This window comes from Phyllobates terribilis, unplaced genomic scaffold (genome assembly GCF_046119375.1).
Source record: "Phyllobates terribilis strain yellow unplaced genomic scaffold, ASM4611937v1 Scaffold_659__1_contigs__length_869699, whole genome shotgun sequence".
In the NCBI taxonomy this organism is placed as follows: domain Eukaryota; kingdom Metazoa; phylum Chordata; class Amphibia; order Anura; family Dendrobatidae; genus Phyllobates; species Phyllobates terribilis.
Window position 1 is genome coordinate 90856 of NW_027363419.1, and position 144179 is coordinate 235034.

At 45.9% G+C, this 144179-nt stretch overlaps 1 protein-coding gene and 1 pseudogene across 1 annotated transcript; both read right to left on the reverse strand.

Annotated features, from left to right (window-relative positions):
* Nucleotides 1–23100: 23100 nt before the first annotated feature.
* On the reverse strand, nucleotides 23101–39256 carry LOC141235423 (cytochrome c oxidase subunit 5B, mitochondrial-like; annotated as a pseudogene).
* Nucleotides 37227–87664, reverse strand: LOC141235417 (uncharacterized). Its single transcript, XM_073668103.1, has 4 exons — nucleotides 86401–87664; nucleotides 68760–68856; nucleotides 37966–38376; nucleotides 37227–37796 (listed from the first exon to the last, which is right to left on the reverse strand). Exons 3-4 carry the CDS (start codon nucleotides 38374–38376, stop codon nucleotides 37227–37229), a joined length of 981 nt encoding a protein of 326 aa, XP_073524204.1. The 5' UTR covers nucleotides 68760–68856; nucleotides 86401–87664.
* Between the last annotated feature and the right edge of the window lie 56515 nt (nucleotides 87665–144179).

Below are 144179 nucleotides of genomic sequence, written 5' to 3' on the forward strand. Positions count from 1 at the left end.
TGCTAATATTTACAAAGTTAACCATGCGCTCGGCGACAGTGTCTCTGTAAGGTTGTAGGATAATGTGTAAGCTGGGCACATTCCCTATTAACAGCGGCTCGATTCTCTGTAAGGTTGCAGATTAATGTGTAAGCTGGGCACATTCCCCATTAGCTTTGTGTAAACCGAATTGCTAGAAGACGATCATACCCTTCACCCCCAATGTTATAGGTTAAAGTGTAAGCGCCGTATGTAAGAAAAAACATGTCAATACATGTTTTTTGTGAGAAAAGGCAGTTCCAGGGTTAATGTTAACAGGCACAGCAAAATAGATTGAATGATTTATTGAACAAGAAATACTAAGATATAAACATTTACAGTACACATTACAAAAAGGAAATATTGTTATAATAATAATATTGCTATGGATAGGGCATCAATATAAAAGTAGTGGACAACTTCTTTAAGCCACCCCTTTTCTCTCAAAAAATATATAAGTCAATGTATTTGTGAGAAAATTTGGACACCTGTGAATCCATGCTAATAAAGACTTTAAATATCATCATATATTAACTGACAAACATGGATCTATCAAACCAAATTTACATCATAGATACCCATGCTGCTATTAAACAGATCAAAAGATGCTTTAAATGCCTGGGAACTTCTGATGGATCAGAAGTTACATCACAACCTGAAAAAAACGAGGCTCCCATAGACTTGCATTGAAGTGTGACCTTTGGCTCGTTCCAGCAAACACTTGAGCAGCCGTCACAAACCGCCAAACCGCCAGTAGCACCACTACAGCAATAAAATAAAAAAACGCTGGAGGGGAGCTTTAATATTGAAGTCTATAAACAACGGATCCATTAAATAGCCATCCATTTTATACTTACAGGACCAGTGTCAAATAGAAGATAACAGATGGCTAATTAACAGATCCATTGTCCATAGACGTCAATGTTAAAAAAACAGCTCAAGCCGATATTAGTTTGTTTTGTTTTTTTTAAAAAAAACACGACAAAAGCTGTCTCTTTACAACTTTTTTGCCACCGGATTGCTGCTGGATCTGTTCTAACAGATGACTACTAGACATGTGAACACAGCTTTTGAAGAGCCATGCCACGTGACTTCAGATAAAAAGCCAAACCAGAAACTCCATCTGCAGACACAATTGCGGCGTTTGCCCCTCATAAGTGCAAAGCAGAGGCTCTAAAAGGGGTAAAGTTTCTCACTGAAGAGTGCCAAGCAAGCATAAGGAGGAAAAAAAAGTCACGTTGCAAGACTCTTTAATAAGGAACGAAATTGACCTTTAGGATTACTAGATTACTACTTCCAAGAGGTGACACTAGGGTTCCTCTTCTCTTAACAGCTTCTGGAGCATTGCATGGCCTAGAAGTCGCCAGTGACAGACAGAAGAGGCCCAGTGCAAGAAAAGTATATGAGCCCTTTGCACTCCAGTAGCTCCTCATAATGCACAATTCCACCTGGTTTGGATGTAGAAATGCCCCCCTCCCTTACATCTGCACAGGTTGCACCAATGATGTCCTATGCAACTTGCCACTCTCCACCTGGAGAAATGTTACCTGCTAGACAATTAAATTTTTTTGTGATGCAAATCTTTAAGAACAAGCCATTTTCAGTTTACTATATTTTTTATACTGTTCAAATTTCACACCGAAGAGCCACTTGAGAATATTCCAGGTTATGTAGATATGTAATGTGTAGGGTTTTTTTCTTTACATGTATGTAATAAAAATGTCTTAATGGGAAAAGTAGTTTTTTCATTTGTCTGCAGTTGGTACTTTCATGTGCAAAAATAAATTTAACAAAAATAGTTAAGTTATATATACTGCTCAAAAACATAAAGGGAACACAAACAGAATATAACTCCAAGTGAATCAAACTTCTGTGAAATCAAACTGTCCACTTAGGAAGCAACACTGATTGACAATCAATTTCACATGCTGTTGTGCAAATGGAATAGACAATAGATGGAAATTATTGGCAATTATCAAGACTTCCTCAAGAAAGGAGTGGTTCTGCAGGGGGGGGGGGGGGGCACATCTCAGTACCAATGCTTTCTGGCTTATGTTTTGGATGTTGGTTGTGCTTTCACACTCGTGGTAGCATGAGACGGACTCTACAACCCACAGAAGTTGCTCAGATAGTGCTGCTCATCCAGGATGGCACATCAATGCGAGCTGTGGCAAGAAGGTTTGCTGTGTCTGTCAGCGTAGTGTCCAGAGGCTGGAGATGCTACCAGGAGACAGGCCAGTACACCAGGAGACGTGGAGGGGGCCGTAGGAGGGCAACAACCCAGCAGCGGGACCGCTACCTTTGCCTTTGTTCAAGGAGGAACAGGAGGAGCACTGCCAGAGCCCTGCAAAATGACCTCCAGCAGGCCACAAATGTGCATGTGTCTGCACAAACGGTTAGAAACCAACTCCATGAGGGTGGTATGAGGGCCCAACGTCCACAGATGGGGGTTATGCTCACAGCCCAACACCATGCAGGACCCTTGGCATTTGCCACAGAACACCAGGATTGGCAAAGTCGCCATTGGCGCCCTGTGCTCTTCACAGATGAAAGCAGGTTCACACTGAGCACATTTGACAGACGTGACAGAGTCTGGAGATGCCGTGGAGAGCGATCTGCTGCCTGCAACATCCTTCAGCATGATCAGTTTGGCAGTGGGTCAGTAATGGTGTGGGGTGGCATTTCTTTGGAGGGCCGCACAGCTCTCCATGTGCTCGCCAGAGGTAGCCTGACTGCCATTAGGTACCAAGATGACATCCTCAGACCCCTTAGGAGACCATATGCTGGTGTGGTTGGCCCTGGGTTCCTCCTAATGCAGGACAATGCCAGACCTCATGTGGCTGGAGTGTGTCAGCAGTTCCTGCAAGATGAAGGCATTGAAGCTATGGACTGGCCCGCCTGTTCCCCAGACCTGAGTCCGATTGAGCACATCTAGGACATCATGTCTCACTCCAGCCACCAACGTCACACGTTGCACCACAGACTGTCCAGGAGTTGGTGGTTGCTTTAACCCCTTTCCAACCCTTGCCGTATTAGTACGCACATTTGCGCACCCCCGGTTCAGTGAGGGCTGCTGCGCTGAGCCCTCACTGAACCGAGCACATGTCAGCTGATTCTTACAGCTGACATGTGCCCGCAACAGCCGCGGGTGGAATCGCGATCCACCCGCGGCTGTTAACATGTTAAATGCCGCTGTCAATCTCTGACAGCGGCATTTAACGCGTGCTTCCGGGTTGCGCGTCATAAGCCCCGCCCATCGGCGACCCCGATGGGTGGGCATGACAACCTAGGGTCTGCAGCAGACGCCTGTGGTTGTCATGATCTCGTCGCTATGAGCGCCACCTAGTGGTCGGCGCTCATAGCACAGGACCATTTCTGCTATATGCAGGGGATCTGCTGGTTCCCTGTATGTAGCAGAGCCTATCAGACAACTGCTGCTTCTAGTCTCCTATGGAGACTATTGAAGCATGCAGTAAGTGAAAAAAAAATATGTTTTTAAAAATATAAAAAAGTTTAAATCACCCCCCTTTCGCCCCATTCAAAATAAAATATAAAAAAAAAAAACCCCACATACACATATTTGGTATCGCCGCGTTCAGAATCGCCCCATGTATCAATATAAAAAAAGAATTAATCCGATCGGTAAACGGTGTAACGAGAAAAAAATTCTAAATGCCAGAATTACGTTTTTTGGTCGCCGCAAAATTGCAATAAAATGCAATAACGGGCGATCAAAACATCGGATCTACCCCAAAATGTTATCAATAAAAAAGTCAGCCCGGCGTGCAAAAAATAAGCCCTCACCCAACCCCGGATCACGAAAAATGGAGACGCTACAGGTCTCGGAAAATGGCGCTATTTTTTTTTCTTAGTTTTTTTTACCAAATTTTGGAATTTTTTTTCACCACTTAAATATAAAATAACCTATACATGTTTGGTGTCTACGAACTCGTAATGACCTGGAGAATAAGAATAGCAGGTCAGTTTTAGCATTAAGTGAACGTGGTAAAAAAAAAAAAGAACGAACAACTGTGGTATTGCACTTTTTTTGCAATTTTACCGCACTTGGAATTTTTTTCCCGTTTTCCCGTACAAGATATGGTAAAACCAGTAATGGCGTTGAAAAGTACAACTTGTCCCGCAAAAAATAAGCCCTCACACGACCATATTGTCCAAAAAATAAAAACGCTATGGCTCTGGGAACAAGGGAAGTAAAAAACGAAAAAGTAAAAACGACAAACCCAAGGTTGCGAAGGGGTTAATCCAGGTCTGGGAGGAGATCCCACAGAAGACCATCCGCAACCTCATCAGGATCATGCCCAGGCGTTGTAGGGAGGTCATACAGGCACGTGGAGGCCGCACACAATACTGAGCCTCATTTTGACTTGTTTTAAGGACATTACATCAAAGTTGGATCAGCCTGTAGTGTGTTTTTCCACTTTAATTTTGAGGGTGACTCCAAATCCAGGCCTCCATTGGTTAATAAATTTGATTTACATTGATGATTTTTGTGTGATTTTGTTGTCATCACATTCAACTTTGTACAGAACAAAGTATTCAATGAGAATATTTCATTCATTCAGATCTAGGATGTGTTATTTGAGTGTTCCCTTTATTTTTTTGAGTAGTGTACATAAACACTAGACAATTTGTTCCCCTAAACAATAATTAAAGATATGAAAAATATCCTCAGTTTTTTATTACTATTGATTTTCTTACATTGTAACTGGGGCATTTATAGGAGCCCCATTTACAAGATAAAATAGCACACTACAATGACAAATGTCACTGGCAGAGCCATCAAAGTCTGCTAGGATCCAGGAGCTTTGCTATGCTTGAGACACCTCATGATCATGTGATTGCCGGGTCCTACAGAAGCATCAGCAATCCCATCACACAATGCGATTTAGTCAGTGAAATAGAAGACTGAAGCAGTAATAAACTGCTCCCGTCTTCTCCCCTGGATCCCAGGCAGAGTCTGACAGATGAAGACCCAACACGGCCCTGCTAGATTGCATGAGCAGGAGATTTAACCCTGCCCTGTGAATTTACAGGAGAGCAAGAGCCATAAACTTACACCATTTTGTCTTTCTGGATGTTCTTCTAGACATGAATTGCAAGCTCACTAAGAATATGGTAGATCTGTTGTGTGATGGCTTAAAATGAGTATTGGATATTACATACAAACTGTAGTACTGAAATAGGCCATGTCTCAGTTGCTTTCCATAAAATTGCATGAAAACAATAAGCCCCTTACTCAAAACTAAACAAACAGTTTAGCAGAAACAAGAATTAAAAGCATGTTTTCTGGGGTTGAGACTGTAATCAGTACTATTACGCGTGATACGATCGCACCCGCACCGCTCCCGGCACATTAACCCCCGCAATGCTGCGATCGAAGTCGATCACAGCATTGCGGAGTTAAGCGCCGATACTCACCCCCTCTCCCAGTGTCCAAGTCCAGTCCCGGATGTCGTCATGACAACATTCGGGTCTCCAGGAGGCAGGATGTTGCTTTGGTCATGCGCAGTGCATAACAAAAACAACTTCTCCCTGTGCAGTGCTGACAGGCTGCATAACACAGGGAGCTGCTCCTGCTCTCTATGTTGTACAGCCGATCAGGCTACAAAAAGTGAACGTCCCATAGTGGGACAAAATGTAAAAGTAAAAAAAATAAATTGTAAAAATATAAAAAACAAAAAACAATATAAAGTACCCATCAATAATTATGAAAAAGAAAAAATAAATAAATAAATGCACACATTTGGTATCGCCGCGTCCGGAACGACCTCACCTATAAAACTGGCTAGTTAACCCCTTTAGTGAACACTGTAAAAAAAAAAAAAAAAAACAACAAGCAAATGCTTTATCTAATTTAAATGGAACAACACGCAATAAAAATGACGAATGTAAATAAAAATGGTACCGCTGAAAAAGTCATCTTGTCCCGCAAAAAACAAGCCGCCTTACAGCTCCATCATCCGGGAAAAAAAAAAAAAGTTATAGCTCTCAGAATAAAGCGATGCAAAAAAAATATTTTTTCTACAAAATAGTTTGTTGAGTAAAAGCGTCAAAACATAAAAAAAAAATATATAAATTCGGTACCGCTGTAAACACACTGACCCGAAGAACAAAGCTACCTTATCAATTTTACCACACGCTGAACAGCATAAAAGAAACAAAAAATCAATTCCGGATTTGCTGGTTTGTTTATTGTGCCTTCCAAAAATCAGAATAGAAAGCGATCAAAAAATGTCACGTGCCCGAAAATGGTACCAATAAAAAGGTCAACTTGTCCCACAAAAAACAAGCCGTCACATGACTGTCGGCCAAAATATGGAAAAATTATAGCTCTCAAAATAGGGCGATGCAAAAAATAGTCTCTGCAAAAAAAGCGTCTTTTAGTGTGTGACAGCTGTCAATCATAAAAACTTGTTATGTATCTGGTATCGCTGTACTGTAATCGCACCAACCCGAAGAATAAAGTCATCTAATCGCTTAGACCACACAAGGAATGGCGTAAAAAATAAACTTTAGGGTTAGGGTCGGGCAAAAAAAAAAAAATGATGACGATATGGAGACCAGTGTTGAGCACAAGTGCTCGCTACTTGAATTTGCATTGGGTGCTCGGTTATGCACTGAGTATCACGGGTGCTCAAGTGACATGCTCGAGTCTCTGCCCCATATGCTTCACGGCCCAAAAAAAAATGTTGCTGGGATCACCTGCCATGCACGAGCGATACCCGTATCTTTTTTTTGGGGGGTGTCTAACAACCGTAAAACATGCAGGGCGGGGACTCGAACATGTCACTCGAGCACCCGCGATACATGGTGCATACCTGAGTACCCAATGCAAACTCAAGTACTGAGCACTTGCGCTCAAGACTAATGACAACTTATTCAATTGAATGGCCTAATGTTATCAAATTCTGTTGTACCTCTGGGTTCAAAATGTTCACTTTACCCCTTGATAAAATCCTTGAGGGGTGTAGTTTCCAAAATGGAGTCAATTGTGGGGGTTTTCCACTATTTAGGCACATCAGGGGCTCCCGAAATACGACATGGCATTCGTTCTTGATTCCAGCCAATTTTGCATTCATAAAGTCACAGTGCTCCTTCCCTTCTGAACCCTGACATGCGCCCAAACAGTGTATTTTCCCCACATATGGGGTATTGGCATACTCAGGACAAATTGCACAACAGTTCTTAGGTTCAATTTTCTCCTCTTACCCTTGTGAAAATAAAAAAGTTGGACCTAAAAGATCATTTCTGTGGAAAAAGTTTGATTTTTTTTAATTTTATGGCTCCATGTTATAAACTTCTATGAAGCACCTGGGGGTTCAGGGTGCTCACCACACATCTAGATAAGTTCTCTGAGGGACCTAGTTTCTAAAATGTTGTCACTTGTGGGGTTTTTCCACTGTTCAAGCACATCAGGGGAACATCCGCTAATTATTCTTCCCTTCTGAAGCCTGCCGTACGCCCAAGCAGTGGTTTTCCCCCACATATGGGGTATCAGCTTACTCAGGAGAGATTTCACAACAAGTTACATGGTGCAATTTCTCCTGTTACCCTTATGAAAATGCAAAACTGGGGGCTGAAAACATTTTTTGTGGGAAAAATGTAAAAATTTTATTTTCACGGCTCCAGGTTATAAACTTCTGTGAAGCACCTGGGGGTTCAAAGTGCTCACCACACATCTAGATAAGTTCCCTGAGGGGTCTAATTTCCAAAATGGTGTCCCTTGTTTAGGCACATCAGAGGCTCTGTAAACGCAACATGGCGTCCGCTAATTATTCAAGCAAATTTTAGATTCAAAAAGTCAAATGGCGCTCCTTCCCTTCTGAAGCCTGCCGTGCGCCCAGTGTTTTTTTCCCCACGTATGGGGTATCTGCGTGCTCAGGGGAAATTGCATAACAAATTTTGTGGGCCATTTTTTCCTGTTACCCCTGCAAAAATATAAAAAAAAATTGGGTCTAAAGTAACATTTTTGTGAAAAAAAGTTAAAAATAGGAATTATTCCTACCGTTAATTACGCTTCCAGGAGTCCATCATAACGGCACGACAGGAGACATACCAAATCAAAAGAAATGGAACATTTAGGGCGGGACTACTGCCTGAAGGACTTTACGGCCATAGGCTAATTGTTGACTGGACAATACATCCAATTTATAATGTTTACTAAATGTGGATATATTGGACCAGGTTGCTGCCTGGCAAATTTGGCCCACTGACGCTCCAGCTTTCTCTGCCCAAGAAGCGGAGATTGCCCGAGTAGAATGAGCTTTAAGGGAAATTGGTGGATCCTTCCCCTCAGATTCATATGCGAGGGCGATAGTCCTTGTCAACCACCTTGCTAGAGTCGGCTTAGAAGCTTTCTTGCCCTTATTCACACCCGAAAATTGCAGAAAAAGGTTTGAGTCTCTCCTCCAGGGGGCTGTGATTTCTATATACCGAACAATTGCCCTCCTGACGTCCAAGGTATGGAAGGATTTTTCCTTTATTTTTGGAGGACTGGCAGAAAGACGGCAGTATTATCTCTTGATTCAGGTTTGAACTGGACACCACCTTAGGGTGAAAGGAGGGATCCAGTTTAAGAACCAATCTGTCCTCCACAATCTTAAGGTATGGGTCCAGAACTGAGAGGGCCTGGATCTCGCCTACCCATTTCGCTGTAGTAACTGCCACAAGAAAGGCTGATTTCATAGAAAGCAGGTCTACTGATGTTTCTTCTAGGGGTTCAAAGGGAGACTTACATAAAGCCCTCAACACCAGGTTCAAATCCCACGGCGGTACTAGACTCCTTATCGTGGGTTTTAAATGAGAAGTTGCTTTTATGAACCTTCATATCCATGGGTCGTCTATTAAGAAGTAGTCCAAAAAAGCACTTAGGGCCGAGATATGAACTTTTAACGTATTTGGCCTCAGACCCTTATCAAACCCCTCTTGGAGGAAATCCAATATCGTTGGAATATTGGGGTGAGACGAATTTCCCACAGACTGACCTGCAAAGCTACAGAACTGTTTCCAAATCCTAGTATAGATGGCTGACGTTACTGGTTTCCTACAGGCTTGTAGAGTTGTAATTACCCGATGGGAAAGGCCCCTAGAGGCTAGGATCCGCCTCTCAGGTTCCAAGCTGTCAATTGGAGGAATTGGATGTTCGGATGTAACAAGGGACCCTGCAATAGAAGATCTCTCCTGGCTGGGAGTCTGAATGGGAGATCCACCGCCATCCGGTGTAGCAGAGGGAACCAGCTCTTTTTGGGCCAGTAGGGCGCTATCAGAATAAGAGCTCCCCTCTCCTGTTGGATTTTCCTTAGTACTCTTGAGATGAGAGGGACTGGAGGAAAGGCGTACACCAGTTTTGTCCCCCATGATTGAGAAAGGGCATCTATTCCTTCTGGGCTGTCGGCTGGGTCCAAGGAAAAAAAGGGCTGCAGCTTCCTGTTTTTTCTTGTTGCGAACAGGTCTATGAACGGGGTGCCCCATCGTTGAATGATTTGATGAAACACATCCGGATTCAGCTCCCACTCTGAGGGACCAACTTTTGCTCTGCTGAGAAAGTCTGCTACCACATTTTCGGACCCCCTTAGATGAATAGCCGATATTGAAAGGACATTTCTCTCCGCCCAGTAGAAAATTCTTGACGCCAAGGATTGTAACCTTTTCCCTCTTGGACCTCCTTGTCGACGAAGAAAAGCGATGGTGGTGCTGTTGTCTGAGAAATTTTTTACATGATTTCCTCTGATCAAATGCTGACATCTTTGAAGAGTCTCCCAGAACGCCTTTAGCTCCCTGAAATTTGACGACCTGTGTTGTATCTCTTTGGGCCACATCCCTTGTAGATATCCGTTTCCTATGCTTGCTCCGTATGGATCTGGATTGAAGGAAGAAGGATCCAGTCTACTGCATTTTCTAAGTTTGAAGGGTCTGTCCACCAGGAAAGGGAGTTTTTTAGCTCTCTTGACAGTCTCATTTTCTTGTCCAACCCCGATGGTCGTCTGTTCCAAACTGACAGGATCGACTTCTGTAACGGCCGTGAACGGGCCTGTGCCCATTTCACGCTCTGAATGATTGAGGTCATCAGTCCCAACATCCGCATGGCGTATCTGATTGAGGTGGTCTTCAGTTTCTCGAAGTTGTAAATTTCCAGTTTTATTTTTTCTTTTCTCCTGGGGCAAGGAGGACTTTTGAAGACTGGAATCTAAGAGTACCCCTAGAAATACTTTTGTAGTACTTGGATGGAGGCTTGATTTTTCCCAATTGATGTTCCACCCCAAATATTCCAGGGTTTTGATCGTATGCTCTTGTTGACCGAGAAGAAGAGACTGACTCAGCCACCAACAATATATCGTCCAGGTAAGGGATGATTATAACCCCTTGTGTTCTTAAGAAGGCCGCTACTTCTGTCATAACCTTTGTGAATATTCGGGGGGCCGAGGACAGACCGAAGGTTAGGCAAGTGAATTTAAAGTGGTGTACTGTGTCCTCCTGCTCTAGAGCGAACCTTAGGTATTGCTGGTGATTTGAGTGAATTGGAACATGATAATATGCATCCTTGAGGTCTAGGGTGCACATTACCGATCCCTTCTCTATCAATGGAATGCTGGTTTTTATAGTTTCCATTTTGAACCTTTTGTATTCCACCCACTGGATTAAGGGCTTGAGGTTTATAACCGTACGGCGTTTGCCCGAGGGTTTTAATACCGAGAAGAGGGAGGAATAATGGCCTAAACCCTGCTCTGAAGGGGGGGACCTGTTTCACCACGTGTAGGGATTGAAGGACTAATATATCCTGCCATAGACTTTTGAGATCTACGGGGGAGCGAGGACGAGTGATTTGGAAACGACGAGGGAGGGCATGGGAGAAGTCTATTTTGAAACCTTCCCCTAAGGAACGTAGGATCCATTGATTTTTTGTAATGGACACCCACTTGTCCTAAAAGAAAAGAAGCCTGCCCTCTACTCCAATGGCGTCATGGTCTAGCTGGGGCTCCAGAGGCAACCTGATCTGCTCTGTCCTTTCCTCCCTTCCTGTAAGACCATCTCCCCGTCTTACCCTTACCCCTGTAATCACGTTTAGGGGATCGACGGGGTCCACGAAAGGGCCGGTATCTTTTAACCCTATCCTCGGGAAATGCTTTTTTCTTGTCTGATGCTCTTTCTAGGATCTCGTCCAACACTGGACCAAAGACCCAAGCACCCGAAAAGGGAATTGAGCACAGTTTATTCTTTGAGTGGCTATCCCCCGACCACATGTTTAGCCATATCGCCCATCTAGCTGTATTAGATAATACGCTACATCTAGCTGCGAATCTGACCGATTCGGCCGAGGCATCAGCCATGAATTGCGTTGCCAGCTTTAACATGGGAAGAGAGTCTGATAGCATCTCTACAGGGGAGTCCGACCTAATTTGATCTGACAGCTCGTCCAACCAAAAGGCACATGGATCTTGCCACTGAAGTGGCAGCGATATTTGACTTAATTATGGCTGCTGAGGCCTCCCAACTCCTCTTGAGCATGCTCTCTGCCTTCCTATCCATTGCGTCCTTGAGGCAAGACGAATCCTCAAAGGGGATGGATGTTTTCTTAGCCACTTTCGCTATTGGGACATCTACTTTAGGGATTTCCTCCCAAAGTTTGATGTCCTCCGGATTGAAAGGAAGACGGGATTTAAAGTCTCTTGGCACAATGAGTCTTTTCTCCACTTCTTCCCATTCCTCCATAATCATTGATTTTAAATGCTCATTTACAGGGAATACTCTATTTCTCTGAGTTCTCAGACCTGCGAACATTTCATCCTGTTTGGAATGGGAGACCTGAGTGTCCTCCAAGTTCATAGTACGCCTGACGGACTTTAATAGTTCATCCGTATGTTCCGTAGAGAAGACATATTTCTTTCGCTCGTGAGGGTAACTGAGAGAAGCGATCCTCATCCTCTTCTAGACTGCTCTGATGCGGAATCTGAATATTCTCCTTCCTCAGACACATCTTCCACCTCCCACCAAGGTCTTTTCTGGCGAGGAGAGGGTTGAACTATTTGGTGTGACGGCTGTGTACGGGAAGGCATGAGGCTCGAGACTGTACTCTGGACCTCCTCACGTATCATAGATCTTATATCCGTCAAAAAGGAAGTTTTTTCTTCCTTTAGGACCTCGGCTATACATTTTTTACACAGCCACTTTTTATACGAGTCCTGAAGCTTCGTGTTACAGTCTACACATCGTCTTGATTTTTTGGAAGAAGATCCAGACCTCTGGGTTCCCCTCTCCTAATCCATAAAAAATATAAAAGGACACCGGAGATTTACTATAAAAATCTGTCCTAGAATACTCTGATTTATCCAGAGAAGGGCCTAAGGCTGTACTCACACTGCCCAGGGACTCTGAAGGGGCTTCTGACCGTGAAGGATTAGCTTCCATGGTGTCAGTGTGTGTGTGGCTGAGGTGTACCCTTTTATAGGGTCTTACCTGATCCAGGTGGTAGCCACGCCCCCAATGATAATCGCTATTCTTAATGCCCTGGAGGCTCACCACTGCCTCCGGGCACCTGTGCCTTCTGGGTGCCGAAGCCCCTCTTCTCAATGCCGGAAGGAGAACTGGCGTGCGCTCCACCCTGGAACGCACGCCGGCCAAAGCGGATGTCCGCTCTTCTGACTCCGCCTCCTGGCCAGAAGTCTCGCACCGCGCTCGGCGTGCGCTCCACCCTGGAACGCACGCCGGCTCCAAAGCGGATGTTTGCCCTGATGACTCCGCCTCCCGCCGGAAGCCATACACCGCGCTCCTCCGTTGAGCGCACGCCGGCCTTTCAGCCGGTGGGATAGCGCAACGCTCAGCTTGTCCGGGGGATACAGCGGCAAGCGGCGGTCTTCTGGCTGAGGGACCCCGCAAAGGGGTATCAGCATGGAGCCTCTGGACCGAAGGAAGGGGAGAGTTCTCAGACCCCCCCAATCCCCCTGGCTCTCACGTAACTTCCATCTTCGGAGAACCTCTCCATAGTGTCCTCTCCTGCTAGGGACAGGAAAAACACTGAGGGTGTGATGGGGGGGGGGGGGGCTTTTAACCTCTCATGCGTTTCCTGTCCCTAGAGGAACAGAGGACTTAACTCATGTCGTGCTGTTATGATGGACGTACTGGTAAATATTCATTTTTTTCTTCCCCATTCCAAAAATTCCTGTGAAGCACCTGAAGGGTTAATAAACTTCTTGAATGTGGTTTTGAGAATCTTGAGGGGTGCAGTTTTTAGAATTATGTCACTTTTGGGTATTTTCCTGTCATAAAAGCCCCTTATAGTCGCTTCAAATGTGATGTGGTCCCTTAAAAAAAAAAATGGTTTTGCAAATTTTGTTTTAAAAATTAGAAATCGCTGGTCAACTTTTAACCCTTATAGCTCCCTAATAAAAAATAAAAAAAATGTTGGTTCCAAAATTGTGCTGATGTAAAGTAGACATGTGGGCAATGTTATTTATTAACTATTTTGTGTGACATCTCTCTGATGTAACGGCATAAAAATTAATTTTGAAAATTGCTAAATTTTCCGAGCTTTTCACAAATAAACGCAAGTGATATCGAAGGAATTTTACCACTATGATGAAGTACAATATGTCACGAAAAAATAAACATTCTCAGAATCAGGGGGATCCGTTGAAGCGTTTGAGTAATTACCTCATAAAGTGACAGTGGTCAGAATTGTAAAAATTTGCCTAGTCATTATCGTGCAAACCACCCTCGGGGGTAAAGGGGTTCTGCCACCATAAAGAATACAGTTAACCAACCAGAAAAGGGAGAAATAAATTGTTTTGTAATTTATAGTGATTCAAAATTATGTTCCATTCAAAAGATACCAAGCTTTCATTTTTTTTAATTCTGCTCTCTGGCGCCCCCTGACTTTATTCCAATATGTCCTGGTAGTGGGTGATCAGCTGGTCGAGTTTGCGCAGTTCCTGTCATAAGAGCCCCCCCAACTGTAGTGTGCACAATGTATTCTGTCACAAGTCTGACAGTCTGCTGTAAGCACAGTGTGTGATTCACCCCCTCCCCCTGCACTCACAGCTCCCCTCCCGGTGAGATGGTTCTTCCTCACATCACAGACTTGTAAGCACAATAGCAGAGACACACCTTCTGCGCTTAGGCTGTGAAGCAGAACCATCTCACCAGGAGGGGAGCTGTGAGTGCAGGGGGAGGGGGTGAATCACACACTGTGCTTACAGCAGACTGTCAGACTTGTGACAGAATACATTGTGCACACTGCGGGTGTGGACTTGGGGGGGGCTCTTATGACAGGCACTGTGCAAACGCGACCAGCTGATCACCCACTACCAAAACGGAATGGAACAACGCCAGGGGGCGCCAGAAAGCAGAATTCAAAAAATAAAAAAGCTTGGTATCTTTTGAATGAAGCATAATTTTGAATCACTAAATAACTAAATTATTTCCACCTTTTCTGGTTGGTTAACTGTATTCTTTATGGTGGCTCGATCCCTTTAAGGATAAGGCAACGACTTGGCATGGCTGACAGGGTTAAGCCGTTTAAAAATTCAATAGGAAAACACTCCCTTTTATCATCTACAACATGACTCCACCGTCAGCTGATTCTTTTCTCGGACTCACCTCAACATTAAGATCTTTGTGGCACCCCAGGGGTCTGGTTTCCCACAGTAATGTAATGTTATGTCTGAGAGCAGGTGGGAGGTCCTTTGGTCAGGGATCCTGTGCATGCCACACCTCCTGCCCAGTCTTGGGAGGGGAAGACCTTCCCCTATATAAACCCGGGGCTGAAGCAGGGTTAGTCAGTCAAGGAGAGTAGAGACAAGAAACAGTCACAGGAAGAAACAGCAGAAGCTCAGTGGGAGCAATACTACTACAAGTCAGGGGCTGGCAGCTGCAGAGCTCGCCCTGACTGAGAAGCTTTCTTACCGGACCCGGCGTCCGAGGCTGTGGGGACTAACTCTTACCCAGCAGCAGAAGCCGACCGGCAGGGGATTTCAGGTCCTCAGGCCCAGAAACCCGAAGGCACGGTCACACGCGTGGGACCAGCGCCGCCATCGTGGAGCGGAAGCCATTAGAAGGCCCCGAGTCACCGGCCATACGGGTGAGCACCACACGGTACACTCAGGGACGTGGGCTACTTATATCCGCTTCTAGCAAGGTAGCCAGAAGAGTACAGTCAGTTTGGGAGGCCTACAACTCCGCCTGGCCAGGGGAGATCCCATCTGCTCAAGGACTGACCAGGCCCCGTTCGCTAGCAAGTACTCCGGGAGGGTCTATCGTTGTTACCAGTAAAGACCCTGGGCACGGACCGGGTCCCCGCCACTCGGAGACTACAACCCTCATCTGATCCAGTTCCGGGTAAGCCCCCGTGCGCGAGACGCTGCGCGACACAGCAGGCCCAGGGGCGCGTCAACTTTGGCGTAGTCGGCAGGATCTCGTGCCCGCAACCACCGGGTACTGCGTGCCTGAAAAAGAGACTTTTAAAACTTACTATCCGTGAAGTTTTCCCGCCATCGGTGAAGATTCCCGCCATCCGGCGCCATTTTCAGCCTTCTTCCCGCCATCTGTGAAGATTCCCGCCATCCGGCACCATCTTCAGCCTTCTTCCCGCCATCCGTGGAGTTTTCCCGCCGTTGGACGCCATCTTGAGGACGCCGCGTGGGAAGAAGAGGGGCGTGGACTCCGAAAGCGCGCGAGAACTGAAGTCCCGCCTCACGTCCGGACGTTGCGTAAGGTCCTGGAAGGAGCCCAGCAGACGCCGACGTCACCGGAGCGCGACGGAAGGTCCTCAACCCTGACGATCTACTGCGGAGCCGCGGCCTACGGAACAGGATCATCGCAAGGTAGGCCACGGTCCACTAGGGGGGAGGAAGATGTCGGATGCGGAGGAGAGCTTCATTGCCTCAACCCCCGCCAGCGCCACCGCTGCTGCAGTTATGCCCTTCACCATGCCCTATATCCCGGGAGCAGCTTGGCTACCCCAGTACTCAGGGGAGTCACATACCCTGCATGACTTTAGAGAAAAGCTGGATAGCCTCTTCCAGGTGTACCCCCTCACAGAAGAGCAAAAAGTGAGCATCCTGGTGGCCCAACTAACCGGGGCAGCCAAAAGGGAAGTAAAATCCTGGCCACCTGGGAGGAAGACTGTCGCAGGGATACTAACCCGGCTGAAGGATACCTTTGATACCCGCACCTCAGCCGAGATTAAGCTTAGATTCTACGGGTGCAAGCAGCGAGCGCATGAGAGTATAAGGGACTATGCACTAAACCTACAAGAGGCCCTGAGGGCCATTAAGCAGACCGACCCTGATGGAGTGGGAAACGAGGACAGGCTGTTGACCGAACAATTTATAGAGGGACTATATTGTAATGCCCACCGAACCCAGTTGCGGGCGATGGCCTTACAGGATCCCCATCTGGGCTTTGCACAGTTCAAGGACAGAGCCATCCGGGTGCTCCGAGAACCGGCACCGGGTGGCGTTGTGACCCATAGGCGCCCAGCTATCACTTACCACCAGGAGGCGGCGCCCTTGTCGGCAGGGCCTGTGGGAGCTGATGCGCAGGCTTTGGACAATGACCCGGCTCCAGACCTACACCATCAGGTCCAAGAGCTAGCTAAGAGCGTTGCTGCGCTAACCCGAACTGTGCAGTCTTTACAGGTTTCCACCCCAGGGAAGATCCAGCTGGCATCCGGACCGGAGGACATCCCGTGGCGTCGACCAAGGAGGACCCCACCGGCCAGAGGAAGACCCAGTGACCGATACAGCGAAGACGGACGACCCATCTGCCGCCGCTGCAATCAACCCGGACATATGGCAAGGTACTGTTCTTTAAACGGGCACAACCTGGGGTAGAGGGCCAACCCCCAGGAAAAAGATCACCAGGCCCATCGAACTGGCGCGACAGATATGTGGGAGGACGTCCAGTCTTGCCTGTGGTACTGGATGGCATTCCCATGAGTGCCCTACTGGACACCGGGTCACAGGTCACCACCATCCCGTACGTGCTCTTTAAGCAGTACTGGAATGACTCGGATATTACCCGCTACCCTGACGACGACTTGAGTATCATCGCCAGCAATGGCCAGCCCGTGCCACAGATCGGATTTAAAGAGGTGACCATCAAAATCGGTAGAGTCGAACTGGCAGCACAGGGACTGATCATTGTAGATATTGACAAACATGAGAGTCACCCAAAAATAACTCTAGGAACTAATGTAATTGAAAATTGTCTTGCAGAGGTGATTTTCCTTTTACAGCAGGTTGCCAAGAACGCCAGCTCCGGCGAGCAGCGGGTGCTCCAGAAAGAGATCCGGGCACTGATGCGACGGCAACAGGTGGAACTCTCCGGCGGTGAGATTGGTAGCGTAAGAATGTGTGACCCTTTTCCTATTGCCATGCCCCCAAAAAGTGAAATGATGATTTGGTGCCGGGCAGCTATTGGTCTGAGAGGTAGAGATTACCAGGCAATGGTAGAACCAGTTTACTCAGACAGTAGGCCCACCATCTTGACAGCACGGGGGGTGGTTAATGTACGCCATGGGAGGGTGCCCGTTCGCATAATCAATATCGGGAAGAGGGAAGTGTACCTGCCCCGGTATGCCACGCTAGCCAAATTATATACCATTAACCAAAATGCTATACAATCTGTGGAACCCTTGCCTCCATCTCACCCGGAGGAAGGTAACGGCTCTAAGAAAACAAAGGAGGACTGGTGTCAGCAACTACATTTGGGTACTGACTCCACTCCCTCACATCAGAAACAGGGAGTCTATCGGGTGGTTCAAGAGTACGAGAGAGTGTTTAGTAAACACCCGTTAGACTTCGGGCGAGTCAAGGGGGTAGAACACCACATCCCCACGGGAGACCATCCTCCCATAAAAGAGAGGTATCGACCCGTACCCCCTGCACACTACCAACATGCCAAGGGGATGCTTAGAGACATGAAGGAGGCTGGGGTGATCAGGGATAGCTGTAGCCCCTGGGCAGCTCCACTAGTCTTAGTCAGAAAAAAAGACAACACCATGAGGATGTGTGTAGATTACCGGAAAATCAACCGTATCACACACAAGGATGCGTACCCCTTACCAAGGATAGAGGAGTCATTGGCTGCTTTAAGATCTGCTAACTTCTTCTCTACCTTGGATCTCACTAGCGGGTACTGGCAGGTTCCTGTAGCAGAGGCGGACCGGGAGAAGACCGCATTCACCACCCCGATGGGACTTAGCGAGTTCACCTGCATGCCGTTCGGACTCTGCAACGCACCAGGAACCTTCCAACGACTAATGGAGTGTTGTCTGGGCCACAGAAACTTCGAGACGGTCCTGTTGTACCTGGACGATGTCATCGTATATTCCAAGACGTATGAGGACCACCTGAAACACCTGGCGGAAGTGTTCGAAGCTCTGGCGAGTTACGGCCTAAAGGTGAAACCCTCCAAGTGTCACCTCCTGAAACCAAAGGTGTAGTACCTGGGACACGTGGTGAGCGCTGACGGAGTGGCTCCCGACCCTGATAAGATCACCGCAATTAAGGAATGGCCAAGCCCCTCCAGCGTAAAAGAAGTGCGGCAGTTCCTCGGGTTGGTAGGCTACTACCGAAGGTTTATTCCCGGTTTCACCAAAAAGGCAGCACCTATGCAGGACCTCCTGATAGGCCAGTCCCGGAAGGCCAAGAACCAGAGCCGCCCTTCAAATGGGAGGAGCTGGAAGAAGAGTCCTTCCGCCAGCTGAAGATGGCCCTCACGGGGGACGAAATCCTGGCGTACCCGGATTATAGCCAGCCCTTTATCCTCTACACCGACGCCAGTAACATCGGGCTAGGAGCCGTACTGTCCCAGATCCAGCAGGGGAAGGAACGAGTAATCGCCTACGCCAGCCGAAAGCTGCGACCCACCGAAAGGAATCCCGAGAATTACAGCTCATTTAAGCTAGAGTTCCTGGCCGTAGTATGGGCAGTCACCGAGCGCTTTAAGCATTACCTCGCTTCTTCCCGGTTCACCGTGTACACGGATAACAACCCGTTGACACACCTGGACACGGCAAGACTCGGTGCCCTGGAGCAGAGGTGGATGGCCCGTCTGTCCAACTACGAGTTCACAATCAAATACCGGGCCGGACGCTCCAATACCAACGCGGACGCCCTGTCCAGGATGCCCAACCTGCTGGACGAAGGAGAAGATCCGGAGGGACTGGAAGAAGTTGAACTCCCTGCGTTCCACCGTCATGGGACTATCCAGTACTCCCACCGGGTAAGGAGTAAGCAGGCTGCTACGTTGAACCCCTTACCTCACTACAACTGGGCGGAAACGCAAGACAGCGACCCTGCCGTCCGACTGGTGAAGGAGATGCTGACTCGCCCGGAGGCTTGCCTTGAACCAGACGCTCCGGAGGAAGCCAAACAACTATGGGCAGAGAGGAGTCGACTGTTCCTTTACAAGGGGAAGTTGTGCCGCAGAATGGTTAACTCCCGGACGCATGAACTACTCTGGCAAGTAGTGGTGCCACGAAGAGACGCAGCCATGGTGATGGAGGCATACCACGACGGAGCAGGACACTTCGGGTGGAAGAAGCTGGAGTTCCTGCTGCGCGAGCGATTCCACTGGGTAGGCATGAGGGGAACCATTGAGAAGTGGTGCAGAGACTGTGGCCCGTGCAACCTAAGAAGGAAGGATCGTGCCAGCCAGAAGACTCCCCTGCAGTCCATCGTCACCCGGCAGCCGTTGGAACTGGTAGCCTTGGATCATGTAAAACTGACCCCAAGCAGAAGTGGCTACGTCTACGCACTAACCATCGTGGATCACTACTCCCGGTTCTTGATTGTCGTCCCCGTCAAGGACTTAACAGCTCGAACAGCAGCGAGAGCCTTCCAGCAGCATTTCTGCCGTCCACACGGGTACCCGGACCAAGTGTTGACAGACCAGGGACCTGCCTTTGAAGCGGAGGTCTTCCAAGAATTCTGCACTCTGTATGGCTGCCGGAAGATAAGGACGACACCCTATCATCCGCAAACTAATGGACTTTGTGCGAAAATGAACCAGGTGGTAATGGATCTTCTGAAAACGTTGCCCCTGGAAGAACGCAGTCTGTGGCCTGAGAAGCTGCCCGATCTGGTGGACCTATACAACCACATCCCGGTAGGTTCCACCAACTGTACCCCGGCTTACCTAATGAGGGCAAGACCTGGTAAGTTACCTGTTGACCTAGAAATGGGAGTCCTGACACCCGAGGACACTTCACCAGAAGCAGACTGGGACACAGAGAGGCAGCAGCAGTACCGGAGAGTACAGGAGAGCGTGGAGCGAAGTCTCTGTCAGGCTAGGGAAAGACAAGAGAAAACTTACAACCAGTATGCTCCCGCTGTTCCCCTGGTACCCGGAGAGCAGGTCTTGAAGAGGAAGAGACGGCTCCACAAGTTGGACGACCAGTGGGAGAAGGACCCGTACACCGTACTGCCCTCAAGCCACGAGAACCCGAAGGTTTGTACCATCAGTAAAGACGGAGGGGAAACTACAGCCATTGTATCCCGGGACCACCTGAAGAAGTGTCCTGAACAACTGAGGAACCCTGAAGAGGAACAAGAAGACCATCGACCCGTAGAGGAAAGGGAAGATATGGTTAGTACTGTGCTCGGGGACTTCCCTCGGTCTTGGACTCAAGTCAATGGTGCAGTTGTGGTACCCGTACTCACCTTCCTCCAACCAGCATCCCAAGCACCTACGGAGCAACAGGTAGAGCTGGAAGAACAGCCGGTCCAGGAGGCAGAAGACCCCACACCGCAGACCAGGAGGATCAACCCTCTGCTTGCAGTGAGCCTGCCATATCCCTAGTGAGCCAAAGAGCCGGTAGACAGCTGCCCAGTTTACCCTTGACAGCTCCTACACCCTGTAGTTAAGGGCTAGACAGTCAGCTCCGTAGGTCCACTAGGGCCACTAGAGGCCAGTTACCCGCACGTTGGAGGATTTGAAATGTATAAGTTGTTTTATTTGTGGTTACCTGTTTTTCTTATTGCTTGTGTATAATTATGTGTTTCTAGTTGTTTATAGGAGTCTTTGGTGGATTTACCAGGAATCCTGTGTACATAGTTGGAGCGTAACCCAGGACGGACTAAAGACTGTTAAGGACTCAGGGCAGAACAGACCCCTACCTGGTTACGTCTCCCTGTTTTGGTGAAATGGACACCTTGCTTTCTTCAAAGACTGCACCCGGTTACGGATATCCGTGACCACCTTTATGTGTTTCTTCTTATTGTACTATTATTGTTGTTATATCTTGTTATGTTTTTCTAAAATATGTTTAGTCCCGGAGTACTAAATTTCACTAGGGGGAATGTGGCACCCCAGGGGTCTGGTTTCCCACAGTAATGTAATGTTATGTCTGAGAGCAGGTGGGAGGTCCTTTGGTCAGGGATCCTGTGCATGCCACACCTCCTGCCCAGTCTTGGGAGGGGAAGACCTTCCCCTATATAAACCCGGGGCTGAAGCAGGGTTAGTCAGTCAAGGAGAGTAGAGACAAGAAACAGTCACAGGAAGAAACAGCAGAAGCTCAGTGGGAGCAATACTACTACAAGTCAGGGGCTGGCAGCTGCAGAGCTCGCCCTGACTGAGAAGCTTTCTTACCGGACCCGGCGTCCGAGGCTGTGGGGACTAACTCTTACCCAGCAGCAGAAGCCGACCGGCAGGGGATTTCAGGTCCTCAGGCCCAGAAACCCGAAGGCACGGTCACACGCGTGGGACCAGCGCCGCCATCGTGGAGCGGAAGCCATTAGAAGGCCCCGAGTCACCGGCCATACGGGTGAGCACCACACGGTACACTCAGGGACGTGGGCTACTTATATCCGCTTCTAGCAAGGTAGCCAGAAGAGTACAGTCAGTTTGGGAGGCCTACAACTCCGCCTGGCCAGGGGAGATCCCATCTGCTCAAGGACTGACCAGGCCCCGTTCGCTAGCAAGTACTCCGGGAGGGTCTATCGTTGTTACCAGTAAAGACCCTGAATTACACCGCACCGTCTCTGAGTGGTTCCTGCTACCCTCATCTTCCACGTCGGCTGCCCTGAGGCCATACCCCTCCCGTTGGGGGTTATACTATCACGCTGCACAATCCTACACCGGCCTCAGCGGTCTGCCCTGCAGCGGCAGCTCCATAGCTGCAAATCAACGGGTGGCGTAGTCGACACTCAAATAACATCTATCAAGACTGCCACACACTGAGTTGACTCCCTGGGCACGGACCGGGTCCCCGCCACTCGGAGACTACAACCCTCATCTGATCCGGTTCCGGGTAAGCCCCCGTGCGCGAGACGCTGCGCGACACAGCAGGCCCAGGGGCGCGTCATCTTTATGTAGTGAGATTCTAATAGCTTATCTAAAAGGGAGTTTTTATTTAAAATTTAACAGTTTATCTCCACCCTGAAATGAAGAGTCAGTGACATCCGCTTCAGGGGGTGGGCAGTCCCTGCTGTACTCTGCATGTCCCCTCACCTTACAATGCACACCAAGTGCACTCTTGTCGGCTAGTCTCTTCCCATTAGGGCTAGCGAGGGAGCACACTGTGTGCATTGAAAGTACTACACAGTGACAAGGAAGCTCATACAGAGTCAGAATGGACAACCGTCACATGCTCTGTACAGCAGGGAATAACCCTACCCCTGAAACTGATGTCAATGATGACTCCGTGTTTCAGGGTGGAGACAGGGGCTGCGGCAGTGACCAAGCCAAGGCTCCCAGATAACCAGGAGATTCTGGGGATTCTCAAAAAATGTCATCAAAACAAAGTAGGTAAAAAAAAAAGTTAAACTAAAGAGGGAACAGCAGTGACTTCTTAAAGTCAATTAGAAGAGCGATTAGATTAGTACAATAGAAAGACATTTAGGATTAAAATCCTTATTAGTTTCGAACCACTCCTATAATTTATCCTGCAGAAGCCACTAGTGGAAGCCAGAGTGGAGATCCAGACCACAGAACGCATCTTGCCCATCCAAACTGCCAAATTCTTACAGACCTTTGTCAACTCCAATTCAAAGGATGGGAGAACGTTAGCTTTTTTAAGTATTGTTCTGTATGCACGACCAATGCTAATGAAAATAAAACACATTACAATATATCAAGTATTTAATAAAAGATTTTTTAACTTTTTAACATATGGCTGTCAATAGTAATACAAGTCCTCTTCAGTGTGGAAGCTCATAAAGGACAACCTTGTAGTGAGAGCCACACTGTGGGCAGCGATTTACCTGCCCATCATGGGCCCAGAACCAGATAACTTGAGAATTATCTTCTTCACCTGGAAGAAAGAAAATGATAAAAGGTTATGTTTCAGTGCTTGAATTTATTGTACAACTACAAACTGAGTCCTTTAAAATTCACATTGGTGCCAGACTTCATCATGCTGCTGCAATATCCACCATTTTAAAAAATAATGGCATTTTCTCTTAGAACTTTCAACAACAATATACACAACTATCTGAACCTGAACAGGCATTGCTTAGGCGGCTGGAATATATGGACTTCTATAAATAGGTAAAGAGTGATTGCAGGGCCATTGGAATTATACAGTATATTTTTTTGTATTTTATACCAGTTTTCTAGATTCAATCCCTTTGAGCGGATTTCTGTGAGTTTATGGTCTTGTACATTATTCTAGATGTGTGTATGACCAGTATATCTAAACGTGGTAGTACCCCATATGGGGGTGTAAACTGCTATTTGAGCACACGGAGGGATCGGATGGGAAGGAGCGCTACTTGGCTTTTAAAACGCAGACTTTGTTTTAATAGATTGTGGACTCCATTAGCCAAGCCCCTGAAATGCCAGAACACCCCCCCGGTGACCCCATATTGGAAACTCCACTGCCTAAGGAATTCATCTAGGGGTGTAGTGAGTATTTTGAACCCACAGGTGCCTCACAGAATTTTGCGATATGGGGACATGGAACTAACATTTTAGTGGTAGAACTGTACATTTTTTATTAGCTGAAAGTTTGTCATTTACACAAGGGTTATTAGGTGAAACTGGACCCCATAATTTATTGAGCAATTTCTCCCAAATGCAGCAATGCCCCATATGTCATCAGAAGTTACTGTTAGGCCACACGTCAGGGCTGAGAAGGAAGGAACGCTATTTGGTGCACAAGTTTTGCAGGTGACATTTGCGGAACCCCGAAGGTGTCAATAGAAAAACGCACAAAATGACCCCATTTTAGAAATTGCACCTTTCAATGAATTCATCTACAGCTGCAGTAACTATTTTGGCCCACAGGAGTTTGCTTTGCAACATACACGCCAGGCTTTTTTCCCCTTGAGAATTGCAAATCTGCCACTTAAATGCCCATACATTGTGCCCCCATACAGTGTAGTAGCCCCATATATTGTGCCCAGCTTGAGCTTATGGAGACATACACCCCGTAAATTGTTAAGTGCACTCTCCCAGCTACAATAATGCCAAACATGTGGCCGCTTACTGTGGTTTAGGCATAGGGGGGCTCAGAAGGAGGGGAATTTGGAAGCACAGATTTCACTGGATTTTATTTGATGGGTTGGGATCCGTCGCTTTTCAAGAGTCTTTGTTCTACCAGTAATGTGGGACCCCCTATGTTTCCAGTGACAGATATCCTGCACAAAACTCCACTCAGGTCTAAGTTAGTGTTTTATTGGTAATATTTTGGGGGACATCCCTTGTTTTCAATAGAAGGCTGGGATCATATTATTGTGTTCTACACTAAGCACTTACGCTGGAGTTTCCGTGTAAATCCTACAAAAATGTGATTTAGATGAAACCCCCCAATGCAACCGCTCTCCATAATGAGGCAGGTGGAGACACTTTGGACTCAGTTTGGCATCTGTTCCGGTGGTATCCATCTTGAGACATGCACAGAACAGTGGTCACCCACACTTGTGCGCTAAAAAGACACCTAAACTGATGGGACTTTGGTGGAACACAGTCCAGATGGAGTCCAAAGTGACCACCTGCCTCATTATAGCGAGTGGTTCAGTTGGGGGTTCTATCTGAATCACATTTTTTGGGGAATTTACACTGAAACCCAGACGCAAGTGCTCAGTGGAGAGCGCAGGATAAATGTGAACCGAGCCTTATTCAGATTATTGGGAATCAGAATGAACAAAAACAGCAGTAAAATAGTTTTTAAATTTTACGCAATTTTCGTGTGGTATAAGTGATAAGACTGCTTTATTATTCTGTTCAATACATTTACAGCGATGTCAGATTTATAAAAAAAAAAATTTTGGTCTACATTCTGAGAGCAACAACTTATCTGGCCAAGAGCTGTACGAGAGCTTATTTTTGCAGGAGGAGTTTGATCCTTTTTTAAGTACCATTTTGGGATACAGAACATTCTTTTGATCATTTTTTACACAGATGCAGGATGAACAAAAAAACAAAGAACAGCAATTCAGTTATTGGTTTTATATATTTTTATGTGGTTCACTGTGTGGTAAAAGCTATTAGTAGTAAGAATGATTTATTGTTTGGTTCAGTATGATTATAAGGATACCAGTTTTAGCTCTTTATGCTTTGCTACTTCTGCACACTAAAAACAATATTTTACAAACATTAATTTGTTTTTGCATCGCCATATTCTAGAAGCTGAAACTTATTTACCACAAGAGCTAGGTGGGGGATTTTTCATTGTGGGAAAGTTAAGAGTAATTATACTTTATTTAATCCTTTTACTTTAACCTAGTACCACTGTGGAACATGAACATTTCTCACCAATTCCTGGTCCCATACACTGCAGTACTCACGTAGTACTCACAATACAGTGCATGAGACCTGTTAGATTTTCACTGACTCAGTCTGTTAGACACTGCCATAAAGAGGGTCCAACAGGCCACTGTACCCCGAGGTCATCTGATGACCTCAGGGTGCAATGCAAACTATTGGCACCCACGATTACAATCGCGATGAGCAGATAGTGTTAAAGAGTGAGTATTCTCCCTTTTAACCACTTAGATGCTGCTGTTGTGATTGACTGTGGTATCTGATGGGTTAATTGGCATGGTGTACATATCTGGCACACAGCCCAAAGTGACATGTGCTCATGACAAATCTGTACAGCTTTCAGGGGTTAATCACCCTTTCTATAAGTTTTACACTGAAATGAAACGTGTAGCAAAGAAACTTACATATGCAGCCCACAAGTCTCTGCTTATTGACTGGTGGCACAATGTGTGGATTCTCTTTGGTTCCTGCATAGGATTTTGGCTTGAGGACATTAAAAGGATCCTTAAAAAGACAAAATGAGTTGTAAGTGTTATACCACTTACAGGTGCATCTCACTGAATTAGAATATCAAAAAATGTATTTATTTCAGTTCTTCAATACAAAAAGTGAAACTCATTATATAGAGTCATTACAAACAGTGATCTATTTCAAGTGTTGATTTCTGTTAATGTTGATGATTATGGCTTACAGCCAAAGAAATCACAAAAGTCATTATCTCAGTAAATTAGAATACTTTATAACAGCTTGAAAAATGTTTCCTCTTGACAATACCCCATAGAGAATCTATGGGGTTAAGGTCAGGCGAGTTTGCGGGCCAATCAAGCATAGTGATACTGTTTGTAAACCAGGTATTGGCACCTGTCCACACTGCCAGAAGTACCAAGTCCTGCAGGAGAATGAAATTTCCATCTCCAAAAATCTTATTAGCAGAGGGAAGCATGAAGTGCAATAAAGTTTCCTGGTAGACGGCTGCGCTGACCTTGGTCTTGATAAAAGACAGTGGCCCTACACGAACAGATGACATGGCTCCCCAAACCATCACTGATTGTGGAAACTTCACACTAGACCTCAAGCAGCTTGGATTGTGGCCTCTCCACTCTTCCTTCAGACTCTGGGACCTTGATTTCCAAATGAAATGCAAAATTTACTTTCATCTGAAAACACCACCTTGGACCACTGAGCTACAATCCAGGTCTTTTTCTCCTTGGCCCAGGTAAGACGCTTCTGGCGTTGTCTATTGGTCATGAGTGGCTTGACACAAGGAATGCGACACTTGTAGCCCATGTCCTGGATACGTCTGTGTGTGGTGGCTCTTGAAGCAATGACTCCAGCAGCCGTCCACTCCTTGTGAGTCTCCCCAAAATTTTTGAACGGCCTTTTGTTAATAAGCCTTTCAAGGCTGCGGTTATCCAGATTGCTTGTGCACCTTTTTCTACCACACTTTCGTTCCACTCAACTTTCCATTAATATGCTTGGATTCAGCACTCTGAACAGCCAGATTCTTTAGCAATGACCTTTCGTGGCTTATCCTCCTTGTGGATTGTGTCAGTGACTGCCTTCTGGACATCTGTCAAGTAAGCTGTCTTCCCTATGATTGTGGAGCCTACTGAAACAGACTAAGGGACCCTTTTAAACGCTTAGGAAGCTTTTGCAGGTGTTTTTTGTTAATTATTCTACTTTACTGAGATAATGAGTTTTGTGTTTTCATTGGCTGTAAGCCATAATCATCAACATTAAAAGAAATAAACACTTGAAATAGATCACTATGTTTGTAATGACTATAATATCAGTTTCAGCTTTTGTATTGAAGAACTGAAATAAATTAAATTTTTGATGATATTCTAATTTTGTGAGATGCACCTGTATATGTAAAGAACACAAACGTTTATTTAAAGACACTGAACAAAATAATTTAGCAATGTCTTGTCATGAATCCAGATACACTGAGAGATTCCTGCAAAGGACTCATTATGGACTTTGACCTTTATCCACATTTGTATAAGAGGTCGGTCATTTGCTTTACTTCTCCTGGAAACAAAGGAATAACTGGAACAAGGCCTGAAACTCATGATAGGCACTGCTGTACTTACATGGTTGATCCACTGAAATCAGCACAATATATCCCATGCACAGCTATACAGTACATTGCCTAATCTCAGACCTGCACTATTTACCGTGTGTTGAAGCAAGACCACCATCTTATAATAAGGTCTGGAAAGAAGCTGTCGTAGGACAAACTTATTATAATACTCCTGCCAGCAGTGATCAATGTAATGGAGGCCAGGTATGTCAACAGCAGGAGAAACCCTTCCTCCCCACTATGATGTCTAAAGTGATGGGTACATGGTTAGCACCCCATTCTGCTTTATGACATCCATATGCACTGAGGACCTGTGGAGAGGGTGCATGAGAAAGAACGTAAAAAAAGTAATCTGGTGGCATTACCCCTTGAGTTGTTGCCACATGACAGATGTTTGGAGTCCTTCACAGTGAGAAGCAAGGTAGAACAACGTTATTAAACGATGCTGCCAAAGTATCATTAAATGGGTTGTCCAGGGCCATTTTATTTTTACTTTGGGAAAAGGAAGCTGGCTGTCAACAGAGCAGAAGAGAAGAAGCTGCTCTGTTGACAAGACGTCCGTGGAAGCCGCTGAATCGCCAGCAGGAGCAGTCTGACCGCTCTGTGCTGGCAGAGACAGACACCAGGCACAGACAGACAGTTAGCAACTACCTGCCTGTTAGTTTTTAGGTCATAGTAAAATAAATAAATAATAATAATAAAAAAATTCTTCTCATGCCTATTTGTGGATACGGCCATCATTCCTAGACTACATATCCCATCCTGTTTTATACGCTGGAAAAAGTATCCAGTTTCTCCTAGTTCCCCACTCTGTAATAGGGTCCTGGCTTCAAATCCCACCAAGGACAACATCTGCAAGGAGTTTGTATGTTCTCCCTGTGTTTGCGTGGGTTTCATCTAATTTACTCCCAAACTTCAAAGACATACTGATAGAGAATTTAGATTATGAGCCCCAATGGGGTCAGTGATAATGTCGGTAAAGTGCTTCGGAATTAAAGGCGCTATATAAGGGATTAAATAAAAAAGCGCGAAGAAATAGGACCTGGGAAGCATGACTACAGAACACAGAAGTGACCAGATGTGTGTTCCCTGTGGCTAGACTGTCTAGCAGGTCACTAATAATGCCCCATATACACCGGGGTGTGACTAGCAGCTACACCAATAAAGTATAGGGGATGTCACCAGGACCCAAACTTTACATCACAAGCACAAGACCTACAGATGCATCTGAAGACGGGGACCCCTCTTCAGCCAGTTTCACTTTGTCCCAGACTCATCAAGTGTCACCAGGTTTCTACTGTAAAACCTGGAATCTCGCTACATTTTTGCACAACTTTTTGTTGCTGAAAGCAAATAGTTTCTTGACACATGTGTGTCCCAGCCAGCTTAGACAACTTTGAGAAGTGGGCAAAGCCAATGTTTGTTCCTCTAAACACACAAGGATATTAAAAGGTTTGTCAAAGACTTGACAACCCCTTTCTTAAAGGCTGTATTACCCGGTATAAAACAAACTCCAGTTTCACACCAGCGTCGTTCCAACAGTGTCAGCAATAGGTCTCCCGGTCCCATATGGAATAATCAGCAGCCGCTAACAGGCTGCTTCGCTCACACTTCCTGGAGATGAACTTTGGACATCAGAGGAAAGTGTGAGAACAGTGGCCCATTAGCAGCAGACTGGCTGCAGCACTCACACGGTATACAAATATCATGGGAGACCAGGGAGACCCAGCACTCACATTGCTAGAATGGCACCCGCACAGGAGGGGAGTTTGTTTCCATTTTACACTGAGGGATATAGTAAGGAGGGTTTGTCCACTACTTGGCACAATACAAGAAAATTGTAAAAAAAACAAAAACAAACAGTAAACACAAGGAGTAAGATATAAGTGTGTGAACATGGCTCAGCCTGGTCCTAGACGCACTCTAATGGAGGGGAGTAGCACTCTAATGGAGGGGAGTAGCACTCTAATGGAGGGGAGTAGCACTCTAATGGAGGGGAGTAGCACTCTAGCATCCCCAGTTGTACATTTCAGTCTTAATTATCTTCATTAGGTCATATACCTCTCCCTTCTTCAAAGCGTTCAGGACCTTCCTCTCCAGGCCCGTCGCCTACTCCTCATCAGTGGGGATACCTAAACAGAAAAGACACAAAAAGGACAGATCATAGCAAGAATACTACAAAGAAAAAACAAAGTGACCTGAAAGTGGCTGATAACAGAGGACAATAGCCAGCAGAGCTGTGTGACAATTCAGTCTGTACAGAGGGTACAGTAGTGGAAGTGTAACCTGTGCAGGGGCTTGGCAGACCCCGTGCACAAGGTCACAGTCCTGGGTGTCACCTGCTGTCACTGGAGCAGTGAGTACGTGCTGATGGGCGGCGCACATTACTACACTGCTGCAAAGTCACATACACTGTCCCGTCCTATGCCCTTCACAGGGGACACCGCACACTCCAGCCTCACACCTAGTAAAGGCCCTGTCACACATAACGAGATCGCTAGCGAGATCGTTGATACGTCACGGGTTTTGTGACGCAACAGCGACATCGCTAGCGATCTCGCTACGTTTGACAGGTAGCAACGATCAGGCCCCTGCTGCGAGATCGTTGATCGTTACAAAGCTCCCTGGACCATTCCTGGGTCGTTGCACTCCCGCTGGGCAGTGTGCATCGCTGTATTTGACACCTAGCCAACGACCTCGTCCAGCGATTCAGAACTGAGACACGTAGGCGTGTATAAATTGGACTATTCCGCGCCCCTCGTCCCCGATTGGTGGTCGCTACGGCGTTCTCATTTCCGGACGCGCATAAAGAAGGCAACAGAATAGCGATTCCGTCCTTTGTTTCTGACCTCGTGCTTATTGCAGATCCTACCAGAGTTCTCCGGGCTGCTAATATCCGTTCATTGGACTAGTGCTGATTTTTGCGGATCATTGCAGCGTTCTCCAGCTGTGACTCCGCTTTGAACATATCAGACATCTTTAGTAAGGTAGGTATTGTTTGAGGTCTCAGATGCGTTTCCATTTTTTAATCTTTTATCACACATTTACTAATTATCTGTTATCTTTGCTTTTCAGGGAGGGAGGGCTTGGCTTCTATTTGTATATATATATATGTATGCTTTTGCATGGGCAGATATTTTAGGGGTCTCATGCACATGCACCCACACAGCGCATTTTCTGTCATGCTCACTAACAGAATGGAATATGGTTTTCCATGATATTTTTTATATACAGTTTCAATACTTCTGTTAATTGTTTTGTTGAAAGTGTTCTCATCTTTTCATGTTATGTTTGCAGTTTGCACATCATGGACGACGGGCAGTGTGCTATTGTGGTTGCTGCATTGCTGGTTGAGGAAGCTCGGCGTCAAGATGAGGCACGAGAGCTACAGAGGCGTTCCAAACGAAAGCGTCGCATGTGGACCAGAGAGTGGCTGCAGAAGAGGTCTGAATTGTCCCACATGCAACTTGTAAGAGAGCTTCAGGAGAAGAATCCTCATGATTTCCGCAACTATCTGAGGATGTCAGAGGAATCTTTTAAAGAGTTATTGGAACGAGTTACGCCACGTATTCAACGGAAGGATACAGCGATGCGTGCTGCCATTCCGGCAGATGAAAGATTGGCAGTCACACTGAGATTCCTGGCCACCGGACGCTCACTCCAAGACTTGCATTTTTCTGCAGCCATTTCAAGGCCCATGCTCAGTGTTCTAATCCCGGAGACATGTAATGCAATTTACCACAGTCTACGTAGTTACATACAGTTTCCCAACACGGAGGAGGAATGGAAAAAGATTGCCTCTGATTTTGAGCAGCTGTGGCAGTTCCCTAACTGTGGTGGGGCTTTGGACGGGAAACATGTCCGAATCACTCAGCCACCAAATAGCGGATCCTATTTTTATAATTATAAGGGCTATTTCAGCATCATCATGATGGCCCTTGTTAATGCCAATTACGAATTTATAAATGTAGATGTTGGCATGAACGGCAGGGTTTCTGATGGTGGTGTTTTAGAGCACACACTTTTTGGAGAGCGATTGGACAAGTGTGACCTACACTTGCCTCCCAACTCAAAGACTACAGGTAACCTTAATTTTGTTTTTGTCGGCGATGAAGCCTTCCCACTTCATCCCAATCTTATTAAACCGTTCCCCCAAAAAAGTCTTACCCAGGAAAGAAGAATTTTCAATTATCGTTTGTCAAGGGCACGTCGTGTTGTCGAAAATGCCTTCGGTATCATGGCCAACCGCTTCAGAGTTTTTCACACGCCAATTAACATGAAGCTTACATCAATAGACTCTGTTGTTTTGGCCTGTTGCACACTTCACAACTTTCTTCGTCGACGTGATGCAATTACGTACTGTCCGCCTGGCTTCGTGGACTCTGTGGACCTAGCCAATGGGGAAGTGGAGCTCGGTGAATGGCGTTCAAACGATCCTGCAATTGCAGGCCTTCAACCAGTGGGATATGGCAGAAACACCCAGGATGCGAAGACCAGCCGCGACAACTACTGCCAGTATTTTAACGGTCCTGGTGCTGTTACTTGGCAACATCAGAACTTATAGTGGGCAACTACTGACAATTATACACTACTTTCAGTTTTGTATTGATTTGTGTAATAAACTGTGTTTAACTTTGCAAAAGATTTGTTTATCATTGTTTCAATAGTAAGGGCCCGTATACACATACGTGTACTCCAGGGGCGGACATAGGAATCATGGGAGCTCATAGCAGAAGTTATAATTGGGACCCCCCCACAAAAAAAAAAAAAAAAAAAAAAAAAGGAAATAATTGTTGGGGACACAGAAGAGCAGATCCCACAACCTTCCAGCCTTTCTTCCTTTCTGAACTCCTAAATTACTCTTTCATAGCCCCATAAAAATGTGATGCCAACAAAAGTGTCCCCCTTAACACAGTATGATACCCCGATGGTGACTTCCTCCTTTTTAGCCTCCACATGCACAGTGTAATGACCCTAATGTATCACATGAGCCATGTATGAGGGAGGTGGAGTCGGAGTAATGGAAATTGAGGAGTCGGTTTGGCTTATCGACTCCGCAGCCCTGTATACCAGGATGGGAGAGCACACAGTATAATGCAGCCCCCCATAGGGTAAAAGGCAGCCCCAGTCCTCCAGTATTATCAGTACTGACTGATTTACAAAAATATATAAATACATACTTACCACTCCGTATTCCCCGCTGCTTCAGTCTCTGCAGCGCGTCTCTCTCATCACGACAGCAGCTGGCAGCTCCACTGTCTGACACAGCGTGGTGCATCGTAGCAGCGTTGCCGCGCCGCTGTTTGATTAACCGCCACCCACCGGCACTGTACTCAGTAATGGCTGCGTGTAGTGTGTTGTGCGGCTGTGCCTTGTAGTAATGCCGCAGCAGGGCCCACTCAAGCACAATTAAAGGTGTTGGCCATGTCTGAACACAGTGGCAGTGGGCGGTGGCGGCAATCAAACAGAGGAGCGTGGGGTACAGAATGGGGGAGACTGCTATGGGGTCCGCTGGCTCACGGGCCCCCTACGGCCACGGGCCCCATAGCAGTTATGTGGCCTGCCACCAATGGCGGTACGCCACTGTTGTACTCGTATGTATACATCCATATACACATCCATATACACATACATATTCAGATACATAAAAATCTACACCCATATCCACACTTATATACAGATAACCAGCTATACACACACATACTCACAGACACAGAAGTATGCATACCGACATAAAAATATAGATACATATTTCTACATAAAACCACCTAAACACCAGTGTTCCTGTGTGACCGTCACAATAGAGACACTGCTGCGTTCTACAGATGTCGCATTATCAATACAGCGTCTCTAGTCCGACACGCTAATAATTCAAGTCACAATAGGGTTCTCTAATAAACCGCGGGTTTATTGGCGACGTTCATGCGTCGTGGGCGTGGTTACCGACGTTCATGCGTCGTGGGCGAGTCTAACGACGTAGTTGCGGCCTAGCTTATTAAGAGCATTATGGCATCCAGGGTCAGGGCATCTCCTTGGGGTGATGCTGAGGTGTGCTACCTTGTGGAGCACCTGGATGCACTGGATTATGAGTGCCATGTGCACTCTGAGCATCCAGTGCTCCATAAGCAGGCGGTGCTGCAGAGGATCGGTCGGGGCCTGGTCCGGAGATTTGGGGTGCAGCGCTCTGCTACCCAAATCCGTAAAAAGCTGGCGGACCTGAAATATAGGTCTGCCGACCGAATCGTCAGCATCCGGTCACGGTCCCTGCCCCGCAGTGGTGAGTGGTTTTAAAATATGTTAACACAATACATGGCAGCACATTAGTTACAACTGCAATCACCTTAGGTATCTAATGTTATTTGTTTTCCAGCACCTGCAGCCCCAGAGCCCCCAAGGGAGTCACCTCCAGCCTTGGAGCCCCAGCAGCATTCCTCTGCCAGCTCGCCAGCATCACTCCGTGATATAGGTGCAGCTTCATCTTTCGGTAATGCTTTGACATAAAATACGGTCCATACAACTTGGAAAGTTTAGGGCTGTCATGTACTATTAAGTGTTGTGTCTTTCTCTAGCCGGTGGTGCCAGGGGATCCGGGTGGTCCTTAAGCTCGTCATCATCCGAGCAACCTGAAAACCGTAAGTGTTAAATACCAAACATGTACCTGATAGGCTGTGTGCCCACGATGCGTTTTTTAAGGTGTTTCTGCAGCGTTTTTGCTGCTGTGGAAACGCATTAAAAGCGCATGGTAGAAGGTCTGCCATGTTCCCCAATGATAATCCGCATGTGCTGTGCACATGCTGCGGAAATTTCCGCTGCACATTATCATTGCGGAAAAAAACGCAGCACTACCAATTATTTTGCATAAGGTGGTTTTTTTGCGCCGCCATTGACTTGCATTATAATGCGCCAATTCCGCAATACTGCATCTGTACTTGCGTAATTAGCGCGTTCTAATGTGTGGATGGTACCCGGGTGTGGTGCATCGTGGGCACATAGCCTTAATTTGATGAATGTACAGAATTATTGGACTTTTAAGTTTAACTATTACCTCCGTAGAAATCCCAACACTACAAGATCTCCTGGCGTCACAACGGAGACTGAGTGAAGAGATCCACCAGCACGGAGTGATGCTGGCAAGATTTGTGGCAGCCCATGACCGTCACGGCAGCCAATAAATTCTTTTTTGTTATGTAGTTGATATTATTTGGTTGGTTATATTTTTTATATTTTTATAAAAAAAAATTAGTTTATATCCACTATTGTCTACACTTTGTTACATCTAATCCTATCCTGTGTGATACTGCCTGACGGGTTGTGTATCTAATCCTATCCTGTGTGATACTGCCTGACGGGTTGTGTATCTAATCCTATCCTGTGTGATACTGCCTGACAGGTTGTGTATCTAATCCTATCCTGTGTGATACTGCCTAAAGAGTTGTGTATCTAATCCTATCCTGTGTGATACTGCCTGACGGGTTGTGTATCTAATCCTATCCTGTGTGATACTGCCTAAAGAGTTGTGTATCTAATCCTATCCTGTGTGATACTGCCTGACGGGTTGTGTATCTAATCCTATCCTGTGTGATACTGCCTAAAGGGTTGTGTATCTAATCCTATCCTGTGTGATACTGCCTGACGGGTTGTGTATCTAATCCTATCCTGTGTGATACTGCCTGACGGGTTGTGTATCTAATACTATCCTGTGTGATACTGCCTGACAGGTTGTGTATCTAATCCTATCCTGTGTGATACTGCCTAAAGAGTTGTGTATCTAATCCTATCCTGTGTGATACTGCCTGACGGGTTGTGTATCTAATCCTATCCTGTGTGATACTGCCTAAAGAGTTGTGTATCTAATCCTATCCTGTGTGATACTGCCTGACGGGTTGTGTATCTAATCCTATCCTGTGTGATACTGCCTAAAGAGTTGTGTATCTAATCCTATCCTGTGTGATACTGCCTGACAGGTTGTGTATCTAATCCGATCCTGTGTGATACTGCCTAAAGAGTTGTGTATCTAATCCTATCCTGTGTGATACTGCCTGACGGGTTGTGTATCTAATCCTATCCTGTGTGATACTGCCTGACGGGTTGTGTATCTAATCCTATCCTGTGTGATACTGCCTAACAAGCAGTGCAGGGGCAGTAAAGCCCACTCCAAAGTCGGCTTTCACACCCTCCTGCTTATTGATGTTATCAGCTGAAGTTGTGTAGGGGCAGGAAAGCAGTCTGAAGTAGGCTTTCATTGCCGCCTACTTATTGATGTTATCAGCTGAAGTTGTGTGGGGGCAGGAAAGCCGTCTGAAGTCGGCTTTAATAGCCGCCTGCAAATTGATGTTATCAGCTAAAGTTGTGTGGGGGCATGAAAGCCGTCTGAAGTCGGCGTTAATAGCTGTCTACTAATTGATGTTATCAGCTGAAGTAGTGTAGGGGCAGGAAAGCCGTCTGAAGTCGGCTTTCATTGCCGCCTACTTATTGATATTATCAGCTGAAGTTGTGTGGGGGCAGGAAAGCCGTCTGAAGTCGGCTTTAATAGCTGTCTACTAATTGATGTTATCAGCTGAAGTAGTGTAGGGGCAGGAAAGCCGTCTGAAGTCGGCTTTCATTGCCGCCTACTTATTGATATTATTAGCTGAAGTTGTGTGGGGGCAGGAAAGCCGTCTGAAGTCGGCTTTCACAGATGCCAGCTAATTCAAGAAGAAGAGAGAAGAGGAAAGAATAGGAACATAGTATGAAAACTATAAGGAAGACCTAACATGTTGATCCAGAGGAAGGAAAAAAAAAACCATGCTCCGTTTTGGGAAAAAAAATTCCTTCCTGACTCCACATACGGCAATCAGACTAGTTCCCTGGATCAACGCCCTATCAAGAATCTAGTATATACAACCTATAATCTGAGTCAGACTCATGGTGCATGGTATGGCAGATCATTGCCATACCGTGCACCATGACTATGACCCCAAAGACTAAAAGAAGGGAAGTAGGAAGAGGAGGGGAAGAAAACCAGCTGTGAAGAAGACCAGAGGACACAGGGAGAAGACAGAAGACAGGTGATAAAGCCTGGAGCCGGAGGAGGAGAAGGGGAGGAGGTGATCACCAGCGGAGAGCAGGGATGGGAATAGACGGTAGAGAATGGAGGGGAGGGAACGGAGATTGGGAAGGGATCGGAGGGCAGGGGTGAGGGGTCCCACCCTCGGGAAGAGGTAAAGCAGAAAATAAGGCAACCAAAAAACATTTTTATTTCAATCAGGGTGAGATCAGAGGGCAGGGGTAAAGTTAAAAAAGAGGACAATAAAACTTTTTTTTATAAACAAACAAAAATATAAACAATTTTAACAATTTAAATAAGTATTAAATTAACAATATTTACAAAATGATAAAAAAAAATTGAAATGAAACATCACTACAGTTCTTCATATCGATTACCTGTATTTGTGTATCCGTGCCTGGGGGAAACAAAAGAATCAGAACACATGGGATACTGTGGGGGGGGGGCAAGGCTTTGTGGACGCCGGATCCTCTGCACTGGTGTGCTGTGAAGTGGGTCCGGCCTATGGGTCCAAGAATGTTGTTGAAAATGGCCAGGGTCAATCAGAGTATGTACAGTAGACGTTTCATTAAGTTCACCGGCTGCCGCTTTATTTAAAGTCTCAAACATGACCCTTTCTGCATGCGCCCTCTGTCGGTCATCCAGCCTCTGTAGTCTCTCGCCAGCATATGTTGCAAAGCTGTCCCGCTTGGCCTGGGTCTGCAGAAGTAGAATCTTGTTCGCCAGAGATACTAGACCTGGCGATGGCGGCAAGCTGGCCTTTCTTTTCCTTGATTTTCTCTGTCGCCGAGGCACAAGGTCTTCACTTGTAGAGGCCATAGGGTCTTCATTCACCGATGCCATAGGTTCCTCATTCCTTGACATAACACTCGCCTCCTCCATACCACGTTCCGTAGCCGAGATGTCGTCATCTTGCCGATGGTGCTGTGGGAACACAAAATTAAAGTTAAGATTTGGTTACAACATCCAGCAGGTATGTTATGACCAGCATGGGTACACGTGCACTAAAAAACAAATATGAGGGGCGGCTAAACTATGGCATGTACATTGAAAGTATAAATGCTATTTACAGGGAAGCAAAGAAGGTACTTACATCTTCAACAGGGGAGTCAGTCCGTATGTCGGGGTCTTCTTCCGGGGTCGGCCGCATCGTACACGCCATTCGCCGAGGTAGCTCCTGGTCACGGGTGAAGGCAAGCAAATCATAATACCATAATGTCGGCACATAAACCTCATCTGTGCCGGTACCTGACTTCTTTGATTTCTCCACCCGGTTGAGTTCTTTCTTATATACGGTGCGTAGACCCTGGATCTTTCTCTTCACCAGCTCTTCATCCACCTTCTCGTTGGGGCCATGCCTTTTAAAGAGGGTAATCAATTGCTGGTAGGCCTCCCTCTTTTTCTCTCTATTGCAGTAGTCTGTTGATTTTATTTGCCAAAGGCACGGCAGGGAGCGGTACAGGTCAATCATTTCCCTCACAAACTCTTCACTTTTGAAAGCCATCTGAAAAGGATAGCAATACAGTGAGCATACATGAAACATTTTAAAACAAAGTAAAAAGTACTACACACCATTTGCTGACTAAAAATGGCCTCCAATGTATAAGCAAATGTATACTTATTGAGTGTGATAAAAATCCACTAAAATAACTTACCGTGGAAACAAAGCGATACAGTGCCTGAAGAACCCAAAAGTCAATGTTCAGTCACAGCTGAAGAAAATCCACAAATGAATGGAATCACAGCAGTAGAACGCAACTAGGATCCAAAAATCAGGACGCTGACAAGGCTTCAACAAATCCCAGATGGACGAAACTTGCCCGGAGAACACTGCTACGATCCGAAAGCAGAGCGCAGATAGGAACAAGGGAGCGGAATTGCCCCAACGTCGCCTTTTTTAAAAACCCGGCCGCCAATCAGAACGCAGTAGCGTCCACCAATCGGAGATGAGTGGGCGCGGAAAGGTAATTTTATGCACGCCTTTCTGTCACAGTACAGTCCCTCAAAGTGTGTATCGTTGAGTGTGGATCGTTGAAATAGCTGCTGTGTGACAGCGTCCCAGCGACCAACGAGATCGTTAGTTAGATCGCTGGGGCGGCCGAAATCGTTGGCAAGTTATACATGTTTGACGGCTCCCGAACGATCTCTCCAGCGATCTCAAAACTGTGACGTAGTAACGATCTCGCTAGCGATCTCGTTATGTGTGACAGGGCCTTAATACACAGCAGTCCTCACACCACACACAGGAGGCGGCCACAGTCCACCATGGCTGTCATACCCACCTCCAGCGCTCATTGCTCTGACGCATGGTCTGCTGAGGCACACGGTCCCTGCACTCCGGGGCACAGCGCGACGGACGAGCTGAGAAACCTCCAAGAAGCCATGACTGCTGCACCTCACAGCCGACAGCTGCCACTACAGCGTCCAGGGCGCGGGGCAGTGCGCATTTATACCCGGGACCATACCAAGCGCATAGCGGAGGGGTGCACCGTAACAAGGCAGCGAGCAGAGAGGCCGTGTCATCTCCGTATATGGCCGTAATGTGCTGTACCCGCGGGGTTATTGCTGGTGCTTAATTACCACATGTAAAGGGAGTCAATGACAGGTGGAAACGCCATTTGTTCTCTAGTAGTAGCCGCCCAATAAAAGTGACCTCATCAATGGGAAGAATTGTTTATAAAAAGCAGCAGCTTTGTGATTTACTTGTTTTTAAAAAATCCTTTTCATTCTCAAGGAGAGGAGGAATTTTAGTTTTGTTTACTGCTCGTTGCCTAGGTTACCGGCCACTGCTGTGCTAGGAGTGCAGCGCTTACAAGCTGTTTTCTATAGAGCTTGTACACACTGATTTGAGGCTGCCCGGATTTAGTACCCTGCACTCTCCGGGGCTGCAGCGGTAAAGATGCCTCATGTGTCAGCATCGGAGGGTGCACCATTTGGGTTCAGCAATGCTACATTGCCACATGTCTGACCTGTCAATCAAGCAGGACAGCATCGGCAACCGGGCAACCAGAAGTCGGGAGGATGGGGATCGGGGTGCTGAAGATCAACGTGGAGACAACCTCTTTATTATCTACCTTGAGCGAAGTTCACACACAGTTTTCTACATGGATATTGTGTCAGATCCACTCCAAAATCCACGTAAAAAACTGCTTCAGATACTCTGACTACTCCTCATATTCATTGCTGTGGAATATCCACACGGCTGTTCATATTGTGAATTATTTTGAGAGTTTTTCTGACTAAACATTAAAAACCTCACTGCACAAAATAAAAAATAATAATAATTAACGTCACTTCTGTGAGGCGGATTCTCATGGAAGCTTCTCCAAACTCGACACTGTCACAGGCTGCAAAAGACCATAAGGAGAAAATACTTCAATAACGCTTCAAGAAAACAACCCCAAAACAAAGAGAAAAAGCAACGCAAATTCCTCCGGAAAATCTCATTGGATTTTCCGCTTCCAAAAAAGACATAGTTTTGTCATTTCTGTTTATAGCCAAAGCCTGAGAGATACGACGCAGGACAGAGCCCAGTGGTGCCGGGCGGACTATTATAATGGGGTACTATAGTTTTTGCCTGGGGTGCTGCCAGGACTTTTGGTGAAAAGGATTTTCTGAGAATTATTTGTTTACCCCCGAGGCTTCCAGAGGTTAAATGGGTATTCCAGATTTGGAAGACCTCTGTTCCCCAGCTGCAGTTTATTTAAAAAACAAGCAAAATGCGCTCTACTCACCCTCCACAGGTCCAGCGGTGACTCTCTGCCGCTGCTCTTGGTGTTTGTTATTGTGGGTTTCTGCTGCTGCCCCTTTCTGCACCAACTAAACCTCAGAGCCCAGTGATAGGCTATGTGTCCACGGTGCAGAAATGAAGCTGAAATTTTCCGCAGCATTTCTGCATGTCCTTGGCAGTAAAAACGCATGCTGATTTTACACGCGCTTTTGATGCATTTTTACTTGCGGATTTGCCATGCGTTTTTCAAATGCATTGTATAGGCAAATCCGCATGCTGAAACGCATAAAGAATGGACATGCTGCGTTTTTTTCCACACCTAAAATCCGAGCAGAAAAAATCCTGAGATGTGCAATGTGCTTCAGCTACATTTCCACACGGAAAAAAAAAACACACAAAAAACGCACCAAATCTGCATCGTGGGCACATAGCCATAGGCTGCAATGGCGAGGAGCTGAGAGCCCTTCATAAGCGGCAGATGCCCAGTATGCGATACAGAGCCGGCATCTTTCTCTGACAGCTTTGGCTGGAGCTAGCTCCGATCGTTGTCGTCAACCATTTAGATGCCTCTTTTCCCTATTTAAAAATTAAGAAAATACAAAGTTGAAATAAAAAAAACATTTACTTAGTATTGTCGTGTCCAAAAAAAGTCTAGTTTATCAAAATATTAAATTATTTAAACTGTATGTAAAATGACAAAAAAATATATCAAAAGTTCAATTATAGCAGGATCCTTCCTTCTTATATACAGGTGCATTTCACAAAATTAGAATATCATCAAAAAGTTAATTCATTTCAGTTCTTCAATACAAAAAGTGAAACTCATTATATAGAGTCATTACAGAATGATCTATTTCAAGTGTTGATTTCTGTTAATGTTGATGATTATGGCTTACAGCCAATGGAAACACAAAAGTCATTATCTCAGAAAACCAATCAGTATCTGGTGTGACCACCATTTGCCTCACGCGGTGCAAACACATCTCCTTCGCTTAGAGTTGATCAGGTTGTTGGTTGTGAAATGTTGGTCCTCTCATCAATGACTGTGCAAAGTTGCTGGATATTGGCAGGAACTTGAACACTCTGTCGTGTACGCCGATCCAGAGCTATACTGGCCGTGCAAATCCCACCAAGGACAGCATCTGCAAGGAGTTTGTATGTTCTCCCTGTGTTTGTGTGGGTTTCCTCCGGGTTCTCCGGTTTCCTCCCACACTCCAAAGATATACTGACATCGATGATAATGTATGTAAAGTGCTGTGGAATATGATGGCGCTATATCAGCAAGGTATAATAAATAAATAAAATTAATGCAATTTTATTGTGCATAAGAAAAAAGCTGCTCATCACTAGCGAATGGTGCGTCCAATCTCCAAGGTCACAGTGCTGGCAACACACTGCAAGAAACTAACTGTAAGTTTAGCCAAAACTCAGTACATTTCTATATGAAAGACACAGCTACCAGGGGTGGATTAAGGGTGGCCAGGGCCCCGGGCAGTTCAGATTGTGTGCCCCCCCCCCATGTGAGGGGTCATGCGGTCCAAGTACAGTAACGTGATCAATGTCATCATCATATACCTGAAACCTATAATATGTAAGTAGGATGTACGTCACTCTTTATAAAAATATGGTGCCAGAATATGATAACACTCCATGTACTCAAAGAAGAAAAAATCCGGCACTCAGAGTTTCAGAAAAAATTCTGATTCATTAGTAAAGCAATCCAAAAACAGATCAACCATCTATCTGCAGGTCAATAGTGTTCTTCAACCTCACAGATTTCCTTTAAGAGCTTCCCTGCCGCCTGCTTTCTCACTAGATAAGAGCTGTTACCTCTGCAAACAATCTGACTGATCCTCAAGGCTCGGCCTTTTTTTAACTCACTCAGGAACCTTCGCTGAACTTGCACTTTCTCAATACTTCCTATAATCAGTGGAGTAACTTGAAGCTCATGGGCCCCAATGTAAAAGCTCCAACAGGGCCCCCAATTATTGCAAGTCTTTAATAGTATTGGTCTTTTCATACAGACCAAAGGGACGTTTTGGGCCCTCTAGGCTCTAGAGTCCAGATGTGATTGCAACCCCTGCACCTATTGTAGTTATGCCCCTGTCTATAATTGCTGACCCTTCTGCAATAAGCCCCACTCCTGACAGTGCTTGACCGCGTATGCCATATTGAAGAATTTTATGAAAAAAACACTAGTAAATGCCACAAAACAAAAAAGAAAAGTGACTTGAATAAATCACAAATGATGAATCGGGCCACAGTGTTTGTATTTAATGAATCTCCAGACTCTGCTATAATTCTTTGACAAAAGGGAAACCTCCATCACCTCAGTATTAGCCCCAGTTACTGCAAATGCCCAAAACAGACTCAGGAGCTCATGCAGGCACAATGTCTAACCAATAAATGTCAGACTAAGGGCCAGAAACCAGCACGTTCCGACATGAGAACGGCCGGTCTTGGTGAATCGCGGCTAAATCTTTACTGGAAGGTTTCCCATGTAAGAGGAATGTGCTGGCTGCAGTGAGGAGGTCATGTGACTGCAGGTGATTGGCAGTTACTGGTCGCTCCTGACATCTGTAATGTTATCATTTGTATCTCAGGTGACAGTTGGGAGAGAGCGACGCAGCGACTTGTCTACAAGGAGCATCCGCAGAGTTTTCAGCCTTAGAAGCGCAGTGTTTTGTCATATTTCCCCTTTCCTTCACATTTGTACCCTCCCCCATTTCCCCTTTTATCATTTTTGCTGGATTGACTGGATTACATCATCCGTTACTGGTCATCATGTGGCAAGTATCATTCTCTGTGCCCCATATACAGTTCACAGAGCACAATACATTCACATTACACAGTGTATACACAGAGATGGGAACAGAACTGCTCACATTATATGATTGGGACGAGCTGTATAACAGATTTATAACTTTAGAGTCTTAAAAGAAACCTCTCTGCAAAAATATAAATCTGCAGATAAAAGCTGTTTTATACAATGTGGGTCATCTAATTGGAAGTGGGGAAAAATGAAGTTGTATTCTCCCTGCAGCCGCTTGTTTCCTGTTCTTGGGCAGCACCGGGCAGTGAGCAGTCAGCGATCACTACACTGTGAGCGAGCTGTAATCTCTCCCTTCTTTCTCATTGACATCCTGCTCTATGGATGTCGGAGCGGTGGATGTGATTACAGAGCACTCAGTGTGTAGAGATCACTGACTCTTCACTGTTCGAGCCCTGATGACTGGAAGGGAGCGGCTGCAGGGAGAGTGTAACTTTATTTTCTCCCTGCAGCCGCTCTTCCAATTAGATTGCTGCACATGTTTAATATAGTATTTATCTACAAATGACTCCTCTGCCTGCAGGCTATTGCCGTCTGTCTGCAGACAGGCTCCTTCTATGGCAGGTATACCCCTCATGTTTGATGTTTCTATGGGACCTGACCAGTAAGACAATGTTCACATCATATATAGACATTTGTTAACGTACACATTATTTATGTTTTTATGCTAAAAGGATGCGCCTGACTGGTATATAATAAGTCTATTAAAGTCATCAAATCTTCCTGCCCTCTCCCCTCCCTAGTTTTTTTTTAACCCATTCCCTTTTCTGCTTTCTTTCTCCACCTTTTCCTGTTTATTGAGGGTGGGCTGGAAAAATGATACACAAGTGTTGTAAAATGTACATGTTTCTACAAAGCGATTTTATAACAAATAAAATTACTATTAATAAATTAAAAAATAAAATATCTTAATAGTATTGTAAAATATCTTAAAAAGACAACATCTGCAAGCAGTTTGTATATTCTCCCCGTGGGTGCGTTGATTTCCTCCCACACTTCAAAGACAGACCAATAGAGAGTTTAGATTGTGAGCCCCAATGGGGACAGTGATGATAATATCTGTAAAGCGCTTTGGAATTACTGGCACTATATAAGTGAGTAAAATTAATAAATTGTATACTATTTTTTGCAATGGATAGAAGGGACACAAAAAAACAATAATTAAGTCAATATAGCGAGTCATAAATAAATGTCATAAAAGATTAACTGTATTGATCAAGTAGAAAGGTGTAGTGGACATACAAAAAACAGAAAACATCATAAATAAAAATAGTGTATATGAAAATGTAAAGGAGACTCTGTGCTTAGTAGAAAATCACAAATATAGTATATTGAACGTAACCATCATCAGAAATATATATAAGGAAATATGTATAAAAATACATATATAATATTAATGATGCAATCATAAGATACAGTGTGTATGGTGACTAAATAATGGTCAAGTATACAAGATTGGAGTAAAAGGTAAAGATATTCCCATATATTGCATGGTCAAATAGTCAGCATACACTCAGGATGGATGGGAAAAAATTAGTTTAGCACATACTTGGTTCACAGCAGGAGCTCCCTTGCGATGCGCTGACCAGAACACGCATTTTGACAATGTCTTCATCAGGGGGTGGCATCATTATAGGAAGAGGGAGTATAACAATGCAGCACTAGCAAATAGGAGAGGGACTCGGCGTGTATTGGTGCATGCGCAAACTGGTGACATCCAGGAGCTTGCCAACACTGGTGTCACGTGACCGGCCGTGTCACAAACTGGGTTGAGACGAAGAACCAGATGTGCATGCGTGCTGCCGGGTCGATCTGCAAAAGTAGTCTAGCATTCATAGTTGAGAGAAATGAACACTGTGCATAGTGGGAGCGTAATACTCAAAAAAGGCCACAAGATGGTGCACAGGAGCATTGTATTAACTGTATACAGCACAGTGGAGAGACCACATTATGCGATATTAGAAGGATATTAAGATTGTTTCTTATTTATGGCATATTAATGATAATATCTATAGTGACAAATACAGAAATATACATGGCTCTATATGGGTAAGAGTGCAATATTAGGGGTATGACTAATTGATAACTACAATTAAGGGTGTTCCTGGGTGTGGAATCTATATGTCCATAGTGATATCTACAATTATGCTATAGATCACACCCACTACATATCTTCACCGCCACAGAATTATTGTTGTACTTTCTTCCATTGAGACCAACAGTTGTGCTCAAAAGTTTACATACCCTGGCAGAATTTTTCCTTTCTTGGCCTTGTTTCTGAGAATATGAATGAGAACAAAAAACTATTTCTTCACTCATGGTTATTGGTTGGGTGAAGCCATTTATTGTCAAACGAATGTGTTTTCTCTTTTTAAATCTTAATGACAACCAAAAACATCCAAATGACGCTGATCATAAGTTCACATACCCTGGTGATTTTGGCCTGATAACATGCACAGAATTTGACACAAATGGGTTTGAATGGCTACTAAAGGTAACATCCTCACATGTGACTTGTTTGCTTATAATCAGTGAGTGTGCATAAAAGCTGAGTGAGTTTCTGGGATCCAGACAGACCCTTGCATCTTTCATCCAGCCACTGACGTTTCTGGAGTCATGGGGAAAGCAAAAGAATTGTCAATGGATCTACGGGAAAAGGTAGTTGAACTGTATAACACAGGAAAGGGATACAAAAAGATATCCAAGGAATTGATAATGCCAGTCAGCAGCGTTCAAATTTTAATTAACAAATGGAAAATCAGGGGCTCTGTAAAAGCGTAGGTAGACGGTCATCTAGACCAACAAAAAATGCGGCCACAACTGCCAGGAAAATTGTTCAGGATGCAAAGAAAAACCCACAAATAACATCAACTGAAATTCAGCACTCTCTGAAAACTAGCGGTGTGGCTGTTTCAAAATGCACAATAAGGAGGTTCTTGAAGAAGAATAGGCTGCATGGTCGAGTCGCCAGGAGAAAGCCATTACTGCGCAAATGCCACAAAGTATCTGGCCTACAATACGCCAAACAGCACAGCGAGAAGCCTCAAAACTTCTGGAACAAGGTAATTTGGAGTGATGAGACCAAAATTGAACTTTTTGGCCACAACCATAAACGTTACATTTGGAGAGAGGTCAACAAGGCCTATGATGAAAAGAACACCATTCCTACAATAAAGCACAGAGGTGGATCGCTGATGTCTTGGGGATGTGTGAGCTACAAAGGCACAGGAAACTTGGTAAAAGTTGAAGGAAAGATGAATGCAGCACGTTATCAGCAAAAGCTGGAGGCAAATTTGCACTCATCAGCCTGGAAGCTGCGCATGGGACCTACTTGGAAATTCCAACATGACAACGATCCAAAACACAAGGCCAAGTCGACCTGTCATTGTCTACAGCAGAACAAAGTGAAGGTTCTGGAGTGGCCATCTCAGTCTCCTGACCTCAATATCATTGAGCCACTCTGGGGAGATCTCAAGCGTGCAGTTCATGCTAGACAGCCCAGGAATTTACAGGAACTGGAGGCTTTTTACCATCTGAGAAAAAAAAGAACCTCATCAACAACTACCACAAAAGACTTCAAGCTGTCATTGATGTTAGAGGGGGCAATACACGGTATTAAGAACTGGGGTATGTGAACTTTTGATCAGGGTCATTTGGATGTTTTTGGTTGTCATTAAGATTTAAAAAGAAAAATCACAGTAGTTTGACAATAAATGGCTTCACCCAACCAATAATCATGAGTAGAGAAAAAGTTTTTTGTTATCATTCATATTCTCTGAAACAAGGCCAAGAAAGGAAAAATTCTGCCGAGTGATGTAAACTTTTGAGCACTGTATATGGTTTACATTAATGATATTTCATGCATATGTCACTAAGTTATGGGTGTGTGGTTGTCATCCTTTATTAATCATGTGTGTGTATTTTATATGATCGTCTAATAAAGTGTTTAACTTTTTTGCCAAAAATTCCTATTTGTCTGATTGCTATACATTGATTATTTGGAGTGGAATTAAACATTCACCCCCATTTTTGGGCCATAATATGGTGCAGGTGCATTTTTTCCTAAAATGTACCTAGTGAATCTATTGCTATTAATATGTCAGTGAGCGCCATCGATACTCCTGCGCCCTTTAACACCATCTGCATACAGCGCATCTTGTCTCCCTGGTCATATGTTTCCATCCCACATAGACATGTTGCTGAACTCCAGATTGTACTGAAGAAGGCCAGATATAGGTCGAAATGTTAATTTATGCACACAGAGGAACCTGTATAAGAAACACATTATTTTCACATATACTTGGAGTGCCAAATTCATTTTTTATTTTGTTATTCATAGTCCTCCATATAGTATAATGCACCCCCCATAGTCCGTACTGTGCGCTGTGGGGATTCGCTGGTTTCTGAGCCACGACCGGAGGGTAAAAAAAGCATAATTTTATTGATACAAGTCTTAAAACATACAAACATAACACCCCATAAAAAGACAGAATACAAACTACCTATTTAGCTTTGAAGGGTCAACTCCAAGCAGCCAAATTTAAAATAATGGACTAATGCCCAATGTTATCACCATTAAATTACTATGCTGTACAGTTTAGCCCAACTAAAGTGCTATGCTGTAGGTACTATTTCTATAGGTACTATTTCACCTTCCAGCACAAAAGGTCATAGGTAACAAGAGAAGGGGGCCACCTAAATTACTCTGGGGGAAAAAAAAACCTCTATAATCAACGTGTACCCTTTACACTATATCAGGACACATAAATTTTACCTGAAGTCATGGTGACACCTTATATGGCAGCAAAGGAGGGTACGCATGTGTTATATATACTCATGGCTATGGCCTGGCCAGTGGGCGTGGCCTCACTTCCATACAATTGTATGGAGCGAGGCCACGCCCTCTAGATGACCACAACCACTGTCGTAGCACGGCCTCGCTCTATGCAAGTGTATGGAGCGAGGCCACACCCTCTAGATGACCACAACCACTGTCGTAACACGGCCTTGTTCTATGCAAGTGTATGGAGCGAGGCCACACCCTCTAGATGACCACAACCACTGTCGTAGCACGGCCTTGCTCTATGCAAGTGTATGGAGCGAGGCCACACCCTCTAGATGACCACAACCACTGTCGTAGCACGGCCTCGCTCTATGCAAGTGTATGGAGCGAGGCCACACCCTCTAGATGACCACAACCACTGTCGTAGCACGGCCTTGTTCTATGCAAGTGTATGGAGCGAGGCCACACCCTCTAGATGACCACAACCACTGTCATAGCACGGCCTTGCTCTATGCAAGTGTATGGAGCGAGGCCACACCCTCTAGATCAGGGGTCCTCAAACTTTTTAAACAGGGGGCCAGTTCACGGTCCCTCAGACCATTGGAGGGCCGAAATATAGTTTTTAAAAAAAACTATGAACACATTCCTATGCACACTGCACATATCTTATATTGTAGTAAAAAAAACAATACAGGAACAAATACAATATTTAAAATGAAGAACAAGTAAAGTTAAATCAACCGGTATTTCAATAGGTAGGTAACTGTACCCAATAGGCAGCATATGTCCTCAATTGGCAGGTAAATATCCCCAATAGGCAGCATAGGTCCTCAATAGGCAGGTAAATATCCCCAATAGGCAGGTAAATATCCCCAATAGGCAGCATAGGTCCTCAATAGGCAGGTAAATATCCCCAATAGGCAGGTAAATATCCCCAATAGGCAGCATAGGTCCTCAATAGGCAGGTAAATATCCCCAATAGGCAGGTAAATATCCCCAATAGGCAGCATATGTCCTCAATAGGCAGGTAAATATCCCCAGTAGGCAGCATAGGTTCTCAATAGGCAGGTAAATATCCCCAATAGGCAGGTAAATATCCCCAATAGGCAGGTAAATATCCCCAATAGGCAGCATAGGTCCTCAGTAGGCAGGTAAATATCCCCAATAGGCAGATAAATATCCCCAATAGGCAGCATAGGTCCTCAATAGGCAGGTAAATGTACCCAATAGGCACCATAGGTCCCCAATAGGCAGGTAAATGTACCCAATAGGCAGCATAGGTCCCTAATAGGCAGGTAAATGTCCCCAATAGGCAGGTAAATATCCCCAATAGGCAGGTAAATATCCCCAATAGGCAGCATAGGTCCTCAATGGGCAGGTAAATGTTCCCAATAGGCAGGCTGTTTCCCCCTTATAATGCAATATGCAGGCTGTTCCACCCCTTATAATGCCCCATGCAGGCTGTTCCCCCCTTATAATGCCCCATGCTGGATGCCACCCCCCATATAATGCCCCATGCAGCATGTCACCCCCCCATATAATGCCCCATGCAGCATGTCACCCCCCCATATTATGCCCCATACAGCATGTCACCCCCCCATATTATGCCCCATGCAGCATGTCACCTCCCCCCCATATTATGCCCCATGCAGGATGTCCCTTTCCCCCCATATTATGCCCCATGCAGGATGTCCCTTTCCCCCCATATAAAGCCCCATGCAGGATGTCACCCCCCATATAATGCCCCATGCAGGATGTCACCCCCCATAGAATGCCCCATGCAGGATGTCACCCCCCATATAATGCCCCATGCAGGATGTCACCCCCCATATAATGCCCCATGCAGGATATCACTCCCCTGTCTTTATAATGCCCCATGCAGCATGTCACACACCCCCGTATAATGCCCCATGCAGCATGTCACCCCCCCATATAATGCCCCATGCAGCATGTCACCCCCCCATATAATGCCCCATGCAGCATGTCACCCCCCCATATAATGCCCCATGCAGCATGTCACCCCCCCCCATATAATGCCCCATGCAGGATGTCACCCCCCATATCATGCCCCATGCAGGATGTCACCCCCCCATATTATACCCCTTGCAGGATGTCACCCCTCCATATAATGACCTATGCCTCCATACATTAAAAAAAAAAAAAATATCCAATACTCACCTCACTTCTCACTTGCTGCCGCTGCTCTACTCTGGTCTGGACTCCAGCGTCGCCCCGCTCTGCGCTGCCTGTGACGACACTCGGGAGGGCGCAGTGTAAAGACGTCACCGCACCCTCTGACCTGAGACCTGAGACGTCACAGGAAGCGCAGAGCAGGAAGACAGCAGATCTGCAGAGGCACGGGGACAGGTAAGTATCCGCCTGCCGGGGCCCTGAGCAAGCGGGGGAAAAGGGCGGGCGATGACACCGCTCCCCTCTCCTCCGCCCATAGCCCGGCGGGCCGGATAAAAGTCCTCCGCGGGCCGTAGTTTGAGGACCCCTGCTCTAGATGACCACAACCACTGTCGTAGCATGGCCTTGCTCTATGCAAGTGTATGGAGCGAGGCCACACCCTCTAGATGACCACAACCACTGTCGTAGCACGGCCTTGCTCTATGCAAGTGTATGGAGCGAGGCCACACCCTCTAGATGACCACAACCACTGTCGTAGCACGGCCTTGCTCTATGCAAGTGTATGGAGCGAGGCCACATCCTCTAGATGACCACAACCACTGTCATAGCACGGCCTTGCTCTATGCAAGTGTATGGAGCGAGGCCACACCCTCTAGATGACCACAACCACTGTCGTAGCACGGCCTTGCTCTATGCAAGTGTAGGGAGCTAGGTCATGCCCACAAGATGGACCCTGGCCAGGAGTATGTATTACACATACAGTACAGACAAAAAAGTTTGGACACACCTTCTCATTTAAAGATTTTTCTGTATTTTCATGACTATGAAAATTGTACATTCACACTGAAGGCATCACAACTATGAATTAACACATGTGGAATTATATACTTAACAAAAAAGTGTGAAACAACTGAAAATATGTCTTATATTCTAGGTTCTTCAAAATAGCCACCTTTTGCTTTGATGACTGCTTTGCACACTCTTGGCATTCTCTTGATGAGCTTCAAGAGGTAGTCACCGGAAATGGTCTTCCAACAATCTTGAAGGAGTTCCCAGAGATGCTTAGCACTTGTTGGCCCTTTTGCCTTCACTCTGCGGTCCAGCTCACCCCAAACCGTCTCGATTGGGTTCAGGTCTGGTGACTGTAAAGGCCAGATCATCTGGCGTAGCACCCCATCACTCTCCCTCTTGGTCAAATAGCCCTTACACAGCCTAGAGGTGTGTTTGGGGTCATTGTCCTGTTGAAAAATAAATGATGGTCCAACTAAATGCAAACCTGATGGAATAGCATGCCGTTGCAAGATGCTGTGGTAGCCATGCTGGTTCAGTATGCCTTCAATTTTGAATAAATCCCCAACAGTGTCACCAGCAAAGCACCCCCACACCATCACACCTCCTCCTCCATGCTTCACGGTGGGAACCAGGCATGTAGAGTCCATCCGTTCACCTTTTCTGCGTCGCACAAAGACACGGTGGTTGGAACCAAATATCTCAAATTTGGACTCATCAGACCAAAGCTCAGATTTCCACTGGTCTAATGTACATTCCTTTTGTTCTTTAGCCCAAACAAGTCTCTTCTGCTTGTTGCCTGTCCTTAGCAGTGGTTTCCTAGCAGCTATTTTACCATGAAGGCCTGCTGCACAAAGTCTCCTTTTAACAGTTGTTGTAGAGATGTGTCTGCTGCTAGAACTCTGTGTGGCATTGACCTGGTCTCTAATCTGAGCTGCTGTTAACCTGCGATTTCTGAGGCTGGTGACTCGGATAAACTTATCCTTAGAAGCAGAGGTGACTCTTGGTCTTCCTTTCCTGGGGCGGTCCTCATGTGAGCCAGTTTCTTTGTAGCGCTTGATGGTTTTTGCAACTGCACTTGGGGACAATTTCAAAGTTTGCCCAATTTTTCAGACTGACTGACCTTCATTTCTTAAAGTAATGATGGCCACTCGTTTTTCTTTACTTCGCTGCTTTTTTCTTGCCATAATACAATTTCTAACAGTCTATTCAGTAGGACTATCAGCTGTGTATCCACCAGACTTCTGCACAACACAACTGATGGTCCCAACCCCATTTATAAGGCAAGAAATCCCACTTATTAAACCTGACAGGGCAGACCTGGGAAGTGAAAACCATTTCCGGTGACTACCTCTTGAAGCTCATCAAGAGAATGCCAAGAGTGTGCAAAGCAGTCATCAAAGCAAATTGTGGCTACTTTGAAGAACCTAGAATATAAGACATATTTTCAGTTGTTTCACACTTTTTTGTTAAGTATATAATTCTACATGTGTTAATTCATAGTTTTGATGCCTTCAGTGTGAATGTACAATTTTCATAGTCATGAAAATACAGAAAAATCTTTAAATGAGAAGGTGTGTCCAAACTTTTGGTCTGTACTGTATATACCGTCAGGTCCCGGATCAGAAACCAGCGGATCCTCACAGCGCACAGTGCGGGCTCTGGGGGAATTCATAAGTCAGCAGTCAAACAGAGTGACTACAGACTTATGGATTTGAACCAGACAACCCCTTTAAATATTTTATATCTTGTGTAGGAGATGAAGCATGAGGAGCCTAAGAATCATTTGATCTTCTGCGTAAGAAATGAAATGGAAAGTGCCCGTTATATTCTCTAATGTATTCACCAGATAATGTGGCTTTATTTGTAAACCTGAGGGGTCTCCTGAAATCAGATTACTGTTTGGTTGAAAATAGGTTTGATGTTAAATATTTTATATTATGCTCCATCCATGAAGTCACTGATATACTTACAGCCATACCTCCCATACAGCCATACCTCCCATACAGCCACACCTCCCATACAGCCACACCTCCCATACAGCCACACCTCCCATACAGCCACACCTCCCATACCGCCATACCTCCCATACCGCCATACCTCCCATACCGCCATACCTCCCATACAGCCATACCTGCCATACCGCCATACCTCCCATACCGCCATACCTCCCATACCGCCATACCTCCCATACAGCCATACCTCCCATACAGCCATACCACCCTTACAGCCATACCTCCCATACAGCCATACCTCCCATACAGCCATACCTCCCATACAGCCATACCTCCCTTACAGCCATACCTCCCATACAGCCAAACCTCTCATACAGCCATACCTCCCATACAGCCATACCTCCCATACAGCCATACCTCCCATACAGCCAAACCTCCCATACAGCCATACCTCCCATACAGCCATACCTCCCATACAGCCATACCTCCCATACAGCCATACCTCCCATACCACCATACCTCCCATACAGCCATACCTCCCATACAGCCATACCTCCCATACAGCCATACCTCCCTTACAGCCATACCTCCCATACAGCCATACCTCCAATACAGCCATACCTCCCTTACAGCCATACCTCCCATACAGCCATACCTCCCATACAGCCATACTTCCCATACAGCCATACCTCCCATACAGCCATACCTCCCATACAGCCATACCTTCCATACAGCCATACCTCCCATACAGCCATACCTCCCATACAGCCATACCTCCCATACAGCCATACCTCTCATACAGCCATACCTCCCATACAGCCAAACCTCCCATACAGCCATACCTCCCATACAGCCATACCTCCCATACAGCCATACCTTCCATACAGCCATACCTCCCATACAGCCATACCTCCCAAACAGCCATACCTCCCATACAGCCATACCTCCCATACAGCCAAACCTCCCATACAGCCATACCTCCCATACAGCCAAACCTCCCGTACAGCCATACCTCCCGTACAGCCATACCTCCCATACAGCCATACCTCCTATACAGCCATACCTCCCGTACAGCCATACCTCCCATACAGCCATACCTCCCATACAGCCATACCCCCCATACAGCCATACCTCCCATACAGCCATACCTCCCATACAGCCATACCTCCCATACAGCCATACCTCCCTTACAGCCATACCTCCCATACAGCCATACCTCCCATACAGCCATACCCCCCATACAGCCATACCTCCCATACCTCCATACCTCCCATACAGCCATACCTCCCATACAGCCATACCTCCCATACAGCCATACCTCCCATACAGCCATACCTCCCATACAGCCATACCTCCCTTACAGCCATACCTCCCATACAGCCATACCTCCTATACAGCCATACCTTCCATACAACCATACCTCCCATACAGCCACACCTTCCATACAGCCACACCTCCCATACAGCCATACCTCCCGTACAGCCATACCTCCTATACAGCCATACCTCCCATACAGCCATACCTCCCATACAGCCATACCTCCCATACAGCCATACCTTCCATACAGCCATACCTCCCATACAGCCATACCTCCCGTACAGCCATACCTCCCATATAGCCATACCTCCCATACAGCCATACCTCTCATACAGCCATACCACCCATACAGCCATACCTCCCGTACAGCCATACCTCCCATACAGCCATACCCCCCATACAGCCATACCTCCCATACAGCCATACCTCCCATACAGCCATACCTCCCATACAGCCATACCTCCCATACAGCCATACCTCTCATACAGCCATACCTCCCATACAGCCATACCTCCCATACAGCCATACCTCCCAACTTTTAAAGAAGAGAAAGAGAGACAAAGTTTGCAACGCACACAGTGCACCGTGGCAATTTCTAAACCATGCCCTTAACTACACCCATATCCACGCCCCAACCACACCCATTCAGCATTTCCGATCAGATTGTTTTCTACACAATTAAAAACAGAAAAAAAAATATTTTCAAAAAATAATGAATAAAATATAAAAGCTGCACATTACATGATAGGTCAAAATATTGTGCTTTTGGTTAATAGGAGCAATTAGAGAATACAGTCAACTTATTGTTCTGCATGTCTGCTGAACTCTTGAGAAGCGTTCCCCTCACCTCTCTTAACAGTGAGGTCAAATGAAGCCGCAGAATCACCGGCAGGAGCGTCCATGACCACTCTGTCGGCAGAGATCGGTGCTGGGCAGAACAGGCAGGTAGTTAGCAACTTCCTGCCTGCAAATTCTTAGCCCCTTAAGAAAAAATATACAAAAGTCCTGGATAACCCCTTTCATTGCCCCAATTAATCAACAGCACATAATTATTATCTGTGCGATTTTGGCCTTCAAGGAGCGTGGACCTGTCATGTTAGGGCTGTGTTCATATTGTGCTTTTGCCGCTCGTCTGTTGCTCCATCTGGGCTTCTGTCTGAATCCCTGAAATACAGGATAATAGCACAACTCATGAGGGGGCTGTTGACCTTAATGAAGCAGACGGGGTCACTTTGTGTTTTACCTGACCTCACTTTTAGCAGTGTCCGTCTTACTGAGGCGTGCACAAAAGCATGGTCGATAGCACTTGTGTCCTCCTCAGAAAGGTGGACGCTGCCGAAGCTGAGGCTGGACAGAGCACAAAGTGTCTAACCAAGCGCAAATCAAGCAAGCCTTTTTATAAATATAAGGGCTCGCTCACACTGGCGGATAACATGGCCGACTGCTATGCAATGTTTTATCAGATAGCACTCTGCCCAATGTTATACTTTGGGTCGGTGCAGGTCTGCAATTTTTTTCTCATGCTGATTCAGGGCATGCTGCAGGTGGCTCCGATATTCGGATTATGAGCAGCCACACAAGTCTATGGGTTCAAGTGAAACATCAGACTGCACTTGGATGTCACCCGAGTGCAGTCTTATTGCCGTGGACGCTGGCAATGAGAAGATGGAGAAATTACTGTATATTCTCTGTACCTGTGCTGCAATAACACTAGGATCAGAATTTGATCTCAGTGTCAATAGCATAATCAGCTTGATTCTCTCGCATGAGAGAACATACGCATGTGTGAACGCAGCCCTAATGTTGAGGTACACTCTACTGTCTGATATGACATTGGGTGTGGAGACACAACTGAATACTGGCAGTAGAGTTAAAGGAATTGTCCAGTACTCAGACAAACCTTCTTAATTACTATATTCCACCTTGTAAAATAAAAGCAATCCGTACTCCCTTCCAGTGCTGGCATTGTTGGCGCCAGGTGTCATGTGACGTTATGCCACGTGAGCCTTGCAGTCAATCAGCGTCTGCTATTAGACCGCTGCACTCTCACTTTCTTTGCCTGAACCTTGGATAAATTGAAATAGTGAGAGTGCAGCAGCGTGATAGCAGCCACTGATTGGCGTTATGCCTTGTGAGCCCCAAGAAACCTAGCGCCGACGTCACTGGAACTGTATTTTTATTTTACAAGGTGGACTACTTTATTTTAAAAGGGGTTGCCAAAATAGTGACAATCCCTTTAATATATAATCAAATGTATTTTTTTAAAAGCTTATACTTGCCTCCCGTGCTGGCACCGTTCCAGCGGTGTCGGAGGTCCCATGCTGTTGCTGTGACACGTGACCCTGGCACCCAATCATCGCTGGTGTCACTGTCCCCGCCTTCATACAAATTGAACACGAAGAGGAGGCCAGGGCTGCGGCTGTTTGCTCCCTTCCTCTTCATGTTCAGTCTGTACGAAGGCTGAGACAGAGACGCCAACGCTGATTGGGTGCCGGGGTAATGTGTCATAACAACCGCACGAGAACCCCAAGCACAGGAGGCAAGTAGAAGCTTTCTTATTTTATCAGTGCCAAACATTTAGATCAAGAAGGGGTTGTCCAGGCTTGAGGTTAATATCAGACTTTTGAATCCTCACAGCGCCTGCATTGCGCCCTGTGAGGATTCTCCAGTGCCAGTAGCGGACGCCCATGTGACCACAAGTATGTGATTTGCATGCAAGCAGGCACATGCTGAATGGATGAGTGCTGCCTCACTCATTGCAATTGTATTGAGCGAGACTGGACACGTCTAGTTGGAATGTGGCCGGGAGTACACAAACGCTCCCAACACCAGTGTGGGCGCTGTGAGGATTCAAAAGTATGACAGTAACCTCAAGCCTGGACAGCCCCTTTAATAAACTATGGGGAAAAAAAAATATATATATATATGTAGAGTACAGACCAAAAGTTTGGACACACCTTCTCATTTAAAGATTTTTCTGTATTTTCATTACTTTGAAAATTGTACATTCACACTGAAGGCATCAAAACTATGAATTAACACATGTGGAATTATATACTTAACAAGAAAGTGTGAAACAACTGAAAATATGTCTTATATGCTAGGTTCTTCAAAGTAGCCACCTTTTTCTTTGATGACTGCTTTGCACACTCTTGGCATTCTCTTGATGAGCATCAAGAGGTAGTCACCGGAAATGGTTTTCACTTCACAGGAGTGCCCTCTCAGGTTTAATAAGTGGGATTTCTTGCCTTATAAATGGGGTTGGAACCATCAGTTGTGTTGTGCAGAAGTCTGGTGGATTCACAGCTGATAGTCCTACTGAATAGACTGTTAGAATTTGTATTATGGCAAGAAAAAAGCAGCTAAGTAAAGAAAAACGAGTGCCCATCATTACTTTAAGAAATTAAGGTCAGTCAGTGCGAAAAGTTGGTCAAACTTTGAAAGTGTCCCCAAGTGCAGTTGCAAAAACCATCAAGCGCTACAAAGAAACTGGCTCACATGAGGACCGTCCCAGGAAAGTAAGACCAAGAGTCACCTCTGCTTCTGAGGATAAGTTTATCCGAGTCACCAGCCTCAGAAATCGCAGGTTAACAGCAGCTCAGATTAGAGACCAGGTCAATGCCACACAGAGTTCTAGCAGCAGACACATCTCTACAACAACTGTTAAGAGGAGACTTTGTGCAGCAGACCTTCATGGTAAAATAGCTGCTAGGAAACCACTGCTAAGGACAGGCAACAAACATAAGAGACTTGTTTGGGCTAAAGAACACAAGGAATGGACATTAGACCAGTGGAAATCTGTGCTTTGGTTTGATGAGTTCAAATTTGAGATCTTTGGTTCCAACCACCGTGTCTTCCTGTCTTCAGTTTCTTCCTGAAAATGATTGAAATCACAAATTCTTTGGTATTATTATCTTCATTTAATTTGTCTTCAATGAAAAAACACAAAAAGAATTGTCCTAAAGCCAAATTGGATATAATTCCACACCAAACCTAAAAAAGGGGGTGGACAAAAGTATTGGCACTGTTTGAAAAATCATGTGATGCTTCTCTAATTCGTGTAATTAACAGCACCTGTAACTTACCTGTGGCACCTAACAGGTGTTGGCAATAACTAAATCACACTTGCAGCCAGTTAACATGGATTAAAGTTGACTCAACCTCTGTCCTGTGTCCTTGTGTGTACCACATTGAGCATGGAGAAAAGAAAGAAGACCAAAGAACTGTCTGAGGACTTGAGAAACCAAATTGTGAGGAAGCATGAGCAATCTCAAGGCTACAAGTCCATCTCCAAAGACCTGAATGTTTCTGTGTCTTCTGTGCGCAGTGTCATCAAGAAGTTTAAAGCCCATGGCACTGTGGCTAACCTCCCTAGATGTGGACAGAAAAGAAAAATTGACGAGAGATTTCAACGCAAGATTGTGTGGATGGTGGATAAAGAACCTCGACTAACATCCAAACAAGTTCAAGCTGCCCTGCAGTCCGAGGGTACAACAGTGTCAACCCGTACTATCCGTCGGCGTCTGAATGAAAAGGGACTGTATGGTAGGATACCCAGGAAGACCCTACTTCTTACCCCGAGACATAAAAAAGCCAGGCTGGAGTTTGCCAAAACTTACCTGAGAAAGCCTAAAACGTTTTGGAAGACTGTTCTCTGGTCAGATGAGACAAAAGTAGAGCTTTTTGGGAAAAAGCATCAACATAGAGTGTACAGGAAAAAAAAAGAGGCATTCAAAGAAAAGAACACGGTCCCTACAGTCAAACATGGCGGAAGTTCCCTGATGTTTTGGGGTTGCTTTGCTGCCTCTGGCACTGGACTGCTTGACCGTGTGCATGGCATTATGAAGTCTGAAGACTACCAACAAATTTTGCAGCATAATGTAGGGCCCAGTGTGAGAAAGCTGGGACTCCCTCAGAGGTCATGGGTTTTCCAGCAGGACAATGACCCAAAACACACTTCCAAAAGCACTATAAAATGGTTTGAGAGAAAGCACTGGAGACTTCTAAGGTGGCCAGCCATGAGTCCAGACCTGAATCCCATAGAACACCTGTGGAGAGATCTCAAAATGGCAGTTTGGAGAAGGCACCCTTCAAATATCAGGGACCTGGAGCAGTTTGCCAAAGAAGAATGGTCTACAATTCCAGCAGAGCATTGTAAGAAACTCATTGATGGTTATCGGAAGCGGTTGTTCGCAGTTATTTTGGCTAAAGGTTGTGCAACCAAGTATTAAGCTGAGGGTGCCAATACTTTTGTCTGGCCCATTTTTGGAGTTTTGTGTGAAATGATCAATGATTTGATTTTTTCTTCATTCTCTTTTGTGTTTTTTCCTTGCAAGCAAATTAAATGAAGATAATAATACCAAAGAATTTGTGATTGCCATCATTTTCAGGAAGAAACTGAGTATTATCTGACAGAATTGCAGGGGTGCCAATACTTTTGGCCACCACTGTAATTCCACATGTGATAATTCATAGTTTTGATGCCTTCAGTGTGAATGTACAATTTTCATAGTCATGAAAATACAGAAAAATCTTTAAATGAGAAGGTGTGTCCAAACTGTTGGTCTGTACTGTATATATATATTTATATATATATATACATATACACTGTATATATACACATACATACATACATACATTTTTTTCACAGGATTTGTCAGCAGAAACATCATAAAAAATATCTTTGGTGGTTTTGCATATTTCCCAAGTTACAAGCAGAGCTAAACTGGGTGTGCTAGAACCCAGTAGCTCTGCCAAGCAGGCAACCATGTCATCCCCTAATCTCTCCAAATAACTGACCAAGTGAAAACAAACACCCCCAGCAGCAGCAGCTCCTTGCCGCTTCCTCTGAGTCCCCATGTGTACCTGCTTCTTCACCCCAGTGTCTGCTGCAGGCACACGGGGACCCTGAGGAGCAGACACAAGGGCTGTATCACCACTCATCTCCTCTTGCAGGCGCACAGTTGCTAATTCTAATTACCACAATAAACCTCATTTCAAGGCAGAAACATTACTGTGTCCAACAGTTATTACATATATCAAACTGAAATAGCTGTTGCAAAAACACCAATTTTTATAAAACATTAAGCTTAAGATTAATAGGGGTGCCCAAACTTTTTCATATAACTGTATGTACAACACTATCACGGAGGTTTTTACTCCTCTGAAAGGTGATACTAGATTTATTAGGTGAGTATTTGGATAGAGCACAATCTGCCAAGATGATGGGCCACGATTTTTCTAAACATTTCCTCATCAAGGAGGCTTGTGAAAACTCTTGATTTTACAGTTGTATTACAGTATTAACACTAGACAATCAGACCCCAAGTCCCTCAAAAAGAAAAAAAAATAAAGTAAAAAAAAAATTTAAATTTTTTTAAAGAATTATAAAAAAAATGTAGAAATTGAAAAACATTTGTGATTTTTCAGCTGCAGCAACTTCGTAAAAAATGCGATAAGTGAACAGAACATGATATCTACCCCAAAATAATATCAATAAACACGTCAGCTCGCCAGGCAAAAAACAATCCCTTACACCGCTCCATTCACTGAAAAATTAAACTAAACAGCTCTTGGAAAATGGCAATATCACTTTTTTTTTTACATAAAGAAGAAGAAAGAGAAGCGCACCTTGTGCAGATCAAACAGGACAAGTAAAGACTGAATGGTGGTATTACTCACCAGAGTGAGTTCATCTCAGGCACAACACTGAGCCAGGTAGCATGTATACTCCAGTTGGCCGCTCCTCCACCCACTGGATCCCGCTGGGAATCCAGGGATATAGTCAGGAAATGGCAAAAATCTTTAATATTTGCCTGAAGAAGGGGCTAGAACAACTCTGAAACGCATAGCAAATAATAAACTTTTAAAAAGTCATTACCTTAGTGGTATTGCGTTTTAAAAATCCTTGGCAGCGCTATTTCCAACAAACCAAATCCCCCAGTTTCTGATATTTTTTTTCCAACTTCCAAATTTCATTTCATTAAATAAAAAAATATGTAAGTTTGGTTTTGTTGTAATCGCACTGACCAGGAGAATCAAACTGCTAGGACATTTTACTGCACAATGGATGCCATAAAAACGAAACCCAAAACACTATTGCTGAATTTTCCAGTACATCCCAAGGTAAAATGAAGGCTGTCATTCAAAAGTACAACTCATCCTGCAAAAAATACAACCTCAGATGGCCATGTCAGTGGAAAAATAAAGAAATCTTTTGGCTCTTGGAAGAAAATGAGGAAAACACATAATTGCAAAAATGAAAATTCGCCCTGTTCATAAAGGATTAAACAGAAAACCCACTGGACTGAATAAAGGCCATAACTGGTGTAAAATGCTGGGATCAGAAGAGTAATAAATGCTTCATGTTCAGAAAGTGAACTAAGTCCGTACCTCTGACTTCATGGCGCAGGGGAATATAGATTTGTACAGTCATCCTTTATCTTGTACTTATGTGATCGGGCATCAGATATTGTATTCTCTCTATTATATCCATTTACTCAGCACATTTCTAACCTTATGTTATGATGTCACATTTTCACTTTACACTGGTGGCTCTGGAATATGACATATTCTTACACATTTAAACATATTTTTATCTCTTCCCAGGAACCTGGGATCCACCTCCTTCCATTTAGAGATGGACCTCCAGCCACAGGACGATGGATGGAGTAACGTGACCACCATGATGGCGTCAGCATTGCTGGACTGCTACAAGAATACTGTCAGTGCCAGGCTCTTTCATCCATTAAATTGGCTGTGTAATGTATAAACTTGATTTCTTTATGAAATGTCCTAAAATATGAGTATCTCCTGTTATACTGTAGCCTCCACCACTCCACACTATGGAGCGTATCCTGAGGACCGCTGAGGACCGTGTAAGTGACAGCAACAGATAACACACCGTGACGTATCTATGAATCCAGACGCTCATATTTATCAGGCACAAAACATGCATCAGTTTATTTGGCATTATCACTAATCTACACAGAACCAAAACCAAACATATATAGAACCAGAACCCCAGCCTGACCCCAGAATAAGTGGAAGTGCCCCCTTACCTGCCTCAGAATAAGTGGAAGTACCCCCTCACTTAGCCCCAGAATAAGTGGAAGTGCCCCCTCACCTACCCCCAGAATAAGTGGAAGTGCCCCCTCACCTACCCCCAGAATAAGTAGAAGTGCCCCCTCACCTACCCCCAGAATAAGTAAAAGTGCCCCCTCACCTACCCCCAGAATAAGTAAAAGTGCCCCCTCACCTACTCCCAGAATAAATGGAAGTGCCCCCTCACCTACCCCCAGAATAAGTGGAAGTGCCCCCTCACCTACCCCCAGAATAAGTAGAAGTGCCCCCTCACCTACCCCCAGAATAAGTAAAAGTGCCCCCTCACCTACTCCCAGAATAAATGGAAGTGCCCCCTCATCTACCACCAGAATAAGTGATAGTGCCCTCTCTCATACCACCAGAATAAGTGGAAGTACCCCCTCACCTACCCCCCGAATAAGTGGAAGTGCCCCCTCACCTACCCCCAGAATAAGTGGAAGTTCCCCCTCATCTACCCCCAGAATAAGTGGAAGTGCCCCCTCACTTACCCCCAGAATAAGTGGAAGTGCCCCCTCACCTACCCCCAGAATAAGTGGAAGTGCCCCCTCACCTACCCCCAGAATAAGTGGAAGTGCCCCCTCACCTACCCCCAGAATAAGTGGAAGTACCCCCTCTCCTACCCCCAGAATAAGTGGAAGTGCCCCCTCACCTACCCCCAGAATAAGTGGAAGTGCCCCCTCTCCTACCCCCAGAATAAGTGGAAGTGCCCCCTCTCCTACCCCCAGAATAAGTGGAAGTGCCCCCTCACCTACCCCCAGAATAAGTGGAAGTGCCCCCTCTCCTACCCCCAGTATAAGTGGAAGTGTCCCCTCTCCTACCCCCAGAATAAGTGGAAGTGCCCCCTCACCTGCCCCCAGAATAAGTGGAAGTGCCCCCTCACCTACCCCCAGAATAAGTGGAAGTGCCCCCTCACCTACCCCCAGAATAAGTGGAAGTGCCCCCTCTCCTACCCCCAGAATAAGTGGAAGTGCCCCCTCAGCTACCCCCAGAATAAGTGGAAGTGCCCCCTCTCCTACCCCCAGAATAAATGTAAGTGCCCCCTCTCCTACACCAAGAATAAGTGGAAGTGCCCCCTCACCTACCTCCAGAATAAGTGGAAGTGCCCCCTCTCCTACCCCCAGAATAAATGGAAGTGCCTCCTCTCCTACCCCCAGAATAAGTGGAAGTGCCCCCTCAGCTACCCCCAGAATAAGTGGAAGTGCCCCCTCTCCTACCCCCAGAATAAGTGGAAGTGCCCCTCACCTACCCCCAGAATAAGTGGAAGTGCCCCCTCTCCTACCCCCAGAATAAGTGGAAGTGCCCCCTGCCCTACCACCAGTATAAGTGGAAGTGTCCCCTCTCCTACTCCCAGAATAAGTGGAAGTGCCCCCTCTCTTACCACCAGAATAAGTGGAAGTGCCCCCTCTCCTACTCCCAGAATAAGTGGAAGTGCCCCCTGCCCTACCACCAGAATAAGTGGAAGTGCCCCCTCTCTTACCACCAGAATAAGTGGAAGTGCCCCCTCTCCTACTCCCAGAATAAGTGGAAGTGCCCCCTGCCCTACCACCAGAATAAGTGGAAGTGCCCCCTCTCCTACCCCCAGAATAAGTGGAAGTGCCCCCTCACCTACCTCCAGAATAAGTGGAAGTGCCCCCTCACCTACCTCCAGAATAAGTGGAAGTGCCCCCTCTCCTACCCCCAGAATAAGTGGAAGTGCCCCCTCACCTACCCCCAGAATAAGTGGAAGTGCCCCCTCTCCTACCCCCAGAATAAGTGGAAGTGCCCCCTCACCTACCCCCAGAATAAGTGGAAGTGCCCCCTCTCCTACTCCCAGAATAAGTGGAAGTGCCCCCTCTCCTACCCCCAGAATAAGTGGAAGTGCCCCCTCTCCTACCCCAGCATATATTGCTCATGTCATCTAAGTGATGTCTGATCTTTCTAGCTCTTCAGGAACCTGTTCAGGACAGAGATCACCCTGGAGGAGGTAAGAGCCTCACATCTACATGATAAGACATTCCTCACAGGAGCAGGGGAACATCAGCTCACACTGAGGTCGGGTGCACAGAAGTGTATGCAAATCATCCGGTTACACCCAAAAAAATATGATGATTTTTCATCTGTATTGTCATCTATATGTCCATTTTTATTCACATCCATATGCAATCCATAAGTTCATTCTCACACACATAAGCGGAATTTAATACATAATAAAGATCAAATACAGTTTCCTATCTTTATTATTGTAACATATCTGTGAAATCACATGACATAAGGATGATAACTCGTATGTGATCGATCTGTTACACTCATTGCCCTATAATGGGTGAGGCTGATCCAGAATAGCAATCACAGTAGTGCATGCTGGGACCATCAGTCCGTGAGTAAAAATGTTCAAGTCAACAACCTCGTAGACTTGAACTGGTCCTTGTGCTGTCTGTATGCTATTAGTTTTGCAAGACTAAGTTCACACAAGAATATGCAAAAATATCGTCCGATTTTCATCCTGAAAAGCAGATACTTTTTATCTCAATTTTCTTCCGTGCGGCATCGATATTTATACTTCAGTTTTGAAAATTTACAAGATGAAATCCAGTTTCTTATGTTAAAGAATTGTTTGTATCCATAAAAATCTTACGCTATATGGATGACCCATATGGGATCCAATTTTTTTGCACAGCCATAGACTTGAATAGGCGAGTCTCATCCGACCTATGGAAGAAACTAATGGACGCTGAGATGTTTTACAAGTGGAGATTCAGTCCATGAAAAAAACAATGAAACAAAATAAACGCTCCTATGAACTAGTGGAATCACATTGGTCCTCGTGCCGTCCGTGTGACGTCAGTTTTTTCATGGACAGCACTCAGACCGATAATAAAGTTGTGTGGACTCGGCCTGACGTTCAGGGGCTGTGGCTGTTTTGTCACAGCGCTCTGCTATTTTTGCTGGCAGAAACGATGCAGATCTGAAGAAATCCTTAACCTCAGTAACAAAAGCAGTAATTTTCCAGATCCCACCAATATTTGATGAGGAATTTGGCACAGATACAGAGGGGAAAATAAGTATTTGATACACTGCTGATTTTGTAAGGTTTCCCACCTACAAAAAATGGAGAGGTCTGTAATTTTTATTGTAGGTACACTTCAACTGTGAGAGACAGAATCTTAAAAAATCCAGAAAATCACGTTCTATGATTTTTACATAATTAATTTGCATTTTATTGCATGAAATAAGTATTTTATGAAATAGAAAAACAGAACTTAATATTTGGTACAGAAACCTTTGTTTGCAATTACAAAGGTCAGACGTTTCCTGTAGTTCTTGACCAAGTTTGCAGACACTGCAGCAGGGATTTTGGCCCACTCCTCCATACAGATCTTCTCCAGATCTTTCAGGTTTTAGCTCTGTCGCTGAATAACATTGAGTTTCAGCTCCCTACAAAGATTTTCTATTGGGTTCAGGCCTGTAGACTGGCTAGGCCACTCCAGGACCTTGAAATGCTTCTTACGGAGCCACTGTTTAGTTGCCTGGGCTGTGTATTTCATGTCCTTGTCATGCTGGAAGATCCAGGAATGACCCATCTTCGATGCTCTTACTGAGGGAAGGAGGTTGTGGTCCAAAATTTTGCGATACATGACCCCATCCGTCCTCCCTTCAATCATCAATATGGTGCAGGCGTCCTATACCCTTTGCAAAACTGTCCCAAAGTATGATGTTTCCTCCACCATTCTTCATGATTGGGACAGTGTTATTGGGGTTATAATCATACTTCCTCCTCTAAGCGCGGCGCGTGGAGTTGATATCAAAAAGTTTTATTTTGGTCTCATCTGACCACATGACCTTCTCCCATGCCTCCTCTGGATCATCTAGATGGTCATTGGTGAACTTCAAACAAGTCTAGACAAGTGCTGGCGTGAGCAGAAGGACCTTGTGTGATCTGCAGGATTTTAATCCATGACGGTGTAGTGTGTTACTAACGGTAATGTTTGAGACTGTGGTCCCAGCTCTCTTCAGGTTATTTACCAGGTCCTCCCCTGTAGTTCTGGGCTGATTTCTGACCTTTTTCAGAATCATCTTTACCCCACAAGGCGAAATCTTGCATTGAGCCCTAGACCGAGGAAGATTGACAGTCATCTTGTGTTTCTTCCATTTTCTAATAATTGTGCCAACAGTTGTTGCCTTCTCAACAAGCTGCTTGCCTATTGTCTTATAGCCCGTCCCAGCCTTGTGCAGGTCTAAAATTTAATTTTGCCCCTGGTGTCCTTAGCCAGCTCTTTGGTCATGGCCATGGTGGAGAGGTTGGGGTGTGATTGATTGTGTGGACAGGTGTCTTTTATACACGTAACAAGTTCAAAAATGTTCAATTAATACAGGTAATGAGTGCAGAGTAGGAGGGCTTCTTAAAGAAAAACTAACAGGTCTGTGAGAGCCAGAATTCTTGCTGGTTGGTAGGTGATTAAATACTTATTTTCATGCAATAAAATACAATTCAGTTTTTTGAAAATCATACAATGTGATTTTCTGGTTTTTAATTTTAGATTCTGTCTCTCACAGGTGAAGTGTATCTACGATAAAAATTACAGACCTCTCCATTCTTTGTAAGTGGGAAAACTTGCAAATTCGGCAGTGCATCAAATACTTATTTCCCCACTGTATATGATAATGTATAATGTGCAGTGGGAGGGCAGATACATATAAAGAATGAGACCCGATTTGGCTATTAATAAAAATGTTTGTAACAGAAACCACATGAGTCGAGTTCTTTCAGATCTGTTACCAGAAAACAGATTATTAGTAATTTATGTTTTTATTTCCTCATTGCAATAGATAAGACACTATGGATTACGGATCACCGAACACCACGTAAGTGATATGAGCAATTCATATCATTAAAGTGTATTCCAACTGTACAGCAGAGATATAAGTACACAGGGGAAAATGTATCAAAATGAGTGGTTTACGCACCAGTCGTGATCCAGTGCTGGAGTAAGATGTATCAAATTCATCTTTCATCGCCTATGCCAAATATGTGTATTTTTGATTTTTTTATTGTATTATTTTGAATGGGGCTAAAGGGGGTGATTTGAATTTTTATCTTTTTTTAAACTTTTTTAATATTTCTAAAACCATTTTTTTTACTTTTCATTTGCTTTTATAAACTCCCTAGGAGACTTGAAGCTGCGATCATCTGATTGCTTGTGCTACACATAACAGAGCTGCAGCCCTGCTATGTGTAGCAAAAATGATCATCTGCTATGAGCGCTGGCCACTGAGCGGCGCTCATAGCAGACGGGCAATGACCAACCACAAGGGTCTCCTGCAGACCCCGGTGTCATGCCAACTCATTGGCGCCCCGTGGTCATATGACAGAGGCTCTGATGGGTGGAGCTGATGGGCGCTTATGGCACGGGCATGTTAAATGCCGCTGTCAGCGATTGACAGTGGCATTTAACATATTAACAGCCGCGGTTTGATCGTAATCCCACCCGTGGCTGTTAGGAGCACTTGACAGATGATCAAATCAGCGATCATATGCCTGAAAAGATGCGGGCTCAGCACCAGACCCCGCATCAAAGATTATTCACTTAGGTCACTCCGCTCTGTGTTATGTACAAAAAGTAATGTTCTGAAAAATCTAAATTGCAACATATTAGGCAATTGATGGAAAGGGCACAACATTATATATATATATATTTGTGTGTCTACAATTTATGGTACATGAAGCATAAACCAACTGCATCAAAGCTAGAATATAAAAAAAAATCACAAATACACAGAGAAAAACACCAATAATATCATAGTGCAGATCTGAGAGCGCCCAAACATTCACCCAATACAATTTCTAATTTTATTATTTTCTTCTATAAGGATCAGGATGCGGAAGGATATGACGACGATGATGGGGTAAGAGCCCCATTGGCACCATAGTCTACACAAGTGCTTCCTTACCTATGACCCTGCAGGCATCTCTAAGCTATACCTCCTAGTATGCAATAATATCAGGAATTAATAAAATGGTTGAAATTAAAGGGGTTGTTAAGCCCAGGTGTAATTTTCAGCAGAATGCAGAATCCGAACAGTATGTAATGTTCTACTGACATGACCAATTATATGCAAATCACATAGTTTTGGTCACATGACAACTGCTTGATCCGGCACGCGTAGCTGAATCCTGACAGTGTGTTAGGATACAATGCTTTATGAAAATTCCACCAAGGCTACACAAGCCCTTTACAGTATCAAAAAAAAATACAAACAAACTAATTCTTACCTGTTGTATTGCAGCCTATCTACATGAAGCTGGATCAAGGCATCAGGATCCCAGAGGAAGACGTAAGTGATTATACAGCGTGTATCTTCATACTGAACTGAAAGGACATGATTTACATTAGCATCATGTAGAGGAAAAAAACTGGAAATGCCCTTATATTTGGTTATAGTAGTTATATACAGATCCCCATCACTACACATAGTATTTATACCTACACACAGCTGGTTATATATCAGTATCTCCCCCATCTCTCAGCTGATGCACTTCTTAGCCCCTCGGATTATTACACATACAGAACGGCTCCAGGTCACAGGCCCTGATTCATCATTGCCTTTGCGCCTGTTTTTTGACTACTTTTGTGTGTTTAGCTTCTTTTTTATTTTGCATATTATTCGTTATTTTCTTTGAGCCTTTTTTGAAGTCTATTTTTTATGTGCTTCTCTGTTTTTGTTTTCCGCTTTGTGGCGAGAGTCTGGTAATTCCAGATGTTTTATCCTGATTCATCAATTGAAACCTTTTCAAAATTTGCTACAACTTTACTTCAGTCCAACCATTGTTGTATTTTAAGTAAGCCAGTATTGAGTGCAATTTTTGCAACTTTTAGCGCCAAAAGTGACAAAAAAAAGTTCAAGACAAAGAGAAAACCCATTTTTAACTTTATACCAAATTCATGTATCTTGTTCACCATTCTGACATACTTGACACCAAAAAGGCATTTAGTTTATTATTATTAGTTATTTATTATCTTTATTGTGTTCATAGGAGCAAGAGACAGAGCATATTCCACCAGAAGACGTCACTACGACAGTAGAGGAAGAACCTGTCTCAGGAGAAAGCAGCACAATTACAGAGGAGGAGGAGGAGGGGGAGGAAACAACCTGCTGCGCCTGGCCCTACATTCCATCAAGAAGGATGATGAGAACAGCAAGGGCCAGTATTGCCTCCTTCATAAACAATCTGTTGAGATAAGGCTAAGTATAGGTTAAATATAGGTAAGAAATTATAAGTATATTATTCAAAAAAAATTTAAAAATAAGAAAAAAAGTATAAGTATAGGTAAGCTAGTATAAGCATAGGTAAAAAAAGGATAAATTAATTAAAAAAGGATAAAAATAGATAGAAAAGGATATACATAGGTAGGAAACGATAAGTTTAATTAATCAAATAAGAAGTGGTCTTCAGCACCTAACCATTAAGCAATAGGATTCAGGCGGTGCAGTGCTTTATAAAGTAATTGAGTATCCAATATGCAGAAAAGAAGAAAATGTAGCGCTCACCAACTTCCTTAAGAACAGCCTTTTAATGCAAATAGCAGGACATAGGAGCGGCGTGCAGTGGGTGCGGGGGATCAGAGGACGACGGCCGTTTCGTGTCTTAGCTGACACTTCCACGGGTCCAGAGTGAGGGATGTTGTGTAACTTCTTCCTTTTTAGGGCTGTGCAACAGTACATGTCAATACATACACAATGTAAAAAAATACATTAAAATTCAGTTCTAAAATTTAAATCACAGAAACACTGATAGATCTATTCTATCGTTTAGACCTAATAGGCCCTGGGCTGATGCATTTATGATCCATTTAGCCTCTCTCCTTAATAGATATTTGTTATGGTTCCCACCTTGCGGTGAATATCTTACTTGTTCAAGACCTGCGAATCGCAATATTTTGGGATCTGCTCCATGGCATTCCTTTATATATGTTTGATCAAATTAGGAGAGTCTTTATTAGTATATATAGAACGAAAATGTTCACGGATGCAGATAAGCAAGAGTCGAATGGTTTTACCATTATTATAAAAATGACAGGGACAGAAAATTACATAAATTACATTGTTTGTTGTACAGGAAATAAAATCAGATACTTTATGGCTTTATGGGTAATAGGTCCTATTCTCAGCGGATTTTCAGTTACATGATATTGACAAAAAGAACAATGGCCACATTTAACTTTGCCTCTTAAATTTTGCCTATCCAGCCAGTTGTTATTATTTGCGGACATCCTATGTCTAACTAAAATATCACCCAAATTATGACATCTCCTATAGGAGAATAGTGGTTTTCTTGTTGCCGTCTCCTTTTAATCCTTATCCTCCTCTATTATATGCCAATTCCTTTTGATTGCGGTGTGTATAATGTCATCCATAAAACCCTGTTTAAATGGGAATATAAATCTGCGATTATCTGTGTTAGGTGTTTTGAATTTGTTTTTTTCCCTTGGAGTAATTCTTGTTCATTGATGGCATTCACTTTGTGAAGAGCAGATTCAGAGCTACAGAAGGATATCCTCTTCTTATAAATCGGTGTGTGAGCTCTTTAGCTTGTTTTTAAAAATTCCCTTTGTCATTATTTATCTTCTGCAAATATTGGCTATATGGTAACCCTAATTTGATGTGCTACTGATGTGCACTGTTATAGTGTAACAGGGTACTTGTAGGTTTTTTATATGCCCCTGTGCAGATTTGCCCATTTTCTACTTGTAATTTTACGTCAAGGAATTCCAAAGAATCCCCACCATACATTGATGTAAAACGCATATTCTCAGAATTAATGTAATTTAAGTAATCCACAAACCTAAAAATCCTCTTTTGTACCTGCCAATACTATTAAAAATGTCATCCACATATCTTAAATTGCTTTTATGTATTTCAAATAGGGGTTTCGATTGTGCTTATGTATTTGCTCTCATAATGGGCTAAAAATAAATTTGCAAAAATGCATGCTGAAGGCGTGCCCATCGCTGTACCTGGTTTTTGAACATACCATTTTTCCATAAACTTAAATGCATTGTGTGAAAGCATGAGGTCAAGAGCTTCTGATATAAAATAAATAAAGGTTTGGCTCTTATTCATATTTTTAAGAATATTTTGAATTACCTCTATACCCAATTTTTGGAGGATATTTGTATACAAATTTTTAACATCGATAGAGTTGAGGGTGAAGTCCTCCTGCCATTCAGCATCATTAATGGCTCTTAAGACCTACCCTGTATCCTTTATATACGATGGTATATTTGGTAAAGAGAGGTTTTAAGAGCCAATCCAAATATTTGAAGAGGGGTTCTGTGATCAACCCTACCCCAAACACTATGGGTAGCCTGGGGAACAGTGGAATTCTTGAGAGCCATTAATGATATTGAATGGCAAGAGGACTTCACCCTCACCTCTATCGATGTTGAAAGTTTGCATACAAGAATCCCACAAAAATTATAGAGGAAATTCAAAATATTCTTCAAAATACCAATACAAACCAAACCTATATTAATTTTATATCAGAAACTCTTGATGTCATGCATTTAAGTTGATGGAAAAATGGTATGTTCAAAAAACAGGTACAGCGATGGGCACGCCTACAACATACATTTTTGCAAATTTATTTTTAGCCCATTATGAGAGCAAATAAATAACCACAATCGTAAACTCGATTGTAATACATAAAAACGTATTTAAGATATGTGGATGATATTTTAATAGTATTGGCTGGTAAAAAAGAAGATTTTTTATCTTGTGTTGATTACTTAAATGACACTAATTCTGAGAACGTCATCAATGTATGGCGGGGATTCTTTGGAATTCCTCAACGTAAAATTACAAGTAAAAAAAATCTGCACATGCATATAAAAAACCTACAAATACCCTGTTACACCATACAGTATACATCCACAGCACACCAAATTAGGGTTACCATATAGCCAATATTTACGTCTGCGGAAGATAAATAATGACCAAAGGAATTTTAAAAAACAAGCTAAAGAGCTCACACACCGATTTATAAGAAGAGAGTATCCTTCTGTAGCTCTGAATTCAGCTCTTAACAAAGTGAATGTCATCACTGAACAGGAATTACTCCAAGGGAAAAAACCCAAATTCAAAACTCCTAACACAGAGAATCGCAGATTTGTATTCACATTTAAACCCGCTTCTATGGATGACATTATACACACCGCAATCAAAAGGAATTGGCATATAATAGAAACTGATAAGGATTTAAAGGGGATAGCAATAAAAAAATGACTATAGGAGATGTCATAATTTGGGTGACATTTTAGTTAGAGATAGGATGTCCGCAAATAATAGCAACTGGTTAGATAGGCACAATTTAAGAGGCAATGTTAAATGTGGCCATTGTTCTTTGCCACATTTGGCAAAGTAATGTGATTTATGTAATTTTCTGTCCCTGTCATTATTATATTGATAAAACCATTCGACGCTTGTTTATCTGCATCCGTGAACATTTTCACTTTACTGTATATATACTAATAAAGGCTCCCTTACTTTGATCAAACATATACAGGAATGTCATAGAGCAGATCCCAAAATATTGTGATTCGCAGGTCTTGAACAAGTAAGACATCCACCGCAAGATGGGGACCATAACAAATATCTATTAAGGAGAGAGGCTAAGTGGATCATAAATGCATCAGCACAGGGCCCATTAGGTCTATTCTATCAGTGTTTCTGTGATTTAATCTTTATAACTGAATTTTAACTTATCTTTTTTACAATGTATATGTATTGAAGTGTACTCTTGCACAGCCCTAAAAAGGAAGCAGTTATACATCATCCCTCACTCTGAACCCGAGGAAATGTCGGCTAAGAAGCGAAACGGCCGTCGTCCTCTGATCCCCCGCACCCACTGCACGAAGCTCCCATGTGCCGCTATTTGCATTAAAAGACTGTTTTTAAGGAAGTTGGTGAGTGCTACATTTTCCTCTATTGATTATATACAACCAAGGTAAATACAGAAAACACTAAGGGCCAATACACATTAAAACCAGAAAAAGTGCACATAGCAGTCGAACCCAGTCGTAAAGACTCACCAAATATTATCAAACAAATGTAGAAATAATGCAAGCTCCTTTACTATAAAAGTAAGGGGCGGGTATATATGATGATAGACTCCCCCACCTGAGTAGATGTACCTAGACACAGCCTATATAATGAAAAAGGCACAGGCGGGTATATAATGAACAACGCCCCACATACATATGTCAGAATCCAAACCCATGTATTACCTCAAGGAGCCACAGGCCGGGACCAAAGCGCTGCACACGTCCCCCGATGCATGTTTCGGTGTGGAGCCTTTCTCAAGGGATACTAAATGCTACTACATGCTAGCTATAAATAGGGAAGCACCGCTAATAGCAAGCCAATAGTATCGCGTGCGCCTCCCTCCTCCACCACGCCCATTCTGGAGATTGTATTGTCATGGGTACTATGGGCGTCTGCCCATAGTGCTCCACGCAGTACCAAATATGACGTAAACCACCTCACCCAAAGTTTTGGCTAGTATGCTCGAGAAGTGTAGTGTTCATGCCTGATATGACGCAGAGCGCGTCACTGTAACGAAGATACATGATGGCGTGGACCTCATGATGCCAAAGGCCGGCATGCATTTTGGGACCCTGACACCTCTGCGTACGGGCATCACGCACAAAAATCATCAATGGGATCAGGCCAGGGACACAGATATATATCTCAGGGACAGGGGGAGGAGGAAAAAAATCAAAACAATAAAAAACATACAGTCTCCACATAATACAACATAATATGTTAATTACAACACATTAAGACAATTTTTCACATAAAAACATAATGTTTGATACCCACAGATCACAACTTGCAAGAAAATGAAAACACATACATGAAGCACAATAAAGTACCCATATATAAAGCACATCCCGATATATATTCATATTGCACCTAGAAGGATAATAAAAAAATTAAAAATACCCCAACATGACATAACTGGCAACCAATCACACCATATAAATAGACGTTATCCCATCGTAACCATATTATATTATAATTCATGTATAATCCTAATCACATTGCCACATGTGTCATATGGATTCACGATACATTACCCTCAAAAATATATCCATAGGCTGGATCACCTACCCACAAAGAATAACTATTACTACAGCTACAATTACTTTAACATAGGAGATTGTCCCTTATAGGTCCATCCACGACACAGAATTCTTGAATAGTCAAGGATCAATTGTAGCAGGAGAGATCCAAAGCCGATAGATGTGTATCAGAACAGATGTAGCCCATTTCCTGCAATATTCACCATATGGTGGAAGCAGATATCATCATGGAGACTATATTCATAAAGGTGTTCCATCCACAGCAGGTAAGTGTAATATAATTAGCATAAGACCTAAAACAATATATGACAACAAGAAGAAATTAAAATCATATAAAAATATATACCATAAAATGTGTAAACCCAGATGACAAATAGGTAAAACAGCAAGCCACGGATCACAAAAATAGGACAAACTAAGGTTTTTGTTAAGCCCAGAAATATGCAATGTTTTCAGGATCCAAATCCATCAGGATTCCAATTGCTCGAAACGTTGTAATATGGGACCTCCACGTATGTTTGCCTCAATAGCTTCAATGTCTCTAACCCTCAAAAGCCTTGCATTGCTTTGATGATAGAGTTTAAAATGGTGCGGGATGGTCTTCAACATGGATGCGTCCGTGTGCGGCCATTATACCCAAAACATGCTCACAAACTCTTACTTTGAACTCGCCAATTCAAAGTAAGAGTTTGTGAACATGTTTTGGGTATAATTGCTGCAGCTGACCACACGGATGCATCCATGTTGAAGACCATCCTGCACCATTTTAAACTCTATCATCAAAGCAATGCGAGTCTTTTGAGGGTTAGAGGCATTGATGCAATTGAGGCGAAGATACATGGAGGCCCCATTTCACAATGTTTCGAGCAATTGGAATCCTGATGGATTTGGATCCTGAAAACATTGCATATTTCTGGACTTAACAAAAACCTTAGTTTGTCCTATTTTTGTGATTCGTGGCTTGCTGTTTTACCTATTTGTCATCTGGGTTTACACATTTTATGGTATATATTTTTATATGATTTTAATTCCTTCTTGTTTTCATATATTGTTTTAGGTCTTATGCTAATTATACTACACTTAATTGCTGTGGATGGAACACCTTTATGAACATAGTCTCCATGATGATATCTGCTTCCACCATATGGTGAATATTGCAAGAAATGGGCTACATCTGTTCTGATACACATCTATCGGCTTTGGATCGCTCCTGCTACAATTGATCCTTGACGATTCAAGAATTCTGTGTCATGGATGGATCTATACGGGACAATCTCGTATGTTTTAGTAATTGTAGCTGTAGTAATAGTTATTCTTTGTGGGTAGGTGATCCAGCCTATGGATATATTTTTGAGGATAATGTATCGTGAATCCCCCTATATGACATATAAGGCAATCTGACTAGGATTATACATGAATTATAATATAATATGGTTGTGATGGGATACCGTCTATTTATATGGTGTGATTGGTTGCCAGTTATGTCATGTTGGGGTATTTTTGATTCTTTTATTATCCTTCTAGGTGCAATATGAATATATATCGGGATGTGCTTTATATGTGGGTACTTTATTGTGCTGCATGTATGTGTTCATTGGCTTTGTATTATTTCTATGCGTTTTCCTTTTCTTGCAAGTTGTGATCTGTGGGTATCAGACATTATGGTTTTATCTGATACATTATCTTAATGTGTTGTAATTAACATATTATGTTGTATTATATGGAGACTGTATGTTTATTATTGTTTTATTTTTTTCCTCCTTCCCCTGTCCCTGAGATATATGTGTGTCCCTGGCCTGATTCTATTGATGATTTCTGTGTGCGGTGCTTGTACGCAGAGGTGTCACGGTCCTGATATGCATGCCGGCCTTTGGCATCATGAGGTCCTCGTCTGTGAGTGACTTTGATGCCGACATCGTCATGTATCTTGGTTACAGTGACGCGCTCTGCGTCATATCAGGCATGCGCACTACACTTCTCGGGCATACTAGCCGGAACTTTGGGTGAGACAGTTTACGTCATATAAGGTAGTGCATGTAGCACTATGGGTAGACGCCCGTAGTACCTATGACAATACAATCTCCTGAATGGGCGTGGTGGTAGAGGAGGCGCACGCGATACTATTGGTGTGCTATTAGCGGTGTTCCTTGTTTATAGCTGGCATGTGGTAATATTTAGTATCCCTTGAGAAACACCGAAACGTGCGTCAGGGGACATTTGCAGGGTGGTGGTCCCGGTCTGTGGCTCCTTGAGGTAATACATAGGTTTGGATTCGGACTCTCATTCAACATATGTATGTGGGGGGTTGTTCATGATATATTATATAGGCTGTTTCTAGGTACATCTACACAGGTGGGGGAGTCTATCATCATATATACCCGCCTCTTTTATAGTTTAGAAGCTTACATTATTTCTACATTTGTTTAATAATATTTGGTGAGTTTTTATGACTGGGTTCACTGCTATGTGCACTTTTTCTGGTTTAAAAATGTGTATTGGCCCTTAGTGTTTTCTCTATCTACCTTGGTTGTAAATAATTAATAAGGTATTTTCTACATATTGGATAAGTATATTTAAAATTTAGTAAAAATAAGAAAAAAAGAATAAAGTATAGGTAAGTAAGGATAAGTATACAGAAATTTTTTTTTAAAAAAAGATAAGTATAGATAGAAAAGAATAAATATAGGTAAAGTAGGATAGATTTAGTTAAATGTAGGTAAGAAAGGATTATATTTAAAATTCAATAAAAAAGCAAAAAATTTATAATTATAGGTAATAAAGGATAAGTATAGCTAAATATAGAAAAAAATAATAAGCATAAGTAAGAAAGAAAAAGTATTGGTAAGTATTGGTAAGCAGGTATAAATATACGTAAATATAAAAAGAAAGGATAAGTTTAAGTAAGGATAAGTGTAGGAAAGATAGGTTAAGTATAGGTATGAAAGAATAAGTGTAGGTAAGTATAGGAATGAAGTATAAGTATAGGTAAATATAGGTAAGAAAGTAAAATGTAGGTAAATATATGTAAGAATGAATAAGTATATTTAAAATTCAGTAAAAAAATCCTAAATAGATATAGAGATAAGATAGGAATATATGCATTAGATATGTATTAAATTTTTAATGTAAAAGGTTTGACAGGGCCCCATCCAGTGCTGATGCAGCAGTGAACCAGGGATTAGCCGATCGCCAGTACTTGGGGTCAGGAAGGAATTTTTCCCCTGTAATTGGGGTTGTTTTGCCTTCCTCTGGTTCACATCCTTTTTATGCAGTAAATCTTATAAATGGCACTGGATGATTAAAATAAAATAAATTTGATAATAGATAAGAATAAAAATGATTAATCTCTATTCCTTGTGTCTGTGTCTTTTTTGTATGCTGTTCATTCTGCTGAGACTAATATTTTAATTTTGGACTGCCGTAGTGAATATTACAAATGGCAAAGAATTAAGAGTTAATCGTATTTTGTTTTTTTGCTGGGAGTTGGGTCACATGATCTCGCTGTCGATTTTTCCCATCATGACAATGATATTATGGCCATCTGTCATATGGTTTTCCCAGACTAATGTCACTGCCCCAGTATGCACCAGATCATCAATCACATGTTGTACATGGGTTAGTGCTAACATCATTAGCTACTGCTCTTTACCCCAAGTGCAATCTCTCTACACTAAAGTCTCTGCATATCACAAATCATGTAGAGGATGATCAGATTTTATAGTCACTGTACTAACCCCACAGTAGCACCAAACTGTGCACCATTTCAGTAGCCTCAAGCCCATGACATATGGAAATGTAGACCTGGTGCAAGAGGATGTAATGGGAATATAATACATTAGTGCAGCAAAGGATGTATTGGGTGGATATAGATGGAAAAGGAGGTGTCATTGGCCTTACATAACAAGGAGGTATAGTGGCAGAATAAAGATGCTGAACTGGTACCACGACCATAAACCTGAAAGCAAATGAATGGCAAGCGCTCAGGATAATAGGACTTGAAAAAAACCCACCAAAACAAGAAAACAAAAATGTATTGAAATAAGCTTCAACACAAAAACTTTTCAGGTTTAGCATTTTTTGACTAATAGAAAATCCCTTTAAACACTTAGTGACCAAGCCAATTATGTCCTTAATGACCAAGCCTAATTTTACAATTCCGACAAGTGTCACTTTATGAGGTAATAACTCTGGAACGCTTAAACGGATCCCACTGATTCTGAGAATGTTTTTTCATAACATATTGCACTTCATAACAGTGGTAAAATTAATTCGATATGACTTGTGTTTATTTGTGAAAATAATGGAAATCTGGCGAATATTTCGCAATTTTCAAACATTTAATTCTTATACCCTTAAATCAGAAAGTTATGTCACACAAAATAATTAACAAATAATATTTCCTACATGTCTACTATACATCTGCATAATTTTTTAAACTTAATATTTTTTCTTAAGAAGTTGTAAGGGTTAAAAGTTGACCAGCAATTTCTCATTTTTCCACCAAAATGTACAAAACCATTTGTTTTGGGACCACATCACATTTGAAGTGACTTTTGGGGGCCTATATGACAGAAAATACCGAAAAGTAACACCATTATAAAAAGCTGCACCCCTCAAAGTCCTCAAAACCACATTCAAAAAGTTTATTAATCCTTCAGGTGCTTCACGGGAACGAAAGAAATGTGGAAGAGAAAAAAAAGGGACATTTTACTTTTTTTCACAAAAAAAATTATTTTAGCCCCAGTTTTTTTTATTTTCACAAGGGTAACAGCAGAAAATAAACTCCAACATTTGTTGCATAATTTCTCTTGAGTACACCGATACCCCATATATGGGGTAAAACTACTGTTTGGGCACATGGCAGGGTTCGGAAGGGAAGGAGCACCATTTGACTTTTTGAATGCAAAAATAGCTGGAATCAAGAGAGGACACCATGTTCCATTTGGAGAGCCAGTGATGTGCCCTAAATTTTTTATTTTCACAAAGGTAACAGGAGAAAATGGACTCCAAAATTTTTTGTGAAATTGCTTCTGAGTATGCCGATACTTCATATGTATAGGAAAACTATTGTTTGCTTGCACAGCAGGGCTCGGAAAGGAAGCTGTGATGTTTTGGAAAGCAGACTTTGAAGGAATGGTCTGCGGGCGTCATGTCGCATTTGGAGAACCCCTGATGTGCCTAAACAGTGGAACCCCCCACCTCACCCCAATTTACCACATTTTGGAAACTAAACTCTTCAAGGTATTGATCCAAGGTTATAGTGAGTTTTTTGAACCCACAGCTACTACACAGAACTTGATAACATTAGGTCGTCATATTCAAAAAATGTTTTTTTCATGAAAACATACATTTAGCCAGAAAATGTTTAATTTTTACAATGGATAATAGGAGAAAACAGACACCATGATTTGTTATGCAATTTCTCCTGAATGCCATATGTGGTCAAAAACTTCTGTTTGGGTACATGGCAGGTCTAGGAAAGGAAAAAGCACCATTTGTCTGTAATAGGTTATCAATGCCCTGTCGCATTTGGAGAGCCTCTAACTTGCAAAAACAGCAGAAACCCCTCCACAAGTGACCCCATTTTGGAAACTAGTCCCCTCAAGGAATTCATCTAGGAGTGTAGTGAGTAGTTGAACTCATAGGTGCCTCACAGAGTTATAACATTGAGATGTGAAAATATGACATTTTTGTGGTAAAAAAGTAGTTTTTGTATTTGTTGCAAATTTTAAGGTATATAAGGGTTAATAGGTGAAACTGGACCCCATAATTTATTGTGCAATTTCTCCCGAATGCGGTGATGCCCCATATGTCATCAGAAATTAATGTTAGGCCACACGTCAGGAGTGAGCAGGAAGGAGCGCTATTTGACTTTTGGCACACAGATTTTGGTAGAATAGTTTGCGGGCGACATTTGCAGAGTCCCAAAGGTGCCAGAACAGCAGAAAAACCACAAAAGTGACCCCATTGTAGAAATTATACCTCTCAATTAATTAATCTATGGCTGCAGTAATTATTTTGTAACATCCACGCCAGGCTCTTTTCTGGAGAATTGCAAATATGCCAGTTTAGTGCCCATACATTGTGCTCCCATACATTGTGCCCAGCTTAAGTGAGCACTCTCTACTAAAGTAATGTCAAACATATAGACGTTTACTGCTGTTTTGGCACAGTAGGGCTCAGGAGGAGGCACTTGGATTTGGGAGTGCAGAATTCACTGGATTTTATTTGAGGGGATGGGAGCAATCGCTTTTTCAGAGCCTTTGTTTAATCAGTAACGTGGGAACCCCCTATAGTTCCAGTGACAGATGACAGACCTGAGTGGGTGCTGGTTTTATGCGGGATAATTTAGCGTTTTTATTGGTAACATTTTGGGTACATTATATTTTTCTATCGCTTCCAGGATAAGGCTGGGATCACATTCTTGTGTTCTACACTGAGCACTTGCGTCGGGTTTCCGTTTAAATCCCACAAAAATGCAATTCAGATGAAACCCCCAACGGAACCACCCACCATAAAGAGGCAGAAGGAGACAGTTTGGAGTCCGTTTGGCGTTGGCTCCAGTGGTATCCATCTTTTTAGGCATGCACAGATCTGTGGTTGCCCACACTTGTGCGCTAAATAGATGCCTAAAATGATGGGACCTCGCCGAAACAGAGACCAGTCCAAAGTGTCTCCATCTACTTCATAAGTGAGTGGCTTCATCTGGTGTTTTGTCTGAATCGCAGTTTTGGGGAATTTACAAGGAAACTCCAATGTCAGTGCTCAGCTGAGAGCGCAGAACAAATGTAAGCCGAGCCTTATTCTGATTTTTGGGAAGCAGAATGAAGAAATAGACAGCAGTTCTAAAATAGTTATTTTTATTTTTGCGCCATTCGCTGTGATAAGGCAGATTTATTCTTTGAATCGATGCAATTTCAGCTATAACAGATTTATATTGTTTTTTTTTACGATTTGCTATTTTTTTACACACTAGAAACATTATTTTACAAAAATGAATTTGTTTTTGCATCGCTATATTCTGAGAGCTGTAACTTTTTTTATTTTTTTCCCGAATGAGCCATATTATAGCTTATTTTTTGCCGGATGGTTTGGCGTTTTCATTTATACATTTTTTTTTTTTTACATATCACTTTTTGATCGCTTTTTATTCACTTTTTTGTCGGTATGATGAAAAAGCGACATTTTTGGCATGTTTTTAATTATTATTTTTTACGGTGTTCACCATATGGAATAAATAACATGCCAGTTTTATAGAGCGGGCCATTCCAGATGCAGCAATACCAATTATGTGTGTTTTTTTGTTTATTTTTGTTTTATCGCAAACACTGCGTTTTGAGTGGCGAAACACATTTTTGTGATTTGTGTGCACTCTAGCGTTTGTTTTTTTTTACATACTTTATTTTACTTTTTGTCTCCAAGTCCCACTGTGGGACGTGTATAATTTCAGTTTGATCACTGGTTTCATACACTGCAGTACTCATGCACTGCAGTGTATGACACTGTCAGTGTCTCATTGACTGTGCCTGTGAGACCCAGCTTATAGCTTTTGTTGGGTTTTTCAGCGTCACAAATCTGCAGGAAAATCTAATCTCTGGCAGGAAATCAGCAGCGTCAAAAACGCAGGTTTTGCTGTGTTTTTTGCAATGTTTTTTTCACTGTCCTGTCACTATTTATGCATGTACATAAAGTTCTGTAAAAAAAATCATTCTATGTTGCCATCAAAAATGCTGAAAAAATGCTGATGCAATTTTTGGTGCATTTTTTCGGTGTTTTTTTCACCACCCATTAATTCATATGGGTGAAAAAACGCTGACATGCTCTATTGTCAAGACGAAGATGAGATGCCAGACCCAACAATGCTTGATTGCTATCAAAGCAACCTGGGCTTCCATAACACCTCAGCAGTGCCACATACTGATCGCCTCCATGCCACGTCACATTGATGCAGTAATTGATGCAAAAGGAGACCCGACCAAGTATTGAGTGCATTTACTGAGTATATGTTTCAGTATGACAACATTTTGGATTTTAAAATAATTTTTCAAGCTGGTGTTATAAAGTATTCTAATTTACTGAGATAATGACTTTTGTGTTTTCATTGTCTAAGCCATAATCATCAACATTAACAGAAATAAACACTTATAGATCACTGTTTGTAATGCCTCTATATAATATATGAGTTTAACTTTTTGTATTGAAGAACTAAAATAAATTAACTTTTTAATGATATTCTAATTTAGTGAGATGCACCTGTATATCACTTGTCTACAGGACATGTTCAATAAAGTTATTTTTTTCACCAAAAAGGTAGCAAAAGTGCAAGAAACACGCAGGGTTGTGTTTTTTTCCAGCATTTTTGCATTTACTCATTGCTTTCTGTGATGAAAAAACGCAGCAAAAATGCTGAAAGAATTGACATGCTGCAGATTTCAAAAGAAGCAGTTTTCCAATTCAATCAGGAAGAAAAGCAAGTGTCTGCATGCGATTACTGAAATCTCATAGCTTTTTCTTGGGAGTAGCACAGGGCCCAGATCCTACAGCTTTATAGCATAGAGCCTGCTTGTGGCCTCACACTCCTTACCTAAGTAATTCTTAGGGCGCAGGTAGACGGAAATATAAATCGAACAGAGATTGGAAAGCAGAGCACAGACTGGCAGGAGACTCTCCGACCCGAACATGACAGCTCCTTAGAAACGCATGAAGCTGTCACGCTTGGCTCGGGCGTCCGCTGGCCAGTCCGTGCACTGTGTTCTGATCTCGGTCTGTTTGACTGTTACCCGGGTGGCAGGTAACCGAGGCAACGAGCTGTAATCTGTAAAAGTAAAAATCCTTCCATATTTGAGAATTTAAAGGACATTTAAAAAGAGTTACATTGCAAAGTAGCTTGTTGTTACAAACAATTTGCAACTTTAACCATTTAAGAACTTTAGACAGCTTCTTTAGATAGTTATACAACATATATTCAGGAGAGGCGTCATCAGGGCTGTGGAGTCAGTAAGCCAAACCTCCGACTCCGACTCCTCAATTTCCATGACAACAACTCTGACTCCGACTCCCTCATACATGGCTCATGTTTAAGTGATAAATTTACTGTAGCACAGATTCATCTCAGCTAAAAGTCTATACCCTTAGATCAGGAATAGGACAGACATTTATAGGACATTTCATAACTTTCCCAAATTCTTATGAAAAAAATATTCCCCACAAACTGCATTAAACTACTGTGCCCAATTTAATGTACATTTTAGGAGATGGAGTCAGACTATTTTATACCGACTCCAAGTTTGACTCCACCAAAATGGACACCGACTCGACTCCACAGCCCTGGTGCGGTACATGGGGTGCGGTACATGGGGTGCGGACTGTACGTGATAGAGCGCCACAAAGGAGGGGAAGGTAAGGGGAAGGTAAGCACTCCTTAGTGGAATTGAAGATACATGGAATTTTTACTGTAGACAGTGAGGGGGAGAGGTATTTATGGGCACAGTATGGAGGGAATATAGTGTGGGGAGGGATACTGCAGATGGGGACAATTTGGAGGCTACAGTTTATAACGCAGGTACAGTGTGGAGGGTGGACAGTGTATAGACCATAATTGTTAAGGGGGGGTGGTTTGACTGTTTTGTTCATAAAGAAAGCCAGTGTGGCAGGCATAGTTCATGGGGAAGGGATGGGGTGGCATAATATATAAGGGGGAACGGTGGGGAGGCAATATTTTATAGGAGAGGAGGTCATGTATCATAAGAGGGACAGTGCGGGTGTCACTTTTTGGGGCAGAAAGCACAGTGAGGAGCAATTATTTATTTAGGGCACAGCATGGGCAGCTATTTTTATTTTGTTGGCATTATAATGACACTTTTTATTTTTAAGGGCTCTGTGTCAGGATGTGCTGCCAAATTCTGTAGAAGAGGGACGTCCGCGGAGACGAGCTATAGTGACGTGGCCAGATGAAGAAGAAGAGGAGAAGAATGACAATCAGAGGAGATTTCACCTATGATGTACCGGGATCTAAGGAGGCATTTACACTGGTCAATCGCAGCACTTACATGACCACTGACCGGTTTTATGAAGCCGATTGGCAGTCATTTATTAACCTGTTCAGACTGACCAACTGCACCTTCATGCGCAGAAAGCCATCCTTAATATGATATCTCTGTGCACATAGAATAAAAATGTACTTGGCAGCTCGTTTACACTGGATGATCTGCTGCCGAGAACAATGATATTTAAGTAAGCTGAAAGGGGTATTCCCATTTCCAAGACCCTATCCCAATCTTTCCTCATGTGCAGGGCATTGCAGGACCTTAGGTATCCACGGTTATGACCGCTAGCGGCAAGCTGTCACTATGTCAGTGGTCGTAGCCATTAATACCTAAGGTCCTGCAATGCCTACACTTGAAGAAAGGACATAGCAAATCAGAAAAACTATACTATATTTCTAATTAGAGGTATTTGCTCATACTATAATTATTACAAATACTACATATTGGGATAGGATCTTGGAGATGGGAATACCCCTTTAAAGGGAATCTGTTCCATATTTGACCTTTCTAAACTATTAATATGGGCATACAGATTATAGACTGCTGAGGAGAGTGATACCTGTATGTCTCATATCAGATGCCTTGCTGTTGATAAATCATCTTTTATTACTATATATAAATGAGTTCTTCCAGGCTATGGGGAGGATGCTGCCTGCCTGGAAGAAAATGCTGCCTCCGCACTTTATGTCCATGTTTCTCACTTCCCATCAGAGTCACTCAGTACCTGTGACGTCGGCTGCTCGAGAGGAAATCTCGCACATGAGGATTACTGTTCTCTCCGCAGTCTTCCATCCTTCTATAGACACAGGCATGACTTTGTGTGGTTGTCTACCAGGAATATCAAGTTGAAGGTTCCTTTCTGGAAGCTGGGGCCAAGATTTATTGGTCCCTATAAATTAACCGTCATTAATTCAGCAGCGTTTCGTCTTGAGCTACCTCAGGCCCTTAAGACCCACAATGTGTTTTACAGGTCTCTACTCAAGAAATATGAAGAACCTCTTGAGTCCTCTCCCCTGCCGCCGCCCCAATCATGGTTGATGGTAATTTGAAGTTTCAAATTTCGAGTGCTGTGGATTCTCGTCTCCAGCGTCGTTCCCTACAGTACTTGGTGCACTGGAGGGAAAGGATGTGGGTTTCGGCATAAGAGGTGAATGCCCCTAGGCTAGTTAGTTTGTTCCACACCTCTCATCCTGAGAAACCTGGAGGACTACATGGAGGCCTTTAAACTATATGCAAGCAATTTTACAGTGTGAAGGTTTGTGTAGGGTCCATCATGCTGTGTGGGGGCACAGTGTGGAAAGATGTGGGACCAATATATTGCATGTATTCCCATTATACTGCATGGAGGGCTGTGTGGGTGTCACAGTTGTGGGATTATAAAGTGTTGGGGTCACAATACTTTTCCAGGGCAGTTGAGGAGTGGGGTACAGTGGGGCCTTCATACTTTACGAATGCAATGAAAGGGGAATGTAGGGCTTTAGTAGGAGAGAAAATTATAGGGCACACAGTACCACACAGTAGGTGGTGATGTATTATACTGTATGGACTATGGGGGTGCATTATACTTGTGAATACCCGGGGTCTTCCGTGGGCGTAATGCTACTCAGACAAGGCAGAGTGAGGATAACACAGTGTGGCAATACTTTATTGAACCACAAAGTGGACAATAAACACAAAGAACAGTCCCAGCAAATACCCAAGATGGTACAACATTACACAGTCTTACCTTCCTTCTCCGCCCACCTGGGATAGAACATCTGCGAATTTGGAGACTTCCAGGGCCGACTACCTCAACCAGTGGCCCCCAGCTTCTGGCAAGCCCCCACAGAGACAAGGTAGTGGCAAGTTTAGGAATCTAGCAGTCCATCGAGGTACAAGGCCAGGAGACTCAAGGTTCCCACCCTCACCTCTCCGAAAGTTTCCATGGGGCCAGATGACCGGCGGGTCACAATCTGGCTTCTCCGAATGTCTCCATGGGTTGCAGGCAACTGGTGGGTCCCTCCTGGAAACCCCAAACAACATATCCATGGGGCCAGGTGACTTCCTTGTCCCACACTGGTCTCCCCAAAATATATCCATGTCTCTCTGATGGTCAATGGAGCAGATCCGAATCTTTCCAGTCAGGGCCGATACCCTTAGGCTAGAATCATGTAAAATCCAAATCTGTGTCTCTTTGGATGCCATGCTAAACATCTACTTTCCTAAAGGATGTCTCTCATTCTCCTTGTAAAGTCTTTTTGATGCTCCTTGATTCTGCCTGCAGCACTATAGACATCCCTGTTTATATTTACATCTGTGTAAGGTCATCAGTCACAGGTAATTAATTTACATAGTTGGTATCACAGGGGCTATGGTAAATAAACATCTAGCTGACTTTTAGTACAATTTGTCATTAGCATAGTAAATATGATTGTTTCCAAACGAATAGAATTCAACATTCAGCGTTATACAAATACTGGTCTGTGTTAATCAACTAAAGAAGAACACAGGTTAAAAAGTCAACATAAAAATAAAGGTATACTGCTTTTGCCATCAGAAAGTATGTCTGGCATAATTAAGATTTTACGCTGTGTAGTCACATTGCTCCCCCAATCTTAATTAGCCAGACATGATAGGATCCCAATCATCCTTCTCCACTTATTGGAGACAGTCCATCAGCATGTCTTTAAGCACAGACACGAATGTAAGAGGTCTCACCTTCATGAGAACAAAACTTTGCATCATCCAGTTTCCTCAGAGTATATTCCATGTCCTCCTTGCAAATAAACTCCACGCGCAATTGACACGAACAGACTGGTATTCATTGCATCCACACATACCGTCCTCTGCATCCTGTGGTTCCTGAATTAAATCCGATGAGTGTCGGTCGCTTGGTATTCAATCCGTTAAAGCTGGCACAGCTCCTGTAGTTGCAGTTTCTTATTGCTGCTGTATATCCTGTCCAGTCCTCCTCCCAAGGTGTTAAAGATGGGAGGGGATCTCGCTTCTTCTCAGGTAGACGAATTAGAAATAAGGATTTCCTATAGGTATGACGCTTCAAATAAGACACTCACTATAGACTGTCTCAAGAGAATGATTCTGTTTATTTTAAGATGTAATGTAATTATATACCCCAATCAACGTGGGTTGTGCTTTGATACATGCTATGAGATTATGTAAATAATATGTTATCCTTGGCGTAAAATAATTAAATAACAGGTGCTTGTCAATACATCTGCAGGATATTCATGATGTATGATACTCCCAACATCCTTTCTCACTGATAATACTGAATACAGTCCAGGTCATGGTGAACTTAGGGAGTTTCCTGGTGGTGATATATTGGGACTTTATTTTGTGTACAGACATAGGACAAGTATGATAATTATAAACCAATGAGCCAATTCTTATAAAGGTCATGAGAACACTACAAGAAAACAGAACAAACAAAAGTATTGCTAAATAAGGATTATCTGACTGAAAAACAAGTCTTCTTAAAGGCAATGATTTGAAGCTGAACCATTATTTTAACAATTCCCCTCTTTTTATCATCTTGTCATACTGTCTGTCCCTCATGTCCCTACCTAAATTCTAGGCCTGCAAATTAACCCTACTTCACGCCATCACGGGGCTTACCCTCCGTATGTAGTGGGATGCCAGTCCTACTGCGCATCCGTTCAAATTAATTTGTTATCAGACCCACTGTCCCTTACTTTCCCTACCATTTTCTGAGTATAGTTGCTATATGTATAGAGGGATTGTCAGGTATATGTCTACTTTAATATAATAGACTGCTGTGTATATACAACTACAAGTTATATGTTCGGTATCTTTGAGTAAATAGTAGCTGAGAGTTCAGCATCTATCAGGTTCCATCCTCTGCTAGTAGGATTTGCTTTTCAGACCAATGGCTTTGCGCAGAACATACAATCCGATAAGGCTATGTGTCCACGATGCAGAAATGAAGCAGAAAATTTCTGCAGCATTTCTGCATCTCCCTGGCAGAAAAAACGCATGCAGACTGTGCATGGGTTTTTCCTGCAGAATACATGCGGATCCACATGCGGATTCACTTGCGTTTCCGCATGCAGATTGACAAGCGCTTTCCATGCGATAGCATCACTTGGAAAGCGCTTGACAACTAGGTCACACTGTATAAATCCATGCAAACAGCATGGATTTATACAGTGTGAACCGTAAAAATTAAAACAAATAAAGCTATACTCACCCCCGAGGCCCCGGCGTATGCTGCAGCGGTCGTCCTGGCTTCTTCCGGGTTGCCGGCACATCGCGAGACAGAGCGGAGAAGGGTCTGCGGTCACATGACTGTGACGTCACCGCAGGTCCTCAAGCGATGCCGGCATTCAGAGAGAAGCCGCCGGACAGGTGAATATAAACTTTATTTGTTATTTTATTCTTTTTTTACAGGTACAATGGTACCCAGGTCTGGATGAGAGTCTCCTCTCCTCCAGAACTGGGTACCATCCGCACATAGAGACGCATAGAAGCCGCTTGTAAAAATGTACAGTCGCGGTTTCTATGCGTCTCAATGCAAGTCAATGGCGGGAGTTCCGCTGCGCTTCCGCAAAATTAAATGACATGCTGCTGATTTTTGTACGCAGCATAAACGCTGAGGAAAAATCCGCAGCATGTGCATAGAACATGCGGAATCCCCTTGGGGACCATGGGGTGCGGATTACCTAGCGTTTCACAAGCTTTTCCGCTGCGGAAATTCCGCAGCATAAACGCTTGAAAAACACTACGTGGGCACTCAGCCTCAGTCTGCTGCAGTCATCTTGTTGCAGAAGATGCATTCTCGCTGTGCTGTGGTTATTATTGTACTTGGGTTTGTTTCATTTCAGTGTCTGTATCAATTTTATGTTGGGATTTACCTGGAAAACATTTACAATTAGAAGCAAGAATTTTCTTTATCATCATCACAAAAAGTTTTATGATTATTGCAACCACCACTATTATAAACACAGCCTGGATCAAGAAATGTATGACACCACTTATCCACCCTCCAACTCCCCTAAATAAGTTTAAAGGATTCATCCAAGCGAGCCACTCGGGTAGTGGTAAATTATCTAAGGCATTTGCCTTCCACACACCTTCTTTGATCCGTTGTGCTTGTTCTATATCATGTGTGACTTGCATTAAACCAGTGGGATTTATAAAATGGCAACATGCTGGACCTACAACCTGGCAAAAACCTCGTTACGAGGCAGTAAGCTAGTCTAGCACCATAGAGTGTTGATTAGTGATCATTATCAGTTGTTTCATGTAGGCGGATTCCACATTAATTGCATCAAATAAATAATCAGTTATATTATCAAAAACGTCCCCCAGCTCCTCTATCATCTGGGCATTTCTCATTGTGCCAAAGTTTACCCCCAAGGGACCAGTTAACACCATTCCTGCCTTGAGATACCAGGGTGTTACCATGAGATGTTTTCTCGGGGGGGGGGGGGGAGTTATACTCCTTTTTGCAAGCATATGGCTGGGCACATTCTTATAGGGGAAGTCTTCATCTTTCCAAACCCATGTGGCAGGCTCTAATCTAGCCAATGTACAGGTGCCTTCTGCACCTTTGGGTATCCATCGGTAGGCCTTGTCCCCAAATACTATATATACGCCCTTTGGCAACTGAAATTGAAATTCATTTAAAAATGCCATAACGATAGTTACTAAACGTACTGTTTTTGGGTATAAACACCAAGAATCCTCTAAATCGGTAGTGACTGCTCTATAGTATTGGAGAACCAAACATTGGGATTGGGTGTTAATACTTATGGACATTTCGGATGCACCATCTCCCAATTGGCCTTCCCTTGTTTCTTCATCTATATATATAGCTCCTCTTTCTGTACATTGGTGGGTATCTCCTAAGGTAAAGAGGTGTTCCTTTGTCCAATTCCTATGGATATGCCTTTCCAGGCAAGTTGGTTTACATTGCTGGCCACCTTTACTGACAACATAAGGGGCAGGGTTTTTTGCTGCGAAGCTGAGCTTCAATTGTTGATCAGGTATTTTTCCCAAGTAATGTCTATTACTTTCCTTGTTTCTCCAGGTACCATCAAATTCCGCAAATTCATATATATTATTTTTGTCTTTGTTAGTTAGTGACTCGGTCAAATTGACCTGAAACCAGGGCTGTTTGGTCTATCCCGTAATTGGCAGAGCTGCTAAAGTTTTACTCTCTGGGGACGGTAAATTTAATGCATACATGTCCCAACATCTTTCCCTAAGGATCTCATCTTCAGGGATGGGGGTTGCAAAATAGGGCATAGTTTTTGCAGCTATGGGGGCATGTGTGCAAATCCAACAATTTGAAAGATTTCTAGCCCGGGCTACATAATCATGATATTTTACAAACTTATTACTCCACTGTTTTGTTTGATCATCATCCCACTCTATTGGTATCTGGGCACCCCTTTTTCCTTGGAATGACACAAGTAATATAACCACATGGAGAAAGTAATACTTCCCAAAGCCCATTCTTTTGGTTTAATTCTTGTAGAACTTCTTGCAATGTGAAGCGTGGATCCAGGTGGGTTTTCCCTCCACCTTTACTGACGTAGGTTTGTCAATTGGATTTGGTAAGGTCCTTCAAATCGTGGATCCAAGCTTTTCCTTATGTGTTTTCGTATCGTCACCCAGTCCCCAGGGTTGAGGCTGTGCGTGCCTTGCAAAGAGGTAGGATCTGGAATGGAACTGAAAACACGGTCATGAATCTGTTGTAACACAGTTTGCAAAGCTCCCACATATGATGTCATATTTGAATGTAAGGCCTGCAACTGTTGAGGGAAATAAAGCCCAGTCTTTGGTGGTCCCCCAAACAATATCTCATACGGACTGAGACTAGTTTTCCTCATTGGGGTTACTCTAACAGAGTACAACGCTATGGGGAGGCACTCAGTCCAGGGCTTTCCTGTTTCTGCCATTGCCTTTTGTATTTTTGATTTGAGTGTACCATTCAGTCTTTCCACCCTACCACTGCTCTGTGGGTGGTAGGGAGTATGGAAAGACTGTTGGATCCCTAAGGCGTCCAAAATTTCCTGACAAACTTGAGAAGTGAAATGGCTACCTCTGTCACTTTCTATCACCTCAGGGACTCCATATCTGCACACCACTTCAGAGAGCAGATTCTTGGCTACTGTTTTAGCTTTAGCTTTTGCAACTGGCCAGGCCTCTGGCCATGATGAGAATAAGTCGATACAGACAAGCACATATTCATAAATGCCTACCTTCGGGAGCTGAATGAAATCTATCTGAAGTCGCTGAAACGGGTATAATGGTCTCACAGTGCACTTTGGTGGCACTTTCACCGTTTTTCCCACATTGTGACATGCACAGATGATGCATCCCTGTATGAATTTAACAGCAGCATAATGGAATCCTGGTGCTACCCAATAAATCTTTACCTGACTTACCATTGCATCCTTGGACTGATGGGTTGGTCCATGAGAAAGAGTGCACATCATAGAGTACAGGGATCTTGGCAGACAGTGTTTTCCATCTGCTCTCCACAGTCCATCCTTTCCCTGTTTAGCTTAGCGTTTAGTCCATTCTTCCTTTTCTGGTGCAGAGGCCTGATCCTGTAGGCTCTGCAAGAGATCCAGGTCCACACTCCCAGACACTTGCACAGTGTATGCTTCTACTCACACTCCCAGACACTTGCACAGTGTATGTGTGACACCCCAGGGGTCTGGTTGCCACAGTAATAGAGATATTATGTCTGAGAGCAAGTGGGAGGTTTCTCTGGTCAGGAGCCCTAAGCATGCAACACGGCCCACCCAGACCTGGGAGGGGAGGAATCTGCCCTTATAAACTGGGTCTGGGGCGGGATTAGGTCAGTCAGAGCCTGGAGTGAAGTTCCAGACACAGGGAAAGTGACAACAGGAGCTCTGTAGGAGCAGGAGTGAATGCCAGAGGCTGGAAGCTAGAGAGCTCGCCTTGGCTGAAGACACTAACACCGGACACGGAGTCCGAGGCTGTGGGGACATCCAGGTCCAGCAGCAGAATCCAACTAGCAGGGGATTCCATGTCCTCTGGCCTTAGAAACCCGAAGGCACGGTCACAAGCAAGGGACCAGCACCGCCATCGTGAAGCGAAGGCTAACGGAAGGCCCCAAGTCACCGGCCATACGGGTGAGCACCACACGGTATACTCAGGGACGTCGGCTACTTCTACCCGCATAGAGCAAGGTAGCCAGGAAAGAGTGCAGATAGTCGGGGAGGCCTACAACTCCACCTGGCCAGGGGAGATCCTGCTTGCTCACAGACTGACCAGGCCCCTACTGCTAACCAGTACTCCCGGGAGGGTCTGCTTTATACCATCAGTAAAGACCCTGAACTGCACCACACGTCTCTGTGATTCCTTGCCGCAGCAGCACCATTACTACTGGGACGCTCACACCATCACTCCCATCATCCACCTTAGCTGCCCTGAGGCAATACTTCTCCCGTGGGGAGTTATCCCATACTCGGCTGCGCAAACAACATCAGCCTCAGCGGTCGGCAGCGCAGCGGCGGTCCCCACTGACTGCAATCCACGGGTGGCGTAGTCGGACATTGTTCTTACTTAAGGCCGCCACTGGTTTGACCGCCCTGGGCACGGACCGGGTCACCGCCACGGAGAACTACAACCCCCAGCGATCCGGCTCCGGGTATCCCCCTGCACAGCACAGGCCCAGGGGGCGCGTCATATGTTTCTACTGGGAGGGGCAACAGGGCTGCAGCTTTTGCAGCTGCATCCGCCCTCCTGTTTCCCTCAGCCTCTTTTGTGCACTCTTTGGTGTGAACTCCAATGCTCTGTGGAGTTGTGCTACTGCTTCTGCATTCTTTATTGGTTTACCAGAAGAACCAATAAACTTTCTGCTTTTCCATATGGGACCATAATCATGGCAAATGCCAAATGCATAGCGACTGTCTGTAAAAACATTCGCAATTATGTTTTCTGCAATTATACATGCTTCAGCGAGTGCTTTTAACTCAGCTTCCTGGGCAGACATTCTAGGGGACAGTGCCTCATCCTTTAATACTTCATTTTGACTGACTATGGCATAGCCTGTATGGGGCTTCCCATCTAGGTAGTATCGGGAGCCATCTACATATAGCTCTAGATCCACCTCGGAAATTGGTGTTTCTTGTACATTGGCTAATGGTTTAGTTTCTGCGTCCATTAACTCAAAGCAGTTATGCTCAAGGTGTAATGTTTCATCATCAATTGGTTCAGGTATTAGTGTGGCAGGGTTAAGAGTTGTACACCTTCTGATAGTGACATTTGGGGGAGTCAATAATGCCACCTCGTACTTGGTAAATCTGCTCATGGACAGGTGGTTTGTCCTGGCCTGGAGCAGAAGCTCCTGTACTGAATGGGGAGCTTGAATTTCTAGTGCATTGTCTAGCACTATATCAGCCACCTTTTCTTTCAACATTGCACAGGCGGCTACTGCTCTGATGCATGAGGGTGCCCCCTTTGCAACAACATTGAGCTGAGCAGAGTAGTATCCTAGAGGACGATGTCTACCTCCATGTTTTTGGGTGAGCACACTTTTAGCATGCCCCCCTGATTTATGACAGTAAAGGAAAAATGGTAGGCCGTAGTTGGGGATTTCTAGTGCTGGTGCTGAGAGAATGGCGTCCTTGAGCATTTGAAACCCCTGTTTTTCTTCTAGGGTCAGCAAATAAAGCTGACCCTTATTGCATGCAGAGAGCACGTCAAATAGGGGCTGAATCATGGCAGATGCAGAAGGAATCCACTCTCTACAGTAGCTGACCAGCCCCAGGAACGTTCTTAATGCGCTGGAAGTTGTTGGTTCTACAGCCTGACTGATTGTTGTTGTTTTTTTTTTCCATTCTGGAGTGATATGTTTGAGTGGGAAGGAGATACAATGTCCTAAGAACACTACTCTTTCCTTTGCAATTTGCAGTTTTTCCTTGGATACCTTGCAACCTTCCTGGTACAAGAAGATTAGTAAAGATAATGTCTCTTTTAAACATACATCCTTACTTGGGGTACACAACAGTAGATCATCCACATACTGAAGTAGCTGAATGTCTTGATTCTCAGGATGCCAAGAGAGAAGTACTCCTGCCATTGCCTCTGAGAACATGGAGGGAAAAGTTGCTCCCCCCTGAGGCAACCGGGTCCAGCAATACTGCTTTCCTCCATGGATGAAGGCAAACAGCAGCTGGCTCTCAGCATCTATTGGCACTGAGAAGAAAGCATTACTGAGGTCAATCACTGTGAAAAATTTTGCATTAGATGGAATTTGATTTAATAGGGTATGTGGATTTGGTACTATGGGCGTGTCTACAACCATTAATTTATTAATCTCTCTCAAATCATGGACCATACATTCCTTGATTATACCTTTTTCTAGGTATTTATTCACCTGTAGTGCAATTGCTTCTGTTTGCTACTTGCTCAGGGGAAATTGTCTCATACGTACCGGTGCAACACGAGGCTTCAACCTAATTGTCACTGGGGTTATTTTTAACAGTCCAACATCCGTTTTATCTTGTACCCATAGTACGGTTGGTACGTTACCAGGCATCTCCTGTATGTCGTCATCGAGACCTGTATCCACCTCCTTTTCAAGTTGAATTATTGACATCATTGTTGATATTGTTGTTTCAGATAATGGACCTGCAATGGTAACACCTTTCTTTCCAAATTTAATGATCGCATTCATTGCATTAAGAATGTCTGCACCTATTAAATTTCTAGGATATTTATCTGAGACAAGTAGATGGGTACATAAGTCAATAGCATGTGCTATCTTTAACATTTACAGGTTCAGTTTCCTTTAGATGTGACCCTTCTCACCATACCCAAAACAGAAACTCTTTGTTTACAATCCTCTGGGTCCATTTTTTTTTTCTTGTCTACTCTTCCGCCTAAAGTAGTCCGACTGGCTGATTTCACTGTGTCCTTAATAGTGTCCTGAAAGGCATCTGGGTGTATATTTACCATAATTGAGGTGACCTTATCTTTCTTTTTCTCTTATTTATGGCCTGTTCTAATCCTCTGAATGTGGATATTGACTGCTCCAAGGGGCATATAAGCATTCTGGGTGCAGCTTAAACACCTCTGCCCTGAGGTCTTCTCTGAGACTAGTGATAAACATATTTCTCAGAAACCCCAATTCCCTTGGATTATTCAAATTATAATCATGATCTGTAAACACAGCTACACACCTAGCATGAAATTTATCAAACGTTTCCTCAGGTTCTTGGAATATCTCTGGCATCCTTTCTGCCATTATTTTAGTGACTGCATTTAACCGGAGGATAAACTGTTTCCCCGATTCTAGGGTCTTAGTGTCACCCGGTAGCGCTCCTATTCCGTCTCCTACATGGACCTGTTTAACCTTTTCCACAAGTGGTACTCCACCATTGAGACTACAGAGCGGTACCAGATCACTCCAAGTGGCATCATAGTTCTCAGCTACCCCTTTCACCGCCTTATAATATCCTATCGGATTCTTATACATGTCTGGAAAACTATTTGCCATGGACAATTGTTCTGACCTAGACCACGGTTTATACCAAGTAGTGGTATCAGTTTTCACCTGTTGTTCACCCTGTGTGCCCGTGGTTGTCTGTGTAATAACTAGGAATGCAGCAGTCTCTGGTTGTCCTCTAACAAAGTTACAATTTTTACACTCTGATTCTGCATTGCTGTTATTATCCTGACATCCAGGGCAAATCCATGTTTGAGGCTATGTGCCCACGATGCAGAAATGAAGCAGAAAATTTCTGCAGCATATCTGCATCTCCCTGGCAGAAAAAACGCATGCAGATTGTGCATGCGTTTTTCCTGCAGAATACATGCGGATTCACATGCGTTTCCGCATGCAGATTGACAAGCGCTTTCCAGGCGATAGCATCACTTGGAAAGTGCTTGACAACTAGGTCACACTATATAAATCCATGCAAACAGCATGGATTTATACAGTGTGAACCGTAAAAATTAAAACAAATAAAGCTATACTCACCCCCGAGGCCCCGGTGTGTGCAGCAGCGCTCATTCCTGTCTGGTTCCCGGCTGCCGGCATATCGCGAGACAGAGCGGTGAAGGGCCTGCGGTCACATGACTGTGACGTCACCTTAGGTCCTCAAGCGATGCCGGCATTCAGAGAGAAGACGCCGGACAGGTGAATATAACTTTATTTGTTATTTTATTCTTTTTTTACAGGTACAATGGTACCCAGGTCTGGATGAGAGTCTTCTCTCCTCCAGAACTGGGTACCATCCGCACATAGAAACGCATAGAAGCCGCTTGTAGAAATGTACAGTCGCGGTTTCTATGCGTTTCAATGCAAGTCAATGGCGGGAGTTCCGCTGCGCTACCGCAAAATTAAATGACATGCTGCGGATTTTTGTACGCAGCTTAAACGCTGCGGAAAAATCCGCAGCATGTGCATAGAACATGCGGAATCCCCTTGGGGACCATGGGGTGCGGATTACCTAGCGTTTCACAAGCGCTTAAATTCCGCAGCATAAACGCTTGAAAAACGCTACGTGGGCACCCAGCCTCAGAGCGTAGTGCTATTGTTCCTCTTAGCTGCTGAGTGCGGGAAGGGGCTGTGGGCTGCACGTGTGTGCCTGCGTTCTCCTCTCCACTGTCCTCCTCACTGGCAACTGAGCTGATAGCTAGATTTTCCCTTTCTCTCTCTTTATCCTCAACCCCCCAAGTCCCGTCCTTGCCTACTTTTAGTTTTAAAATTATTGTCTCACGTGGAGTCATGGATGGGGATGGTGTCATATGCAAGTGAAAGGATCTGTCACTATCTGTAGTAGATGCAGTACTATGCGGGGAGAAAATTGATAGGGGTCGTTCTCGGGAGGACTTTGTTTCCTCTTTGTTGGGGTGGAGAAACTATCAGTAGACCCAGATGGGATCCCTGGAAAATGGTTTCCTATAGCGTAGGCGGGGGGGTTCTCAGGTGTACCTGGACTGACTGGGAGTGACGGATACAAAATGTGAGAATACTGATAGCCCTGTTGCTGTGGCATCAGGACGGGTGTCTGATACTGCGGCATCAGAACGGGTTGTTGGGCATAGGTGTAATGAGGTGAGTGCTGTGGCTGTGATGGTGTAAAGGGTTGCATCATGGGTGGTGGTGGAGAGTGTAGAGCCTGGCCGGTTGATTCATCCATATACGGGATAGTGCTAGCACTATGCGTGGTTGCTGGGGAGGTAAAAATCTCGGACAATGATTTTTCTTTCTCAACACTTACACTTGACTCTGACCTATCACTTGGCTCTAATCTATTCTCTGACGGAGCGGAGGGCGCAGCCTGGATTGGACCTTGTTCCCGACTAGGTGTCGGGGGTTGTATGGCATGAGATCTGCTTCTGATCACTACCTGATCAGTTTCATCGTCATCATCGGGAATTAAAAAGGGATGATGTCTCTCACTAGTTCTCAACCAGGCTGCAACCTGTGCTCCGTAATCATGCTTATCAATCCATTGTGAATGTTCCTGACTGAACCGTTTCCATCTCTCAGCATCTAGGCATCCCTTGGCTGGCATACCAGCCCTTTTCAATATCTTTGTTGCATCTTTTACAGCTGCCCTGCTGTGCTCCCTTCTCACAAGATCACACATGGTGCACCTCGGATCCTTATTCCTTGATCTGGAGACTCGAGCACCCATAACAGGATTTGTCAAGGGTTGCGATCCCTATCTTCAATATCCTGCTATATAATCAGCTGGGTCAACCAGTCAGATACGTTAGCTGGTTACCCCTGATTCAATCAGCTGGATCAACTGGTCAAGTACGTTAGCCAGTTACCTCTGATTCGAGGACCTTAAGCTGAACTTCAACTCTTTGCTCTGCTCTGATGCTGAGACAAGTTCGTCTAAACAAATAAATGTAGACTATTATAAACAAAACCATTCCAAAAGCAATCGCTATATATTCTTCATACATCTGGGTCAGAGTCCTCACTTGAAAAATATCCTACGTCTATTCCTGAGTCCGTGTCAATATTGGCAAGATAATTATCATGAGTAATAATATCCTGTCACACAGGCATATACCATCTGTTTTCTATAATATACTGCCACTCTTTACCTATAGTGTGTGGATGTGGAACAATATGGCAGGGAAAACTCGGTATGTAACGTTACTTCTCCTATACTGGTGTGCACTTACAGGGTACAAATGTATTCTTTCTAGAAATGAAGCAGTATCCCTACGATGAGGCTTTCGCTTTCTCACTACTGTAATCGAGCACAAACACTTTTCACAAGTCATGTATGCTTTTCCAGCCTATCAATTATTCATTTCTCTTAATCACCACTTCAATCATTAACACCTCCTCATTCTCCACCACAGCACTTCTCGTACTCCAATTCCTATTAAAATTTTCTAGGGCAACTGGGCAAAATAACTTTATATCCTGTGAATCCTGGATTCTATTTATTGCTCTAGCTGAATCAATATCACAATATTCATAAATGGTATAAGGTTCAACAAAACAATGACTGTTAATATTCACATATACTAACGTAAGGAATGTATTATCTTCCTCCCGTAGCCCCCAACCTTCAGATTCCACACTAATCTCGCAGCTTCCTAAAATGCGTGACAGCTCCATTGTTGTATTTGCTAACCAGAGTACTACACACGCATTCAGCACACGTCATCTAATCACTTATATCTCGTACATTTTTGCTATAATAAGCATGAACTTAACACAGTTACACTTAGCATGAACGTTAGTTAAGTTGGAAGCAGCAATGATTGGGGATGTAGAAGTACTATATGTATATTATATGAAATAGTTAATGCATGCAAAAATACAGATATATGATATAGTATTTGAATGAGTAATTTTCCAGTTATGTGAAATTGTTAGTAATAATATATATTAAAAAAATTAATAATAATAATAATAATAAAATTGCTACCTGAGGGTTTCCCGTTCAAGATCCCGGAGACTGACCTAGATCGACCCCACCTTTCCCGGAGAGAAATATGCTCAGAGTGTTAAGGCCACTCACTTACCCGGCCGGGGTTTGTTTCTGTTCGGGATAGGGGTAAAACTGTTGTTCAGTCTCAGATGAAATTAAAAGGACAAAAAGGAAATAGATCTCGCTGAAGGGCCTCCAACTGTGGCTGGTGGGGTTGGACATGGTAGCATCCGAAACCCGCTGTGTATGCCTCACCTATTGTCTGCTGGGTCCGTCTATGTGCCTCCTTGGATGTGAAGCTCTTTGGATGGTGTGTGCCAACACCAGTTTCCTGCAGCTCCCCCAGATCTGCTGGGCTGAGTAGTATCCCAGCGCTGCCACCAAAATGTGAAGACCCAGGGTCTTCTGTGGGCGTAAAGATACTCATACAACACAGGGTGAGGGTAAAACAGCGTGGCAATACTTTATTGAACCACAAAGCGGAAATAAACACATAGAACAGTCCCAGCAAATACCCAAGATAGTACAACATTACACAGTCTCACCCTTCCTTCTCTGTCAGGCTGGGATAGAACAGCCCCCACAGAGAGAAGGTAGCGGCAAGCTAAGGAAGCTAGCAGTCCATAGAGGTACAAGGCCAGGAGACTCAAGGTTCCCACCCTGACCTCTCTTAGAGTTTCCATGGGGCCAGATGACCGGTGGGTCACAATCTGTCTTCTCCGAATGTCTCTGTGGGTTGCAGGCGACTGGTGGGTGGGTCCCTAATGGCAACCCCAAACAACATATCCATGGGCCGGTTGACTTCTTGGTCCCAACCTGGCCTCTCCGAGATGTATCCATGTCTCTCTGATGATCAATGGAGCAGATCCGTATCTTTCCAGTCAGGACCATACCCTTAGGCTGGAGTCATATAGAATCCAAATCTGTGTCTCTTTGGATGCCATGCTATCCATCTACTTTCCTGAAGGATGTCTCTCATTCTCCTTGTAAAGTCTTTCTGATGCTCCTTGATTCTGCCTGCAGCACTACAAACATCCCTGTTTATATTTACATCTCTGTAAGGTCATCAGTCACAGGTAAGGGGTAAAAGTGCATGGCTCACCAGTAGTGATGAGCGAATGTGCTCGCCACTGCTCGGTACTCGCCCAAGCATCACGGTGCTCGACAAGCTCGGCACTCGGCGAGCATTTCCAAGTTGCTCGGGCGGGAACTCGGGTCCCCGCCCTGCATATTTGGCGCAATTTAGAGAGCCAGTGAACATGCAGCCATTGCTTGCCGCGCACTGTAATGCCATAGCCATGTTTGTTGTGGGCATTACAGTGATTGGCTGGGCACACAGCGTCATCAGGTCTATATAAGACCTGGCGCCGCTATGCTCGTCACAGTCTACCCCGGAATCAGGCAGAGTAGGGAGAGCTGCTGCTGAGTCAGGGAGAGATTTGCTTGTTTATAGTTGGTGTAGGTATTCCACAACATACAGTGGGTACGGAAAGTATTCAGACCCCTTTAAATTTTTCACTCTTTGTTTCATTGCAGCCATTTGGTAAATTCTAAAAAGTTCATTTTTTTTCTCATTAACCCCTTTACAACCCAAGGTGGTTTGCACGTTAATGACCAGGCCAATTTTTACAATTCTGACCACTGTCACTTTATGAGGTAATTACTCTGGAACGCTTGAATGGATCCCCCTGATTCTGAGAATGTTTTTTCATGACATATTGTACTTCATGATTGTGGTAAAATTTCTTCGATATCACTTGTGTTTATTTGTGAAAAAAATGGAAATCAGCACAATTTTGAAACCAATTTTTTTTTATTAGGGAGCTATAAGGGTTAAAAGTTGACCAGCGATTTCTCATTTTACCAACAAAATTTACAAAACCATTTTTTTTTAGGGACCATATCACATTTGAAGTCACTTTGAGGGGTCTTTATGACAGAAAATACCCAAAAGTGACACCATTCTAAAAACTGCACCCCTCAAGGTGCTCAAAACCACATTCAACAAGTTTATTAACCCTTCACGTGCTTCACACCAATTAATTGAACCTGAAAGGAAAAGATGAACATTTAACTTTTTTTCACTAAAATTTTATTTTAGACCCCAATTTTTTTATTTTCACAAGGGTACCAGGAGAAATTGGACCCCAAAAGTTGTTGTGTAATTTCTACTGAGTACGTTGATATCTCATATGTGGGGGAAAGCCATTGTTTGGGCGCACAGTAGGGCTTGGAAGGGAAGGAGCGCCAATTGTCGTTTTCAATGTAAAACTCGCTCTAATTCACAGTGGACCCCATGTCGCGTTTGGAGACCCCCTGATGTGCCTAAACAGTGGAACCCCCCAACAAGTGACCCCATTTTGGAAACTAGACCCCTTAAGGAACTTATTTAGATGTGTGGTGAGCACTTTGAACTCCCAAGTGTTTTGCAAAAGTTTATGACGTAGAGCCAAAATAATATTTTTTCCACAAAAACAATGTTTTAGGCGCAATATTTTTATTTTCACAAGGGTACTAGGAGAAATTGGACACCAAAAGTTGTTGTGCAATTTCTCCTGAGCACGCAGATACCCCATGTGTTGGAGAAAACTACTGTTTGGGCGCATGTCAGGGCTCGGAAGGGAAGGAGTGATGCTTTTGAATGCAGACTTTGATGGAACAGTCTGCCGGCGTCATGTCACGTTCTCAGAGCCCCTGATGTGCCTAAACAGTGGAAATGCCCAACAAGTGCCCCCTTTTTGGAAGTGATAGCTGATTTTTGAATTCTATAATGTAGTGTCATACGTCAGTTGTGTAGGACAACCTGACGAACACTGCACAACTGACGTATGACAACCTGACGAACACTACGTCAGCTGTGTAGTGTTCGTCAGGTTGTCATATGTCAGAAATTAATTTAATAGTCCATGGAAGTATGGTACCTTTTGAAGCAGTCTTTGATGCACAGGCCAGGTTTGTCGGGGCAGGTGTCACATTGATTGCGTATTCCCCTTTTATAACACACTCGGCACCTCTTTTGTGACTTACCTTTTTTTGTGAGGGATCTGCCCCGGGAAATGCTGGCCTGGTACAATTCGAGGTCCTTCAGTTCCGGAACTACTGGGGCCTGCTCCGTCACCGCTGCTGACAAGCCCAGGGGATGGGGGATGATTCGGTTGCCCTGGCCTTTAACCTTAAGGAGGTCGCGGTGGTCGGCTCCCGGGCCCGTACTCTGGGGTCTCTCTTTAAAAAGGCGTTGATAGATATTAAGTTTATAAAAGTTCGTGACGCCACCTATGGTTTCTGATGATATTCACCAGCGCTGCGCAGTCCACTGAGGCCGGTGATAAGGCAGCTAGATGGTATGGCTCCCCACAGGTGGAGCTAGGCCTCAGGGCAGGGTACGGACGGGGTATGCAGGACGAAGAGACTCTGTCGGGTCAGAGCAAGAACAGGGATGGACACAATAGTCACTTCAGTACCTTTTACTGATGGAAATTCAGGCACTCCCCGGAGCACTGTAGGGTGAAGGGTGTATGTCCGGATCCTCCCCAATGAGCAGGTTTTGGGCCTCCTGGTTCTTGCTGCTGCGTAGTAAGTTTTTGACCTGCCTGGAGCTAGGCCTAACTTTGTCTCTGTCCTGCGCTGGCTGACCTTGTGGTAGGGCCTTCTCTTGGAGTGCACGTTCCCGACCTACGGGGCCTATGTGTCTCCTGGCTCTGGTACGTATCAGCACTTTAGCGATCCTGGGACTTGTAGTTCTCCAGGGATTACGGTTTATCTTACTGGGTCGTGGAGATCCCGGCAAGCTTCGGACCCGGTGCCCGGTAACTGCTTCTTCGGGGTGAGCTAGTTAAGCTCCTCTGCCTCCTATGAACTAACTCTCTCTACTTTTTCGCCTTCGGCCTACTCGGACCCTCAATAGGCTACTCACACTAACGGCAGCTTGCCGCGTTTCACCGATCTTATGGCGCCGGCACACCTAAAGCTCACCTCTCTAAGCTACAAGGAGTCTTGATCTGGAAGCTCCACTGCAGGATAGCAATTGCAGGAGCTGGAACAGGCTTTTGTCCTCTGAGGTAACTCCTCTCAGGCTGTACTGGACTCACTGCTATACCAGAATAGACTCTGGACTGATTGACTGCTGCCTGGCTCCACCTTCCCTTTTATATCTCCCTAACGGGCACCCTCTGGTGGTCTGAGGTGGAAGGTGGAGATGTGTGAATGGTTATGGGGGCCTCTTGTGGAGGAATCCTTCAATACACCCTTCTAGGATCTGTGATACCAAGCACAGATGGGCTTCACATTCCCCCCTAGTTAAACTCAGCACTCCTGGGCTGAAGTACATTTTATAAAAACAATAACAATAAGAAACATAAGCAATACTAGAACATTCTTCCCGTTATGGGAGGCACGAATCTTAAACGTTGCATAACAATAACAAAGCAGAGTGTCCTCAGAATCCAAGTCTCTTGTGGTGAGGTTCCCAAAAAGGATGTCCATCTCACAAGGTAGAGTACTTTGGTGGTTTTGAGGGACCTGTCCTAAACCCTCTACGTAGGCCCTGGGGTGGCTGCAGGGCATGAAGATCCCGAATCGGACCTCCACACGTGCCACTCCAGACAGGTTTTCCTTCTGAGGTCACCTAAAGGGCACTCCAGGGAGCGCAATTATATACAATAAAAGTTTTTGGGCTGCACACAGTCCTCAGCCACGCAGTTCTTTGGTAAATAAAGAAGTAAATAGGCAAAATGTCGATATCACTTAAACTGTTCAAAAATAAGCAGAACACAAAATAATGTACATTTGCATGGGAAATACACAATTATGCAGTACATTACAATTTAATATACAATACCCCAGGGGTAACTATCTACACTTTCAGAAATTTTAACCATCTACTGCATGTACCTAGCAGGGGGTTTACCTCTCGTGCTACGTACTGATCTGCATAGTGCTGTGGTTGGTGGAGTGTTAGTGTCTGTATCCTCAGTTACTCTATCAGTTCTACGTGTGACCATGTTGTAAAACTGCCTTAACCTTTCTCTTGGACTGGCAAGTCTACCATTGCATGGGCCCTCTTGCTCTGCTCCTGCCGGGGATCCTTCATCCGGGGATACTTCTTGAGCTGGCTCTTCTGCAGCACTTACAGGTACAACTTGCTGTGGAGGGTTTTTGGCTATTCATAGAATTGGAGTACTGGAATGATTACTGCACCTCCTATCTGAGGCCAATCCGCTGGGAAGTCTCCAAGGTCAGTGTGTATCACTGTTTCTTTAGGTTCTTCCTGGGTTGTGAGAGACACTTCTTCATGGGGTTTCAGTAATTCTGGACACAACTTTAAGTGGTCCCTGGACACTGTAGCAGATGTTCTTCCTCCATCTCGACTGATTATGCATGTCTTTTTGTTGTCAAATCTTGACGGTAACACAGTGTAGGGTTCTTTTTCCCACTGGTCATCAAGTTTGTGGTTACGTCTTTTCATTTTTAGTACTGTTTCACCAGGTGTGAAAGGTTCTGCTGGTGCGTTTTTGTTGTAGTGCATTTCCTGCTTTTCTCTCACCCGAGTAAGACTGTCCTTGACACAAGCTTGTACCCTTCTGTACTGCTCTTGTCTGGTGGTGTCCCAGTCCTCAGTGGTCATATCAGCTTCAGGTTCAACAACACCAAGCTCCAAATCCATGGGCAGCTTTCCTGGCCTTGCCCGCATGAGATATGCCGGAGTGCAATTGGTGGAACTGACTGGTATATGATTGTACAGATCCACTAGGTCTGGTAGTAGGTCTGGCCACTGGTTTCTCTCCTCAAGTGGTATGGTCTTTAGCAGGTCGATGATGATGTTGTTCATCTTTTTGCAGAGACCGTTTGTTTGTGGGTGGTAAAGTGTAGTTCTTATCTTTTTACACCCGTAGAGATTGCAGAACTCCTTGAACAACTCAGCCTCAAAGGCCGGGCCTTGGTCCGTCAGCACCTGCTCAGGGCATCCATGGGGTCTGCAGAAATACGCTTGGAACGTTTTTGCTGCTGTCTCTGCTGTCAGGTCTTTGACAGGGGTGACCACCAGGAAACGTGAGTAATGATCCACCATAGTCAGAGCATAGGAGTACCCTGACCTGCTGGGGGAGAGCTTGACATGGTCCAGGGCCACGATCTCCAGGGGCCGAGTCGTCTTGATGGGTTGCAGGGGTGCCTTCTGGCTGCTGAAGTCCTTCCTTCTTAGGCCGCAGGGTCCACAGTCTCGGCAACACCTTTCAATGGAGCTGCGCATTCCTACCCAGTAGAATCGACATTTCAGCAGGGTCTCTAGCTTTTTCCAGCTAAAGTGCCCCGCCTGATCATGGTAAGCTTCCAATACCATCTGGATGTCAGTCTTCGGGACCACTATCTGCCATACCATCTCGTGGGTTCTTGGATTAACGTACCTCCGGCACAGCTTTTCACGGTAGATAAACAGCCGGCTTCTCTCGTTCCACAGCTGCTTTGCTTGCAGAGACGCATCTTTCTCCAGGGAGGCACCTTCTTGGGTTATCAGCTGTTTGATGCGGCTGACAACCGGGTCGCTGTCCTGGGTCTCTTTCCAGCTGTGGTGAGGAAGGGGGTTTAACGTCTTTTCACTCGGCTTCCTGGAGGCTCGTTGCTCATGGATCATCCCACTCCGGTGAAAGGCCGGTAGCTCTATCTCTTCCTGGTCATCCACTTCTTCTTCTGTGTCTGACTGGTGAGGCATCCTAGACAGAGCATTGGCGTTGGCGTTCTTGCGGCCCGCCCGGTATTTAATTGTAAATTGGTAGTTTGACAGCCGAGCCATCCATCGTTGTTCCAGAGCCCCCAACTTAGCTGTTTCAAGATGGGCCAAGGGGTTGTTATCAGTAAAGGCAGTGAATTTGCTGGAAGCCAGATAGTGCTTGAATCTTTCAGTGATGGCCCAGACCAAGGCCAGGAACTCCAACTTGAAGCTGCTATAGTTCTCTGGGTTCCTCTCAGTCGGACGGAGCTTCCTGCTTGCGTATGCGATGACTTTCTCTTGCCCATTCTGCTTCTGACTTAAGACAGTGCCCAGGCCTTCGTTGCTGGCATCCGTATACAGCAGGAACGGTTGGCTGTAGTCAGGGTAGGCTAGGATCTCATCACCTGTCAGGATCGCCTTCGTCTCCTGAAACGACTCGGCTTGCTCCTTACCCCAGTGGAATGGAGGGTTTTTGCCTTTGGGGGACTGCCCTACCAGGAGGTCTTGCAGAGGAGCTGCTTTCTTTGTGTAGTCCTTTACGAACCTCTGGTAGTATCCTACTAGTCCCAAGAACTGACGCACCTCCTTGAGGTTCTTCGGCTCCAGCCACTTCTGGATGGCTGTGACTTTCTCCGGGTCTGGTGCTACGCCTTCCGGACTGACAATGTGCCCCAGGTACTGTACTTTCCTCTTGAGCAGGTGGCACTTTTAGGGCTTCAACTTCATCCCGTACCGGGACAGTGACTCAAATACCTCTGCCAGGTGTTTCAAGTGGTCCTCGTACGTTCTGGAGTACACAATTACGTCATCCAGGTAAAGTAACACAGTCTCTAAGTTGCGGTGTCCCAGGCAGCACTCCATCAATCTCTGGAACGTTCCAGGGGCATTGCAGAGTCCAAACGGCATGCTGTTGAACTCGCAGAGTCCCATCGGGGTGGTGAAGGCCGTCTTCTCCCGATCCTCCCCAGCCACAGCTACTTGCCAGTATCCACTAGTGAGGGCAAGGGTGGAAAAGTAATTTGCAGACTTCAAGGCAGCTAGGGACTCCTCTATGCGTGGGAAAGGGTATGCATCTTTATGTGTAATGCGATTTACTTGACGGTAATCTACACACATTCTCATGCTCCCGTCCTTTTTCCTAACCAGCACTAGGGGAGCCGCCCAGGGACTACAACTATCTCTAATTACTCCCGCCTTCCTCATGTCACTCAGCATTTCTTTTGCCTTCTGGTAGTGAGCTGGGGGTATAGGCCTATAGCGTTCTTTGATTGGGGAATGGCTGCCTGTGGGGATATGATGTTGAACCCCCTTAATCCTCCCGAAGTCTAGTGGATGTTTACTGAACACCTGCGAGTATTCTTGTACCACCCGGTGTACACCCTGTTTTTGATGGGCAGGAGTGGTGTCTGTCCCAACATGGAGATGTTGACACCAATCCTCCACCTGGGTTGCAGGGTCATTATCCTCTACTTCCTCTGGTGAGGTTAAGGACTCCGCCTCATGAATGCAGTTATTATTGACAGCATGTAATTTGGCAACAGTGGCATAACGTGGCAGTTTGACCTCATCTTCCCCTAGGTTAAGAAGACGGACGGACACTCTCCCATTACGTACATCTACCACTCCCCTGGCGGTTAAGAGCGTGGGTCTATGCTCGGAGCAAAGGGGTTCTACTACCGCCTGGTAGCTCTGTCCTCTAAGACCTATGGCAGCTCTACACCAGATGAGCATTTCACTCATTGGGGGGATGACAATGGGTATGGGGTCGGTTACCCTCACATTACCGATTTCACCATCTGTCAACCTTACTTGCTGTTGATACATCAGGACGCGGATCTCCTTCTGTAGCGCCCTCCTCTGTCCTGGTTTGGCAGTGTCAGCTATCTGTTGGAGTAAGAACACAACCTCTCCCAAACAGTTACCAACAATGTTAGTGCCAAGTACCATATATGGGTTGCTGTCATCAGGGTTAGTCTCCACTACAATTAGTCCCTGGTCCTTCAGCTCCACTCTCCCCACCTTTACAGTCACATTCTTAACCCCGAGTAGGTTAAGGGGGAGTCCATTTGAAGCATATACAGACAAATTTGGAGCTGGCGGACGTAGATCGTCCATGGACCAGAACCTCTTGTAGAGGACTTCAGGCATGATGGTTACCTGAGATCCTGTGTCCAGCAGGGCATGCGTCGGGATCCCGTCCAGTACAATGGACAGGAAAGGTCTTCCTCCGACGAACCTGTTGTACCAGTCTGATGGGCCTGGTGAGTCTACTCCTGGGTGGCAGCCCTCGGACCCAGGGTTTTCTCGTTTAAAGGACACTTCTGGGCGAGGTGTCCGGTCTTGCGGCATCGGTAGCAGGTTGGTTCCCTCGGTGGGTGGCGCTGGTCACTGGTCCTTGGCGAGGGTGGTTTTGGCCTCCTCCTTCTCCGCATCCAGGGGACATCCTCAGGGCTGTCGGCTAACAGGATCTTCCCTCCTTCCTCGGGCTCCATCCGCAGCTGCAGAGCACTCAGCACGGTGGTCAGAGTTTTGCTCAACTGACGCACCTCAGAGCGCAGACTGTCCAGTTCTTTAGGGGACGTTGCTGGGACTTTAACTTCAGCAGCCACTGGGGATAAGGTGGGTGTAGCAGGCACTGGAGTAGCCCCACCCTGGTAACGTTGGATGGCATTTGTTTCCAGGGACTGCAGTCCTTTTATAGCCATGTCCTTGAGATTGTCAAAGGTGGCATCCGGATGATCCAGGGACCACCAACGCACAGTCCTGCTCTCCTCTGGAGACTTCAGTCCCGGGACAAACTGTTCCTTCAGCATTTTGTTCTCATTCTCAATGCTGGTTGGGCTAACCTGGTTCAGAGCCCGCAGGGCCCCTTGGAGACGCCAGGCGTAGTCCCGAACATTGTCCTCTGGTTGTTGGGAGCAGCTGTAGAACCTCATCCGGAGGTCCGCCTCAGTAAGGTCGTCAAATACAGTCTGTAGTTTTTGGAATATTGCGGACACTGACTCCTGGTCTGTGGCTGACCATGTTTCCACTTCCCGTTCCGCAGCACCGGTCAGTTGTCCTAATACAACGGCAGCTCTTTGTTTGCCGGTCATAGAGTACATGTCTAAGATACCACATATCTTCCGCTTGAATCCAGACAGGGTATCTGGTTTGCCGTTGTACTGGGGGAGCCACTTTGCTCCAGGAATGTACGGTAAAGTCATAGGAATTACAGGTGTTACAGGCGCTGCTGGTGGAGCGGCGGCTTCTGCCTGCCCATTATCGGGCGCGGGCTGAACTTCAGGGACGTGGACCGGTAGGTCGGCGTTCTGCTGCTCGACAGACATCTTAGCGCCCCCCTAGTTAACCGTGGCCTACCTTCTGATTTGTCTTCCGGTAGGCCGCAGCTCCGCAGGTGACGGTTATCTTCAGGACCTTGCGTCGCTTGCGTCCTACATCAGAGCGTTCAGCGATGCTCCGTACAGGACCTGGCGCTTCCAGATTTGACGTTGAGGCGTGGGGCGTGTCCGGGACTTCGCGCTCTTTTGCAGGTACGCCCCTTATTTTCCCGCGGTTACGCCCTTCTTTTTGCTCAACAGCCCAACAATGGCGGCTATCTTCACCACAACTTTACGTACACAGTTCAAAATAAAGGCGCACAGTACCCGGTGGCAACGGGCACAACTCCTTCAGTTGCCGCAGGCACGCAATCCTGTTCGTGACGCCAGAAGAGAGATGACAAGCCCAGGGGATGGGGGATGACTCGGTTACCCGGGCCTTTAGCCTTACGGAGGTCGCGGTGGTCGGCTCCCGGGCCCGTACTCTGGGGTCTCTCTTTAAAAAGACGTTGATAGATATTAAGTTTATAAAAGTTCGTGACGCCACCTATGGTTTCTGATGATATTCACCAGCGCTGCGCAGTCCACTGAGGCCGGTGATAAGGCAGCTAGATGGTATGGCTCCCCACAGGTGGAGCTAGGCCTCAGGGCAGGGTACGGACGGGGTATGCAGGACGAAGAGACTCTGCCGGGTCAGAGGAAGAACAGGGACGGACACAATAGTCACTTCAGTACCTTTTACTGATGGAAATTCAGGCACTCCCCGGAGCACTGTAGGGTGAAGGGTGTATGTCCGGATCCTCCCCAATGAGCAGGTTTTGGGCCTCCTGGTTCTTGCTGCTGCGTAGCAAGTTTCTGACCTGCCTGGAGCTAGGCCTAACTTTGTCTCTGTCCTGCGCTGGCTGACCTTGTGGTAGGGCCGGCCTTCTCTTGGAGTGCACGCTCCCGACCTACGGGGCCTATGTGTCTCCTGGCTCTGGTACGTATCAGCACTTTAGCGATCCTGGGACTTGTAGTTCTCCAGGGATTCCGGTTTATCTTACTGGGTCGTGGAGATCCCGGCAAGCTTCGGACCCGGTGCCCGGTAACTGCTTCTTTGGGGTGAGCTAGTTAAGCTCCTCTGCCCCCTATGAACTAACTCTCTCTACTCTTTTGCCTTCGGCCTACTCGGACCCTCAATAGGCTACTCACACTAACGGCAGCTTGCCGCGTTTCACCGATCTTATGGCGCCAGCACACCTAAAGCTCACCTCTCTGAGCTACACGGAGTCTTGATCTGGAAGCTCCACTGCAGGATAGCAATTGCAGGAGCTGGAACAGGCTTTTGTCCTCTGAGGTAACTCCTCTCAGGCTGTACTGGACTCACTGCTATACCAGAATAGACTCTGGACTGACTGACTGCTGCCTGGCTCCACCTTCCCTTTTATATCTCCCTAACGGGCTCCCTCTGGTGGTCTGAGGTGGAAGGTGGAGATGTGTGAATGGTTATGGGGGCCTCTTGTGGAGGAATCCTTCAATACACCCTTATAGGATCTGTGATACCAAGCACAGCTGGGCTTCACACTGCCAAATATCAGGGCCTTGATAACTGTCTCCTGGAAGTGAAGATACGACGTAGAAGTCTGGCCTGCACATTGTAACAGAAGGAAAGCGTTGTGCATTGCCATCTGTACAATGTGCATGGCCAGCTTCTTATACCATAACTTGGCCTTTCTCAAAGCACTGTACAGCTGGAAGACTTGATCAGAGAGATCAACTCCCCCCATGTACTTGCTGTACCCCACTACACAGTCTGGTTTGTCGACCTGTGTAGTGGAACCTCGTACAGTGCTGAGGGTGCTGCCATCACCATGTATGGTGGTCAAGAAAAGGACATCCCTCTTGTCCTTGTACTTGACCACCAACAGGTGGTCGGTACATTGGGTTCTGCTCTCACCCCTTCTGAGCAGCTGCCCAATTAGCGTCTTTGGGAGACCTCTCTGATTTTTGCGGTCCGTAGAGCAGGCTGCGGTACCTCGCACAGAGAGGGACTTGAAGAGCGGGATACTTGTATAAAAGTTATCCAAGTACAGGTGATAACCTTTATCCAGCAGTGGGTGCACCAAGTCCCACACAATTTTCCCACTCACTCCCAGAACAGGGGGGCATTCAGGGGGTTCAATCCGAGAGTCCTTCCCTTCGTAAACTCTAAACTTGTGAGCGTACCCTGAGGTACTCTCACACAGTTTATACATCTTGATTCCGTACCTAGCCCTCTTACTGGGCAGGTGTTACCGGAATCCAAGTCGCCCCTTAAAAGCGATTAAGGACTCATCCACACAGATGTCCCTTTGGGGCACGTACACTTCAGCAAACTTGTTGTTGAAGTGTTCAATGATCGGCCGAACTTTGAAAAGATGATCAAAGTTCAGGTCATCGCGTGCAGGACACCTTGCATTATGTTACGGATCCGGGTGGTGGAACCTCTGTGCTGCGGTGCAAGGAGGGGCCAGAGGGGCATGACTAAGTATCAACTCGGTCCTACCAAGGTCGCACGGCGGCCCAGTCGACTCCGTGAACCAGGGAGGAACTGAGCAGAGGGATCAAGTGCCACTCTGGGACCGACCTTGTATGAGAGCAGGTGACTCCCACGGGTCAGAAGGCAGGAACTGGCCGGAACAGCGGATGAGCTTCGGCAGGCAGGCAGACGGGTGGTCCGGGTAAACAAGCAGGCTGATTAGGCAGATAGCCAGGCAAGCGTACCGGATAGGCAGGCTGGCGGGCACTACAGGTAGACAGGTAGCTGGCAGATGCTTCCAGGTAAGCAGGCAGGCGGGCACAACAGGTTACAGGCAGGTGCTTCCAGGTAATGCAGGCTGGCGGGCATGGCAGGTAGCAGGCAGGTGCTTCCAGGTAAAGCAGGCTGGCAGGCACGGCAGGTGACAGGCAGGTGCTTCTGTGTCACCTTGGCCTGGATGCCACAAAATGTATTAAAGCTGTGTCTGAGAGCAGGGGGGAGGTTCTCTAGTCAGGGGAACATTAGCATGCAATGCCTCCTGTCTCAGGCCAGTAGGGGGAGCTGGCTGCCCCTATAAAAGCTGGTACTGGGGGCAGGGTTAGAGAGAACTTGAAGGCCTGTCTCAGGACTGAGACTTGTCCCAGAGCAGAGCAGGGACAGACAGTTGCACTGCACCTAAGAGGAAGTGTGGCAGGAGGAGAGCCACAAGCCAGAGACAAGAGGCGAAGTGAGCCTGTCTTGGCAGATAGAGGACTTAATCTACCAGACTTTGGTGTCTGAGGCTGGGAGGATTCTACATCCTCCAGCAGATAACCAGTCCGCAGGGGACTGTATGTTCCTTGGCCTAAGAAACCTGGAGGCTCTGCCACAACAGAAGGGACCAGTAAAGCCGTACAAGGCTGGGAGCAGAAAGGAACCCACGTCGCAGGCCATACACGCGAGAATACACGGAAAGCTTGGAAACGTGGGCTGTTACCCTATAACGAGGAGATAGCCAGAAGGAGCACAGAAAGCACGGTAGGCCTACACCCTCACCCTGACCAGGGCCAATTTCCCCGTTGCTCTCAGACATCCAGGTCCCCTCCTAGCTGGGACTGTTTGTGGGTCAATTTACCTGTTCTAGTAAAGACCCTGGACTGCAACCTGTTGTCTGCGTGCTCCTTGCTCCTCCAGCACTATCAGCACTGGGACTCTCACTACCATCACTCCCAACATCCATTATACTGCCCTGGGGCCGCACTCTTCCCGTGGGGAGTCACACTACCCTAGCTGCACACCTCATCAGCCCCAGCGGTCTGCATGCCGCGGCGGTTCCTAATAACCGCAATCCACGGGTGGCGTAGTCGGACATAATCATCAGCACATAACGGACTACCACTGGCCTGACCACCCTGAGCCACGGAACCGGGTTGCCACTACTACTCCCATCGTTCCCCTACTGCCCGGATCCGAGTGCCCCACGGCCCAGGGGGCGAGTCAGATTTCGTGCCCGCAACCACCGGGTACTGCGTGCCTGAAAAAGACTTTTGTAACTTACCTGTGGCGAAGTTTCCCGCCGTCCGGAGTCGTTTCCCGCCATCCGGAGCCGATTCCCGCCATCAGACGCCATCTTGGACCGTTTCCCGCCGTCTTCTGCCATCTTCCCGCCATCCGCAGCTGCTTCTCGCCATCGGACGCCATCTTCAGGACGCAGCGCGGGAAGAAGAGGGGCGTGGACGTGAAAACCGCGCGAGATCCGAAGCTCCGCCCCACGCACCGACGCTGCGCAAGGTCCTGGAAGGGAGAGAGAGCGACGCTGATGTCATCAGGACGCGACGCAAGGTCCTCATCCAGAGCAGCAGCAGCGGAGCCGCGGCCTACAGAAGAGGATCGTCGGAAGGTAGGCCGCGCTTCACTAGGGGGGAGGAAGATGTCGGACACGGAAGCGCCCACTACCACCAGCGCAGCTGCAGCAGCGGTGATGCCCTTTTCCCTGCCCTACATCCCTGGAGCAGCCTGGCTGCCCAAATACTCAGGGGAGCCCCATGCCCTAACTGACTTCAAGGAAAGGCTATACAGTTTGTTCCACGTTTATCCCCTGACAGAGGAACAGAAGGTCAGCATATTAACAGGGCAGTTAACTGGCGCAGCCCAAAGGGAGGTAAAATCATGGCCCACTGAGGAGAAAAGCACTGTGAAGGGTATTCTGGCCCGGCTGCGGGGTACTTTTGACACACGTACCTCCGCTGAGATTAAAATGAGGTTCTATGGATGTAAGCAGCGGACACAGGACAGCATCAGAGACTATGCCCTAAATCTGCAGGAAGCCTTGAGGGCTATTCAACAAACTGACCCTGGCAGTGTGCAGGAAACGGATAAGCTGCTAACAGAACAATTCATAGAAGGTCTGCTGTCTAGCGCCCACAGGGCCCAACTGCGCCTCATGTTCTTTCAGAACCCTGACCTGACCCTTGCCCAATTTAAGGACAGGGCCATAAGGGTGCTCCGTGAATCTGCAACCAGTGGCGCTATAAACCCCCGGCGCCCTGCTCTCACCTACCACCAGGAGGCGGCGCCCTCCTCTATGGACCCCGTGGGGGCTGATGCACAGGCCCTGAACCAAGCCCCGTCGAAAGACCTGCACCACCAAGTCCAGGAGCTGACCAGGAGCGTCGCGGCGTTGACCAGGACCGTCCAGGCGTTGCAAGTGGACCCGTCAAGACCCATCGAGCTGGCTTCAAGTCCGGAGGATGTCCCGTGGCATCGACAGAGGAGGATCCCGTCGTTCTGAAGGAGGCCCACAGACCGCTACGCAGAGGATGGACAGCCCATTTGCCGTCAATGCAACCAGCCCGGACACATTTCCAGGTACTGTAATTTAAACGGGTCCAACCTGGGGCAGAGGGCCAACCCCCAGGCATAAGATCACCAGGCCCTTATAATTGGCGTGATAAGTACGTTGGGGGCGCCCGGTTTTACCCGTGGTGCTGGACGGTATCCCCATGAGCGCCTTGCTGGATACTGGGTCGCAAGTAACCACTATCCCTTATGTACTTTTTAAGCAGTATTGGACTGATGCTGATATCACACGGTATCCAGACAGTAACTTGAGCATCATCGCCAGTAATGGCTTACCCATGCCGAGGATGGGGTTCAAGGAGATGACCATTAAAATTCGCAAAGTTGAACTGCCGGCACAGGGAGTGATTATTGTGGACATTGACCGTCGTGAAAGTCACCCTAAAATAACTGTGGGTACTAACGTAATTGAAAATTGTCTTTCAGAGGTAATTGTAATCTTACAACAGGTGGCGGTGAATGCTAGTTCCAGCCAACAGAGAGTCCTCAACAAGGAGATAAAAGCCCTGATGAGACGGCAGCAGGTAGAACTGTCTGGTGGTGAGATCGGTAGCGTAAGACTGAGTGACCCATTCCCCATTTCCATGCCTCCCAAAAGTGAAATGATGATCTGGTGTCGGACTGCAATCGGGTTGAGAGGTAGAGACTACCAAGCCCTGGTAGAACCCGTGTACTCAGACAGCAGGCCCACCATTTTGACAGCCCGGGGGGTGGTTGATGTCCGTCATGGGAGGGTGCCCGTCCGCATCCTCAACATTGGGGAGAGGGAAGTACACTTACCCAGGTACGCTACACTCGCCAAACTGTTTGTTGTCGAACACAAAGCTATCAGGGCCGTGGAACCCTTGCCTCCATCTCCTCAGGCGGAGGGTAATGGCTCCCAGAAACAAAAGGAGGACTGGTGCCAGAAACTCCATGTGGGTGCTGACTCCACTCCCCTGCACCAAAAACAAGGAGTCTACCGGGTGGTACAGGAGTACGAGAGAGTCTTTAGTAAGCACCCGCTAGACTTCGGCAGAGTAAAGGGGATAGAACACCACTTCCCCACAGGGAGCCACCGACCGATAAAAGAAAGACACAGGCCTGTACCCCCTGCACATTATCAGAACGCCAAGGGCATGCTAAGAGAAATGAAAGAAGCTGGGGTCATTAGAGACAGCTGTAGCCCCTGGGCAGCCCCCTTGGTTCTGGTGAAAAAGAAAGACGGCACCATGAGAATGTGCGTCGACTATAGACAAATCAACCGTATCACCCACAAAGACGCATATCCGCTGCCTAGAATAGAGGAGTCTTTAGCCGCACTAAAATCAGCTAACTTCTTTTCTACTTTGGACCTTACTAGCAGGTACTGGCAGGTTCCTGTGGCAGAGGCTGACAAGGAAAAGACCGCCTTAACCACCCCGATGGGACTGAGCGAGTTCAACTGTATGCCTTTCGGGCTCTGCAACGCACCAGGGACCTTCCAGCGGCTGATGGAATGCTGTCTAGGGCACCGAAACTTCGAGACGGTTCTCCTTTACCTGGACGACGTGATCGTCTATTCGAAGACCTACGAGGACCACCTAAAGCACCTGGCCGAGGTGTTCGAAGCCCTGGCAGGCTATGGCCTGAAGGTGAAACCATCGAAGTGTCACCTGTTGAAACCAAAGGTCCAGTACCTAGGGCATGTGGTAAGCGCGTAAGGAGTGGCCCCCGACCCTGACAAAGTCACGGCAATCAAGAGCTGGCCAAGCCCCTCGAACATCAAAGAGGTGAGACAGTTTCTCGGGTTGGTAGGCTACTACCGAAGATTCATCCCCGGGTTCACTAAGATGGCAGCTCCTATGCAGGACCTCCTGATCGGACAGTCTAAGTCCAGGAGTCAAAAGCCACCCTTCAAGTGGGATAAACCGGAAGAGGAGTCCTTCCGCCAGCTAAAGATGGCCCTCACAGGGGACGAGATCCTGGCCTACCCTGATTATGGCCAGCCTTTCATTCTCCACACAGACGCCAGTAATGTGGGACTGGGAGCCGTACTGTCCCAAAACCAACAGGGCAGAGAACGGGTGATCGCATACGCCAGCCGGAAGCTGAGGCCCACCGAGAGGAACCCAGAGAATTACAGCTCCTTCAAGCTAGAATTCTTGGCGGTGGTGTGGGCCGTGACGGAACGCTTCAAGCATTACCTGGCCTCCGCAAAGTTCACCGTGTACACGGACAACAACCCATTGACACACCTGGACAATGCAAGACTGGGTGCCCTAAAACAGCGGTGGATGGCCCGTCTCTCCAACTATGACTTCGTGATCAAATACCGGGCCGGCAAAACCAATGCCAATGCTGACGCCCTATCGAGGATGCCTCACTTACCTGAAGGTGACGAAAACCCAGAAGAGCTGGAGGAGGTAGAACTCCCCGCGTTTCACCGGTATGGAGCCGCTCAATACTCCCACCGCGTGAAGGAGGAGGATCTAACAACCGTGATGATCAATCCCCTACCTCACCACAGCTGGGCCGAGACCCAAGATAGTGACCCTGCCATCCGCCTGGTGAAAGATCTGTTGACCCAGGAAGACGCCCGCTTAGATCCAGATGCCCCAGAGGAAGCCAAGCAGCTATGGAAAGAGAAGAGCAAGCTGTTCCTCTACGAAGGCAAGTTGTGCAGAAGGATTGTCAACCACCGGACGCACGAGCTGACCTGGCAAGTCGTGGTTCCAAGGCGGGATGCAGCTATGGTCCTGGGGGCTTACCATGACAGAGCGGGACACTTCGGTTGGAAGAAACTGGAGTTCCTTCTAAGAGGAAGGTTCTTTTGGGTCGGCATGAGAGGAGCTGTAGAAAAATGGTGCAGAGACTGTGGCCCTTGTCACCTAAGGAGGAAGGACCGCGCCAGCCAGAAGACACCCTTGAGGCCCATTGTCACCACGCAGCCTCTTGAGCTGGTAGCTCTGGACCATGTCAAATTGGCTCCCAGCCGGTCAGGATACATCTATGCCCTGACAATCGAGGACCACTATTCCCGTTTTCTAGTGGTGGTCCCGGTAAAAGACTTGACAGCCCAAACAGCGGTCAGAGCCTTCCAGCAATATTTCTGCCGTCCACACGGGTATCCGGAACAGGTCCTGACAGACCAGGGTCCAGCGTTCGAGGCTGAAATCTTCCAGGAGTTCTGCAACCTCTATGGCTGTAAGAAGATTCGTACAACGCCTTACCACCCCCAAACCAACGGGATGTGTGAGAAGATGAACAATATAGTCATTGATCTCCTGAAGACATTGCCCCTGGAGGAACGCAGCCTGTGGCCAGAAAAACTGCCGGACCTGATAGACCTATACAACAATATCCCGGTGAATGCTACAAACTGCACCCCGGCTTACCTGATGCGAGCTAGACCAGGTAAGCTGCCCGTAGACCTGGAGATGGGAGTCCTAATACCTGAGGACACCTCCCCGGATGCGGACTGGGATACGGAAAGGCAACTGCAGTACAAGAAGGTACAGGAGAGTGTGGAGAAGAGCCTGGCCCAGGTGAGAGAGAGACAAGAAAAACTCTTCAATCAACATGCCCCTGCTGGTCCCCTAGAACCTGGTGAGCAAGTCCTAAAGCGAAAAAAAGAAGGCTACATAAGTTGGACGACCAGTGGGAAAGGGAACCCTACACCGTACTGCAGTCTGACCACGACAACCCAAAGGTGTGCGTAATCACCAAGGACGGAGGAGAAACCACTAGTGTCGTCTCCAGAGACCACCTCAAAAGATGCCCCGAGCAAGAGGACAAGGAAGAAATGATCAGCACCGTTCTCGGAGAGTTCCCTCAGTCCTGGACTCGCATAAATGATGCCATAGTGGTACCCGTCCTGCATTTCCTGCAACCGGCACAGCAACAACCAACACCAGAGCCGGAAGGTGAAGAGGAGCAAGCGGTTCCAGAGGCAGAAGAGTCTATACCAGCAGCCCAGGAGAGTCAACCCTCTGCTGACAGTGAGCCTGCCATGCCTGCGGTAAGCCAAAGAACCCGCAAACAGCTGCCTGCCCTACCTGTACACCCAGCTGGTAGCTGTACCCCTAACGCTAGTGGGGAAAGCCCGGTTGGTCCACCACCAGACAGTGGGCTACGTAGGTCAACCAGGAGCACAAAGGGGCAGATACCCGCTCGCTGGAGAATATAGAGCGCGCTAAGATTGTAAATGACCCTGTTGCCAAATGTTGAAATGTTTGCCAAGTTACATGCATGTTTGGTAATTCTGTGTTTCAGTTTCTTGCAGCTACCGTAAGGACTCAACGGTTATGGACTTTTTGTAACCGGGACCTTGTAGGGACTGCGTTCGGAGCTTAACCAAGGAATGAACTAAGACTGTAAAGGACTTGGGGTAGGACAGACCCCCACCTGGTTATGGCTCCCCGTTGTGTTGGTGATATGGACACCCGGTCACAGGCCACACTGTGACCTTAAGAACTCAATTTGTGCGTCGTCTGTCTATTAATGTTTTATGGTTATGCATATTGTCTTTGTTTACTGTTTAGTCCCGGAGTACTAAATTTCACTAGGGGGGAATGTGTCACCCTGGCCTGAATGCCACAAAATGTATTAAAGCTGTGTCTGAGGTTCTCTAGTCAGGGGAACATTAGCATGCAATGCCTCCTGTCTCAGGCCAGTAGGGGGAGCTGGCTGCCCCTATAAAAGCTGGTACTGGGGGCAGGGTTAGAGAGAACTTGAAGGCCTGTCTCAGGACTGAGACTTGTCCCAGAGCAGAGCAGGGACAGACAGTTGCACTGCACCTAAGAGGAAGTGTGGCAGGAGGAGAGCCACAAGCCAGAGACAAGAGGCGAAGTGAGCCTGTCTTGGCAGACAGAGGACTTAATCTACCAGACTTTGGTGTCTGAGGCTGGGAGGATTCTACATCCTCCAGCAGATAACCAGTCCGCAGGGGACTGTATGTTCCTTGGCCTAAGAAACCTGGAGGCTCTGCCACAACAGAAGGGACCAGTAAAGCCGTACAAGGCTGGGAGCAGAAAGGAACCCACGTCGCAGGCCATACACGCGAGAATACACGGAAAGCTCGGAAACGTGGGCTGTTACCCTATAACGAGGAGATAGCCAGAAGGAGCACAGAAAGCATGGTAGGCCTACACCTCACCCTGACCAGGGCCAATTTCCCCGTTGCTCTCAGACATCCAGGTCCCCTCCTAGCTGGGACTGTTTGTGGGTCAATTTACCTGTTCTAGTAAAGACCCTGGACTGCAACCTGTTGTCTGCGTGCTCCTTGCTCCTCCAGCACTATCAGCACTGGGACTCTCACTACCATCACTCCCAACATCCATTATACTGCCCTGGGGCCGCACTCTTCCCGTGGGGAGTCACACTACCCTAGCTGCACACCTCATCAGCCCCAGCGGTCTGCATGCCGTGGCGGTTCCTAATAACCGCAATCCACGGGTGGCGTAGTCGGACATAATCATCAGCACATAACAGACTACCACTGGCCTGACCACCCTGAGCCACGGAACCGGGTTGCCACTACTACTCCCATCGTTCCCCTACTGCCCGGATCCGAGTGCCCCACGGCCCAGGGGGCGAGTCACTTCCAGGTAAGCAGGCGGGCAGAGCCCATAGACAGACTGGTGGACTGGACTGCAGACAGACTGTCGGGCTGGAGAGTAGTCAGACTGGCGGACTGGACTGAAGATCAGACTGGCAGACAGGACTGACTTGCAGAGGACCTGAGGGCTGAAGCAAAGTAAGAATCACAAAGCACCAACCTTGCACAAGCACCTCCATATTTGAGGAGGTGCCTTTTATAGGGGAAGTCCTCCGTCCATTGGCCGGCGACTTTTTAATACAACGTGCGCGGCCCCTTTAAGAGGGAGGGAGCGCGCGCGCGTACGCCCTAAGCACAGAGCCGGGGAAGCTGCGTGTACCAGCAGCAGCTGCAGGGAGGCCGGAAGACGGCGGAGCAGGGCCGCGGCGGTAAGGGGGACTGCGTCTCTGCCGGGCAGGAGGCAATGACGCCGATGCTACACATTATCTTGGTAATGCAAGAACTTGTGGATGGCCTGAAAACGTTTCCGGATCATGACCATTCTGAACACTGGAGTGTTATACAAAACGTCAACACTCCAGTATTGCCGAAGATCTGGCTTCTTCAGGATCCCCATGAGAAGGACCAGGCCCCAAAACTTCATAATTTCTACTGCGTCTACAGGAGACCAGTTAGAAAATGATGAAGAGGGTTTTTGTTCCAAAAATTGATGAGCGTATAAATTAGTTTGGCCCACCATGAGGTTTACAAAACCCTCAGAGAAAGTCTAGTTGTGTGAGGCCGGTGGTGTCAAACTTGATTCCTGATTCCGCCACAAAATCAGAAATCAGTGGCTCATAATTTTTGGGGAGCGAGGTCCATATGGGATCAGTAGTGGGGAGCGCAGGATCATCTTCTCTCCTGTGACGACTGCGGGCGGTCCAGCAGCACCTGAGGAGGAAGAGGAGGAAGAAGAGGAGGAGGAGGAAGACAACGGGGAGTTGGAAAAATAAAAAAATGTGAGATCCTCGCTGTCAGTGTTGGAGGCAAGAAAAGCGTATGCCTTTGTGATGCCTCATGCTCGAAAAAGCCCTTTAGTTTACCCTGGGTGATGGGGGACTCGGAGTCGGGTCCTGAGATGGAGAGATGGGGTGCAGCCGTGGCCCGGACCCGACCCGTGCTCAGGGCCGTCACATTAAAAGAGATGGTGTGGGCTCATCCGGGTTGAGTGGCTGATTAACGACTACGCCACCTGTGGCACCTGGTGAAGGCCACCAGCGCCGCCGCAGTCCGCTGAGGCATGGTGTTATGGCGGCTAGAGTTCTTACTACTCCCCACAAGTGGAGCAGGGCCTCAGGGCAGAGGGACAGGAGGATGGGGGTAGTCGTAGAGGGAGGCGGGCGCCGCGTCTCGCAGTGTGGCGCAGAATAAACAGTCCGGAGGCCATAGGGGTGAACTTCCAAGGCTTTATTCACTTTAGAGATGGCAGAAGGAAGGCGACTCCCTGCTCCCCGTGGAGTCCTGCGGTCACCAGGGACGGGGGTCCGACAACCTCCGAGTAAGTCCAGCATTCAGTCAGGACCCTACACCAGAGTGTTCCTGAACTACAGACCGAATCCTTTCCTGTCCGTGTGTGTGCAAATAGGCCAGGTCTCCCTCTGAGCTCCTCTCAGAACAAGGGCACGGGTAGCAGCTCCGCTCTGTCTGATACCCGGTGGGATCCTCAGGGTACCCCTTTTGCAGCCGGAGTCCCTCTGAATATATCAGCATGGCGAGGACGGGTGGCGTACACCGCTCCGTCTGCATCCTGCCTGGGATCCATTTGCAGTGGAGCCACACTCTTGAGCTCCGGGCCTTCTTGGTCCTGGTCATTGGCCGGGTTGAGACATTCCTGGTCTACAACCTGCCCCTCGTCCCAAGGCTAAGGTACGAGGGCTGTGTCCCTTGCCGGTGCAGGCCCACACAGGATCTGCACTCCGGGATGGAGGTCACAGTTACACACAGTATATGACAGCACAGAACGACCAAGACCAAAAATGGCTTTTTATTAAATATGAAATTTAAAGTGTAACTAACTTGTAAGTCCTCCACCCTCACCCACTAACTGGTTCCCCTAACTCTTGGCTCCCCAGTCTCCCTGTAACCAGGGGAGCAGCACCTAGTGCATACTAGCCCCCTCTGGTGGAGAAGTGTGGTGTTGGATGCAAAGGTTGGGTCACGACTATCACACTGTTCTTACCTCAGAGGAGGAACACTACACTCCATTAGAGAAGTGCAGCATCCCTGTGGCGGTCGAACCCTCAGGGGCGCCACACCTTCTCCGCTGAATAGCGAGTTTGGGATGAACGGGACATTTTTTATTTATGTTTGTTGCGCATTTGTGTCAGTACTTTATTTAGAGTGTGTTGAAAAAAGGAAATATAGTATGTGGTGCAAACAGCGAGCACGAGTGTGGATTGGTGAACTATGTCACCGATCAACACTCGGCGGCTGCTGGATGTGCACAAGGATGTGTGGGGAGTGGGAAGAGGGGAACTGGGGTGGATGAGGGGAGATCAGAGATGGACTTACCAAAGTCTTCTCTGTTCTTCTTTCAGCAGCAGGACCGGCGCTGGTGACCGGGAGCCCGGCGCTGGTGATCGGGAGCCCGGAGCAGGAGGAGACCGGGAGCCCAGAGCAGGAGACCGGGAGCCCGGAGCAGGAGACCGGGAGCCCGGAGCAGGAGACAGAGACCAGGAGCCCTGAGCAGGAGACCGGTACTGGAGGTGGAGATCAGAACCAAGAGAATTAACAGGGACACTGGGGTGAGGGGGATTGGGGTTTGAAGGGGGTAAAAAGATAGGGGAGTGGGGAGAGAGGGATTGGGGTGGATGAGGGGAGATCAGAGATGGACTTATCAAAGGGTGAGCAGGATCAGGAGCAGGACCGGAACAGAAGACCCGGAGCAGGAGACCGGGAGCCCAATGCTGGAGACCGGGAGCCCAATGCTGGAGACCGGTACTGGAGCTGGAAACCAGAACCAAGAGAATTAACAGGGACACTGGGGTGAGGGGTATTGGGATGGGAAGGGGGGTAAAAGGAAGGGGGGGTGGGGAGAGGGGGATTGGGGTGGATGAGGCAGGATCAGCAGCAGGAACGGAACAGAAGACCCAGACAGGAGCCAGAGCCTGGCGCTGGTGACCGGGAACCTGGCACTGGTGACTGGGAGCCGGGGGCAGGAGCCCGGCGCTGGTGACCGGGGGCTCGGAGCAGGAGATCGTGAGCTCGGCGCAGGAGACCGGGAGCCGAGCTAGAGACCGGGAGCCGAGCTGGAGACCGGGAGCCGAGCTGGAGACCGCTGCAGGACGCACGAAAAAAAATGGTGGTAAGGGGGGTGAAAAGAGGGGGAGGGGGATTGGGGTGGATGAGAGGAGAACAGTCTTACCAAAGTCTTCTCTGTTCTTCAGCAGGATCAGCAGCAGGATCAGCAGCAGGCTCTGGAGCAGGAACCACAGCAGGTCAGGAGCAGGAGACCCAGGACGCCGGAGCAGAAGATCCAGGAGCAGCAGCAGCGACTGGAGCAGGTGAAAAGATGGTCTTGTGGTGTCACAGAATATTCTGTGGCACTACAAGGCCCAGTGACAGAAACATCAGACGTGACCGCTCTGCAGAAATCCTCACCAAGTGTGAGGGTCTGCAGGGCGGTCACAGGGGGGTGAGAGGTGGAGGTCACCACCCAGTCACCTCCCGTTCAAGTAATCTGATTGGAGCAATCGATGATGACATTGATCGCTCCAATCAGAGTACCTGAATACAGATGACCGGGCGGTCACAGGGAGGTGTCACCTCCCTGTGACCCCCTGTGGTGCATGCTCTGCCCCAGTCATCTGATTGGTGACATTTATGGCTGTCCACCAACGTTCACCATCCAACCTGACAGAACTGGAGAGGATCTGCAAGGAAGAACGGCAGAGGATCCCCAAATCCAGGTGTGAAAAACTTCTTGCATCATTCCCAAGAAGACTCATGGCTGTACTAGCTCAAAAGGGTGCTTCTACTGAATACTGAGCAAAGGATCTGAATACATATGACCATGTGATATTTCAGTTTTTCTTTTTAAATAAATTTGCAAAAATTTCTACATTTCTGTTTTTTTTCAAGATGGGGTGCAGAGTGTACTTTAATGAGAAAAAAATGAACTTTTTAGAATTTACCAAATGCCTGCAATGAAACAAAGAGTGAAAATTTTAAAGAGGTCTGAATACTTTCCGTACCCACATATATCCATCTGAACTAACAGTCCTTCTGAGGACTAATCCATGTGCATATTTTCAGTGGTGAAAGTGATAGCAGGAGTTAGGCATGCAGGCAGTCTGACACTAGTCTCACACTAGGTCTCTGTGAAGAATAGTATTAGTAAATTACAGGCCTGCTATTTAAAACCGTGGTTCTCTATGAGACGTATCACATATATAACTGTGTTCCAAAATCAGCCCTTTCTGCTTTTCATTTCGCTGCAGTGTGTCGGTCAAGCTATTCACACTAAGTCTCTGTGAAGAATAGTATTTAATAAATTACAGGCCAGCTATTTAAAATCGTGGATCTCTGTCAGATGTATCACATATAACTGTGTTTCAAAATCAGCCATTTCTAGTGAACGTGGAAAATATTGTCCTCCATTTAAAATGGGCAAGGTGCGTGGCAAGGGACGGGGAAGTGGACTTGACGGTGATGGTGCATGCAGAGGCCGAGGCCGTGGGCAAGCTGAAATTGTACCACAACAAACACCCACATCTTGTTGCCCGACCTTCCTGTCCCAATTGCTATGGGACCACAGCACACCACTATTGAACCCAGAGCAATGTCAAAAGGTTGTTGGTTGGATAGCAGATAATGCTTCCAGTCACTTTGCCACCACCACCCTGTCTTCCACACGGTCAAGTCTCAGTAGCTGAGACGTGCAAGGAGACAAGGACGTGGACGTGCTTGCTGATGGTGCTAGTTGAGAGTGTGCAACGACACGTGCAGGGCAGGAGGCATCTTTGCATGCGCCATGGACAGTGGATTGGCGTGCACGCACAACAGCGGAAGAAGCCCACTTAGTAGGGTGCTTTGCTGACATGTGCCTGATCATGCTGGTGGTGGTCAGGCTGCTAGTTTTGGTACCCCTGCTGATGCTGGCCTGGCAGGTGGTGCAAATGGCCTTTTTGGGGTTATCGGCAGAGTCTTTAAAAAACAACCAGACTCAGGAAGACCTAACAGTTGTGCTGGCAACTTCCGTCGTGTTGGTGTTACGGGGAACGCTTTTGTGGCACCCCAGGGGTCTGGTTACCACAGTAATAGAAATATTACGTGTGAGAGCAAGTGGGAGGTTTCTCTGGTCAGGAGCCCTAAGCATGCAACACCGCCCGCCCAGACCTGGGAGGGGAGGAAACTGCCCTTATAAACTGGGTCTGGGGCGGGATTAGGGAGTCAGAGCTTGGAGACAGTTCCAGACACAGGGAAAGTGTCAGCAAGGAGCTCTGTAGGAGCAGGAGCGAGTGCCAGGGGCTGGAAGCTAGATAGCTCGCCCTGGCTGAAGACATTAAGACCGGACACGGAGTCCGAGGCTGTGGGGACATCCAGGTCCAGCAGCAGAATCCAACCGGCAGGGGATTCCATGTCCTCTGGCCAGAGAAGACCGGAGGCACGGTCACAAGCAAGGGACCAGCACCACCATCGTGAAGCGGAGTCTAACAGAAGGCCCCAAGTCACCGGCCGTACGGGTGAGCACCACACGGTATACTCAGGGACGTGGGCTACTTCTACCCGCACACAGCAAGGTAGCCAGGAAAGAGTACAGATAGACGGGGAGGCCTACAACTCCACCTGGCCAGGGGAGATCCTGCTAGCTCTCAGACTGACCAGGCCTCTACTGCTAGCCAGTACTCCCGGGAGGGTCTGCTTTATAACATCAGTAAAGACCCTGAACTGCACTGCACGGACTCTGAGTTATTCCTGCTGCGCTCGTGCACCATCACTCCCATCATCCACACTAACTGCCCTGAGGCTATACTCCTCCCGTGGGGAGTCATCCCGTTCTTAGCTGCACACACAACACCGGCCTCAGCGGTCTGCCTTGCAGCGGCGGTCCCCACTGACCGCAATCCACGGGTGGCGTAGTCGGACTATTATCTCACTAATAAGACTGCCACTGAACTGACCACCCTGGGCACGGACCGGGTCAGCGCCATGGAGACTACAACCCCCAGCGATCCGGCTCCGGGTATTCCCTGCACAACACAGGCCCAGGGGGCGCGTCAACTTTGGCGTAGTCGGCAGGATTCAAATCAACCCGCCCCAACGAGTATTGCGTGCCTGAAAAAAAAAGACTTTTGCACTTACCTAGGAGAAGTTTCCCGCCGTCCGGAGTCGTTTCCCGCCATCGAACGCCATCTTGGGTCGTTTCCCGCCATCTTCTGCCGTCTTCCCGCCAGCCGCGGCCGCTTCCCGCCATCGGACGCCATCTTCGGGACGCCGCGCGGGAAGAAGAGGCGCGCGAGATCCGAAGCTCCGCCCCGCGAACTGACGCTGCGTAAGGTCCTGGAAGGGAGAGGGAGCGACGCTGACGTCACAGGAGCGCGACTCAAGGTCTTCAACCCCGACGATCGACTGCGGAGCCGCGGCCTACGGAAGAGGATCATCGCAAGGTAGGCCACGGTCCACTAGGGGGGAAGGAGGATGTCGGATACAGAGGGAAGCTCCACCGCCACAGCTGCCGCCAGCGCAACCGCTGCTGCGGTCATGCCATTCACCATGCCCTATATCCCGGGGGCAACCTGGCTACCACAGTACTCAGGGGAGTCACATACCCTAAGTGACTTTAGGGAAAGACTGGATAGCCTCTTCCAGGTATACCCCCTCACGGAAGAGCAAAAAGTGAGCATCCTGGTGGCCCAGTTAACCGGGGCAGCCCAAAGGGAGGTAAAGTCCTGGCCACCTAGGAAGAAGAGGACTGTCAGAGAAATACTAGCCCGGCTGAAAGACACATTTGATACCCGAACCTCAGCCGAAATAAAGCTCAGATTTTACGAGTGAAAACAACGGGCACACGAAAGTATAAGAGACTATGCTCTAAACCTACAAGAGGCCCTGAGAGCCATTAAGCAGGCAGACCCTGACAGCATGGGGAATGAAGACAAGCTGTTGACCGAACAATTTATTGAGGGTCTACTGTGCAATGCCCACCGAACCCAGTTGCGGGCAATGGCCTTACAGGACCCTGACCTGGACTTTGCACAGTTCAAGGACAGAGCCATCCGGGTGCTCCGAGAACCGGCACCAGGTGGCGCTGTGACCCACAGGCGCCCTGCTATCACTTATCACCAGGACGCGGCGCTCTTGTCTGCAGGGCCTGTGGGAGCTGATGTGCAGGCTTTGAACAATAACCCGGCTACAGACCTGCACCCTCAGGTCCAAGAGCTGACTAAGAGCGTTGCCGCGCTAACCAGAACTGTGCAGTCTTTACAGGTCTATTCTCCAGGAAAGATCCAGCTGGCATCCGGACCGGAGGACGTCCCGTGGCGCCGACTGAGGAGGACCCCACCGGCCAGAGGAAGACCCAACGACCAATACAACGAGGACGGACAACCCATCTGCCGCCGCTGCAATCAACTCGGACATATGGCAAGGTACTGTCATTTAAACGGGCACAACCTGGGGTAGAGGGCCAACCCCCAGGCATAAGATCATCAGGCCCATCGAGCTGGCGTGACAAATATGTAGGGGGATGTCCGGTCTTGCCTGTGGTACTGGATGGCATTTCTATGAGTGCCCTACTAGACACTGGGTCACAGGTGACTACCATCCCGTACGTGCTCTTCAAGCGGTACTGGAATGACTCGGACATAACCCGCTACCCAGATGACGACCTGAGCATTATTGCCAGCAATGGTCAGCCCGTGCCACAGATAGGATTTAAAGAGGTGACCATCAAGGTCGGTAAGGTTGAACTGCCGGCACAAGGACTGATCATTGTGGACATTGACCGTCGCGAGAGTCACCCAAAAATAACCCTAGGTACTAACGTAATCGAAAACTGTCTTGCAGAGGTGATTCTTATTTTGCAACAGGTTGCCAAGAACGCCAGTTCCAGCCAGCAGCGTGTCCTCCAAAAAGAGATCCGGGCACTGATGAAACGGCAACAGGTGGAACTATCTGGTGGTGAGATTGGTAGCGTGAGAATGTGTAACCCGTTCCCTATTGCCATGCCCCCGAAAAGTGAGATGATGATTTGGTGCCGAGCAGCTATTGGTCTAAGAGGTAGAGACTACCAAGCAATGGTAGAACCTGTCTACTCAGACAGTAGGTCCACCATTTTGACAGCACGGGGGGGTAGTCGATGTATGCCATGGGAGGGTGCCCGTCCGCATCATAAATATCGGGGAGAGAGAAGTATACCTGCCCCGGTATGCCACGCTAGCCAAATTGTTCACCATCAACCAGAACTCTGTACAGGCCGTGGAACCCTGTGGTTACCACAGTAATAGAAATATTACGTCTGAGAGCAAGTGGGAGGTTTCTCTGGTCAGGAGCCCTAAGCATGCAACACCGCCCGCCCAGACCTGGGAGGGGAGGAAACTGCCCTTATAAACTGGGTCTGGGGCGGGATTAGGGAGTCAGAGCCTGGAGACAATTCCAGACACAGGGAAAGTGTCAGCAAGGAGCTCTGTAGGAGCAGGAGCGAGTGCCAGGGGCTGGAAGCTAGATAGCTCGCCCTGGCTGAAGACATTAAGACCGGACACGGAGTCCGAGGCTGCGGGGACATCCAGGTCCAGCAGCAGAATCCAACCGGCAGGGGATTCCATGTCCTCTGGCCAGAGAAGCCCGGAGGCACGGTCACAAGCAAGGGACCAGCACCGCCATCGTGAAGCGGAGGCTAACAGAAGGCCCCAAGTCACCGGCCGTACGGGTCAGCACCACACGGTATACTCAGGGACGTGGGCTACTTCTACCCGCACACAGCAAGGTAGCCAGGAAAGAGTACAGATAGACGGGGAGGCCTACAACTCCACCTGGCTAGGGGAGATCCTGCTAGCTCTCAGACTGACCAGGCCTCTACTGCTAGCCAGTACTCCCGGGAGGGTCTGCTTTATAACATCAGTAAAGACCCTGAACTGCACTGCACGGACTCTGAGTTATTCCTGCTGCGCTCGTGCACCATCACTCCCATTATCCACACTAACTGCCCTGAGGCTATACTCCTCCCGTGGGGAGTCATCCCGTTCTTAGCTGCACACACAACACCGGCCTCAGCGGTCTGCCTTGCAGCGGCGGTCCCCACTGACCGCAATCCACGGGTGGCGTAGTCGGACTATTATCTCACTAATAAGACTGCCACTGAATTGACCACCCTGGGCACGGACCGGGTCAGCGCCACGGAGACTACAACCCCCAGCAATCCGGCTCTGGGTATTCCCTGCACAACACAGGCCCAGGGGGCGCGTCACTTTCTCACCTTGTGTCTGTGGCCACCACACCGCTTCTTTCTGCCTGTTGTGGTGCTACGCCTCCCTCCCCCTGTGTGATGCTGTCCTTGCTCTGCATATCCCCCTGCCAGGTTGGGTCAGTTACTATATCATTCACCACCTCGTCTTCCACTTCCACACCCTGGTCCTCCTCCTGACTTTCTGGCAATTGTGTCTCATCATCATCATCCACCTCTTGCGACAGTAATTGCACTTTCCCACCGTTGCCTTCATGTGACCGTGGCTGCTCAAATATTTGGACATCGCTACACGCATTCTCCTCTTGACTCGCTTGAAGCTGGCTGGGTGAAAGGCCCGAATCTACAAATGGAAAAGTGAACAGCTCTTCTGAGTGTCCAAGTGTGGGATCATTTGCCTCCGGGCACTCGGCATGGTGGGAGAAAGGAGGATCAGGGTTAGGAATATGCGGTCCAGACTCACGGCTACTGAGACTTGACCATATGGAAGACAGGGTGGTAGTAGTGGTGGCAAAGTGACTGCTATATAACCAACAACCTTTTGACATTGCTCAGGGTTCAATAGTGTTTTGCTGTGGTCCCCTAGCAATTGGGACAAGAACTTCGGGCGACAAGATGTGGGTGTTTGTTGTTTGTTTGTGAGACCTAGTGGGAATAGCTTGACCAACACACTGCAATGAAATGGAAGGCAGAAATGGCTGGTTTTGGAACGCTGTTATATATGATACGTCTGACAGAGAACCACAGTTTTAAATAGCAAGCCTGTAATTTACTAATACTATTCTTCACAGAGAACTAGTGTGAGTAGCTTGACCGACACACTGCAAAGAAATGGAAGGCAGAAATGGCTGATTTTGGAACGCTGTTATATATGATACGTCTGACAGAGAACCACAGTTTTAAATAGCAAGCCTGTAATTTACTAATACTATTCTTCACAGAGAACTAGTGTGAGTAGCTTGACCGACACACTGCAAAGAAATGGAAGGCAGAAATGGCTGATTTTGGAACGCTGTTATATATGATACGTCTGACAGAGAACCACAGTTTTAAATAGCAAGCCTGTAATTTACTAATACTATTCTTCACAGAGAACTAGTGTGAGTAGCTTGACCGACACACTGCTACAAAATGAAAATGTAAGCCATTATTTTCCATGTTCAGTTCAAACTTCTGGATTTTTATTGCTGTAATATCAGGATTAAGATAAAAAAAATTGGCCCTGGCCCCTGCTATATGAGGCTATGTCTACAAATATATGTCAGAACAGCAGCAGCAGACAGAATGTTCAATGGACCCTCTTGTGCTGTATCATGCACTGCAGTCGGCCACATACACTGCCTGCCTGCCTAACTCCTGCTATCAAATTCACCACTGAATATATGCAGCTGGATTAGTCCTCAGAAGGACTGTAAGGCTATGTGCCCACGATGCATGCAGAAAATTTCTGCAGCATTTCTGCAGTCCTTCGCGATTTGCCGGCAAAGGAGAGCAAAGCGCTGCAGGGGCCATCATATTTTATTCTTTTTTTTCACAGGAACAATGGTACCCAGGTCTGGATGAGAATCTTCTCTCCTCCAGACCTGGGTACCATCCGCACATAGAAACGCACATAATCCGTGTGTACAAATGTACTGACGCGGATTATATGCATTTCAATGCAAGTCAATGGTGGCGATTACACTGCGTGTCCGCAAAATTAATGGACATGCTGCGGATTTTTGAGCGCAGCATAAACGCTGCGGAAAAATCCGCAGCATGGGCATTGACATTGCGGAATGCCATTGGGGACCATGGGGGACGGATTACCAAGCGTTTTTTAAACGTTTATGCTTCATAAACGCTTGAAAAACGCATAGTGGGCACACAGCCTTAGTTCAGATGGATATATATGTTGTGGAATACCTATACTAACTCTAAACAAGCAAATCTCTCCCTGACGCAGCAGCAGCTCTCCCTACTCTGCCTGTTTCCGGGGTAGACTGTGGCGAGCATAGCGGCGCCAGGTCTTATATAGGCCTGATGACGCTGTGCGGCCAGCCAATCACTGTAATGCCCACAACCAACATGGCTACGGCATTACAGTGCGATGCAGGCAATCCCTGCATGTTCATTGGCTCTCTAAAGAGCGCCAAACATGCAGGGAGGGGACCCGAGTTCCTGTCCTAGCAACACCGAAATATTCGCTGAGCTTTTCGAGCACCGTGATGCTCGGGCGAGAACCGAGCAGTGACAAGCACGTTCGGTAATCAATAAATAGTACCAACCCATAGAAAAACAAGTAACATGTTAGTTATTCTCCACAGTGAGGGGAAAAATAGTTAATATCAATGAGTGATATATACTTCAAAAATGATGCCATTGAAAAATACAACTCAAAAAAAAAAAAAACTTCCACAGGCCTTAAAGGGATTTTCCAGGAATTGTTTTTTTTCTTTAATTTCATAGTCTTTCAAGGGGAAATATTAAATACAGCTTTACATACTCTTCCCTGCTCCTGTGAAGGATTATCAAAACTGCCTCCCCTCTTTGTTGGTAGGTGGGAGCAGTGATGTAACGTCATCAGTGCTGCAGCCAATCATTGGGCTCAGCAGCTCATGCTGTCTGCATTGACAGAGTCACTGAGCCCAATAATTAGCTGTTGATGTGAAACCGCCAGTGCAAAACAGACCAGAGGCAGGGGTGAAGAGCTGAAGTAGATGATAAGTAATGTTCAGTTTGATATTTTCACCTATTGGGACTCTAAATAGGCTTTGTACTTAAGGGGTTAAGAAAAATCTGTGGAAGGAAAAAAAATACCAAATAAACGACCCCTATTTACTGCATTTCTACAAAGTACTGTATTTTGGAAGTATGTACACAGTTGTAATCAAAATGATTTAATCACCACTGCATATTAGGTTTATTAGTAAAAATGTACAAACTTTCTGCTGTTTGTGGGAAACAAACAAATGAAACAAACACTATTTACATAGCTCAACACAACTAATATAACAAGTGGTCTCTCCAAATTCATCAAAAAAGATGATTTTTAATGACTATTGCAGTCTCAGAATTATTCATCTCCTTTGTGACAAACATCCTTATTACTTATTTATTTTACTTTCTTTTATAGCTCCATCATATTCCACAGCACTTTACAGATATTATCATGACTGTCCCTGTAACACGGGTACTTTAGATGCAGTGACACAGAAACACAGAGCAGACAATACGGGGTTAATAAACGGGGGGATTTATAAGAACAAGGTCAATCTCCATGCAGGGAGCAACAAGGAAAATATGGGGGAAAAACAAGGGAAATAGCAGGTGAAAGTCTATGGCTGTGTGCCCACGTAGCGTTTTTCAAGCGTTTATGCTGCAGAATTTCCGCAGCGTAAACGCTTGTGAAACGCTAGGTAATCCGCACCCCATGGTCCCCAAGGGGATTCCACATGTTCTATGCACATGCTGCGGATTTTTCCGCAGCGTTTATGCTACGTACAAAAATCCGCAGCATGTCATTTAATTTTGCGGAAGTGCAGCGGAACTCCCGCCATTGACTTGCATTGAGACGCATAGAAACCGCGACTGTACATTTTTACAAGCGGCTTCTATGCGTCTCTATGTGCGGATGGTACCCAGTTCTGGAGGAGAGGAGACTCTCATCCAGACCTGGGTACCATTGTACCTGTAAAAAAAGAATAAAATAACAAATAAAGTTTATATTCACCTGTCCGGCGGCTTCTCTCTGAATGCCAGCAGCGCTGAAGGACCTTCGGTGACGTCACAGTCATGTGACCGCAGGCCCTTCACCGCTCTGTCTCGCGATATGCCGGCAGCCGGGAACCAGCCAGGAAGCAGCGCTGCAACCACGGGGGGTGAGTATAGCTTTATTTGTTTTCATTTTTACGGTTCACACTGTATAAATCCATGCTGTTTGCATGGATTTATACAGTGTGACCTAGTTGTCAAGCACTTTCCAAGTGATGCTATCGCCTGGAAAGCGCTTGTCAATCTGCATGCGGAAACGCATGTGAACCCGCATGTGGATCCGCATGTATTCTGCAGGAAAAACGCATGCACAATCTGCATGCGTTTTTTTCTGCCAGGGAGATGCAGAAATGCTGCAGAAATTTTCTGCTTCATTTCTGCATCGTGGGCACATAGCCTATAACTAACAGTTCACAGTCTGACAAGATGTAGCAGAGCCGAACCGGTTGTAAACGTCAGTTTGTACACTTAGCTGACTCCGGCTCCTCACAAGGCAGTCGCCAGCAGATGCAGGTGATGATTTCTTCAGGCTTCCCCGCCCAAACAATGCTCCGTCTTCTGGCAGCAGCGGGCGGTCTCTGGTTTTACCCGCTGAGCCCCTAGTCCATAACACGGCACCTTACATGCCTCGGCTCCACGGACACTGAGTCCCTTGTCTCTATAGTCGTGCTTGACTCCTCCGGTCCACTGCACCCGACTCCTGATCCCAGTACTCGAGCCAGGAGCCTGGATCATCTCACACTGTTCTCCTGCGCAGGACTCAGCTCCGCTTTCCAGCCAAAACGTCCTCGTCTCTTCCTCTCTCTAGTCACACCAGGAGTCCCTTGATCACCTGACCTCCCAGCTCTGTCTCTGGACACCCCCCACTTCCCAGTCACATGACTCCTGTGCTCGCAGTCTGTCTCCCCCCTGCAACAGGAAGTACAGCCCCAGCAGTTCCAGATCCCTTGCTCTGAAAGAACTTACACCCTGGTCTTCCCCCTTACATCCCCATTGGAGCTCACAATCTAGATTTCCTATCAGTATGTCTTTAGAGTGTGGGAAGAAACCGGACCCAAAGGAAACCCACACAAACATGGGGAGAAGATACAAATTCCTTGGAGATGTTGTTCTTGGTGGGATTTGAATCCAAGACTCAAGAACTACAAGGCAGCAGTGCTAATCACACTGAGCCACTGTATTTTGTATTATGTCATGCGAATTGTGTCCTGCGTCTTAAAAATATTAATGTAATGTGATCAGTGTTAATAGTATTGTGATGTAATATGAATAGTGTAATGCGATAAACATGTTAATGATGTTGGTAGTGTATATAATTGACCATAGTGTAAGTTGGAGTTAAAGGTTGGGACTAGGCCACAGTGGGAGGGGCTAGTATAAGGGAAAGTGACAGCTTCCTGCTAGGAAGTCCAATAGGGTCGAGAGTACAAAGTGAGCGGACTAAAAGGTCCATAGTGAGCAGTGCTGCATTGGAGGTGGACCCTGAATGAGAGGAAACTGAAGGGAAGGGATAGTGAGATCCTGAGGAAAAGTGACTGTAGTATCGGCGTCTCTGCCCTCTGACAGGCAGAGACGCCGTCCCTCTAACCGCCACGCTCCCCGCCCGGCGTCCTCTGGCGCTCCTGCATCTGCTGCCGGTGCGCGCAGATTCCCTGGCACTGTGATCATCCTAATGAGTCCCCGGCCAATGACCGGAGGACCTCCCATATAAAGGGCACCTCCTCCAAAATGGAGGTGCCCGTGCAAGGTTGTAGCTTTGTGTGTTTAACTCTGCTTCAGCCCCCAGGCCCCGCTGCTTGCCTGACTATCAGTCCAGCCCGCCAGCCTGACTACCAGTCCTGTCCGCCAGCTTGTCTACCCTCCAGCCTGACAGTCTGCTTACAGCTCCGTCTACCAGTCTGTCTATGGGCTTGGCCAGTCCGCTAATACGGAGCTTTAACGTGCTACCTGTCTCCGCCAGCCAAGGACACTCTCCAGCACGACGGTCTGCCTACGGTCTACCCGCCAGTCTGTCTATGGGCTAGGCTAGCCTGCCTACTTGGAAAACCTGCATGTTACCTGGAGGCTCCTGCCTGCACCTGCCGTGTATACCTGACAGCCTACCTAGAGGCTCCTGCCTGCACCTGCCGTGTATACCTGACAGCCTACCTAGAGGCTCCTTCCTGCACCTGCCGTGTATACCTGACAGCCTACCTGGAGACTCCTGCTTGTTGTGCTCATCTGCTGTACCGGTCAGTCCCTGCCATCTGAACTGTGGGAGTCACCTGCTCTCTTACAAGGTTGTCCCCAGAGTAGCACCTGGTCCCTCTGCTCGGTCCCTCCCTGTTCACGGAGTCGATTGAGCCGCCGTACGACCTTGGTCGGTCCGAGTTGATACCTAGTTACGCCCCTCTGGGTCCCTCCTTGCACCGCAGCACAGTGGTTCCACCACCCGGATCCGTAACAGTGACTGATGAGACAGAGTGGCTTCCCGGAGACGGGTCCTTGGAGTGGACGCCAAGCCACGAGACCTTGGGCTTGTAACGCAGAAAGAAATGTCCTTAACAGAACTTTCAAACTGGGACTAATGTGGGTCCCGAGCAGGAGCTCCAGGGCCACAGTAGTGGAAGAAATAGGATGCGGAACCGCTGAACAAGTAGCGGAGACTTGTTAATCAGGACCGCTGCGTTAAAGCTGGGTTGTGGCGAAGTAGGGAGAAACAGCAGATATAGAAAGCCCTGGAGTATACTACAGAGGAATGATACTGTGTGGAAATTGCTTCATACTGTAAAGGAAACGTCTTTAAGACTTTGTACCCGCTATCCCTTTTATATAACCCTGATCAAGTTGCCATTCAGTAGAGTTTATTTTCTAATGATGGCCTCTCTCATTGAACTGTGAAACATCTGGTTCTGGAAAACCAGCAACATTAGCTACATTTTGCCTGCATGGGTGTAAGGATCTCACAGCACAAATCCACACACCCAGCCAGGACCTTCACTTTCATGTAATGTGCCGGGGCGCTGGAGACGAGTGCCTCGCCCACGGCTACTGCTCCACGCTGTGTTACACCACCATGCTGCTAACTCTACTTAGTAGAATTGCAATGGTGATAGCCAGCCAGACATAGCTTCTGGTAGCATTCTTGGGGAATCTTAACCCATTCATCATGGTCTACAGGTAACTAATTTTCTTGGCTTTCCATGTTGCAACCGCCTTCTTCAAATCCCATCAAAAATTTCTATGGGCTTCAATTCAGGCGACTGTGACAGCCACCTGAGAATCTTCTAAGACTTCTTCTGAAACCATGCCTTGGTGGACCTTTGGGATCATTGTCCTGTTGGATAGAATAGTGTAATAATAGAATTGGTGCGAATTGATTTTCAGGACCCAATCAATTGGCCAGGTCAGTAATCTGTGTCTGCTCTAAGGGCGCCCTGAGAACCGCCTCTTGCCTAACGGCATCTTCGGCTCCTCCGGCCTGGCACCACATCATTGTTGGAGTGTGATGTACATGTGATGTCGCACCAGGCCAACTAATCAAAAAAAGATCCACCGATGCCAGGAGGTAAGAAGTGATATTCAGACCTCCCTTCCAGCAAGCACTGATTACGGACGTGGCCGATGAATTAGATCCTGTGACTTGGTTCGCACCAATTCTAAGACCACGTTCACACGTTCAGTATATGGTCAGTATTTTACCTCAGTATTTATATGCCAAAGCCAGGAGTGGAACAATCAGAGGAAAAGTATAATAGAAACACGTCACCACTTCTGCATTTTTCACCCACTCCTGGTTTTGGCTTACAAATACTGATGTAAAATACTGACCAAATACTGAACGCATAAATGTGGCCTAAGGTCGTAGACAGACAGCCGTATAACTCAGGAGAGGATCGCATCGCAATATTCGGACTGGCCGTCGGCTCCTGACCTGAGAGTGGCAGCATGTATTTCTCTGCAGCTGTCACGCTCAGGTCAGGAGCCGACAGCCAGTCCGAGGATTGCGATGCGATCTTCACCCGAGTTATATGGCTGCCTGTCTGCACCCTAACGCTCAAGCTTCATCTTCCTCAGGAAGACCCTCCACACGCTGCAGGTTTCCAGTGGCAGAGGAATTGTAACAAGCGTGTGGTCATGAAGTGATTTACTACAAATTGAATTCTGTTGTGTTTTTTACCAGTTTTATTTCTATGTTGATTTGCATATTACTAGACTGTTAGTTCTTTTTTGTTAAAATAATATAGTCAGTGATCATCAAATGTGAAATTTCACTTCAGATATGTGCACACAGGAGTGTTTGAGGCTGTATTGGAGCAGAGACTGAGCGGAAACTCTACAAATCCTCCTCAAAAACTTAGAGGATCTGCTGTGAAAACTGCAAAAAAGACTCGGTGTGCACATAGAAGAGGTGTTTCAGGATCAATATCCGGCACCCCCGCCGATTAGCTGTTTTCAGCTCTGGTGGCTGCCAGATGTAACCAGTGAATGGAGTGAACAGCATGGGCCGGTTCGTGGCCTATTGGCTGTTCATGAATATTTCAGCTCAGTTTTTATCCACTATGCAATAAGAGCTGCACACAGAACAGCCAATACACCGTGAACAGAGCTGTGGGGGTCTGCATGGGTCACTTTCACATCCCCCCGCTGCCAGAGCTGAAAACAATTGATCGGTGGGGTACTGCGTTCTGGGACACCATGCATCTGATACTGATGACCTATCCTAAGAATAACTTACCAGTATCTTAAGCCTGGAAATCCTCTTCAGATTACTACATATATGTTGTAGGTAGGCAGAGCAAAAACATTGTCTGCTGAGAGCACAGAATTAAAGGTGTTGTCCAGGCATACTGTAGTTACAATGTTTACAGTCCGCTGGAGCAAAAAAACAGCTGATCGGTGGGGGGCGCTGAGTGTCGGAATCCCACCAATCAGCTGTTCATGACCTATCCTGTAGATAAGTCATCAACACCATAAGCCCAGACTCCTTTACACCTGAGATGAGTGAATGTGCAGTGCCTTAATACTTGTGCCAACTTCATGTCAGCTCACTAGGGACATCTAGTGGTCGCTATCTGAAAGTACATTTACAACTGAAAAATAATCTGTTCGCTATTTTGACTCTCCAAGACCACTATCACTATTAAATGGGTACAAACTCAGGTGTAGTAGTAATAATAAATGTACCTTAGAAACAGAAGTTTTAATATCTCCTGCTTTGTTGCAAATTACTCTAATATCGTAGACTGGATGTTTCTTTAGCAGACGTGTATCGAGCACTGGTGGACACAGGCAGAAAAGGGCCCCTGTGCAAGAACAATATATGGGCCCTTTGCAGCCCCAGAGCTGCTAAAAATGCAAAATTGCACCTGCTTTGGAGGTAGAAATGGGCCCTTTTACCTCTTGGGCCTCTGTGGGGCCGCACAGGTTGCACCAATGATATGTCCGCCCCTGGTATCCAGTGATCTCCTCATAACCCCTCTCCTTTAGGTTAGATTGATGCCTCTGACCTCTCCTGCATCATCCACTGTTATATGCATAAACATCAATCAAATCTAAACAAAAAGGGGTCGCTGCTGAGACCACAGGATATTTGGCTACTAGAGAAACTGTGGAGGCTTTTAAAGGGAATCTGTCATCCCCGGGGACCTATCAGACCTCTAATATGGGCATACAGGTGATAGAAATGTAAGTCTATACATACCTGTATGCCTAATATTAGAGGTCAGCTTGCTTTGAAATGTCTTTTTATTCAGTTAGTTTTCTCATTCTTGAGAGCCGGGGAACGGACAGAAATCCCAAACTACTTTGCTAATTACAATGTTTCCCCCCTCCCCTGCCCTGTGACGTACAGTCTCGTCTTCCAGATCCCGCGCATGCACAAATCACCTATAACGCAAGGTGCACTTTTTTTTATCCCGGCTATATTTTTTCCAGCAGTGATCCTTCCAGACATTTAGGCCTCATTCAGAAGTCTGTTTTCCACATACTTGTTTTTAATGGATTACAAAAAATAATAAGAGGAATAATAAAAAGAATCAAAGTGCTGTATCATGATGCAGAGTAGACAGAGTACATAATTTCTCCATCTTGTCCCTTGTCTGAGTCCGTGGAAATTGGACTGCACTCAGATGACATCCGAGTGCAGTTCAATGTTTCACACTGATGTCATACAAGTCCATAGACTTGTATGCAAAATCGGCATGAGAAAAAAACACTAGTTGGCACTGCCCCACAGTATAACATTGGGCAGAGTGCTATCTGATAAAACATCGGACAGCACTCGGCCATGTTAAGCGGTCGTGTGGACGAGCCCTCAGTCTGAGCCTGCCATTGATAATTATGACTTGACACTATAGGTCCCATTATTTTCTTTGTGTTGTCAACCAGAGATTTAACAGAACGAGTATTTTTTAAACACATTTATACACAGATCGTTTATTCTTGTAATGATTTAATCCTATTTGTATCTCTATTTATACCCAGCTTTACGCATACAAGGACTCTATCTGTCTCACCCTTTTTTTACTGCATAGATTCATTTATCATCAGGTTTTTAATCTTATGTATTTTTATTTTTAATGATTTTAATGATCTTTTAATCTTATGTATTTTTAATAATGTTTGTGCTTTTTCACAATATCCCTCTACCCCTCACGACATTTATCAAGGGATGCGGTGATCTTTTTTTTTTAACTTAAAAGTAAGTTCAAGAGATAAATACGCGGCACATGGCAAATGGTGAAAATATACATTTTTCCCCAGTTAAGGTTTATTTTTTACAGCATTGACCATTTCATATCAATTACATATTAACTTTATTCTGTGGGTCAGTACAATTAACATAAAATCACCATTTACTTATGTTTTATGATGTCTGCATGAAAATAACACATTTTCAAAAACAAAACAATTTTACATTGCCATATATGGAGAGCCATAACTGTTAACAGATTTGTATGAGAACCTATTTTTTTGCGGGATGAGCTGTATTTTTTATTTTTGTTGTTATTTTGGAGTATAGGTGCTGTGAGGACCCGTGGTCTTCTGTGGGGTTAACGCTACTCAGACAACGCAGGGTGAGGGTAAAACAGCGTGGCAATATTTTAATGAACCATAAAGCGGACAATAAACACATAGAACAGTCCCAGCAAATGCCCAAGATGGTGCAACATTACACAGTCTCACCCTTCCTTCTCCGCCCGCCTGGGATAGAACAGCTGCAACTTTGGAGACTTCCAGGGCCGACTACCTCAACCAGTGGCCCCCCGCTTCTGGTGGGCCCCCACAGAGAGAAGGTAGCGGCAAGCTTAAGAAGCTAGCAGTCCATCGAGGTACAAGGCCACAAGACCCGAGGGTCCCAACCTGGCCTATCCGAGAGTTTCCATGGGGCCAGATGACCAGTGGGTCCCTCCTGGCAACTCTCATTGTCTCCATGGGTTCTAAGCAACCGGTGAGCCCCTACTAGCAACCCCAAAACAACATATCCATGGCGCCAGGTGACTTCTTCGTCTTCTCCTGGTCTCCCTAAAAGAATCCATGGTCTCTCTGATGGTTAATGGAGGAGATCCAAATCTTTCCAGTCAGGGCCATATCTTTAGACTAGAATCATGTAGAATACAAATCTGTGTCTCTTTGGATGCCATGCAATCCATCTACTTTCCTGAATGATGTCTCGTATTTTCCTTCTAAGGTCTTTCTGATGTTCCTTGATTCTCTGTCCCAAGTCTTATTCTGTCTCAGAAACACATGTCTCTTCTTAAATACACATCCACAGGTTAAGAATTAATGAGTTCACTAGGAGGAATATTTCTGTGTAGGCACACATAAACGACGGACCAAGGTTACGGAAGTGGCTTAGTGTCAAATAAAACTGTGGATTGCTACATAGTTTGTGTCACTCATTCTTTACTTTCAAAGTTGGGAAGTATGCCTCTGTGCCTCCATACCTAATAATGCCCCTTTTGTGCCTCTTTATTATAAGAATGCCCCATTTAATTTGGCAGTACCACAGAGCTCAGTGATTGGCTGCAGCGCAGTTGACATGAAGATGCAGCTGATTAAAAATGTCTGGAGCAGCAAAAAGCAGTGCTGGACCCCGGGTGAGTAAAAGCTCAGTTTGATCGGTTGTTTGTTTCCTCATGACCATCGTTGGAGTTCGGCCGTTTAACCCACTGGATGTAATAGAGTCAATAGTGACTGTGTCATTTAGAGGAAATCAAATTATATTTCCTAAAAAAAATGTTCATAATGTGCAAAAGTAGCAAAGCATAAAAAAACTAAACACATCTGGTATCACTGTAAGGTCGGGGCTACACGAGTGTGAAAAAAAATAGTGGAAAAAATTTGGATGATTTTTATCGATTTTGCCATCCGTATGGCATCATTCCTTATTTATAAAAAGATCAGAAATTTGATATAAATTTACAAAAAATTGCAATTTTCAAACTTTTAATGATTATCCCTTTAATCCAGATAGTCATACCACACAAAACAATAATAACTTACATTTCAATCATGTCTGCTTTCCATCAGCACCATTTGTAATATGTAAAAATGTTTTATTTTGTTAGCATTTTAGAAGGTTTAAAAATGGAGGAGTAATTTTTCATATTTTCAAGGAAATTTACAAAACTTATTTTTATAGGGACCTGTTCAGGTTTGAAATTACTTTGAGGGTCCTATATATTGGAAATCCCCCCAAAAGTGATACCATTTTAAAAACCGCATCCCCGAATTAAAAATTGAATTGCTTTCAGGTAGTTCATTAACCCTTCAGGTGCTTTTCAGGAATTAATGCAAAGTGGTATAACAGGAATGAAAAAGTTTATTTTCACCGCCTACATTTTAATAACTTCTGAACAGGCCACTATACGCGGCAGGCTCTAAGGCCGTTATTCGACTGCCATGGCGAACATCAGGACCGCACGATCAAGATCTCAGGGTGCCAATGTAGTTAAAGAAAAAGCCCCTACACTCTGTTAACCATCTAGATGCCGTAGTCACTATTGGCAGCAGCATTTAAGGGGTTAAATGGCTATAATCAGTGCCGACCCTGATCGTGGCTGATGCAGCAAGTTGTTAGCTATAGTGTACAGCTGATAGCTGCAGGATTGTCACCTGTCGGGGGATGCTAATCTCTTATATCGCAGGTCCGTAAAAAGACGTAATGGTGCTCACTATGGGGTTAAAAAAATAGAATTGTTTCTTAATCTGATGCTTTTTGTCACAATATACACATACACATTATACAGACACATGACTTACACATTATATATACACATATATACATGACCTTTAGATATACACATGACCTCTACATATATACACTGTATATACACAGGAAAAAATAGAAAAATGCTCCAAAGAACCAAAGGATGAATTAAAACAAGCAAAGTTTATTGTTACATATTAAGAATATGCGGGATACGGGATGAGGTGCCACACACCCCAAAGTAGATAGTCTTAAGTCAAGATACAGGAGGATTAGATGGTATTATGCCGTTTCTCCGCTTAGTGGTAAGTTGTGCTCCATTCTGGAGCCACAAATGGGAACCGCGTAAAAATCTTCTGTTCTTCAGCCGGAATTGTCTCGTTCAGGTCTTCACTGCGCGGTGCTGGGATCTGCTGTCTCATGCTGACATTCATGTTCCTTCTTATAATAACTGGAGAAGGCGCTTTCCCTGTTTCTATGTCTGTCCAGTTTAGATTTGAAAATAAGGGGTGTTTTCTGATTTTTCCATTAACCCCTAGCCGGACATAATGGTCTTTGCAGAGTAGTTTGGACATAATGTCCACAGCATCGTGGTCAGTGAGGTTTTCATATGATGGTTCAGAGTAGATGACATTTCTCTCAATCTCTTCAGTGGTGTCTCCTGGAAATGGTGAGTCTTGGAAAATCATGTTGTACAATATGACTCCAAAGGCGAACCAATCTACACCTTCATCATAAGCGTCTCCCATGATCATTTCTGGGGCGCCATACCCAGGTGTTCCACTGAAATCTCTGGCATTAAATCTCTTATCAAACTCATAAAGAGATAGTCCAAAATCAGTAATCTTTATGTGGCCGTCACCAGTCAGCAGGATGTTATCCGGTTTTAAGTCCCGGTGAATGATGTCATTGCTGTGCAGGAATTGTAGGCCACAGACGATTTCTGCTGCTATAAAGGTTACAGGTTCCTTCAGGGGAATGGTACTATATATATAGTCATGCAGATCCCCTCCACTGGCCAGCTCGGTGACAAAATAGGCATGGTTTTCAGTATGAAACGCGGCATGGCAATGAGTTAAGAATCTGCTGTTGTGGCTAAGCTTCAGGACATGGTGCTCAACAAGGCATTCAGGGAAGGAGATAAGGCTTTCCTTCTTTATGATTTTAAGGGCCACACTTTGTTTCCGTATCTTATCCGTGGCCAGTACAACCTTCCCATAACTCCCTTCTCCAAGTATGCCATGGCAGATAAACTTATCCCTGGTGAGAGGGACAGTGGTCTTTATTTTTTTGCTACTGGGGCCACTAAATTCCTCTGAGATGTCA

Excerpts from the sequence above, each read along its gene's own strand:
- LOC141235417 (XM_073668103.1), bottom strand. The coding sequence starts at position 38,376 with ATGGCTTTCAAAAGTGAAGAGTTTGTGAGGGAAATGATTGACCTGTAC. Across the intron at positions 37,797-37,965 it reads CTGACTCCCCTGTTGAAGAT|CACCATCGGCAAGATGACGA; the intron begins GTAAGTACCTTC and ends GTGTTCCCACAG.